This window comes from Myotis nattereri, assembly GCF_964212035.1.
Source record: "Myotis nattereri genome assembly, chromosome: 2".
Taxonomy (NCBI): domain Eukaryota; kingdom Metazoa; phylum Chordata; class Mammalia; order Chiroptera; family Vespertilionidae; genus Myotis; species Myotis nattereri.
The window spans coordinates 125,557,661-125,681,582 of record NC_138076.1 but is presented as its reverse complement, the minus strand read 5'-3'; the positions used below and the strand labels follow the sequence as shown (position 1 = coordinate 125,681,582).

The following is a 123,922-nucleotide window of genomic DNA, read 5'->3' as shown; positions in this document are numbered from 1 at the left end:
TAGAAATAGCAATGGGGAAATGTTAGGGGGAAAAAATAGAATATTGGGGACTAGCTATGATTATGGGAAATATTAATCATGCTCTGTTAACCATGATTGCATTATTCTGGTACAAAAAAAAAAAAGACATTCTAACCTGGCTGGGGGTTGTATGCCCCCAGGACCTGGGAATCAGCCTTGGACTTGGGAGTCAACCCTGGAATGCGGTTGACTGCATATTATCAAGAACTGCATATTATCAGGGAAGGATTAACAACCTGGTTTCCCAAACAATGGAGTCCCATCCCAGCCTGCATAGCCTACTTCCCCATTCCTGTAATCCCCACTTCCCCATGTAATCTTAGTCCTACTCTATATAAGCAGCTGGTTATGAGAGGTTGTAGAGCAGGTTTTTGTGGATGACCTGTTGCTCTCCAATACTGCTGGCATTATTGGAATAAACACTCATATATGACTTAACCCTGTCTCTGCTGAAGTAGTGACAGGCAGCCCAGACCCATACGTTGTCCGGTTTCAAGCTCACAGCTGGTCAGTGTTGACACAGGACTACTAGTAATTCAGAGATTCTCAGATCTACAAGCACATTTGAACAGTCTGGGACCTTTTGAATTCCAGGATGGATACATCCCAGAAAAATTAAATCTGAGCCTCTGTGGGAGGGACCCAGGCATCAGCAATTTTTTTAATCCCCAGCTATTTCCAGTGTGTGGCCAATTTTAAGATCTAGATGATTAAAGCAATGTTTCTCAAAAGTCAATGTGTACACAAATGATCAGGGGTCTTGTTAAAATATTGATTCTGATTTAATAGGTTTGGAGTGGGGGCCAAATTCAGCATCTCTAACAAGCTCCCAAATAGAACTGGATGCATTCTCAGGATGAGGGTGGAAGGATCATTCAGTGGGCCCTAACTGTGGGACCCAGCTTACTGCCTGTACATAGTAGATATCATACACACACACACACACACACACACACACACTCACTACTGGCCTGGTGCATGAAATTCTTGCACATTAAAAGGGAATTAATTAGAGGAAATATTTTAATATTGCTATTTGCCCTTTCTCTATAATAGAAGTGTCAGAGATGAAAGAAAAGTAGTAAAATGTATATGAAAATCTCCCTTCTGTCAGAGTCTGGGTGGGGTGCACCGCAGGCCCAGAGTCAAGTCCCCGCCCACCCGTGTGCACCTCGAAATCACACAAGACCCAGACGGGCTGGCCCCACCCCCATCAAGCCCCGCAGGGTCAGGGGTACAGCCTCAGGTCCCCCGCCCCAGCGCAAGGACATGAGGGCATGAGAGCGTGATGACCATTTGCATATTAGTTCTTCATTATATAGGATATAGATAGATATAGATTGTCGAGTAACACTCCCTCCACGTTCTGCGTGGAGTAGGATTCGGTATCTGAAAGAGGAGCCGCACAGCAAATGAGAGAAAAAGAAACGAGATAATTTGGAAATGTCGGGGAGCCAGGTGGGAAAGTCCAACTCAAGGAGAAAGAGAGACTTCCTCCAATGCTCTGGCCGCTCCAACCTTTTATTTGGTCTGGGGTAGCCCTAGGGTAAGGAGGTTTGTCTGGGGTAGCCCTAGAGTAAGGAGGTTTGTCTGGGGTAGCCCTAGGGTAAGGAGGTTTCAATGACACACAGATTAGGTCATAACATGACCCTTAGGCAATTTACATGATTAAAGGTAGGGATGTTGCTTCAGCTATTTACATGATTAAAGGTAGGGAGGTTGCTTCAGCTACCATTATCTAGATTAACTGGGTGGTATCTAGATTAACTGGATGGTACACAGCCTTGACCTTTGCTAGGGCTTCAAGGTTACTAACTTTTGGGGTCTCTGTCTATACTCAGCTAATGAAGACAGTAAATGGACTCCAGCAATAGATAAATAGATACAGATATAGATATTGTTCTAAATGACTGAATGAATCACTACAACAGATTTTCTTGGAAATTTGACCTAGAAAAGTGCAATTAATTAGGTGGTTATTGTTAGGTCTGATCAAATAATCGAATCAAAACCCCCTCCCCTGGGAACTGACCTTTAGGCCACTTCACAGTGGACATTCCACTTGCTTAGACCACATTCCACTTGCTAAGATCATTATCTCTTCCCTCCGGAGTTTCCCAGAATCTGGACCTGCACAGAGAATTCTCCACCTAAAGCCTTTAAAAAACCTCTGACTCCCTGTCTTCGGCGGCTGGTGCCATTTTGGGGCTCAGCCCATCTGTGTATCCAGATGATCTAATACATTTATAATTCTTCACCCCTTTTCGCCTCATGTGTTCCTCCTTCAGCAACCCTAACATTTGGTGCCAAAACCTGGGAGGGTTCTACGGGGATGGGGAGCCATCACCAGAGCTTCAGTCACCCCAAGTTTGCTACTCAACGAGCAGTAGCCAGCAGCAGCTCAAATCCTACTCGGATCCTCCAAATCCTACTCGGGTAACTCGATTGCTGGCCTTGATTAGGCCTCCTTCCCTTATGAACCCTCCCAAACCTGCCAGGGAGGATGCCGGACTTGGAATCTCTCCTTCTCCATTGCCGACTCTCCATTCCACACCAGCCAATCTTCTCTAGGTGAGTAATGTCCCAAAATTTCCCTCATCTCAAGTCTTCTGCCCACTTTCCCTCACTAACTTCTCAAAAGTCTCAAAAGTTCTAGGCCAGAAGACTCCTCAGCCGTTTGGCTTTGGGTCCTTCTAGATTGGGGACACCCAGTCCAGAGGGTCACCTCTCATTTCTTATGGTGATTTGTTTAGCAACGGGACGCCTGCCCTAAACAGTCACCTTTGGATTTGTGGTCTGTCACTCACCCTTCCTCTCTGGGAAAGTGCTGGGACAAACAGCACTTTCAATTTTAACACATTGCACAATTTAGATAATTGCTGTCAACACAATGGAAAATGGTCAGAGATTTTCTACATCCAGGCCTTTTCACCCTCTAGTCTCAACCCTCTCTCTGTCGGTCCTGCTCTACCCAGCAGGTCCTTCTCCTTCACACAAAACATCATACCCCTACCACTTCTGATTCTGAATCTACTTTTGACCCAGCAGACCACAGACTTCCACCTCATTACACGCCTCACCTGCAGTAGATTCCCAAAACCCAGGCCCTTCTAACCAGCAACCACCTCCTCCCTGGCCCCTGAGAGCCCAAATCCCCAAAAAACCAAGCTCAAAAACAGCCTTTTCCCAGTTAACACTTGCTCTTGGGCCACCCAAAGACCACCCTCCTCAATAGCCTCTTCTAGTCTCATGCCCATTCTACCCCTGAGGGAGGTAGCAGGAACTGAGAATATTATGGTCAATTATGACAAAGTTAATGAACTCACTCGAGGCCCTGATGAAAATCCAGCTCTCTTCCTCTCCCACCTTACAGAGGCTTGCAGAAATTTACCACCTTAGACCCCACCTCCCCAGAGGGAGCCCTTCTTCTGAACACTCATTTTATATCCCAGTCAGCCCCTGATATATGCCACACACTTTGAAAAACAGACACAGGTCCACAAACCCATCAAAAAGACCTCCTTAACCTGACCTTTAAGCTCTTTAATAATAGAGACAAGGAGACCTAAATCCAAAAACAAAGGCAAGATCAGGCCAAGGCTGAAGCCAGAAGGAAGCCTTCCAGTTCCTAGCCACCACTCTCATGCACCCCAAACAGAGTGCCAGTCCTCCTGCCGAGGGTGAGTCAGGGGCTAAGCCTCCTCCGGGCCCATGCTTCAAATGCAACCAGGAAGGACACTGAGCCAAGTCCTGCCCAAACCCGAGATCCCCCACCTGGGCCCTGCCCAAGGTGTGGAAGGGAAGGCCACTAGAAATCAGACTGTAGTCTGGCCCCTCCAGTTTGGACCTCAGCTAGTCCAGTAAGGCTGCCTTCTGGATCCAGTTTGGAGCTCCCAGACCTCCTGGGACTGGCCACCAAAGATTGAAGCTGCCCAGACCCTGGCAGGGCCCCACTTACATCACCAGGACAGAGTCTTGGGTAATGACTCTGGTGGCAGATCTCCTTTTTAATTGACACTGGGACCACTTATTCTGCCCTCTCTGAATTCACTGGGACCCTTATCCTCTCCTCAGTCTCTATTATGGGGGTTGATGAATCAGTCATTAGCCACCTCACCTCTACACTGCATCTTACTGAATACCCCCATTCACTCTTTTCTCATTCTACCTCGGTGCCCGGCCAGGGATACCATGCATCCCCTCATAAAGCCCAGTTGTCCCAGATCACAGTCACCTACCTCAGTTTCACTCACTCACCCCACAAGGCCGAGCCATTTCTTGGACTGTAAATGCCTTATCTCCTCCATGACTGTCCCCTCCTCTAAACAAGAAATAGTCTCCTTTCTTGGGCTCGCTGCATACTTTCACCTCTGGGTTCCCAACTTCAGTCTTATCCCAAATCCCCTCTACGACACAGTGAAGGGACCCCTCACTGAGACTTTAGATCCCAAGGCCAGCATTCTCACCCCTTTAATGCTCTAAAAAAACTGCTCTTAACTCAGCACCTTCTCACTGCCACCCTCCTTACTTAACAGTCTGGCTACTATCACAAGCTGAACTCATTATCACCCAAACCTTAGCATGTTATCGCAAAGGAAAAATGTGGCAGTTTTAAATCCAAGAAACTGGAGGTCTGGAAACTGCAGTCCTAGAACAGATTTTGGGGCCTCATCCCCAGTGCACCCTGAATCCCTTTTCTCCAGCCTCATAGGCCTATACATAATTTTCCAAAGTCTTCGATAACTTAAAGGTTTTGGAGCATTGCTGAGTTAAATGATAAACATCTAAATATTTTAAAATAACATAAAATATTGAACATTGATTTCTAGATAAGTTTTAATTCCCCTGCGCTTAGCTTTTATTACAGATGGTCTCCTGTACTTTGTTGAAGGTATATTTTCTTGAAAGTAAGAGTGCATTTAAAGTGTGTCCATAAATGTTAATCTAAGAAATGCTGGCTGTTTACTTTTTGGTAATCATTGGAAAATTAAGGTTTCTAAGAATTGACAACAGAAGGCATAGGCATGGACATGCATTTTGAAGGAAAAAGAAAATGAGTTAAAGCTGTAAGAATGTCTGTGAAAGTTTTAAGAAGGTTCATGAAAGTTATAGAAGGTTTGTAGGGAGAAATGTTAAAAGGAAGTTATATACATGACACAGGCCAGTAAGCCAGGACAAGCAGAATAGGGAAACTGGGACAGTAAAACAGTAGGTTGCAACCATCTAGAAAATCCAGATGCCAAGCAGTTTGCAGCCATCTAGAAAACCCTATCTTCCCCAAACCAAGGACACTTAAGAGTAAATGATTTGAGGATAAACCTCATTTTGGTATATTAGACTATAGCCCTCCGAATTAATGTCTCTTTCTTTCCACCAAACCATTTATCATAATTCTTGTTCTTCTAGCTTTTGCCCCAGTAATATTATAATTTATGAAACAGTTTGTCTCCACCAGGTTACAAGCCCTACTTGTACTCTGGAAATACCAATGCTAGACACCATCATAACCTCCTTTTGTGCCCAGGCCTCATTGTCCCTTTCAACCCCCAGAGCAAGGATGATGGGCCAGGTATAGGTATAGAAACTCACTGGGCCAGAAAGCTATGGATGCTACCAAGGGGCAAAACCAGGAAAACAAGAACCTCACCCCCGCGGTAACCTATCCTCCCCTAGAAAAGAACTAGTCAGGCAACTAAGACCCCTGATCTTTTCCTCCTTAAGGTAATATCTAGGTCTCAGCTGTATTTCAGCTCCAGGACCAGAAAAGCAGCAAAACCAGAGGAGTGAGGCTGTGGCAGCTTCAGGACCAGCTTTTACCTCCCAAGTCATTTAACAGGACTGCTTTCAAGCCTTTACCAACCAGTCTCATGGGGAAACCATGCTGCCGTACCCCTCATCCAGCCCACTACTATCAAAGTCCACTCCCCTGTGATCTTGATGCCCCCCTCAGCAGGAAGCAAATACAGAAGATATGACCTTTGTCCCTATTCCATAAAACAAAAAGGCTGGAATGTTAGGTCTGATAAAATAATTGAATCAATACCTTCTCCGCTGGGAACTGACCTTTAGGCCACTTCACAAAGGACATTCCACTTGCTTAGACCACATTCCACTTGCTAAGACCATTATCTCTCCCCTCTGGAGTTTCCCAGAATTCGGACCTATACAGAGAATTATCTGCCCAGAAAAAGCTCACCTAGAGTCCTTTAAACACCTCTGACTCCCCGTCTTTGGTGGCTGGTGCCATTTTGGGGCTCAGCCCATCTGGGTATCCAGATGACCTAATCCTATATAATAAAAGGGTAATATGCAAATTGACTGAATGGCGGAACGACTGGTCACTATGAGGCACACTGACCACCAGGGGGCAGATGCTCACCGTAGGAGCTGCCCCCTGTTGGTCAGTGAGCTCCCACAGGTGGAGCTCTGCTCAGCCCGAAGGGGGGGTCAATGCTGGCAAGCAAAGCGGCAGTGGCAGGAGCCTATCCCACCTCCACAGCAGTGCTAAGGATGTCCGACTGTCAGACATCCCCTGAGGGCTCCCAGACTGCGAGAGGGCACAGGCCGGGCTGAGGGACGCCCCCCTCTCCCCACCTGAGTGCATGAAATTCATGCACCAGGCCTCTAGTAAATTTATAATTCTTCACCCCTTTTGGCGACCCTAACAGTTATCTGTGAGGAAGAAGGCAGAAAGAGAAACCACAAGATAAAGTTAGAGCTAGGAGGGATCATGTAGACTGAAGCAATGAAGAAACTGCAAATAAAACAAGCTTGAGAACAGATTTGTAGAGGGTAGGAACAAGCAAAGGTTATGGGAGAACTGAGTTGATACAAAGACAGAAGCAGGTACAAGTGAGTAATGCAGAGATCTCCTGTCCCTGGCCCCTCAGTATGGCATAGTACTGGATAGTTCCTTGTAGGTTCTAGTGTTTACAATAAAACCCCTTTCTATTTAAGGTGGCCTGAGTGCATTTCTAAAGCCTAATTTAAAACAGCCTTCTGGTTTGTCTTATTTAATATAATAACTGCAGTTATTAAGCTATCAGTCATTTCAATTTTACAGATGCAGAAATTCATCTCTCAAGATCTGAGTTTGGTCTATAACTGTAAGAGTAAGTACTGGTTCTGTTTCATTTATTCCCTAGCTCCTATCAAAATAGGAACATAGTAAGGACTCAGTTAAAATTTGTTAAATAAATGAATGAAGAATATCTATTATGATCAATTTGTCAAATGAATCATACATCTAAAAGTAGCAGATACAATGGGAGAGGATTGCTTTAGGAGAAATTATAAAGCACCAATTTTCTTTCTTTCTTTCTTTCTTTCTTTCTTTCTTTCTTTCTTTCTTTCTTTCTTCCTTTCTTTCTTTCTTTCTTTCTTTTTATGTATTTTTTTATTGATTTCAGAGAGGAAAGGAGAGGGAGAGAGAGATAGAAACAACAATGATGAGAGAATTATTAATTGGCTGCCTCCTGCATGCTCCCTACTGGGGCTCGAGCCCACAACCTGGGCGTGTGCCCTTGACTGGAATAGAACCCAGGGCCCTTCAGTCCGCAGGCCAACACTCTATCCACTGAACCAAACCAGCTAGGGCACCAATATTCACTTTTTAAATTATCCAAGAAATAAGTACAAAACAGTGTCTTCACAAACTTTAAGAATCAGAAATTGAGAAATGCAGACCTTTGAAAGAATTGACATTATCTTGCATTGTTCACAATGGTTCAGGGATTGTCCATTAGCTTATAAAATGAACAAGGAGTTTGTTTAAACTTCACTTAGGTAAAACCTGGAAATAACCACTGATACACTTTTGTTGAAAAGCTTTCAAATCACATATACCCTTTTTTGAAAAAAAAGTGCTTTGTTGTAGTACCTCCTATGATGGAATTCTGAATTTGTCAGGATAGGCCAAGCTATGATGAGGTAACAAATTAACCCTGAAATTTTTGTGCTTTAAGACATAAAATTTTGTTTCTCTCTCATGCTACATGTCTGACATAGATCAAAAAGGGACTTTGCTCCTCATAGGGGGACTAGGGCTGACAGATACATTGACATCAACATGTGGATTCATAATTACTGGGAGAGGAGAAAAGAACCACTGATTGTCTTGAAGCGGTTCTTAGGTACTTCCTCTATTCGTTGTCACAGCTACTCACATGGCCCTTTCTAACTGGTAGGCGATGTGGGAAAACACATGAATATTCAGCGAGTACAGAACGCTGCTCATGTTGGAATCTCCCAAGATTCTGCTCTTGGCCCTCTCTCCTCGATCACTCAGGCTCCTAAGTGATTTTATCCAATGTGTAGATTTTATTTATATCTGCAGCCTGCAACTTCCCCCCATCCTCCTCATTCATTTATTCAGTTATCTACTCAGTTTCTTCTGAGTAGGCATCTTCACTAACTTTGTGGATCTTAGTAGGCATCTTCACTAACTTTGTCCCCACAGAAACTTTGATTTTTACCTCCAAAGATTGCTCACTCCTCCCTCTTCATGTCTTTCTTATTTCAGTGAGTGGCAAAACCATCTACCTATTTGCTCATATAATCCTTGATTCTTCAACTTAACCTAACCCGCCCCATCAAATTCATCACAGATTCTGCAGGCTCCATAATACAGTGAGTGCTGGACTTTTACTCAATTACGTAAGTCAAGGTTTAATTATAGTCCTCACTGAAAATGAGCCAAGTGTGAAAATACTTGATCTACTTGGAATGTGGGATTGGGAAGGAGAGTGTGGGTTGGCATCAGTTCCCCAGGCATTTAAATACTTTCAACAATAGGGTGAAATTAATTACATTGTGACCAAATGCTGGCCTGTTGGTTAATCAGTCAGTGAAATTTCTATTCTTCTTGTTTATGATTTTTTAACTGAAAGTCTTCTTCTTATTCTGGGAGTAAGACTAAAATAGTTAAAGGCTTAAATCTCCAAGACTTCAAGGATCTTTAAAGATATACAACTCTGAAATGTGTGGAGACTTCTTTGTGAACTAGTCCATGGTCATTTTGTGTAACTGCTTCATGTGTGCTTGGGAAGAATGTGATTCGTTCATTGGGTGCAGAGTCTGTATCTGAATTAATTATTGCCGTGTGAAAATCTTCATAAATAAATACATATAAAAGCTAAAAAGAAAGTTTCTGTGGCCTTTATTACCAATGATGTCTTTTTTAAAAATATTTTTTTATTGATTTCAGAGAAGGAAGGGAGAGGGAGAGATAGAAACATCAATGATGAGAGAGAATTAATTGATCGGCTGCCTCCTGCAAGCCCCCTATTGGGGATCAAGCCCGAAACCTGGGGACGTGCTCTTGATGGGAATCTGGAACCCTCATTTAGTCCACAGGCCAACGCTCTATCCAGTGAGCCCAACCAGCTAGGGCACCAAATGATGTCTTGAGTCCACTCCTCCTCCTGTGGCCTTACTGTTCCTGAGCCTCCATCATCTCTCTGCTGGACGCCTGTGGCAGCCTGTTAACCAGCTCCACAGGCCGCGATTATTCTACCTCAGGGCCTTTGGCTTCACTGTTCCTCTTGCTTACAGAGCTCTTTCCGAAGAAATTTGCATGGTTACCTACTCCCGCTCAGCCTTTAGATCTTAACTCAAAAGTCACCTCCTCAAGAGGTCTGCCATTAAGCAAAGTAGCCTACACAATCACTATTACCCTATTTTGTAGCAATTAGATTTCAAATTACATTGTCTGTTTCTTTCTGCTAGAATGTAAGTTCCTTAAGAGTAGGGACTCTCTTATTCTCTCTCTCTTTTTTTAAAAATATTTTTATTGATTTCAGAGAGGAAGGGAGAGGGGGGAGAGATAGAAACATCAATGATGAGAGAGACTCATTGATTGGTTGTCTCCTGCACACCCCTACTGGGGATCAGGTCCCCCACCCCGGGCATTTGCCCTGACTGGGAATCGGACCCAGGACCTCTTGGTCCATGGGACGACGCTCAATCCACTGAGCCATCACAGCCGGGCTCTTGTTCTCTTTTATGTCTCCAGTGCTTAGAGTTGTGCCAGACACGTTGTAAGAGCCCCATCAATATTTGTCATTATTAGAAATCATGTTCCTAAATAATATTTAATGATATGATAACATTCCCCTAATATGTGATTAAAGGGGAAGAAAAGGTAGGATAGAAAACTATTCACTATGAGCCTGATTTTTAAAAAGATTTTTTAAATTGATGTTTACAGAGAGAGAGAGCTCAGAGCGAAACATTGCCTCCTGCATGCCGCCTACCAGGGATCGAGCCCGAAACCCGAGCGTGTGCCCTGAATGGGAATGGAAACGGCAACCTTTCAGTGCACAGGACGATGCCCAACCAACTGAGCCACACTGGCCAGGGCACTCTGAGTCTGATTTTATAAGAAAAAATGTATGCATTAAAAAAAAGCAGGAAGAAAGAAACATGTCATTTGTTTGAAGGGTTTCTCTAGATAATATTTATAATGTTAAAAATGCATGTGCTACAAGGGCGTAGATGCCAGAGGCTCTCAGGAATCATCCTAGATGCTATCTATCACATTTATTTATATATTTATGTACGCATAATTGTTTATCATTAAAAAAAAGTCAGCATCTCTCCCTAAAGCTGCATGCATAACTTCTCAGAATACATATGCTTCATTTGGTTGTAAAACAATTTATGTGGGCAAACTGATCACCTAATAATTGTTAGCTAAAGTTTAAAAAATGCTTGTGCTAGTTTATTACCAAAGGATTTTTTCCCCAGCGATATATGTATATAATTAAGCAAGATGTGTTTCACAAAGAAAATTATCCAGAGCGTGGATAGGTAAGAAGGCATATATTGTTCTATGTATGTAGTCACTCATACATACTAAGGCAAGCCAACTTAGTATTATTGCCATTTAATAGAGTACAACTCTGAATATTCAGAAAATCTTAGTTGATGGGTGTGTGTGTTCTTGGTATTTGTTCTATTTACTTCTGATTATGTTACTTTATGATTCTAAAGTAAAATTCTTTAAGATTCACAAGACTAGAGACCAAAAGATTTTAAGTTTAAGACTAAAAATCAACTGACATTATATATTAGTATAGACTGAACGTCTTTGGGACCAACTGAGAATTGTGGTTTTGCAATTACCCAAGTTATTTCCAACACCACTACTTTGCTTTTTTCTTCTATGGCTTTTAAGTTGGAAATTGTAGTGGTTTATACAAATTTAATAAAAGAGAAAGTCTTGGACTTTTACTGGCAGGGATTTTCTTGCACCACCCACTGTCATAATTGATTACATGCTGTACCCTGATGGAAGAACAGCATTTCTCGGCCAACAGAAAATCACAAATACGTGGTAAACCATCTGCTTTGTCCAGCAACTGAAAAATAATAATGTGACCAATGATCCAAGAGAGAAGGGGCTGCCAGGCCAACTGTGCCCAGACTTCTATCCGCTTGATGTATGAAGGTGGGAGATTTGTTTTGACAGCTGCCTTGCCAACATCTGGCATCTGTCACCCATAGTTCCCCATTATCACTGGTTTCAAAAATCAGATCTGCCAGTCAAACAGCTTTTCTGCTGATGGACAGTCGAAAGATGCCTTGTAGGCCTGATGTGCTTCTGGGGCACTCCCCTTTATTTTAATACATGCACCCACTAATCCCTTTTCATGCTTTGCCTTTTGGCCTGTAACTTAGTCGGAAAAAGATTTCTCCCCAGGCCCAAGTTCACTGCTCTTTGGAAGAACGGCTGAAGCACTAAAGGGGATACAAGGAAAATTGCAAATGCTTGTGGTCTTACTCCTGTAGGATCAAGAGTAGTTTCCTCCTTCAGGATCTACAGAAAAGCAATATCCCCTCCACCTCTGCCTTTTGGGGAAGTTAACATTTGCATACATAACTCCTTTAAAAATCATTAACATGGTACTTGGTGTGTTTGCATATATTCTTGTTGAAGCGTCCTATGTATTAGGCACTTTACGCAGACTACCTGGCTTGATGCTCTAGTAATACAGTGAGGTTTCCTTTCACAAAAGAATAAGCAGTCCGGCTGGCGTGGCTCAGTGGCTGAGCATCGACCTATGAACCAGGAGGAAATGGTTCGACTCCAGATAGGGCACATGACTGGTTTGTGGGCTCGATCCCCAGTGTGGGAATGCAGGAGGCAGCCCATCAATGACTCTCTCATCATTGATGTTTCTCTCTCTCTCTCTCTCTTTCTCTCCCTTCCTCTCTGAAATCAATAAAAATATTAAAAAAAAAAAAAACAAAAAAACAAAAAACAAGTAGAGCTCAGAGCTCTCATAGCTAGTATGTGGCAGCTCTGGGATTCAAACCCAGATCTTCTTGCCTAAGTGAAACTATCTTCCCACACAGCATCCTGAACCCCTCCCCCCATCACAATCTGCATGAGAATTTGTATGTAATATACAAATATCTGATAGAGTCAGCAATATTCCAGGAAGGTGGCAAGAACTGGGTGTATTACTTGAGAAAGCCAAGGCACTTGCTTTTTGCCACAGCTCTGACAGAACGTTAAGGAAAAGAGAAGACTTCTAGGGCCCTAAAACCCTGATCCCCCCAGCCCAAGTTCCAGAAAGATTTAAGGCAGTGGTTCTCAACCTTCTGGCCCTTTAAATACAGTTCCTCATGCTGTGACCCAACCATAAAATTATTTTCGTTGCTACTTCATAACTGTAATGTTGCTACTGTTATGGATCCTATTGTAAACATCTGATATGCAGGATGGTCTTAGGTGACCCCTGTGAAAGGGTCGTTTGACCGCCAAAGGGGTCGCGACCCACAGGTTGAGAACCGCTGATTTAAGGTATAAAGCAAGTAAGGTGGTAGGAAGTGCCGTATCAAAGCAAATCTTCCCTAGTCCCTTCATGCTGATTTCACAGAGACATGGGAACGATAAGTGAGTGAGTGCTATAAAACCCCAGCGGCATCCAGACTTCCCAGGAGAGCCTTAGCCAGGGTGCCCAGAGCTCACTGCCTGAGCCATGCGTGGGAACCTGCAGAAGCTAGGAGTTCTCTCACCACTTTTGCGCCTCCATGGCTGGGTGATTCTAACTGAGAAAGGCAAGGACCCTCACAGGGCCTCAGATGTATCCGCCGTAGAATAATATTTTTTGAAATAGTAATCAGTGTTTTTCTTCCAGTATTTTCTCCCTGCATTTTTTTGGCCCTTATCCTGTGTCCCCTTTCTCAGGCAATGGGAGGTGACAAAGGAGCCAAGGAAAGGAATCTCTCTCCCTGTAAGATAATGGAAAGAATATTGATGTAAGCAAGGGCTTCAGAAAATGTGATGAGAAGAGCAAGTCTTTCCTGGGCTAGAAAGATGCTGTGGGCTGAGTGTGTGTGTGTGTGGAGGGGGTGGGGGGTGGGGAGCATGGTGGGGAGGGGACAGGGGAGGCTGTTGGAGGAGAATAGGTATGAGCATAGATATTGGTGGGTCCCTGAGCAGTGGGGACACACTAGAAATGTGATTTAAAAAAAAAATATGTTTTATTGATTTCCGAGAGGAAGGAAGAGGGAGAGAGAGAGAAACATCAATGATGAGAGAGAATCATTGATGGGCTGCCTTCTGCATGCCCCCTACTGGGGATCGAGCCCAAAACCCAGGTATATGCCCTTGACCAGAATAGAACACGGGACCCTTCAGTCCACAGGCCAGTGCTCTATCCACTGAGCCAAACCAGCTAGGGTGAAATGTGATTCTTTTTAAATGACACACGTTGTGGTTTGAGAGGAAATCAGAGCCCAGGCCCCTTCCCACATGGAGCTCCCCTGCAGTGCAGGATCCCAGAGAAGTGGCTGTGCAGCATCCTAGACCGGGTCTTAGACAACCTTTTGGCTCCACCCCAGCATGGCGTGGGAGCAGCACAGTCTGTCTTTTACATCCAAGAGCAAGAAAGCCACCGTTACAATGTTTGTGATTTTCTTTTAACTATTTCAGAATATGCAGCTAAGTGGGTGACTTAGGCAAGCTATGCCCCTAAGATGCTACAAGTATTGTAGTAGTCAGCTCAGGCTGCTAGAATAGAAAACCATAGACTGGCTGGTTTGAACAACAAACATTTGTCACACTTCTGGAGGCTGGAAATCAAGGTGGGTCTGCCAGCATGGTTGACTTTTAGTGAGAGCCCTCTTCCAGGCTGCAGAAAGAGCAAGCTAGCTCTCTGGCTTCTTTCCCTCGTCCCCGACGCCCCCTCTCTCCCGCTCCGGCTTCTTATAAGGGCACGAATCTTTTTTGTGAGGGCTTCATCCTCATGACCTAATGACCTCTCAAAGGCCCCACCTCCAAAACCATCTCATTGGGATTCGATTTCAACATACCAATTGGGCGGGGCGGGGGGGGGCGGGGGGTCACAAAAACTCAGACCATAACATAGTCTAGTCAAGAATGTACAATCTAAGGATCTTCCACTGTTGTCCTAATCAGGAGAAGCATAGTCCACAAGAACTTCTGCATCTGACTTTTGTTGTTGTTAATCCTCACCCAACGATATTTTTTCCATTGATTTTTAGAGAAAATGGAAGGGAGGGCAGGAAGGAGGGAGGGAGGGAGAGAGAGAAACATTGATGTGTGAGAAAGAAACATCAATTGGTTGCCTCCCGCTCATACCCTGACTGGGGAGGGGATTGAACCTGCAACCCCGGTATGTGCCCTTGACCGGGAATTGAACCGGTGACGTTCTAACCACTGAGCACAGCAGCCAGGCCTGTATCTGGCTTGATGATGCATGCATGCTTTACTAATTAGTATCCTAAATTTCACAAATGAAATTATATTGGTGAAAAAGGCAGCCTGTCTACTGTCACGATGCAAGTTAGACATGGGCCTCACTGAAAGCGAGACAGGTGTATCGGCTTCCTTACACATTGTGGGGACACTCCTCACCCTGAGAGAACAGGGTGACGAGCCTAGGCAGACTTGCTGAGCCTGTCTCTTTAACAGCTCTTCCTCCAGGATCAGGGGGCCTTCTGCTTGCTTGTTGCAGACTCTAAAGTAAAGGTAAGAGAATCCTACCTGTAACATATCTGCCTGGAGGAGTGATTCTTTCTTGCAAGGTGGTTGCGGAGATAGATCCCTGGGTGTCACAGCACTAGGGGCCAGAAGATGCGAACAGTTTAGGACAATGATGGCGAACCTTTGGAGCTCGGCGTGTCAGCATTTTGAAAAACCCTAACTTAACTCTGGTGCCGTGTCACATAGAGAAATTTTTTGATATTTGCAACCATAGTAAAACAAAGACTTATATTTTTGATATTTATTTTATATATTTAAATGCCATTAACAAAGAAAAATCAACCAAAAAAATGAGTTCGCCTGTCAGAGGTTCGCCATCACTGGTTTAGGACCTGCCCCTTGGTCTGCTAATGTGGATGTTCAGCAAAGTTGTGAGGGAGAGGCCAATGCTCACCCACTTAAAATTTTTCGTGACTGTCAGCATGCAGAAGTTGTTGATCCTGAAGAGGCTCTGCAGGCTTGAACGGGAGGCGCACCCAGCCCCTCCGCCCCACCCTGAGTGCTGTGGCTGGGTGACCCCAAACTAGAATGCAAACCTGGGGAGGAGGGAGAACACACTGTGAATGACCTGAGAGTCAGAGTCTTCCTGTCAAAACGAGCTTTAGCAAAAGACAGTTACATTCCTGGACATGTGAGTTCTGAGCTGAGGAGCCTAGTGGCTCTGCATTTAGAAGCCCCATGTCCTGGGAGAAACCGCGACAGAATGATGAGAATAACCAAGAAGCAAGGCAAAAATGCCTCAAAAGAAAATGCTATTTCCAGGCTATAAATCCCCCAACAAACTTCTCCTTCAATTGTAAGGCCCTTTTCTTTCTTCTTGAACTTTGTCGACATTGAAGGTGACAGTCCATCTTCCGATGATTTCAGCAGTGACTTCACCATCCAATTCACCCCACCTCAGCCGAACAGCTCACTCCTTCAGCTCAATTCTCAGTGAGCAAGACAGAAACAAAGCCAGCGGCCCTGTGTGGGGGAAGGTGTGTAATATTTGAAGTCAGCCACATCTGGGTTCCTGACTCCTTACTGCCAGCTGTGTGACCCTCCGTTTACTCAGCTACAAAATGAGGCGTCCACTTCCCAGGGTGCTGTGAGGCTTACTGAAATGCTTATGTAAAGTCTCCCTCATCTCACTGCCTAACTTGGAAGTACTGAGTAGGCAAAAAATTGGTCCCTGTCTGTAAAATCAACTTTTAAAAAGACTGAATTGGGTCCTAGCCAGTTTGGCTCAGTGGACAGAGCATAGGCCTGTGTACCAAAGGGTCCTGGGTTTGATTCCGGTCAAGGGCACGTACCTTGGTTTCAGGCTCTTCCCCAGCCCGGGCCCTGGTCGGGGCTTGTGCAGGAGGCAAGCAATCGAAGTGTTTCTCTCACATCGATGTTTCTGTCTGTCTTTCCCTCTCCCACTGTCCCTAAAATTCAGTGGGAAAATATCCTCAAGTGAGGATTAACAATAACAAAAAGACTGAATGGGGCCTCTCTGGCAGTCTGCTTCAGCCTTGAAGACAGATAACATTTATCAAGCCCCCACTACGTGACAGGTGAATGGAAGTGCTAAAATGAAGGAACCCAGGAGGTACTGTTATGTCACCCCTTTCACAGGTGAAGAAAACCAGTCGTGGAGGGGCTAAGGGATGTGCTTAGCATTCCAGGGGAGGCAGTGGAGGGAGGCCCTTCTGTTCTTTTTTGTTTTGTTTTTGTTAATCCTCACCCAAGGATATTTTTCCATTGATCTTTAGAGAGAGTGTAAGGGAGGGGGAGAGGTAGAGAGAGAGAGAGAGAGAGAGAGAGAGAGAGAGAGAGAGAGAGAAACATCGATGTAAGATACATCTATTGGTTGCCTCCCACATGCCCTTGGACCAGGACTGGGGATCTTGCCTGCAACCAAGGTACGTGCCCTTGACCGGAATCAAACCCAGGACCCTTCAGTCCGAGGGCCAATGCTCTACCCAGTGAGCCAAACCAGCTAGGGCAGTCCTAGCTGAAAATCTGGCCCACCACCATGTTAAGTAAGTCGTCTGTGACTTCTTGTTTGTTTCTCCATTAGCCACCGAGGCCAAGGAGTGCCTGGAAAAACAGGAGCCAAAGAACCATTTGCTGAATGAGGTGTTGGGTGCAGAGTGCCTGGCACACAACCAGCCCTCCTCTGCTGAATGAAGAGCAGGGCCCAGGAGCCCCACGTGGGAAAGGCATGATGAAAAGTCATCGTAACTGATGGATGGGGTCATTGAAGCGTAGCTGTGGTATTTGTACTTTTTTAATGGATTCAGGTATCTCAAAGCTTTGTCTTCTCATGGGCTCGCTAAGGTTCCAGGAAAGAAAAAACAAACAAATGACTGCAAAAACAAACCAACAGCAGGGAAAAAGCACTGATCTTTAACCCAGCCCAACTGGCGATCTCAGAGTGGGCTGACAACTCACAGGGTCTCAAAGGAATTTCAAAAATCTGGCCCAGCCCCAACTTAAAACCCATAAAGAGAGAAAGGGGATTAGAAGCCTAGTAGAGAGTGCAGGTATTTTTTATTTGGGGTAGGAAAGTGGAGGGAGGGTCTCAGGCCTTTTTGGACCCCCCCCCCCCGCCCCCAGGCTTACAGGAGTCCTACTTGTCCTACTTCATAATCAGAGAGGTGAGGCAGGCACAGTTTAGGCTTCGGAGCTGCAAACTCGCAGGTGGCGTCAATGGCCCAAGGTGGGTGTGGGAAATAGGGAAGTCATGACTGAAGTCATCATGTCAAGACTGCAGGAAAATGCGGGGCCGGGGTGGGGGTGGGGGTGGGGGGGGGTGGGGTTGGGGCTTGCAACCTAGTTCAGTATCTGTTAAAACTGTAGTCTTACTTCCCCACTCTGACTGAACTTGGGCGAGCTGCAGAGCCTAACCCCAGGGCCCCGCCACAGCTGACTTGAGTGGAGCTGTGGGGACCCTCAGGGCCCGCCACAGGAGGAGATATAGGTCAGAGCCTCCCCACGAGTTCAGTTCAGGCTTTGGACCGGAATTCCCCTGGACTAGCAGATCTGCGAACTGATCTGATTGTTCTCCCGTGCATTCTGCCACAACAGGTGGGTGCTGGGGGTGGCGGGAAGCAGGGTCCTCCGCTGCAGCTCCTACTGCCTCTCAGGCCTTTGTTGCTAGAAGGTAGATTTCCCCGAGTAGTTAAAATCCTGACATGTGTGTGAAAGCTCTCATCCTATTTAGCAAGAAAGTCCAAGTGGGAGTCAAACTAAATACATCTGCAAGCCAGAGCTGGTCTGTCGGAAGCAGTCGTGAATCACACCAGCCGCTCCGCGGTGGTCCGATGGTGGTGGTGCTGAGGGAAGCTGGCGAGGCAACTGCTGGTCCCGCTGGGGAGAGGTGTTTGGTTCTGGGCATCCCACACCTGGCTGCACTGGTTCTTGTTGTTCTGTCGTGGCATTGGTGCCACCTAGTGGACTTTCCAGGGAGCACCCTATGCTTAGACCTCCAAGTTGAGTCCTACGGGGGTCTGAGGGTAGTGGGGGAACATGCTGACAAGTAAAAGCCAGCGCTGAAGCACATCACACGTGAAATGGAAGTGTGCTTTGGGCAAACCTCGACTCACAGCTGGGTGGGATACCGAGGTAGGACCAGAGGGAAATCAGTGGGGTTTGTCTTGCTGTTTCCTTCCGCAGCGCAGTCCTGCTTGCTAGGCCTGTGGTCTGAGCTGATAGATTCCACCCCTTCATTCCAGGGGAGGCGCCCAGGGCCCAGAGCCCAGAGTGGGAAGTCGTGACTGAAGTCATCATGTCAAGACTGCAGGGTTTATCTCTGTAGCCTCTGGGGAAATCCCCAATCCATGTCTGGGGCTCAGTTTATCCTGTTTCAGGAGGGTAACACCTGCGCTTACAGTGTTAAAATCCCCTCTATCGTCTGTGTTTGTCAAGCTATTTTACTATTTTCCCTTCAACTTTAAGATCACTTCTCACCCCTTTATTTTTGGAAAAGGACAACCTTTGTTTCTACTGTTGAGTAGAACACCATGCTGCATCTTACCAAGTGTTTCCCTAAAAGCCATTTGCTTGAGGACGCCTGCCCCAGCTCCTCAGAAAGCACCCCTCCCACATTGGGGCATCACTTTACTCCGCCGACATTAGCACTTGCAGTTGCACCTCTGTGCAGCCTTCTGGGCCTGGGTTTTGTCCCCTGTGGAACGTTGCCTAAGCCATGGGGCTTGGGTTTTGTTATCGGTTTTTCCTTGAAGGCCTGATGTAGCCCTGCTCACACGCTTTGGCTATGGACGCTCAGCTCTCCTTTCCTTACCACTCTGAACCTTCCTGCCCAGCCACCAGCATTTTTGTACCATTGATACCGCTGTAAGAGCAGGGGCAGTCATCTGGGGTGATCTCCAGCTTTGAAAACTGGCATCATGACAGTATGTTGAGGCTATTACGAAGCCAAATGAAACATTGTGTTTTGGTGTCAGCTCTGTGTGCTGAATGAACGTTCCAGATCTCTGGGAAATCGTTAGAAATACAGACACACTCACTAGAGCACAAACAAAAGGTCTTGGGTTTCTAGGTCTTCATTTCATTCCTAATTTCCACTTTCAGAAGGGGCACTTTTGTCTCAAATTTGACCTTTTCTAATTGTAAGATGAAACAGGTCTGACAGTGCATAATGGGGCCAGTAGTTGTGTCACGAGCCCACTGTGGGGAGTGCAGCGCATGCTTCGTCGGCTCTTCTCACCTTTAAACACCCACAGGCCTGAGTGGGAGACAACCTGTGTCTGGGTGGCATTTGGAAGGAGTGGGGTTTTAGTGTTATTAACAGACACAGCCCCAGTACTGCAGGGTAAGCTGGTGGGGGAGGGGTGGGAGGTCATGCAGAGGGAATTCGGAAGGTGGGTGAGAGTGACAACCTGGGAAACACCCAGGGGGCCCAGCAGACTCCACTAGGCAGAAACCAAAGAAAAAAGTTATCCCTGCTTGTCTGCAAGAAAAGTGATGTCAGTCGGGGATGGAGACAAAGGGGGAATTTCTAGAGTCCTTGTAGGATTAAAAGTCCTATTCGGTGTGGTTACTTGAGACGAACAGGGACTGTCTTAATCTGGATGTAGCCAATGAGCAGCACTACTCTTACTGCAGACCGCTCCAGCCACTATTAAACTGGAAAACGGCCTTCAGTAACTGAGAGTGAGCCATAGAGAAAAGTTTTTATAGTAACATCAAAATGGCTATTAAGCCACTGCCTTTTGCATCACCCCATCACTCCTGGAAAGGAAGCTGATCTGAGCAGCTGAGGTCCTGGAGCTGCTGGGACCAGGGCCTGGCAATTCACTTAGGTGTTGACTCTCCCACCCCTTCCCCAGGCTCAGCCTTGCCACCTCTCCACCAAGGGCAGTTGCGGCCCAGTCCTCGTGGGAGGGATGCAGAGGCCAGGAGTCAGATGAGAGCCAGGAATGCTGCAGGGGTAGGGCTCTCAGAGACCCCCCAGAATGTGGAGATGGCACCTTCCAAGCCGTGAGATGCTCACTCACAGCCAAAAGGGAGTAGCTGGCAATAACTGGGGCCAGCATCTGAGGCCTTATCCTGATAGCAGCTGCTTTCACACCTTATGAAGGTGGGCTGCAGCTTCTAGTTTATAAGATGGCAGCATGGGTGACCCAAAGGGGGGAAAAAGTCATCAATTACTTTCATTGCGATTGCCTGGATGCACCTGTAGGTTATCTTCCTGGTTAGGACTGGTATTTTATACCAGTCCTAACACTATCAGATGTTGCCAATAGGGCTTTGACACGAGAAAGATATATTCCTTTGTGGGAAGTTCTGGTCTATAAATAAGTCAAAGTGGCCAGAGAATTTAGGTCAAGGTGAGTTTATTGTCCACATATCATTACTAATCGCATCCAAAACCATTTCCAAACCCATCTTTACGCTAGTCAGAATAACAGGTTATTATTTCTTAAAATCACTTAACACTGAACAGACAGGACCTCTTCAAAGGCAACTGACTATACCATGTCACCATCGTAGCCAATAAAACATTTTCCCAAACTTCCTAAAAACCTTTTTATACTGATCATGCTACTTTAGCACTTGCTAGCATCCCGACCAAATAAACACCCACACCTCTTATAGAGTATATTGTGAGAGAATTACATTGACTTGATATGGCATCACACTCGTTTAAAGCAAAAAAAAAAAAAAAATTATAATAATAATAAAAGAAGTCCAAGATGAGACACTGTAACTGAGAGAGAGATCTGAGGTACATGGTACAAGGGCAATGAACGTAATGGAAAAAATCCAATGGCCTGGTGGTTTGCTGGGGATAAGAGTTGGCTAGCAATAAGAACTGAAACCCATGAACAACAAAACACCACCTTGCTTTTAAAGGACAGGCACCTGTTAAAATACATTGAATACTATAATGGCTACAATCAGTAAGGCACTTTTTCCCCCAACCTAGGCTGCAGGCAAAGGAATAAATGATGCGGCTACAGCGTGCATGGATATATTTGCTGATGGCTTCTTGAAACCTGAGCCAAGAATCAGGTCTGATAGCCCAGCCAAGTCTAAAGCAGAGGCACACAAATATAGGAGAATCGTTCTGAAAAATGTAGACTGAATGATGTTCTGGGTTTAGAGTCTAGAATCATGAGAAACCATGTGGCGTGAGGAAGTCATAAACATCCTCTCCAGTCTTCCTGCCCTATTTTGTACAAATGGACAATGGCATGAGCAGCTCTTGAAAACGGGTCCAAGCCCATAGCAGTGGAAGCCTGCACTTTCTATGGCTGGTTTGTTGGCTTAAGGGGACTTTACTGTCTCAGCATTGATTTCCCTTTTAAAGCTATTCTCAGGGTTGGACTGTCTCAAAGATAAACAAAGAGGAATCCTCTTGGCTTAGAAGCCAACTGGCTTACTCAGACTTCCTCCCATCCCTACCTTCCATTCCCACACTACCAGTGTCATCTCCTTGAACTAGAAAATCATTATTTACATGATATAAGGTGCGAGTCTATTTCTTCCCCCAGGCCTACCCGCTTTGGCCCACGGAGAGAGAATTCCCCTGCCCTCTTTGAGAAGTCATCCAATCCTGCCTACTGTCCTTATTAACCCCGTCCCGGAGCCCCCAGGGCAGCGTGGAGAGGCCCTGAAGGGGCCAGACTGCAGGAAAGCTGCGGCGCCCTCTGAGAGAAGCCCACCCTGCTAGCGAGGGAATGAGGCTGATGCAGTCAGAGCTGCTTCCTCCCCCAGCCTCGTCACCTAAGCCCCTGCTGGCCTCTGAGCCGTGTGTGCCCTTAACAGGATGACAGGCAGAACAGAGCCTCTGAACAAAGTGTGTAGACCGAGGCGGACCTGGCCGTCAGGTGTGGTGAGCCCTCAGCGGTCCTGGGGCAGTCCCAGCCCAGGCTCCTCTAAGAGCAGCCGTTCCGAGGGGCTGTCCTCTCGGCACCGGGGACTCTGCTGGGGGGATCTGTCCCCTGCTTCCACCTGCAGGCTTCGTGGCTGATATGAACCCGCATGGGATTAAATTATGTTAGCATATATTTTTGGCATACGAGGATTTTCCCCACCTAGGATTTGGCCAAAACAGGGAAAGGAACAAAATTTGGCAAGCTTGGGGAACAACTTAGCCCCCACTGACGGAGAAAAACAAAAACACAGAGAGGAGGAAGTAAAGAAGAGATTTTGTTGTTGTTGTTGTTTAAAAGTAGAAAAAGATCAGAACAGGTTTGGAACCCCTTTAAGTAGGAAGTGAAAAATGAAAAAATAAAACCACGAGCACTGAGCTTCTCTGAGACAAAATCTCCTACCAAGGAAACCAAGGCCGAGGAGAGGGCGTCAGCCACTTTTGTTTAAAGGAGGGGGCCGGCAGGAAAACCAGACAACCTAGCACCTTCCCCATCAGCAACCCCACACCTAGCACCTAGGCCCCGAGGACAGGAAGTAGGAAAGGCTAGCAGGCCCCAGGGGCATCTGGGCCTTCAGAGAAAGCGGGAAGTTATAGGCTGCGGGGAGTCTGTTGGCCTGCTTCCTTCCCCGTCAGGTTCTTTCATTTGCTGCTGCTTCCGTCTGAGCTTACGGGCTGGTCACTGTGGAATAAGTTTGTACCTCATCTTGTCTTTATGCTCCCAGACCCTCCAGAACTCTAGGACCACGCCTCTTCCCACGCTATGGGCTCCCCAGACCCCAGAGTGTCCTGTGCCACGTGGGCTCTTAAGAAAAGACCGCCTGCACGGCTTTCCTCTCCAGAACTTCAGAATTCACCACCCACTACCCCAGCAGAAACTCCCTAGAATACAGGGTGACGCTAACTCACCAAGTCCTGAGCCTCCTAAACACGCTGTGAGAATCTCACGCATCAGGACTCGCATCTCTGTGAGGAAGCAGCCTCCCCACCTGCCTCAGCTACCATCCAGTCATCCTCTGACCTATGTCCCCCATCACGCCAATTCAATGCGATGTAAACCTAAAACATGCACTGCTGCTTAGCAGAGGACCTGGCCTTGCACAGAGCCTGCAGCCCCGTGGGAGACCAGTGGGGGGAGGAATCCCCACAACACTGCGAGCTGCAGATTCAGACCTAGAAAAACCTCTGTGATCACTGTCACCTGGGGATGCCTGTGTCAGGGAAGGAGAGGGAGGGAAAGGTCCTTGCAAGAGGAGAGGACCCTGGTGATGAAAGCCCTGCTGTAGGAAGGGCTGTAAGACGAGGGTCTCCCAGCAGCCTGCTGAATTCTTTAGCCTGTCTCCTGATACCTAAGTGCAAAGCATGACTTCCTCATCCACTGCCTAAATGTCTGTGCGGAATGTCTGCGTGGGGGGAGGGGAAACCCCTTGGTTCAATTGTATTTTTTCCATCATGATGAGGAGACCAGAGTCAAAATGGAAGCCTGATGACCTTCACCACTGAAGAGGTCCCTGGGTGTGAGACCCTGGGCCAAACCCACCCCGCTGCCCACAGCCTCCTCCCGCCTTCTTCTCTCCCCACATTCATGGGCTCCCAAGCAGAAACTGTATGGTTGTGAGGTATTATGAAAACAAAAATGTGAATTGTTTTCTGTTGTAGCTATTGATTTTTGACCAGTAAACCTGAGGTAAAGAATACTCTGTCTTTGAAGAATGTGATCAGAGAGGAAAAAAAAAAAAAATCCAAAAGGGAAAAAAAAACCAAAAACCCAACACCAACTGTGAATATGCTACCAGGAGAAAAACTATGGAAGGGATTTTCCAGTACAAAGAACTCATATAGCAACCATCTACTTCAGGTCTTGGAATTTAAGCAGTAAAATAATATATTATAAAAATGTTTATAAAATAGCAGCACACTGTGAAAAACATTACAGCTAGGTACTGTTAATGTGAATAAGGATGAATTAGCTTCTTAGCAGCGCAAAAAAAAAAAAGTAATAAAAAAAAACTGAACATAATAAAATGAAAATAAGAGACCCTTACGTTTTTCTCCATCTTCAACCCTCATACTATGAAACAAGGCAGAATCTGTGTATAAAATAATTCTTCAAAGGAGCCCTGTTCTGATTTTTCCTTTTTTGCTTAAAAAAAAAAAGGCAAATATTTTAACAAATAGCTTCATTACCTGTCAATTATAATTGTGCAAAAAAAAAAAAAAAAGTTATTGCTCCAACTTCTTGCTAACTGAATGTGTTTAAGATGTGGAGAGGAAAAATATTCAAGTACACTGAACAACTTTGCAACTAATTAACAAAACGTGTAAAGGGAACAAAATGCCACACTGCTGTGCAGCTGTCTTTGCACCAGCAATAATTTGTCTTTCCATGTCCAAAGGGGAAGTACATAGGTGGGAATTAAGATCCTTACATGCATCAAAATGATAACAGATCTTTGTTTTTAGACTTTTCTGAGGAATGTTGTGATGGGAATGTCAGCGGAGAGGGTTGTCTCTTCAGTCCTAGTAGGGACACCAGAACTATGTACCAGAGGATGTCAGACACCGGAAGCGAATAGTACCAGGTGGGAGGGGGAGGGGCACCGGAGAAGAAGGGAGGAGCCTATTCAGTATAATTTGCATAAACCATCCCATCTATCCCTCTGGAACAATTTTTCAAAGTGCTTTTCGAATGGAATGGTTTATAACAACGCTAAAGTGTGGACCAGACATGCCAATCAGCACCAAAAATTAGTTTTCTCCTAATAAGGAATGCCAGGGTCACATTACTCTCTTCAGACGTTAAAAGATTCCATTCCAGATCCCACCCTTGGTCTCCATCTGCCTCTGTTTCATGTGAGGTTTGGTAATGGCCCAGAGCTACACTGCCCCTTCAGACAAAATATGGTGGTATATGCAATGAACCATGTTTGGAAGAAGAAGCAAGATGTCAAAAAACATAAACCCAGGTCCCAATCACCTGTGTCCAGCTGGAAAGTAAAACATCTGTTTTAGGTAGCAGCTACTGTAGACAGCAAGAGTTCCTAACTAGAGATCCAGCAATGCTCCTGACTAGTCATAGGTGGTCAAGAACAAACGTGCTTCTCCATCCAAAATGGTTCAGTCACTTCGAGAGATTGTTTCATCCTCCCTCCCCACTGTGTCCAACCTTGTTTCCAATTCCTTCTCGAGTTCATGGCTTAGCAATCTAGTGCCACAAAATGTATACGCAGTTCCTTGAAATTATCCTAGTAGGGGTGTATACGTGCTAGTTTATAACATGAAAAAAAAAGTCTCCTCTAATTTCTTCCCATAATGCAGGCGTACATTTTCTCTAGCTACTCTGCAGTTACCTGTAAGCATTTTACTATGACTTTTAACATAAACAAGCAATAACTGTTCGCATACACAAGGGAGTCCCTTCTACTGTACTTCAAATAGGCACCAAATGCTTTTAATTATTCCGGCTTTATAGGACCTTTTTCTTTTTCTCTCGCTTCTAAAAGATCCTTCAATATGATCTAGGTGGGAGCAGAATTTTGTTTTTTTAATTTCACCCTAAAACATAACAAAACAACCAGAAAGAAGGAGAGAGCAGATCTGAACACATCTCTCCCTTGCGGCCCGACTGACATCTCACAGGTCAATATCACGCACGTCTGTAGGGGTGCTGGCTTGGTCCACCACTTCCTCCTCTTCCTTGGATCCATCCCCCTGCTCCTGAAACTGCTGCAGGTTGCTGATCAGCACCTCCTCAATCTGCTCCTGGCAGGCTTTGAGGCAATCCTAGGAGGAGAACGATCCAGACCAGAGAACTGTTAGCAACATTCACAGGGCATAGAGCGTTTGATAAAGAAAATGCACACACACACACACACACACACACACACACACACACAGTTCAAGCCGCCTATCATTCCATGCTAGTTTTCCAGCAGAAATAAATATGAAGTAAAGGAGATGTGTTTTTGAAGTGCCACGGAACCTCATTACTCCAAGTCCATGTTTTGCCGTCACCTGGGAGCGTGTTAGAAATGCAGAATCTCAGGTGATTCATGTGCACAGGAGAATCTGAGGTGCTCTGGCCTGGATGATGAGCCACGGATGGGCACGCAGTGTCGGGTAGTAATCTAAGGGCCATAAGACACTTTCTGCCGGGGGAAGTTGGAGGTGATGGAGAGCAGGGGCAGACAGGCTACAGGAGACAGGGGGTAAGAGAAGAATGGGCTGAGCTGCACCGGTTCTCACTACGCTGTGAAAGTGCTTAAATACAAAAATCCTGTTTTTCTGCTTATTTACCATTCCCTTAGCTCTCCGAAAAATACCATACAGAATGCTGACCAAATTCTGGACACTTCGTGCTGTCCAATGTGGGTAAAAGCAGAAATGTGCAGGCTGCTCTGATATTAGTGCATATTGGCAGGGAAAATTCCAAGTGTCTGCCCCAAGGCAGAAGCCTCTGTTAGCTGGCCGATGGGGAATGCAATGGCAAGCCACGGTGTCACTAGGGAGAGACTATGGCTCCTCCTAACAAGCAGGGTGTGAGCTGAACAACTTGCTCAGTGGGTATTCCAACCTCTGTCCTCTGCAAGGCTGCTTTTCTGCACCCTTTCCAGCAGCATGTACACACGGAAAATATGCTCACTTGAATGTGGGGCAGAGGGACAGACAGAAGCTCTGAACCATACATTTAAAAAGGAGTTCCTGTTAGGTGTCAGCAATGAGACCTCACTCAGCTGAGAATCCCCTTCCTGAGACAGAGCTGACTCCTGCACATTAATGCCCTGGGTTGGCATGTAGGGCCCTCCTTGGGCTTCCCAGGAGCATGTGAATCTCCTGTGAGCTGGTGGAGAGTGGAGAGGAGTGGTGGAGCCATTGCCTGCAACCAGTATGCCAACTGCTCAAAGCCCGCGTCCTGCCCGAGGAGCACCTAGCTCCCCAGGCTGCAGCGCAGGGCGTGGCCGTGCCGGGGCTCAGGCAGTGACCTGAGGAGAGGTGCCTGCCTCCAGTCCAGCAGGGCTGCTGTGCTAGGAGGTCACGCCGAGGGAAGGAAATAGAAGGGGAGGCCAGTTGAAGAGCCTGAAGGGGGAAGGCGGCCAGGCTGGGAAGAGTGGGATAAAGTATTTCCAAAGGGCAGAATTATACGACCACATACACAGGTAATTACAGAACCTGCGAATTTGGGGGTCCAAAGGACTTTTGGACATTAAACAGCAAAATGCTCTCATTTTATAGCTAGCCCCTAAACCCAGGCTTGACCCCCCAGTTACTGGTTGACAGCTAAGACTGGGCTTCAGAAGATAAGCCTCCAGTTTCAGAACTCCTTCCCCTATGCTCCTCGTTTTCTTCCCAGCTCCAAGTAGAGCCTTACAGGCCCGAGATTCTCCAAGCAAAGGAGATCTAGCCCGAGCGGCACCCCCAGTGGAAGGTAAAATGTAGCGCCCAAGAGCTCCGCTTCCGCCAGCCTCCGCAAGCACAGGCACTGTGGTTCGATGCCCCAAATTAAGCTGATCCAACGGGGAGCCATCATGCTCGTCAGCGTGGACAGGTGGCAGTCCGCAGCCGGAGGTCGGGAAAGCCTCCAACTCCCATGATGCCGGCCCCTCCTGGCGCACGCCCCCAGCCTCGGCGCCCTGGCAGCCTGTTTGAGACCTCCAGCTCCTCGCACGGGCCTCCACTTCCTCCTCTGGCTGGCTCCAGCCCCGCGCCCTGCACCCTCCTCTGCCTCCATGAATGGGCCCACGGAACTCCTCCCATTAGCCCTCAGAGTAACGGCGTCACTCCACTGTCGCCACACGCACTGCCCTCAACGGGGGACAAAGGGCTGAATGAGCCCCAGGCCCTCGCCAACTCAGGCAGAGGCAACTTAGGAAACTGCCTCATTCTTCCTCTCCTCACAGGCTGTTTGGCGTATTTCCCTGCATCCCAATGAGGCTCACAGCAAAAATAAGGCAAGAGAGGGAAGCCTCAACCTCCAATTCTATCCCCCACCTCCTACCCCAGCTTCCTTCCGGGCACCTCTTCACGTGGGTCTTGTGAGATGGGCCTTAGGGAAGGTGCTGGGGGGCCCAGGAGGACCAACACAATGCCAGGGACCCTGTGAATAAGCTGTCAAAACAAACTTCTTTCACCTCGCTGCTACCTTTTTAAATAGCTCACTGACCATCAGGGTCATGACATGCCAGGATGACCCTAAAGAAGGGACATCGCGGAACCTTCTCTAGGCGGTATTTTAGAATGTGATAGAGTTTTGATGCAACCTAAGGAGAAGAGGATTAATGTAATGGCCAGATCACCAGAGTCTATGTCTGTCCTGATACATATCTTCCAGTAACTTCACAACATCATCATGGCCTGCCGGTCTCAATTCTACTTTTTCATTAGCGAATCGGTGCAGTTGTGTCGCGTGAAAATGAAGCAACTCGCTCTAAGACAAGGTCAGGTAAGACTTTCTGAGGACCCTGGCATATAATTGATGTTGAGAAACAGAAAGCTTTTGAAAAGAGACCAGAGGTTTAGAAAAACACTTGAGACGCATGTGCCCAGCCTTTGTCCTCTGTTCCTTCCTTCCTCCTCCCCTCGTCTTCAGCATCACCCCGCAATGGCTCTGCCAGGGGCTCCGGAGAAAGAGCTGAGTAAAAGCTGGATCTTGTTCAAGAGGTTCTATAGACAAGTGAGCAGTGAGATCAACGCTGGCACAGGGCATGAGCAGGGTGCCCAGGGGACGGAAGAGGCACCCCGATCCCGTCTGGAGAAGCAGGGAAGGGCTCACAGGGAACCAGGACAGCCCTTCCCGCCTCTCCAACTTACCCTTGGCAACGGAACCCGGTACAGGTTCCCCCAAAAGCCAGCACTGCCTCCCTGGCTGGTGTCTGTTTTTAGCAACACTTATGAGGGGAAGGAAAAAGTACTTAAAATATACCACCCTCTGAGACTTTTATTCCCTGTAAAACTGTCAGGCTTCTCACTCAGCTTTCTGTTTGGAATGAAGCGTTCCGGTTTATTTTGGCAACCAGAGGGAGCAACAAAGACCAACTTTCTCAGAACCGCATGGGTCCCTCCTATCAAAGCTTTCTGCTGCCGGCCAGGGAGCCAGAGGAGCTTGTCCGGCTGTCTCCAACCAATCAAGGGGACCCCCTTTTCAGCAGTTTGATCCCTGACAATCCCTGCACAGTGAACATTGTAAGCTTCAAGAGACCACAAAGAACAAGGTGCACAGGGCAGCCTCAGCCTGCGGGGATGCGAGGGTAAGATGTTGGCTCCTCCCAATGCCCACTCAGTGCCGAGAGCCGGGGGGCACATGCAGTCCTGTGTGCCTGACTTCCCTGTGGGAGAGCTCACGAAAACCTTTGGGCATTTCGGTGTGGCCCAAGGACACTGTATGCATGTGCATGTGTACATGTATGTTTTATGTGACAAGATGTGGGTAACATAAAATTGACCATCTTAATCATGTTTAAGTATGTTTAATGTACTTAAGCAGTGGCTTTAAGTACATTCAGTTTGTTGTGCTGCCATCACCACTCCCCATCTCTAGAACTTTTTCATCAGCCCACACTGAAACACCATAACCAACTAAATAGTTACTCCCCATTCCCTCCACTCCCTAGGCCCTGGTACCCTCTAGTCCAGTGGTTCTCAACCTTCTGGCCCTTTAAATACAGTTCCTCATGTTGTGACCCAACCATAGAATTATTTTCGTTGCTACTTCATAACTGTAATGCTGCTACTGTTATGAATCGTAATGTAAATATCTGATATGCAGGATGGTCTTAGGCGACCCCTGTGAAAGGGTCGTTCGACCGCCAAAGGGGTCGCGACCCACAGGTTGAGAACCGCTGCTCTAGTCCACTTTCTGTCTCTATGAACTTGACTATTCTAGGTATCTCATAGAAGTAGAATTGTAAAATATTTGTCTTTTTGTGTCTGGTTTATTTCACTTAGCATGTTTTCAAGGCTCATCCATGTTGTAGCATGTGTCAGAAGGTCATTTATCTTTAGGGCTGAATAATATTCCACTGCGTATACATACCACAGTTTATTTCTCCATTCCAATGACATTTTCAGTCATCAGGGTTACTCTGCTGGGAGGCCTGCATTTGACGTGAGGCCTGGTGAGCACCTTCATCTGACTTGATTTCCTATTGCATTTATAGCTCCTAGCACAGGATTTATCATTCATTTGTGACCTGCATTTGCGAGGGTTTACCTACCTTCCTCTTGATTCTCCACACCGCTGCTAGGTTCCTTGAAGGAAGGAACCTCATCTTTTATTTTCCATGCATGACCCACACCCCCAACTTCTACCTCGGTGCCTTGGGTCTATTCCTTGCCCATAATGCAAGGGTCTGGGACAAATGGGCCTTCAGTAAACACTTCCACAAGTGACGAAGAGTAAGTGTTTGGATGAAATACACCGCTTCTCAACCCAAGAAATGGTAAACAGAGCTCAGGAAGCAAAACTCACCTCCCTCCAAGAGCCGGTGCATTCTAAATTCTAGTCCTTATATTTTCCTTCACTCTGTGTGTCAGCTCTTCAGAGAACGCAGGCTGACGGGTGGGAGGAGTCTTAGCACTTGGAAGTTAGGCACACAGACAGCCTGGCCCGATGGTGCTCAAGCCTTTCCACTAAGACCTTTCCTAGCAAGAGTGTGAGCAAGCCCTCCGGGGACTAGGGGTAAGCTTGAAACTTACTGAAGTCTCACACTGTCACCTGAAAGTGGTATAATTTTAGATTCTGCTAAGGTTCTGCTTGGTTTTTAATATTAAAATGTTAACCCCAGGCCTTGTGAGAAGGAGGCATGTCCACACTTCTCGGGTTCAATAGCTGGGATTTATGGAACTCCGAGGGAGTTTGTATCCATTTAACCCAGTCTGACAGCTGACTTGAATGGACTGACTACCTCGTATCTGAACGGGCAAGCATTTTCTCCAGCATGAAAGGAGACTGGTTTGCAGTTTTGAAAAGCAAAGCAGCCTGAGAGCCTTGGTGGTACCCCCGAAATGACCTCTGGCAGTCCATTTGAAACCAGTAAGGGGTGATAAAGAGAGAGATGGGAGAAAGTTGGAGACCCACCAGTGGGGCAATCAGCCAACTGGAGCTGGCCTGTAAGTACCTGAGCGATGTTACAATGCCCGGGGGTCAAACTCTTGTCACCGACATTTTTGTTTCTGGGGGTCAAAGGAAGGGCTTGTCTTAAGCTGGTTGGGAGTACTTGTTGAAAGGCAGCCTTAATAGGAGGCATTACTCAGAAAAGGGAGGAAGTGAGTCATTTCTATAAATGCTAAGTCCTGTCTCTAGAGGATTCAAAAAGCATTCCTCACCTGGAGCTGCCCTGGAGGGGTCGTTGCCATCTATATTTTGGAAACCATGTTTCAAAAGCCTATGCTTTGGAGCCAGCATTTTAAAAGCGTGTCTAAGAACTGTTTCAGAGGAGGCCGGGGCTGGTTCTATCGCACCATCAACACCTCCCTGCATCATTTCCTGGAGATGGTCATGAGCGGCAAGGCAAAAGATAGGTGGGTGGGTGAGGAAGCCAGCAAGCGGCAGGTTTAACCTTCTGCTGAGGGTCCCCGGTGAAGGCACAGGCCACAGGCCTGTCAACCACTTCATCCCTTAACTCAATATATTCCCACGGCACGACATTCAATATATTCCCCCGAACACCCAGAGGGGCCATCATAAAGTCCCCGGCATTCCTGAGCCTCTCCATGGTGACTCACAAGGGCCCAAGAGCTAACACCCACCCCAGTTGCCTTTAAACCAAAGGTCTATTTCAAACAAAAAGATCCCAGGGCAGCAGCAAGGGTGGAGAGCAAAGTTCCCAGGCCATGTCAGAGCTCCCAGGTTCTAATCCCAGCCCTGCCATTGCCCTCCCCCGAGGGGTGGCTACCCCCACCCCCTCTGTGCCTTCCTGATCTCTCAGAACCCCCTGGCTCAGACCTGCTAAGGACTGCAATCTTCTACCAGCTGACTAGGAGGCTCACTTAACCCTGGTCTGTCTCAAAACCTTCTTGTAAGGAGCTTCAAATTCTGACAACCAGAATACAGCCCCTGGGCCTTCCACGGGGCGCAGCATGGAAAAATCCACGTCTAATAATAGTTCCTTCGGTTGGTGTGGCCCTTTCTTCTCCTCAAAGTGCCTTATAATCTATTACCACATTGAACAAAAGGGAAGTGAGAGGCAGGGGAGGTGGAGGGGGTTGCCAAGGCTGACACCCTCTCACGGTGGGAACCTCTTGCAACGGCCACTCCCTCCAGGACAGCAGGTCCGTGCTCTGGTTCTCCCTTCTCTGTGCCTTCCAGCCCAGGCAGGAGCAGACACCAAAGCTCGACCCAAGGGGGAGGAGGCAGGCTGACATGTATACACATGGGAAGGAAGCGAGTTCACATCCACTGGGAAGCCCATGCCATAAAGCCAAAGTAGTACCCAGCCTGCCCTGCCCCTTGCACCGGCCTGATAAGTGCTTTTCTCTGTTTCCAGGCTTTGGAAACCTTCAGGGGAGGCCTTCCCTGCTGGATGTTGTACGTCCTTGGTTGTTGATCTCAGAAAACAGAAACCAACAGCCACAAGAGTACCTGACACATCATCATCGAACCAGCTGTCTCTTTCCCTGAGCCCAGAAAGGAGGGGTCTGGTCTTAACCGAGAAGGTGGCTGCCACCTACCACATCGGTGTTGGTGATCTTGGCCAGCATCTCCACCAGGGCATCAGCGGTGAGCGAGCTCACTTCCTCATCCTGCTGCAGCCCGCAGACGGCGGCTCCCACACTTCCAGTCGCAATCATCGATGGTGGGTACATGGCGAACTTAAAGTCTGTGAAACAAGGCAGAAGGTCAGGGCACAGGCAGGAAGAGGTCCAGGAGCTCCCCAGCCTGAAGATACTCAGAAACAGACCCCGACAACCCTACAGACTCAACCTGTAAGGTTGGGTGGGGGGTGTAGGGGGAAGACATGGGTTGCACTTCAACTTGAACCTTCAAAAACAGTTCAACCTTGTGTTTCCCTTTCTTCCTCTACAATGCACAATTACAACCGTCCACGGAAGCACTTTTTAAAATATATATATATATATATATATATATATATATTTTTTTTTTTTATTGATTTTTTACAGAGAGGAAGGGAGAGAGATAGCGAGCCAGAAACATCGATGAGAGAGAAACATCAATCAGCTGCCTCCTGCACACCCCCCACCGGGATGTGCCCGCAACCAAGGCACGTGCCCTTGACCGGAATTGAACGTGGGACCCTAGAGTCCGCAGACTGACGCTCTATCCACTGAGCCAAACCAGCCAGGGTCACAGAAGCACTTTTATCAGTGACCCCACTGTCCAGCGCCAAGTCAGTGGTGTTCCTAGAAACACTGCTGCTCACTGAACCATGCTCAGACCGCCCTCCCAGCTCGGCCAACCCCATGGACACAGCAGGCCTGGCCATCTGACGGTCTGTCTGGCTTTCTTTCCTTAGCCCTCTCACTATTTCCACCTCTTGAGGGACATCTATTATGATGATCTGCCCAAAGCCTGCTGTCCACTAGCTCCTCCAGAGCCATCTCCACCCCCATGGACACTAACAAAGCCAACCTCCCTGCCTCCTGCTCTGCTGTAGGTCTCGTCCCCAGGGGGTCACAGGAGGGCTTCTCTGCCCAATAACCTCATTAGCTTCCCCCTGTGGCATTCATAATGCAGAGGAGTAAGCCAGCCCGTGGCCCTGGGCCCACGAAAGCCTGGGTGGGAGCATCTGGCAGGGAAGGGCAGGAAGATATCCTTGGGCTCTCCTTCCTCTATTCAGTTCTCAGACCAAGAAGCACACCTCACACATGCCTATCTTTGTTGTCCCTCTGCGTGCAAAACCAACTCCTATTTGTAGCAAATGAACTTCTAGAAGCCAGGAGGTACATATAGGTGGTCCTGCGTGCAGCAGGCACTAGTTACCCAGGACTCTATCTCTCTCTTATTTTGTTAGGAAAACACACTGAGGGAAGTCCCGGGGACACTGTCCCCTCTCCCCAGAACTGGGGAGCATCGTGTGCATGAACACAGCTGCCTCTCAACAGGTCAGCGTAGCACAGGCTGGGCCTAGCACCCCCATGGTGAGGAGCTGCTGGTAACCAGGCTGGCCACTGCTCCATGCCACCCTCTTTGGCAGCAGACCAGCGTCCTCTAGAGCCAGGAGCAGCTGCCCAGCTCGCCTGCTTAGTCAGACAGGAGGTGGCGTTAGCACTAAGAAGCCTGGTCCAGGCGATGGGATCTTGAACAAGTCACTTCCTCCCTTAATGGAATCCCATTAAGATCAGCGTTTTTCTAACCTCCAGTTGCAGTTCATTAATGGGTCATGAAATTCATCAGTGGGGCATGACCAGCATTTTTAGTTGTTTAATGGAACAGAAGAGGAGAGAAAGTATCAGAAGCAGTGCATGTAGTAAGAGTAAATACCATTTTGAGAAACTTTTGTATCAGTTTGATGTCTTTATGTGTCTCCAGAGTTGTGTTATATAGCCTATTTCTTCCTTCAAGGTTTAGGTCAAAAAGTTTAAAGACCTCAGGCTAGCTAATCTCCCAGATACCCTCCAGCTCTAATTTGCTTTTACTCAAATCTGAAATAAGAGACTCGCCCTGGGTGGGTGGCTCAGTTGGTTGGAGCGTCATCCCATACACCGAAAGGTTGTGGGTTCGATTCTCGGTCAGAGCACATACCTAGGTTGTGGTTCAGTCACCTTACGTGTGGGAGGTGACTGATGCTTCTTTCACAATGTTTCTCTCTCTAGAAATCAATTAAAAACATAGCCTCAGGTGAAGGCTAAAACAAACAAAAACCAAACTCCCTCGGGAAAAACTCCCTAGAACAATTCCCTAGGAAAAAAGCAAGGAAGAGACAGCAGAATATAGCACGGCTTCCATCAGCCAGCGGTCACAGGCATCTCATCCTGCATGGCATCAGGTGCGGCCCCAGCACCACCTCAGGGACACCCCCTCTGCTGGTAGGGGAACAGCAGTGAGAAAAACACCAGGATGACAGAATGAAACATCTGAAGGGTCATGACCTTGCACTAGCTCTAGTCAGCCAGCCAACCCTCCCCCTCCACCCCAATCCATGGGACATTCTACCCAACCCATTTAGCCATTCCTAAAAACCTTAAAACTTTGGCTATGTGATCGGATTGAGAAATGCCCATGATATCACTTGGGGGCGGGGAAAGGACAGAAAAACATGCATAGGTACTAATTTTACAACCTTTCATCAATATGTAAATACATATACACACACACATAGGTATGAACTAGGAGCGTACATAGAAAATGTATACAAATTTTACTACCATTTGGTTGGGGAAATACATTTTTGTAAATTTTCTTTTAGTATTATTTTACTTTAGCAAATAAAACCAAGTAAAAATCTCTCAGAAATCTCTAAGTCTCTTGGTAAAAAATTCCAAGAAGCTGTATCTGGGTGCAGAAGGCACATTCAGGGTAAGGTTCTCTTTCCACCCTCGCTGCCCACGGAAAGGTGAGATGTTTGTGACTTCGGAGACTCCTCCTTCTCCTGAAGTATAATGAGAAGCAATGAACTGGCCAGTGACCCGTTCTGATGGATGTGAAACAGTCAGATGGTACAGCCTGGAGCGTTCCCAATGACTGGTGCACACATGGGTAACTTCTAAAGAAACTTCTCAAAGAAAGAGGTACTTAAGTGGATAGAAGCCTTGGAGACACTGAGGAGGACTCTCCAAGGAGATGGGTAGGATTTGGACAGTAGGGCCAAGAAGCTCCAAGAACTGGAAGGCGGAATGCATGGAGGCTGATGTCCTACCACCTATAGCTCTGTGAAAATGGGCAAGTTACCTGACCTCTCTGAGCCTATTTTCTCACCTGCAAATAAGGATAACTATACCCACCTCATAGGGTCGTTCTGAGGATGAACTAAAATAATCCATGCAAAAGCACAGTGCCTGGCTCACGGTAAGGAATCTGTCAGCTGCCACCACCACCATCACTGTCATCACCACCACTGTTCTTACTACTGGAAACTCGTGTGGGATTGTGATGGGCAGTTCTGACAGCTGGAATCTGCTCAGCAGGTGAGGAGAAAGGTACCCAGCATCCCTGGTCCGCAGGCAGATGCTGAGTGAGAGCAGGCCAAGCATGCCGAGGGTGGGAGGAAAGAGGCTCTGTGCGACCCGGAGACTCTTTCCCTGTAGGTTGTGGGTGTGTCCCAGAAATGAGCTCATCAAGTCCCCAAAGCCTCCCGATGGTTTGTCAGGAGCTGGAGAAACTGAGGCCCCACAGCAGAACCGAAAGAGGTCACAAGCACACAAGGAAGACATGAGGTGGCAACTCTCCTCCTAGGCCCTCGGGAACGCCGTATTCACTCAGGGTGGTTCACCCAGAGCGAAGGAGCTAGAAGCCTCTGGCACAGCCTCCCCTTTCCTGGTGAGGTGGTGGGGGCCAGGGGCAGACCTGAGGGGAACCCGGGTGCCCACAGGCAGCTCCGCTGCTGTCTGCTTGCTCATCCATGTGGTCGGGATAGTGAAGAATTAATAACAGTGTACAATTCATCTACTGAAACATTTCCTTTACCGGTGAATCAATGAAGTCTTGAGAGGTTAAGTGACTTGTCTGATGTCTAACGCTAGGCCTGGGGTTAAGATCAAGACTTTTGGACTCTGGACCCAGTGCTCTCTCTATATAACTTACCAGAAGGTGACTAGTCCTCAAGATCACCTCCGACATCCCACTAAGGAATACAGGGTCCTCCTTCTAGCAGAGGTGGAAGGAAAGCCCAGAAGAAAGAGCCCTGGCCCAAGGACCAAAGGGATGGGTACCAGTCCCAGCCATGGCCCGGGCGTGCTGTGTGACCTGCACAAGCCAGCCAAGGACAGCACTGGACCTCCTCGGCCTGCTGGGATCCTTCGTCTGAGCAAGGGCAGTGAGAGGTGCTCGTGTTTGTCAGGTTGGTATTTGTACTTCTTGGTCAGATTACACTGAAGAAAGAGTTATGAGCTAAACAGGTTTATAGGCACTGATTCCATGGCCTTGTGGGTAATTTTAGTGCAGACGGTTTGGGCTCTGGTGACCAAGGCCTTGAAGTACAAGAGAAACTGCTTTACTCTTGCTCGCCACTAGGGGGCAAGAGACCTTTGAACTGTGGCAATTGAGAAACAGAAATAACCCAACCAGGCCTTTTCCTCTCTCCCCCCCTCCTCCAACCTGCATTCAGGTGGGAGTTTAAAAGGCCAATGAATGACGTTGGTAGATACACCTCACCTGCCACGCCCAGAAGAGGTTCAGCACACCCTGTCCTGGTGTGGCAGGACTGCCATTAAAGCTAAGGCCAACTTCACGCCTAAGGCATCGGTGGAGGAACAGGGGAGGAAGGCTGGAGAACGGTGAGCAGCCTGCCCCTCCTTCCTCTGACAGCCAGATGGGAAGTGAGATGCCACTCTGCCTGTCCCCACAGCGCACTTACAGAACTGAGACTCTGGTTCTTCCCGGTTCAACTGGCCGCTTCCCCTCAGCCTCATGACCTTTCAGCTGTGGAGGCAGCTAGAGACTCACAGCTGGAAAGGTGGTTTCAATTCTTCCTTCTGGGCAACCATGAAGGTAAACCTCCCCTTTCTGGGTCAGAGGCCAAGCCATTGGTCCTCTCCGGGCCTCCACTGCCCCTGGTGACGCAAAGCCATGAGACACCCTCTTGGAAGAGCCAGCAGGGCTGGCGGGCACAGGGCTCTCACCATCACTTGGGCTCAGGCCTTGGGGCCCTCCTGTGCGTGGCACCGATAGCCAAGTAGAGCATCTTGAGGTGGGGCTCCCAGGCTCGGGGATGTGGGGCGCCATGGAGAGGGAGGTTAAGCACCTCCTCCCCCACCGCCACCCCCACTTCAAACTCAATGCCACTGTCTTGTAGGGTCTACTGGAATCTTCCGCTAAGCATGGTTTCAGGTGTCAAGAATCTCCCAACACAGGAGTGCAAGCCCGAGTCATCTGAAATGGGCTCCTCTCCTTGTTGGCAGGCCTGGGGGGCTCTGAGGCATGGGTCTGCCTCCCTAGGGTCAGAGCTCTAGGAAAGGGACTACCTGGAGTGAGTAATTATGACTTTGGCCTCATCCTCACCCCAGTGCCTCCACTGAGCAGGTCGGCTGGGAGAGGAATGCCAGGCAGTTCGAGGCAATCTCTTCCAGAAGCCACCGGGGCTGAGCAGGGAAGGGAGGAGGGCACCTCTCCGTCCTGCCACCATCTTACCCTTCAGGCCTGAACAGGAAGGCTGACTCTCCGCTCCCCTTCTTGCGGCCCCTCGGTGCTCTCCGCTCTCTCTTCCCCTTTCACACACACATACGCTCTCCAGACTGCACACCCTGCCAGCTCTTTCACAACCAGCTTTCCCCATGAACGCGCTGGCTACCAGCTCCTCCGGACCCCCGCGGGCCTCCAGGCCTTGGCCGCAGGTGTTTCTTCAGCTCCACGACCGAAGACCCAGGATTGGGGGGAGGGAATGAGATGTGACGTGTAAGCGAAAGGCTGGAGGGGTTCCTACCGAAAGCCTGGGGGGCCACCTACCTGTGGTTCTCCGCTCCCCTGGGCCTGCTACTTACCAGACAGTCCTAGGCACTCACCCATCTGTCGGTCTGGCCCCAGAATGTGGAATCTCATCTAATTAGAGGGTGTTTTTCTACAAGAAAGGCAGCCCTTTGCTTTTATTCTGTCTGTGCCACCGCGTAAACCTGCACACAGTGGGTTCCTGTAGGGCTCAGTCCTGCATACCACTCCAGGGCAGATCAGGGAAGGAGACAGGAACATCCTTTCTCACCCAGGACACTTCTGAGAACCTCCCTCTGCTCTGACCGTCCACAATGGAGGCTTAGTCCTCAGCACGTGGTTTTTCATTGGTGAGAGGTGTTCTTTCTCCTCTCTGTCCCCAGATCCTGCCCAAAACCAGCTCAAAGTTCCCAAAGGCAGTCTTCAGAACTTCCTCTGCCTCCCCTCAGACCTCTGTCCTCAGTCCCTGAATCCCAGGCTCCCTACTCTGGCCCCAGAGTTGGCAGCCACCCCGAGGATCTGGGTAAGAAGGCCAGGAGTGGGGGATGGAATCCCCAATTTTAGAGAATGGGCCTTTGCAGAATCTGGGGATCTGCCCATGCCTGGGTTATTCCACTCGCCAGCCCTGCCCTAACCAGCAATCAGAGAGGAGAAATGAGCGGAGAGACCCCAAAAGGTCTGTCAGTCAAGAGACAAGGTCAAAGCAGAACCCTGGCTATCAACAGCTGGGCAACGGGGGAGCTAAGGGTCGCAGTCAGCTATCCTAGGGCCATAGAAAAAAGGACTGCTCCCCTCTCCCCCGCCCCCCACACACAGTGAATCCTGACAGGGGAGCGGAAAGAAACAGCCAGGCCTGGGAGACAAAGTGACAAGTCAATGAGGCCTGACCTCTAGGGCCCAGGCCAGACAGCAGAGGGAGGAAGCAAAAGAATGGCTACTGTCTGAAAGCAGCAAGAACCCAGGGGGCTCTGAAGAATGGCCCCCACGGCTGCAGGAAGGGCGGCTAACTCTCCCACAAAGGGGCACAGGGCACTCACACACCAGGAGGCCTGGTCTGGACCTGGAAGGGAAGGACCATAGGAAACCAGTGAAAGGAACCCTGAGCCCTGGAATCAAATGTGGGTGGCATGGGCACGGGGGTCCCACCGGGACTGGACGCAGGCAGCTAGAGAAGCAACGACACCCATCTCAGCTGGAGCAGTGAACACTGGAGACGGTGACATTTTCAGGGCCGTGGCACGTTGTCCTACACATTCCTTGGTTTACAAATCACTTCCCTGCATATCCTCTTTCTGATTTTCACTTTTCTAACCACCCTGAAAAGGTTGTAGAATCATGTATCCATAGGCGCGTTTTGCACATGAAGAAGCCGAGGTTCAGAGAGGTTAAGCAGCCTGTCCAAGGCCTCCTCAGTGATAAGTGGCAAAGCCTGACCTTTTGACTGTGAACGTGAAGCATATACACTATTGCATATTATCAGATCATCTGTACCCACTTACTAATAACATGTAATAAGATTTTCAAAAGTTAACCCCCTGGAGTCCCACCTCTACAATTCATACTGCTCTTGGCAAACTTGAGCTAAACTCCCCTCCCGGCAAAACATCTTTACCTAACATTTCTGAATGTGAAAATACAAATTCGGGAAACCTTTCCCCTGCACGATGAAAGCTCCAGGCTCTCTCTTGCCCACGGCCACTACAGGGAAGAAAATGGTAGAGGCTGGCCTAGGTTCCGTTTAACGAGACAGTATCAAACCACCCTGCCTTTAGTTGATTAGGAACATGCAAAGCAAATGGGGCAAGCACTACGTAGCCATTGTGGGACTAACATAATGGGTGGAAAGATTTGAACAAGGCCAGTGGAGGCTGCTGTATTAAGTCTGCAACTGAAGTCAAAACAGCAGCACATGGAGGACATGGGAACCCAGCGCAGGAAGTGAGTCCTTGCTGAAGGCCAACCAGGTTCACTCCCCCACCCGGCAAGGGAAGAGCAAGGAGGCAACCAGTGCCCTCCAGTAAGAAGAATTCCTTTGGCCTCCTCACCACTTATCAGTGCGGGCAGCGCATTTATCTCGGCAGTGTTCCTTTCACCTGTATTTGCTCCCACCCCCAAATTTCCTCTTGGGCTTATCTCCAAGCCATCCTTTTCCTCAAAAGATTAAAGATTTAAGCACAACCAGAGAATAGTATATGTCGTCTTCAAAGAGCACTTTAGACATCATAAAGAATATTTTAACAGGCACTATTTTTTTTCCTTACCACACCTGTCCTCATAAACCATTTATGAGTTCAGTAGGGAAAGAGAATATGGCAGCTCACAAAAAGGAGAGACAGCCCAGGAATGAAACCTTGGACTCTAGATTACTTGAGCCCCCCCCCCCCCCACCCCCGCAAACCCCAAACCCAGTCTGCCTCCCCTTGACCACTCCCCAAAGGGCTAACAGGGCTCTTCAGTACCCCACCACCCCCAGCCTGCTCCTACCGGTGGCACACAGAGCAATGAAGGTCTGGGCATGCTTGCGGATCAGAGGCAGCTTCTCATTGTCCTGGGGCAGCCTGCGCAGGATGGGCTCGATGAAGTCATGAGGAGTGACCGCGGCCAGGTTCCACTTCAACTTCCCCAGCACCACCAGCTCCCACTCCTGGTGGAGAAGGGAGGAGAGTATAAACCCACAGGCGACCTGGTGTTGCTGGGGCTGGGGGTTGGGGTCCAGACAGTTTTAATGATGCTCATTAGGACGCCGCTAGATTGTAAGGCTTCCCATTTGTCAAAGTGCTCCTCAAGCTTTGAAGTTGCTGAAGGCTCTTCTTATGCTTCAAATGTCAGGCTCCACTGAAAATAATGAGAGCCCAGGTAGTGGCTGCCAAGATTCTACTTTCTTCTATTTCTTTTCCCCTCCAGCTCCCCACCCCCACCCCACCGACTTCCATGCAATGCTATTGCCTGCCCACCCAGAACGCTGAACCTACAGTAAGAGGCTGCCAAGGTCATTGTGGCCCTTTGGTAGTAATTTATTGTATATGTCTCCATCACTGAAGTCTTTTTAATCCTCACGGAAAAATGATGCACTCAGATAAAGCTCAAAATAAGGTTCCTTGGCCCAAATCCTTGGCAACCAATTAGCTTGCTTGTAGTTGGTGCCAAAAATTGCCATTTTTCTCTGTGCTAAAACTTTCCCCTCAACACATAATGCAGAAATCTTGGGGCAATGATACACAGCCAGAGGACCCTTTCATAGGCCTTTGCCATCAAAACTGAAGGACCAGGATGGTCATTAGCAACACCATTGTGCACCTGGGGGGTGATTCAGGGTCAGGTGAAGGTGCTTGTCCAGGGTCACAGAATCTTAGTGCAAATGCTGAAGGGGGACAATACAACCTTGTCTCTTTTAGGCCTTTTGCCAGCAGCCCACCTAGCAAAAAACCTTGCTTTTCTCCCTTATTGAGATACTTCTGGTGAATTGCGTTCAAAGGGAAACAAGCCAAAAAGAACACTTTAAAAATGTGTAGTTAAAGGGCAAATGGGCCTATCAATTGATCATCTTCAGGAGCACCCAGCCTGTCGTGTACCCTGCTCTCCCCGTCCTTGAGAATGCTGAGCGGACTCCCTTCCATCTGCCAGGCAGCAACCCGAGCCAGCCCGGCTTCCGCAGCGCTGACTGCCCGTGGGCCTGGGCTCACTCCCTTCCCGGACGCAGCTTTCTCAGATGTAAAGTGCAAGGTCTCCTTAAGACCCCAGCCTCTGGGATCAAGAGATGAGGAATGGAAAAGGCATACTTGTTTGGAGCAATATCAATTAGCCTGGCTGGTCCTGGAAAAATTGGGGTGTCCTAAAGAACACCTCAGTCTACCATCATGTTGAAACAAATGAACCATATGGAAGATGAGTGTTCCTGGCCCGCCTTGAGAAAAACAAACTGGTTGCCAATTCGAACAACTTTTTTTCTTTACAAACTGTGAAGGTATTGGGGTAGAACAAAATCCCTGATAAGACTACTAAACAACCCGTGTCTTCTGAGATGTCTTGAAATTCCAGCCCTTCCTTCTCACAGGGGAATGTGAGTATAAATCTCCCCTCTTGTACCATTATTAAAGGAAGCAGATCTCCCAGAAGAAAGCACCTTTCTGGGCCTCTCGGACCAACCCAGAAGCAGCTGAAATCTGGCAGCGGTTCAAAGGTGAAGTCATTCAGGCCCCTCTACATTCTCGGCAATTCCTCCCCCACCCTTGCACATGTCTGCCACTAGATGGCAGCACAGCTCCAGAAAGGAAGGCCTCTCACAAAGAGCTCAGTCCTAGCAGCCAGTCAGCTCTGTGGACTTTGTGCAGGCCTTGCCAGTAAGGGAAAGGGCGGTAGGAGGGGGCCCTTTTTCTAAACAGTGAAGAGAAAGATGTGCGGACAGACACTGAAGGTGGACGGCTCTACCGTTCCACTGCTGCAACATGGACGTCTTAAGTGTGAAGCTGCAGGGAAAAAGAGTTAGATTAGGTGGGAAAAGGGTTTGCTGGTAGAAAACCAGTGAAGACAGAACCCATGTGGTTGTAGAGGTCACAGCCCCACTGGAGGCAGGAGCTCACGTCTGAGATTCCTCCAATGGGGGCCACATTTTGACTTTGCTCAAAAGTCAGTGAACTCATGTTTATTGAACAGCTACTATGTGCAGGTATCTTGAGACTTTATAGCTACAGAGGCACTACCTTTGAACTTCAAGTTTTTAGGGGACACACCACCACACATTCCAATCATGCAGACACATTCCTATCATGTGCGCAGCCAGACTATTTTCTCAGAATTCGGTGATTGAATTTTATTGAAATATTATCATGGTGTTCCCTACACACACACACACACACACACACACACACACACACACACACGCAAATGAATCTCACCAATACCAATCTCCATGAAAACCTTATCTGTGGATGTAGCCTCAGTAGTTCATGGGAAGACACAAAAAAAATCTTATTAAAAGAAATATCTCCTGTGAGTGTGCACATTCCAGTGGTGGGTAATTCTGCATCCTAAGAATTTATTTGGAGACCAGGAGAGTGCTAGGAGAGAGCTGCGAGTGGGGCACGAAGGGAGGGAGAAAGGGGACAGTCGTTACCAGCAGTTCCTGGGGCTTGATGGAGTTGTCGGTATAAATGCACAACTTTTCTGCCGTCAGCGGGATGGTCTCTTTGAGCTTGGAGGCCAGGAACATGCAAACAGCACCCAGGAGCTGAAGGTGGGTCTTAGGAGTTGGAACCCCAGCCAAGAAGCGGTCCAGGTAATTCATGGCCAGAGGGAAGACCTCCTCCTCACACTTCTGCTCCTCACAGACCTACAATGCGGAGAAGAGTTGGAGGGAGGGGGGAGAAAATATCAGGAAAAGAGAAAGAAAAAAAAAGAAGAAAAAGCATAATTTATAGAAATTACAAAAAATCTTTAATTTTTTGTGGATGGGGGAGGGGAGTAGAATGTGATAAGAATAAAAATGAGGAAACTGGGGTAAATCTAAATAGCCCATCCGTGCTGGGGGATTCTCCAGAAACCTTAAAAAAAAACAAAACAAAACCAAAAAATTGGTGAAACTAAAGATCCAAAACGGGGGGGTGGGGGGTGGGGGGAGGCAAAGAAATTCGCAGCGGCCGCCGCAGCTTCACGCCGCTCCCTTTGGCTGTTCACTTCTTCCCTCACTAACTCACTCACTCTCTTTTTTGGATTTCGTCATCTTTTCAAAAAATCAATAAAAATATTCTGGAGGCTCCGGGGGTCTTCTTCTTGGTCTCATCCGGACCCCCAGACTCTACTCTATCATTCCCGACAATTGGAAAAATTGTCCCGGGGGGTCCCCGCGGTCCAGGCGCCGCTATTGGGGGGGTGGGTGGGGAGAGGTGGGGAAGGGAGGGGGAGGGCAGCGAGGAGGAAGAGCGCCGCAGCCTAGGCGGCAGGAGTCGGAGCAAGGGGGGGACGGTTTCAAAAAATAATTAAAAATCGAGGAAATATCCTAGAAAAGCCCTTTTGGCGTGAAAACCCCAAAGAGGATCCAGGCTTCCCAAAACGGAGGTTTCGGGTGCCGGAAAGGTCCGTTTCTCGATCCCTGGGGCTTTGGATCCCGAGGGGAAACTTGGAGGGGTGAGAGCCGCGGCGGGAGTGTCCGGCTGCGGCCCACAAGGGCAGAAACTGGGGGACGTGGTGAGGAGCTGGGGGAACGAGAGGCCCCGGGAGCCGCCGGAGAGGCAGGGGGACTCCGATCTCCTCTTTAGGGGTGCCCCCATATCCCCCCTGCACACACCTCCTCCCCCCTTCCCACCCCACCCAAATCTCCGCACCGAGGAAACTGGAAAACCAAACTGTAAGTAACCGCTGTGAAATGGGGGCTGGGGGAGAGGGCACTAGGAGCCGTGGTGCGGCCGCGATAACGGGGTGCGAGGGGGAGCGGGCGACGTTTTCCAGCCTTTCCAACCCGAGTTTTGCAAAGCAACATGGCGAAACCACGGCAGGTCCAGAGCTGTGCATACGTGGGCACACGGCTTGCTCTCGGCAAAGATTTGGAGCAAGGGTAAAGAAATGGTTCTTTTGGTCTCCCCTAAAACACACGTTTCTTCAATGTGACTTCCGGGGCTCCTAAATTCCCCGTCCCTCTCCTCCCTCCTCCCTCCTCCTCCCCCTCCCCCCCGTGAGTGCCAACGCGGAGTCGCGACCACATGCGGGGACCCGGGGCTAGGGCGAATTGGCTCTAGCCTCGGGGGGGGGGGGGTTGCTTTTTTTAAACTTCTAGGTCCCGATTTCATCGTCCTTCTTAACAGCACCGAAAGCAGCCAGGGCTTCGCAAAGGGCAGGTCAGAATGGGGGTGGGAAGCAGCAGCCACATGCGTGCACACGCGCGCGGATGCTCCCCCACCCCCACTCCAAGACAGCCTCGTTTCTCCCAGATTTTCCTCTTTCCTCCCCTCCCCTCCCCCAGTTAATCTTGCATCTTGCAAGGAACTGAAATAAAGCCACGCGTCTCGCCAAAGGGCGCGGGGTAATCTCGAACACAGGAGCGGGCAGGCGGGAGCGGGGGGAGGGGGGGCGCTATCCGCTCCCAGTTTTAGGGCCCCTACTTGGTGTGGGGGGGGGGGGGATACGGGTGGGGACAGACGGAACGTCCGTCCGCAGACCTACCTCCAGCATCCAGGTGGCCACCATCCTGCGCATGAAGGGCTGGATGTCCTTCTGCACGCACTTGAAGTAGGAGCACTGGGGAAGGTAGCGCTCCTCGATGGTGAGCAAGTTCTGCAAAACGCGCTCATCGTGGAGCAGGTTGCCGTCGGGCACGGCCCTGCGCACCCGGTCCATCTCGCAGCACAGCAGCTCCATGGCCAGCTGGGTGCCCACTCGGTCCCCTGCTTTCTCCGGACCGGAAAAGTTTTTTGAAGAGGGGGAGGGGAAAGGGTTCCCCTGACCTCCTTGCTTTGGCTAAGTGGGGTTTTCGGGGGAATGGGAAAGGCAGAGAGGGAAGCCGAGGGAGAAGAGAGGAAACGGATGGGTGGTGGAGAGGAGAGCCGCGGGGTCGGCCGACTCTGCCTCTCCTCCCCTCCAAATTGTCTCGCTCTCCCCAGCTCGCTCTCCTCTTCTGCTGTGCGAGGCAGTGACGCAAACTGGCTGGGCAGTTCTCCTCCCTCTCGCCGCGCTCCCCTCTCTGGTTCCTCCTCCCCGTCCCTCCCCTCCCGTCCCTCCCTCCTCCTTTCAATCTCTCCCTCCCTCGCTCCTTTCCCCTCTTGTTATTAAGGAGAACAGCAGCTGGCCCGACCTAACTTCAAACGCGGTCCCCCGCCCCGCCCCACCCCCCACCCCCAGCTCTCGGAGGCGCTCTCCCTCCATCCAGCCCCGCATGCCAGGGGCCCCGGATAGGGGAACCCACAAAAAGCCCCGATTCTTATTTATTCCATTTAATTTCGCACACTCTGTAGCTGTATCATAGCAAAATACGACCCTCCAACTTTGGCTGCTTCAAAACGCATCCCATCACTGCTGCCCACGCACTGAAGATTCGGGAGGAGGGGCAGAGCCCTTGAAGAAGGGGCGAACTCGGACAATTTAGAAATAGATCCCTTAAGTAAAAAATAAAAGAGGGCGATTTCAGAAAATTGCTACCTCGCATAACCAGAGATACAGGTTATATCCCTGAAATGCAAGTTCCTGATCATTTCCAAGGTGTTTCAAAAGACCAGTAAAACGTCCTCCCTGCATCACCCCCCCCCACTCCCCCCCGCCGCCTCCACACGCACACCGAGTGTGTGGCGAGGAAGAAGGGGGGGGGGGGGTTGGAGGGAGGAGGCAGCTTCTCCGACGTGGTAGAATGTGACCCTGAGCTGAAACCGTCCTTTCTTGGGGGCGCTATTGGGAGGCAAGGCGAGGCGCCCAGAGCCGCTGCAGGCGGGGACGGGGCTGCCACGGTTCCTCCGTGGCCAGCGGCCACGCAGGAGAAACCCGCTTCCGCGCCCCTGTATCTGCTGACGAGCCGACCGAGGCGTCTGCGCCGAGCGTGGCCACACTGATACAGCTTTCTAGGAAATAGCCGGGAGGGGGAGGGGAAGGGGGGGAGGCTGAGCTCACCCTCCCTACCCCTGTGCAAATGCCACCCCTTTCTTTCCTCCGAGGCCCCTGACTTCCACGCCTGGTCCTTAGTCCGCATCCTCGCAGGCCCCTCGGGCTCACGCCTTGCTCGCCAGCCAGGCTTCCTCCCCGGGAGCGGTGCTGCGGTGGAGACGCTGCCCGTACAGTCGGCTAGGACACGTGCTCACATGCATCCTCGGGTCAAGGCTGCTTTCACCAGGGCTATGGTGGCGTTTCCTCACCTCCTTCCTCTCGCCACCCCTACCCTGCCTTTCAGTGTTACTTCACTTTGGGGGGAAGGGGGGTGAGTCCAGCACCCCAGTGTGTTAGCCGACCTGGCACGTGCAGTGAGCTTGGCGTGGGTCGGGGTCCTGGACATACCGAGGGCTGCCTTTACCGAGGGCCGCCTTTACCGAGAACTGGGGCCCGAACCGGGGTGTGGAGAGCAAGTGTGTGTGTGTGTGTGTGTGTGTGTGTGTGTGTGTGTGTGTGTCGGGGGGGTGCGGGGGGAGGCTGGGTGAGCAGCTAACTCGGTTCCCTGAAAGGAGGGGGTGGTGGAATAGAGGTGGCGGGACTGAATAAAACCAGAGGTGCTAGCGATTAACTCAGGCCCGGGGCCAGCCCCTAACCGAGGGTGGGGCGGAAGGGGTAGGGGGAGGGGATATCGCTTTAAAAGGGTGTGTAAGAGTTTGGGGCGCCGTCTCCCCTCCCTCTATTTGCATAGCCAATGGCTCTGGGGCTCCTGCTACTGCGCGCTGATTGTTACCGGGCAGATTACTTTTTTTTCTTTTCTTTTTCTTTTCTTTTTTTTTTTTTTTTTTTTTTTTGGTAGGAAGAGTTCCTCGCTACATCAAAAGGAAGCCAAGCCTGGGCGTAGGGAGAGCGGGGGCCGGCGGGCGAGGCTGGGGAGAGGCCGGGCGCCTCCGTCCTTATCAATAGCCGCGGGAATTAGTGTTCAATCTACTGTATAGAAAGCAAGGGGAGGGGAGGGGCGGGCGAGGAAAATGACTAATTGCTGTGGAAGCCATTAGTTTTAGGGAAGAAAAAAAAAAAAGCGTGCTGAAAAACCCGAGTAGCAAACTCAAAATGAAACACTCGAGGATGACAAACTCAAAGCGTTGACACTCGGGCGCAGTACTTGTTCCTCGGAATAGAGTCGGTCCCTAACAATCACCTATTGATTTTACTCAACTTGGACTTCCCGACTCAAACTTTGAGTCACTCCGGGTAAATACACTAACTTACATTTGAAGACCCCCATAAAGGAAATACTCAAACTTAGCGGCCTTTGAACAGATCAAAGAAAGCTGCTGGGGGGGGGGGGGCGGGCGGGGGGGGGGACTGAGAGAGGTATTTTAAAATATAAATCTACCCTGACAGGCAAGGACAGAAGCCAGGGAGGGCTTCCAGCCTCTTGACATCACTTGATAACTAATCGAGAGGGGCTCTCTCTCCAGCCCCCTGCGCAGAGACCGTCCCCAGCCACGGCTCTCCCGGAGGGGGCGGGGAACAGGCGGGTGGTCTACCTCCGCGCCTCGCCCACCCCGGGGAGAAACCATGGGTGGCGAACCCTCAAGTCTCTGGCCCTCTCACCCCTTCCCTCCGCCCTACCCCTACCCCAGTCTGGCTTTGGAGAGAAATTCCGGCGGGGAGCGGGCGGGGGCAGAGGTAGTTGCGATGGGGAGGTAGGGGCGCGGGTGGAGTCCCCCTTCTCAATTCACCGGGACCCGCAGGTTCGGACGCTTCCCGCGCTGCAGTCTCGCCTTTGCAAGTTCCCCCATTCACTTCCCCTTCCTATTGCGGACTGCTCCTGAGCGCCCACTTCGCAGCGAATCAGCCCCCCGGTCCGTTTCGGTCTCCCCAACTGGTGGGGTGGGGCGCGAGAGGGTGCGGAGGTTGGCAGGAGCGTCTCGGAGAGGCTTGGACCAGAAACCGAGTTTTCCCTTTGGTCGCCACTCCGACCACGTGCTAAAGTCTTCCTTTTGCTGGGTGAAAAGCACTCCACCTCGCACGTGGGGGGAAAGCATGTTGCCTCCTGGGCAAAGCGCGCGTTTTCTTTCCCTGTAGACTTACTCGTAGAGAAAATCCAGCGCCTGTGCCGAGGCTTCGAAGTAAAAACTGGGCACTTGGGGAAGGGTGGTCGGAAAAAGAAAGAAAGAAAAAAAATGTTGGTTCTTCCTTACACCTTTTCACCCCTCGAGGGTGGGGGTGGGGGGAACCCTGTCCTTTGTAGGATCCATGATAAACTTGAGCAAATGCAAGCTTTAAAGGTCTTTTTATTCTCTCCCTTGCGGGCTCCCCATTTCCTACTCTTAGCGTTTGGGAGTTTCGGTTGGAAAGTGTACAAAACCCTGTAGGTGCAGGGTGCAGCCGGGTGTTGGGTGTTTATAGGCACATTTCTGCAGGAACTTGCAACGCGAAACACACATACTCCCGAGCTAACCCGGCGGATGCCCGCCGGGTGATCCCGTAGTCGGCAAGCTTCAGGTCCCGAGAGTTCGAGCCCCGCTGCCTCCGCGTCGGGGCTGTCAGGCTGGGTTGGAGGAGGGGAAGGAGTTCAGGCTCCGGAATGGGGGCCGTCGCCCTCCCTTGCCTTCCCCGAAGGGTAAAACTGCCTGTGTGGTTCTCCTGTGAGGGATGGATGGTCAGACAACCAAAACCGAAAACCCGACGGTTACTTAAAAGTGCATGGCAATAAGTCCCAGTTCCAGTTTCGGGCTCCGGGAATGCCGGGAAGGAACGGGAGGAAGTATAGGAAGATAAATTTGGGGGATGGAGGGGGGGTGGATAAGAAGGGAGTAAGAACAAGCTAGGAAAATGTGCGAAAGGAATAGAGGGAAAGGTCGGCAACTGGAGAGCCAGGGGGAAGGTGGGTGGGTGGTTCAGAACGCGCGGACGGGAGTCTCCCCGAAACCTGGGCAAGGCAATTCCAGGTGTGAACAGGCTTCCGGGGGCCCTCCCGCCCCCGCCCCCCACCCGCCACGTCCCCGGGCGCTTGGGTTCCTGCGGGGGGCACAGTCGGAGCGGCGCTGGAGCTCGGACCGGGGCTGCGCGCCGGGGCGGCACAGGCGATTGGCGTGGGTTAGGCGGGGCGGCGCCGGCCGTCGGTTCGCCCACCTCGCGTCTTGCTCCCCTCTCTTAGAAAAAGATTAAAAAGTAAAAAGACCCGAGCTTCCCCCTCTTCCTGTCTGATTCAGCTGTAGGACACGCCTCACGCGGCCGAAAATAGCTCTGGAAACGCATTCGCTTCCTAAACGTGAATTTCCCAACACGATTTGGGGCGGAGGGCGCCTGGCGCGCGGCGGCGGCGGGGCCCGGCCTCCGGGGAGCACAGGACGGCCCTGCCCGGCCCCGCGCCTCCCCGGGCGCCCCGGGAGGGGGCCGCTGGGCGGCGGAATCGCGCCTCCGCTCGCGGAGCCACCACGCGGCTTTTTCGCGGAATTTTTACGTCACCCACACGTGGGGGAAGGGGCTGGGAGAGCGAGAGGAAGCGGCGGGGGAGGGGGCCGGCGGCGGGGAGGGCGCGGGGCGGCGGCCGCGTGTCCGGCTCCGCGCGGGGGGCGCGCGCCCCGCGGGCACCGCAGCGCTGCCGGCCCCACCGCCCCGCGGGCGGGCGAAGGCTGTGCTAGTTGCCCGCAAGCCGCAGGGCCGCCCTCCCCGGACCCGCCCGCCCCCGCCATCTTCCGCAGCTCCCCCTCCATCCTCCACCCCCCCCCCCCCCAAGGAGGTGTTTTGTGGTGGTTGTTTTTTGTTTGTGTGTGTTTTTGTTTTGTGTGTGTGGTTTGTTTGTTTTTTTAAACCAGGAGCAACTCTTGACTCCGGAAAAGGCTTATTGCTTTGGCTTGTGGTCCAGTTCCGCTCCATACCGACATCTGCCCGAATATCCCGATTGCTGGTCGCGACCCCGCGTCACTTAGCTTTCTACCTTCTCTCCAACGAGGGAGACGTGGACGTATATTTCTGTCCTTCGGAGCATGAGTTCTGCATTTACTTTTATACCAGGAGGGTTCCACGCGCGACCTATCCCTTCCTGCCGCCCGCCCCATTCGCTCTGTAAATACTAGGAGTTGGTTGATTACGTGTAAGATCTATCTACTGATGATGGATGTGAGCAAAATTGGACCCATTTTGTTGTTAGGAGCAAATTCGTCTAGAAACATGCTTGTCAAAAAGAGTTCCACAAATAGATGGGAAACGTTCAGGGGGCACGCCGGTGGTACCCTCCTCGCGGGGAACCCAGACTGCAGGGCTGAAAGCTGCGGCGGCACAGTGAGCCCACGCACCTTCATTTCCCCTAAACTTGGGCAACATCTTTTTAATCTTTCAGTCTAGGGGGTGAGATCTGATATATGTCATTTCCAAACCCACGGTGACAATTCTGAGATGATGCTGAAATTTACAAGGAGCTTCAGTGGGAATGTTTGGGAGTAAAACAGTAAATGTGAACTGGCTTCTACCTCAATGAGGTGAAGAAATGGTGGCAGGAATCAGATGCAGAAAGCTGGGGGCTTGGTGGAAAATGTGGATTTGAGTTGGAATTATTTGTTTCTAATGTAAAAGAGAAGCTTTCTGTTAGACTCAGATTTCAAGTGTGGAAATTTTTCTTTTTTTAAGATGACAGAATTTGGTTATGAGCAGTACTTTCTTGATTTTAACACGATCCCTCTATTTTAAACTTATTATTTATTTCTTTTTCGTTTAATGGTTGCTGATCTGACCCAAGTGACTTTGTTTTGTTTTTCTCTGGGGAAAAAAGTTAAAATTAATAAAAATGTCAATATTTGCTGGGGATGCTCAGCATAAGTGAACTGTATTTGAGGGCTTGCTTTTTTGGTGCCTGATTTGATGGACACGTGGTTTGTGTACAAAGGTAGAAAAATAGGATAAATTATTGAAGAGAAAAAAAAGGGAAGGAGCCAAAAGAAAAAAAAAACCAAACAGACAACTACCCTTTAAATTTTGCTCCTGCTTAATTTCAGACATTTAAGTGATGGGAGGTCAAGTTATGCACTTTGTAGACCTAAATTCTTAGTAAAATGTCAAGACTATCCCCACCAGAATTTTTTTTTGAGCAGTAGTCATCTTTTATTTGTTTTCTAAACTCTTTAATTTGGTCAAAGTTCAAACATTCATTTCCCTTAAAAATGTCCACTTTCTCAGTATGATTGAATATTCTTTCGATTTCATAGATTTATTCAGCTTAAATGGCAACCAAATTGAAGCAATATAAAATATTTTTAGTTAATATTCCTTATTCATATTTTATTTTCCAATCTCTAAACACAAGGATTGCCAGCATCTGTTAGTGCCGTTTGTAACATAATTCTACAACATGCTGAATTCATATTCTCTAAACTTTTAAAAACTAATTAACAAAAACTGGAGAAATAGTTTTCTTGTTGAGGCTTTCTTTTTCTTTTCTTTTTTTTTCTCCCAGGGGTAAATATCAGGAGGCAGATTGAAAATTTTTCTAAAGTTATTTTCTTGGTGGTCTTTTGTTGGCATTAAAAGGAATGAGTTTTGAAGTGTGAAACAGGTTGTTTTTAAAGTTTTATAATCTTCAAAATGTGCACCTCTGGAGAGAGATGTTGTTTCTATTTTAGGATTAACCTGAAAGCAGGCAGTTTGTATAAGTATGTGAGACACTCCAAACTAGGTTGGATTTAGACTCTTCGGAGGAATGCATTTCCTCTTCGCTCAGCCTGAAGAAAGGGCATCTGCTCTTCCATGAACCTGAAACAAAGTGTGTGCCTATGCATTATCTAAACAACTTAGAAAAGCACAATCCAGAGCTGAGGGGTTTATGTGGAAGGTGAAATTAGAACAAAAAATTCTATTTTATTTCTGCTGTTAGCCATCTCAAATCATACTTTCACTGTGGTCCCAGCAGTTATAAACCAAATAATTCTTGTGATGTGTAAAGGTAAGTTCCTCCAAGCCCTGTTTAATAATAATAATGATGATAATGATGATTCCTCTGTCTCTTCTTTTATCAATGAGTGTATGTGTAAGCCTTCATTTTATTTTTCTTTAAAAATTGTCATCAAATTGTAAAAGAATTATGGATATTAAAGTTGGGTTTTTGTCCTGGGAAATAATACCAAAGCACTCAATTTTGTGCTTTTGAAAATAAAAAGTCACCAAAATTTAATATACCTATTGTTAAGGTGAAGAAAAAATGCACAGGATTAAAAAAGAACAAGAGAATTTCTGTGCCTAACTTCCAAATTCTTCCCTTCATCATGCCCACATATGTTTCCGTTTTTGAGAGCAGCTAGCCCATCAAGCAAATGCAAACCCAGGACCAAAACTCTCTCCTGGTGTCAAGGAAAATGTCTGAAACAAATGGTTTGGGTTAGTTTACATAAGGTTCCAGGTGAAATGCCTTGCATCTGGCATCCCACGGACACCAGTCCTTTCAGAATTGTGAAGCATTGTTTTTTAAAGATATTTTGAGAGAGGGGAGTCTAGATCAGAGGTAAGATGTGTGCAGACCCTTTTGTGTGTGGGTCTTCCTTGTATCCAGGAGTAGCCCGTGAGGTCTCTGTTGTGTGATTCCAATTAACTGGCAAATAGCAAGTTTTTCTAACCCCTACTTCTAAAGATTACTCTTCTAATGTTTCTCTTTTTAAATAAGATGGTATGTCTATTGTAATATTTCCCTAATAGAAAATTGAATAAGGCTTCAATTTACTTGCCTTTGTACAAGAAAAGTTAATAAAATTACTCTTTATAGTGTAATTACCAGCAATTTTATGTCATCTAGCAAATGATTTAAGTCAGTCCGTAATGGAACTCCAGTGAAATTTGCTACACTTGGGATGAAAACCAAACTTACCTTAAGAAATCAAAGTCTGACCTTTCGTTTACACATGTAAGGCTTTACCTAGGCTGCCTGTAAGTTTTGCTGAGTGGAAATCTTCCAGATTTAGGAAAGCCTTGTTCTCTACCATAGATTAGAGGCATTCGTGTTTGGAAACAAGGGAATAGACTGTAGAACCTCATGACCAGTCATAGAATATGCCTTCTGTGTCTGGGAGTCTAAGATTGAAATTCTATATAGTATTCATCGAGGTTATTCATGCTGAGCGATCACATGTGTTAAACTGATAACATCACAGGTCTGTGCACAGATACATCAGAGCATGTGGGGGGTATGCTTCAGATTTGTAAGGTACACTTTAAATGGTTTTAATGGAGAAATCAAGTACCCTGATATTTCTATGCTTTGCAAATGCCTTTGGTTTTTGTGATTTATTCATTCATTTATTTGATAAAAATTGAGTCCTTAACATGTGCCAATAGTGTGCTAGGCATTGGGGATGTAGTGGGCACATAGTTAGACACTCAGTGAATGTTTTAAAAGGCAGCCAGGAAGGAAAAAGTTAAATACAGCCCCCCCCCCAAAAAAAAAAGAATACAGTCCCTGTCCCTGAGAAGCACATTGTTTAGTGATTAAGTATGGGAAATAATTAATGTCCCATAAGCGGATGCTTTAAAAAATTGTAATAAAACCAAAGAACAAAGGGCATAGAATGAGATGCCATGCTTTAGCCATGTTACACAACTTACCTTAAACCAGGGACATGGAAATTTATCTTCTCTTTAAAACTAGTCTAATCAAGTAATTATTACTTGGATTTCATAGTATTTTTATTATGTTCTTAAATTATGTCCTTAATTTGTTTGTAATCTTTAGAAACTACCAGTTGGTTGGATGTCTTGGTCACATTCTGGACTTTGTTTTTCGTCCTTTTAAAGTAGCCAATGATAGAGCAGCTTTCTTAGTCCCCCATTCTGAGAGCATTCCTTTCTTTGAGTAGCTGTATTTCCCAGAGCATCTGTTTCTTGTCTGAATGAACCCACCCTGAATCTGACAGGGTATTGATTAGCATGTCACCCCTTTGGTTAGGGAAGCTGATGTCAGAGTAGTTCATTTACTTGTCCTGAATCACTCAGACATGGGCAGAGCAGAATATAGACCACTGATTGTTAGCCTGGATGTCTCCTCAAATGGATGCAGGGAGTAATGTTCTTGTCATTGGCACCAGGTGGGTGAAATGACACTAGGCTGGAAGTCAGAATACTTGCATTCTGGTTCCTGCTCTGCCACAAGCCAGCACTGTGTGACCTGGGGATAGCCTAAATGTTTTCATTTCTGAAGTTCCTCATCTGCACAATTTAGCTAGCTGTAGTAAAAGACGTGAACTTCCCGTTCAACTCTAGATTTATGAAGTGCCCAATGGCTTTATCAAGCATCATCTTAAAAACAGGAATCACACCTTATAGCATCTTTTGTATATTTGATGTTTTACATAATGATTCTTAAATTGTGGGTTTAGCTATATTCTCACTCTCTAGGTATCTGGGAGATATTAACTCATCATGGGTTGAAACTTTTAAAATTTAGTTCCTTCTATAGGTAGACATGATGTATGTTGTCAGGTGAAGGAGAACGCTGTTTTCCTTATCCTAAGTCAGTAGAATAGAATGGCAATTCTCAAAATTATATGGGATGTAAAAATATATGGAATATATCACTGTTTCAGGGTGCTTCACGCAATCCCAGCACATAAGTTAAACTGACATGCTTATTCCTACAACTCAAACACAGCCCCCGTCAGAGAAGATACAGACATCCAGTTTTGAACGGACCCTGATTTGCAGATCCTTCTTTAGGTGACTCAGTGACAGCTCAGAGCCATTTAATGAGGCTCATTAAATGAGGCTCATCCTGAGCTACATGGAACTCATGGAGCATCAGGTGGTTCCTTTGGTAAGAACAGGGTAAGGCAAATTTCCTGGAGTTGCAACATCGGATAAGACATCTCTGATTGCTTTCTGGCATGTTCTGATTACTAGGGACAAGCAAGCAAAGCTGTCTGCCGTGCCCCACTTTTCATTACTTTGAATGTGTGAGAAACTTCACGTATCAGGATCCTTTGTACTCCAATAGAACCCTTAGATATAAATTATTTACTGTAAAAATGTATGTGTTTGTAGACATTTTTCTTCTTATTTGTGACTAATGAAAGAAAAAATTTGTAGTAATTAATACACAATTATATTTGAGATCAGTTCTGGGCAGTGTTCTATGTAACTTTTTAAAATGTATGGCGTATGGTGTCATGGAGAGAGCACTGTCCTTAGGGTCCGGGCGAGTGTGTACTAGTCCCCGCTATGCCACAAGCTGTGTAACAGGGCAGGATCTGTATGATAATACAATGTTTTAGGGTTGTAAAGGAACCCCGCGGGTCTCTTAGTCCATACACTTGTCTATCACAGAGGAACCCTTTAGAACATCCCTAAAGGTGATGTCTTTGCTCAAATGTTTCTACTGATAAAGAACTTGTGTCTTAATCCCATTGTCTATCATTATTTACTGATAAATGACTTGTGTCATACCCCATTGTCTATCAATTGTAGGTTTATACATTGCTTTCTTAGGTTGAACAAGATTCTTTTTAAAAAAATAATTACTTTTTAAGAAATATTTATTTTTATTGATTTCAGAGAGGAAGGAAGAGGGAGAGAGAGGTAGAAACATCAATGATGACAGAGAAAATCATTGATTGACTGTCTCCTGCACGCCACCTACTGGGGATCAAGCCCTCAACCCAAGCATGTGCCCTTGAACCGGATGGAACTGGGGACCCTTCAGTCTGCAGGCCAATGCTCTATCCACTGAGCCAAACCAGCTAGGGCTGAACAGGATTCTTTATCAGCATCTAAACACAGCAACACTGGTGTTTACTTACTATTGGTGGGCCTTGAGCTAGGTCCTTTGCCTCAGAGGAGCTTCCTAAGGACCATATGCCGTTACCATCCTGGGGGACAGGAAGGTGAAGTAACTTACAGAAGGTCAATAAGGGGCCCCAAACTTCCTGCTTCCTGGCCATTTCTGCCCAGAAATGCAGTCTCTGGCCACTGAAACAAGGCAGAATTAACCATCTCCCTTATTTATGCTGACAATTGGTCATATATATGAGGATGCCATCTCCTCACCCATTCTCCCCCAGGCTGGACTACACTTTCTCTTCAGCGATTCATTTGGATACTAGCAGGCCACTCTCATCTGGATCTCAAATAGTTCACTGATACGCATCTTCAAGTGTGGTTTCCTTAATGTTAGGCTAATAGGAAAGCAACTTGGAGCAACTTAGAAACCTTCAGACAATCAATGTGGTTGCAGCAAAACACACTAGGCCAATGGATCTTCCCTCACCCCATTTTTTCCAGAGCAAGCATCCCCCAGTACCATTGAGGACTTACCTACCTAGAAAGGAAATATAAAATGGTTATCCCATCTTCTGGAAGCTGCTTTTATTAATAAAACCCCGAATTTCACTCCATTTTTTCACCTATACATTGGGTGAATTAAATTATGGATGATCATACCTTATCTGTGTTCTCTGACTCCTCATATGTCAGATGGGAATAATATCTACCTAATAAAGTGGTTGTAAGGAGTAAATGTTTGTAGTGTATTTAGCACAGTGCCCTAGCATACAGTAAGCATTGAAAGAAAGCTAAGTGGGGTTTATTATTATCATTAAATTCTATTTGTTGTGTTTTCTCAGCTCTAGGAGTTCATGGAATTATTAATGTATTTTATATCCTCTGTGAAAGTGTCGACATTTCTGTACTAGATCTCAGCTCAGGGTGTCTCTACCCACTGTTTACTACCAACATGGGTCAGTTACTCAGGGATGCTGCCAACATGGTTTACTCTCAAACAATTCCTTTCTAAACTCCAGATTACCTTGTCCTCAGAAAGACATGTATTAAGAGATAATCTGAGTAGAAGGGCCAGGGGAAAACCCATCCACACAATCCCAGAGGTTGATTAAGTGTGTAACTTTATGTCAGTTATTTCAAATATAAAGATGTTCAAAACACTAAAGGAAACTATCTGTAAAGAATTAAAGTAGAAGTATAAGAAATAGAATATATCAACCAAGAAGCAAATTATTAAAAAACCAAATGTAAATTCTGGAGTAAAAATGTATAATAAGTAAAATGAAAATTTCACTAGAAAGTTTCAGTAGAAGATTTGAGCTAGCAGAAGAAAAAATCAGCTAACTTGAATATAAGTTGAGATTATTCAGTCATAGGAAGAAAAGGAAAGAGAGTGAAGAAAAGTGAGCAATCTCAGCAGTGCTTCTCAACCTTGGCTGCATATTAGAATCACCTGGGAATCTTTTTAAAATCCTGATTTCTGGGCCTCATCCTCCAGAAATTCTGTTTCTTTGTTACTAATGTTGTGGCCCCACCCCATAACAAAGAAACAGAATTTCTGGAGGACGAGGCCCAGAAATCAGGATTTTAAAAAGATTCCCAGGTGATTCTAATGTGCAGCCACAGTTGAGAACCACTGAATCTCAGAGACCTGTGGAACACCATAAAGCATACCAACATACAAGTAATGAGAGTCCCAGAAGGAGAGGAGAGAGAGCAAGAGGCAGAAAGAATATTTGAAGAAATAATGGCTGAAAATTTTCCAAATTTATTTTAGAACCTACACATTCAAAAAGCTCAACAAACTCTAAGTGGAATAAACTCAAGGACAGTCAAAAATACACATATCATAGTCAAACTTTCAAAACACAAAGAGAGCCCAACTGGTGTGGCTCAGTGGTTGAGCATCAATCTGTGAACCAAGAGGACGCAGGATCAATTCCAGCTCAATCCCCAGTAGGGGGCATCTGGGAGGTGGCCCATCAATGTTCCTCTCATTGATATTTCTATCTCTTTATCCCTCTCCTTTCCTCGCTCTCTAAAAATCAATAAAAACAGATTTTTAAAAAGCAATAATTATTATTATTTTTTTAAAATATATTTTATTGATTTTTTACAGAGAGGAAGGGAGAGAGATAGAGAGTTAGAAACATCGATGAGAGAGAAACATCGATCAGCCGCCTCCTGCACATCTCCTACTGGGGATGTGCCCACAACCCAGGTACATGCCCTTGACCGGAATCGAACCTAGGACCCTTCAGTCCTCAGGCCGACGCTCTATCCACTGAGCCAAACCGGTTTCAGCAATAATTATTTTTTTTTAAAAAAGACTAAGAGAGAATCCTAAGAACAGCAAGAAATAAAGTAACTTAGCATATACCAGGGATCCTCAATAAGTTTAATAGCTGACTTCTCATCAGAAACCATGGAGGCCAGAGGCAGTGGAATTACATCTTCAAAGTGCTGAAGAAAAAAGACTATCAACCAAGAATTCTGTATCTGCCAAAATTATCCTTCAAAGATGAAGGCATAATTAGGACATAGTTCATGTTTATCCTCTTCTTTCTTATTTCCCAGCTGGCAGTGGTAAGATTGCTGTAAAATTGCTCTAGACTTGTCTCTATAGTGAGGCCATGTGGCTTCCTACTCTCTACCCTCCCAAGGCCTTTCCATGTTCATAGGATTTGGCTGACTTACTGGTCCCATTCAGAGTTTCCAGGATTGCATTCTCTGACCTTTTCTCTCTTTAGAGTCTCCCCATGCACCTTTGATTCATTCTGATGGCTTCTTATTTCATCTGTAGGCTCAGAGAAGTTGAATAACTTGGAAAAGGCCAATCAGCTTATATGTAAGTGGCAGACTTGGAAGCTGTCTGCCCCCACTGTATTTGTTATTTCTGCTATAATGTGATTCCTGTGTCTGAAGGTTCACTTAATCTAATTTTCCCATACTTGCATATGACCTACCACAAGCCCTGCCTTCTCATCATCTCAGCCCCTGGCCAAGTTCTCTTCTCTCTCAATTTACCCAGCCAGTGTCATCTGCAATACACATGAGGCGCCCGCTTGGGACTGATGTCTTGATTGATTCTATGTCTTAGTGGTTATGAATATGGGGTCTGGAGTCAGAAGGCCAAAGTATGAGTCTGGCTGTATTACTTATTAGTTGTATAACCTTGGGAAAATTGTTAACCTCTCTGGGCCTCAGTTTCCTCAACTACAAACTAGAGATGCTAGTAGCACTTACCTCATGTGTAAAGCCAGGTAGCACAGTGCCTGACCCATGCAAGAAGCATTCAATAAATTGACTCTACCACCAGACCTAGGGGTAAGCCCTGACTGGCCCAACCTGATCAACATAATTCCATTCATCTTGCCAGAGTGATTGAGTTAGAAATAGGTACATGAATTTGACTAGTTCAGAGTGGTTTCAAGACTGCAGTTTGATGATGTGGTCTCAGACGTGGCGCCTGGAATTGCCATATATATTTTTTATTTTATTTTTATTTTATTTTATTTTATTTTTTTATTTTACCAGCAGGAAGCCAGCCTGAGAACAAAGCTGACACATGCAGTAAGGCAGAGCTGAGAAATCAAAGAGAACTAGAAGCACAGGGCTGATCTAGTATCTTCCTGAAGTTACCCTAACCTCTGGAATTTTCCATGGCTTGAGCCAATTGAAAAATTTAGTATTTAAGCAACTTTGTTGTTGTTGTTTTTCATTTGCAACTGAAAATATTGTAATTGATACTCTATATTATCATCTTTACCTTCCCATGTACTAGTATATTCAACCTTTGCCATTAGATTGTAATAGCCTTCAGAGCAGAAACTAACTTAATGAGCTTTGTGCTGCCGTGCTTCCTGGTCCAGTTCTGTCACACAGTAGGTTCTCATTCACCTAAACTTCAGGCCATAGCACTGATTTCTCCCTGTCATTCGTGGACTTTGAGCATCTTGGAGGCAGAAAGAGAAGGTGGCCAGAGTGCCATGTAGGGTGATTCTTGGATGCTTTATCTTCCTACTATGGTATAGTAATCCTAATAATAGACAAACATGGTAATTGACCTTACTTTCGCTTTGCCTCCCATTGGATAATCAGCATGATATGCAAATTAACCACCAACAAAGATGGCGGCTAATTTGCATACTGCAGGCAGGGCGGGACAGCGCCATCCCGCCTGCCCTGCCACCATCCGGGCCTATCTGTGACCTGGGGTGGCCGGGCGGGGCAGCAGCGATCCGCCAGCCCGCCTGGGTGTCCCATGTGCGACCCGCCCGGGGCATCCTGTGTGCGACCCGACCTGGGGCAGTGTCCCACCCCCCGAATTAGCCCTGCTGTTTGTGCGACCCGGGGCGGCACCCCAACCCCCGGATCAGCCCTGCCGTGTGCGCAGCCCGGGAGGTGGGGCAGGCACCGAGGGATCGGGCCTGCCATCTGCCACCTGGGGAGCAGGCCTAAGCCAGCAGGTGGTTATCTCCCAAGGGGTCCCAGACTGTGAGAGTGCTGGGGTCCTGCCCCAGCAGGTCCAGGGGTCCCCAAAGGTGTGGACGGAGTCGGCAAAGAAGGAATGACACAGAGACAGCGTTCAGTTGATCAGCAGCCTAGCCAGGATCTCTAGCCAGGATCTCCAGCCAAGTTCTGGTCTGGATCTCCAGCGAAGTTCTGTGTCCATGTTCTCTTGCTAGGTTCTCCAGGTTCTCCAGCCAGGTTCTGTAGCCATGTTCCCTCGCTAGGTTCTCCAGCCAGGTTCTGACCAGGTTCTCCAGCCAGGTTCAGTCACCAGGTTCTAGTCAGGTTCTCTTGCCAATTTCTGTAGTCAGGTTCAGTCCAGGATCTTTTGCCATGTTCTCTCCAGCGAAGTTCTTCTGTCTCTAGGTTCTGTGTAGGTTCTGTCTTCTAAGTTCTGTCTTCTAAGTTCTGTCTTCTAAGTTCTGTCTTCTTACATCTGTATTTATACCAGTTGATTCAATCCTATCAATCTCTATTACAAAGGTTAGGGAGTTTCTTATCTCCATTTAAGGGAGTAAAGATTATGTAGCTTAAGCATGATTGTTCATAGTTAAAGTGATTAATTACCCACCTGGCACTTAGTTAAGAGGTTTTATTCCCTCCCTAACTTCAGGGGAAAATCCCTACCTGGGGAAACAACCTTTTTTGAGAGACCTTGGTTAAAACACATAGTGCCAAGAAGGTGAGCAAACATATTAAGAACAGTATGCCATATATGCCAGGTCCCTTGAAACAGCAAGCATGGACCGGCTCCCGGCATGAGAGGGCACAAGTGGGGCTGAGGGACGCCCCCCAACCCCTCCTCCCCCACCAGTGCACAAATTTTTGTGCACCAGGCCTCTAGTACTATATAATAAAGAGCTAATATGCAAATGGTCATCACACCCTCACACCGTCACGCCATAACGGCTCAGACACTCAACACTGGGGAGAGAGGAATGGGGACCAGCCAGGCTGCGTCCCAGGAGAGGGACAAGCCGCCCACCCCGCGGTGCCGGGTGCCTGCAGCTGTGGCCCAGGCAAAGCCGCCTGCCAACAGTCCCCTGTGGCTGCAGCTGGCCCAGGTGAAGCCGACCCAGGTTCTGGGTGCCTGCGGACAGCCAGAGGTAGGGAAGCCTGGGTCCTGGGTGCCTGTGACTGGCTGGAGGAGGGAATCCTGGGTCCTGGGTGCGGGGCAAGGCAGAGGCAATTAGGGGCGATCAGGCCATCAGGGGAACAGTTAGGGGGTGATCAGACAGGCAGGCAGAGGTGGTTAAGGGCAATCAGGCAGGCAGGCAGAGGTGGTTAGGGGCGATCAGGCAGGCAGGCAGGCAGGCAGAGGTGGTTAGGGGCGATCAGGCAGGCAGGCAGGCAGGCAGAGGGGTTAGGGGTGGTCAGGCAGGCAGGCAGGCAAGCGGTTAGGAGCTAGCGGTCCTGGATTGCGAGAGGCAGTCGGACATCCCCCAAGGGGTCCTGGATTGGAGAGGGTGCAGGCCGGGCTGAGGGACAGCACCCCCCCTGCACGAATTTCATGCACCGGGCCTCTAGTAGAAAATAAAATGCATCCTAGATTAGGTAAGCCTTATTGAGCACTAAGCATTTTTCATTGTACACACAGAGTCATATTTTTCCTCTAGGTTACCTATGGCTACTATTATGATGCCCTGTGTTACACATGACAAACTGATGCTCAGAGAGGTTGTTTAAGTTGCGTAGGTCACACCACTTCTACATATCGTTAATTTGGAAACCTGAATTCAAATGACTGTATCCCTGTCTTTAAGTTCTCATTCCACTTTACAAAAAATAAAATTGGAACACTTAAACAGTGCATTATGGGTATGACTACACATAAAAAGGTGGTCAGAACTCTAATCACCAGACGTGCGCTAAAAAATAGACTTTGGAAAACATCAAAAAATTGGTAAATAAATGTATGTTAACTTCAAAGAAATGTTTAAGGTATATATGATTTTTAAAATTATTTCTCACTTTCCCAACATTTTCAGATAAGTTATCACCTTCTGAATCATACCACTGAGATCTTTAAAAAAAGTTTAAAAACCTGAACAGGATCATGCCAAACATATTGTTCTATAACTTAATTTTTTTTAAAGATAAACAACAATTATTTGGAGTTTTTCTCTGCTGGTACATATAGCTCTATTTCATTCATTATATGTGCAGAATGTTTCTCAAAAGTATCCTAATTTAACCACTTCCTACAGTTAATAGACATATGGGTGCCCCCTCTCACCAATTTTTTGCTTTTGGAAATATGTTCCATCAAGCATCATTATACTTTGCTTCTTTTGCATTTGAGTGTCTATAGGGGGAGGAAAATATTAAGGTCTTGATTCTATAAATTAAGTGGGCCAAGATAGGAAATGAATGCCTGAGGTTTCTATCTTCTACGGCCTTACAGGGTATAAGGGAACAGGCACATACACACATAGCTTTCACTTTAATATAAGAGATGGGGGGTAAGAAGGCCACACCCTTCTTCTCCTGACCCCACAGTGGGAGCGCAGAAAGAGGGAACAGGGGTTCAGCTGAGTGGGTGATTGAGAAGGCTGCCTGGAGGAGGTGGTACTTGAGTCCGAGCTTGGAGCATGGTAAGGCTCTGATGTTTTGTCCGCTCAACCTCTATCATTGCCTGGCAATGTGCCCATTATTTGGTTGGACTCCGTTAGACCATTTGGATGCATAGTGGCAGAGGAGGAAAGGAAGGATGCTCTGGGCAATGGAGACAAAGCTCAGGAACAAAGTGGAAAGTGCACAGTAAGCTCAGAGGCCCAGGAACTGGCTGGTGTGGCTGGAGTATCTGGAGCCTGGGTCACCTGGGAAGGGGGAGGGAGAAGAGATGTCAGAGGCGTGGGCTAAAAAAAGCACACAAGTGGATTCAGATTTGCCTGGAAAAGGGTTTTTCTTCAGAGTGGGTGATCAAGGTTGGGTAGAGGATTTAAGGACAGAGTAGACAGCTCTATGATTGGGATGATATGAGCCAGATAGATAGATCCCTGTTCTTTACAGGTGCCTAATAGCCCCAGGTTTTACTGAATCTGTTACTATGGCAGCCTCTATGCTTCACTTTTGGGGGTTGTTTCTGCTTTGAGTTCAAGTGAAACAGCCATGTGGAAGAAGCACTACAAAGTTTTAGGGAAAAAAAATCCCAACCTACTTTTAGCTGCTATTCTGTCTACATCCATAAAAATTCTTTCCATGCCCCATGAAATTCAACATGCACTTTATCTTGTTTGTTCCATAAAACATCAGATGCGACTTTAATGGCCTAACCCCAAAAAGATAACTTGACAGACATCAAGCATTCAGCAGCATTCCAAATAACCTTTTGCTGGAGCCTGCCTTCTACGGGGCCATGTGGATGTCAGCCACACACAACTCGAGTCACGCTGACATAGCTGGCATGCCTGCATTGCGATGGAATCTCGGGGGTACCAATCACAGGCCAGAGAGAAGCCATTGGCCAGAAGAAACAATGTGAGAGTGTTCACATCTCTGCAAAGGAGGGGTGTTAATGGTGACGGGAATGACAATTGCAGCCAGAGGAGGACGCTGACCCCAAAGCAGGATGGGTACATGTCAGTAACGCTGGGCCACTGGGCAGGAGCATTCCAGGGGCTCAGGCCATGGCCACACCCTTCTTCTCCTGACCCCCAACCAGTAAAATTAGTCAGATTCTCCCAGCTTTTCCCTAGAACCACTTCCTGAACCAAATGTCCTGCCGCCCTCAGGGGTTTGACAAATCCAGAGTGGATAACAGTGGCTGAAATTTATTAAGCACTTCGATCTACCAGACACTGTGCTAGGCTCCTTCCAAATAATTCTCTTAATGCTCACAACTCCATGGTGAGGCAATTTCCACGATTCCCGTTTTATGAAGGAGGAAACTGAGGCTAGCACTTACCTGAATCCCAGTAACTGGCAGAATCAGGACTTGAACCACTGTCTTTCGAAAGCCAAAGCCTGGGCTTCTGACCACTGCACTTGGAGTCATGTGACTGATGCATGGGAACTATGCCACCCACAGCAGCCACCCTCCCAGGAGGTGGAACTCTGGGCTAAAAGGGATTCTTTTTTACTCTCCTGATTTCCTGGGGGTCGGGAAGGCATGTTTAAACATACTGTTCATTTGCCCTGGCCGAATAGCTTCGTTGGTTTGAGCATCATTGCAATATGCCAAGGTTGTGGGTTCAATCCCAGTCAGGGCATACAAGAATCAACCAATGAGTGTGTAAACAAGTGGAACAACAAATAGATGTGTATTTTTTTTTTCTCTTCTTTCATCTCTCTCTAAAATAAGTAAATAAATAATAAATAAATAATAAAATAAACACGCTGTTCATTCAACTCTGGTTTAGCTCAGTGATTGTGTGGCGCAAGACTCCTGGCGAGACAGTCGAGGGAAGGTGAGGAGCCGGGGGTGGGGTGCTGGAGGGGCTACAGAGCGCAGGCAAGGGTGCACTATTTAAGGGAGGCTGGGCTGCAGGTCTCAGACCTATAATGAGTTTTCTCCTGACTTTTCTAGCCAGGGTCTTTCTTTCTTCTTTTTCCCTAAGATTTTTTTTTTTTTTTTTGGCTTACCTTTTTCTAACTTAATGTGTATCAAGCATTGTGCTCAAGCATTAACAATACCCTGAGCATGTAGCATCTCTTTGGTTCTCCAACAATTGAATGAAGTAGGTACTGTTATTGTTTCCATTTTAAGAAGATGAAGAAATGAAGCTCAGAGAGGTTAAGTGTGTCTGCTGATTCAGCGCCCTGCCCTCTTAACCACGATAACAACGACAACATGATACCAGCGGTGCCCCCACTCTGTACACGGCACTGCTTCCAATCCCTGGCACAGGAACCCCTGTGATCCTCACAACAGCACTATGACAGGGACTACAGTCATCCTTGTGTAACAGATGGGGAAACTGAGGAACAGAACAGCTGTTGTTTTCTAATTTGCCCAAGCTTGCCCAGATGGTAAGTGGCAAAGCTGGGATTATCTTTTACTGCTTATAGGTTGTGATAAAATAGGACATTTCTCAGTTTTGTCTTGTTTTTCACTTCAAATCTCCTTTGCTGGCCTGGAGTGGGGTGTGCCAGGGTCCCGAGAAGAGAGTCTCTGAGCTGAACTGGGAAGAGGTGCCAGCGACCACGTCCCTGCAACTCTGGAGATGGGGGGTGGAGAGGGTGCTGAGATGGCAGCCACAGGCCTGGGGCTTTGCCAGGGGAGGCCTCAGAGCGCATCGTGGGTTGGCACCCCTGTGCTGGGCAGTGCACAACGACGAGCCGCGGCTTCTGGGAGACCAGCAGAACATGGTGCTCGGAAGAGAGAAAACTGGAGGGAAGGGCTGGCAGGGCCTCAGCCTTCAGATCTGAGGAGGGCTGTTCTGTGGAATAGGGGGTGTAGGTAGCAGCTCTCCCAAGAGCCAGGCAAGAAAAAGTAGGTTTCTGTTTGGGCAGCAGCAGGGGGGTTTCAGAGAGAAGGAGGACACATTCCCTACAGTGTACAGTGTTCAACCAGGCAGCGGTGGCCGCAGGCCTGAGCCCCTAGAGAGGAGATGGGCCCTCCTGAAGCTGGCCTCTTCATTGTCTCTGCCCCTAACCTTCTGAGACCTTGGCTCCAACGCCACCTTCTTCATGAAGCTCTTCCTGACCTGCTATCCCTCCACACCCATGGAACTCACAGTTCCATTGAGGGGACAGGAAGCCTAGGTACTCCGAGGTCCAGGCCAGTCCACATTCATTCGGGCAGGGGTCCCCCGTGGGCTGAGGCTGAGACAGGCACTCTGGTGATAGAAGCCTCAGACACTCTGGAAGCCAGCCCCACCAGGCCCGGGACCTCTCCCGCATCAGCCCCTTCTGCTGTTCACTTGGTCTTGGGTGTTGGTGCCCTGTCAGCTCTCTGGTATGATGTCTCCTGTGCTAGCAGCTTCTTGCATGTATGCGTTTCTCAGATACTCAGACAACACTTCTTGAGCACTTAGCATGTACCAAGCACTATTGTAACTTGTTCTGGGATTATCCCATCTAACTCTCCTGACAACCCTGTGGATCTATGTTATTATTATCACCATATTACTAAGAAGGAAAGAGAGGCCCAAGTCCGCAGCAGCTAAGGAGAAAGCTGGGACTTGAACATGATGTTGAAGCCCCAGGCATCAAAGCCTGGGGTTTATCTCCGACTTGTCCTCAACAAAAGGAAGTCAGGGACCCTCGGTCTCCTTTGCATTTCCTAGAGCTCCTAGCAAGTGGCTGTACACAGCAGTTGTTCAGTAAATGTTGGCTTATTGACTGTCCAAAGTCATTTGTATCTGCCTTTTCAGTGATCAGTGAATTGGGGTGCTTTTGAGAGGACAAAATAGTGTTGAATTCCTCGCTAGACAAAATCGGGTACTTTTGGGATGATGTGACATTTGTAGGCAGTGTCTAAAATGTTCTACTCTGAGTCTTTAGGGAAGCTGTGACATAATAAAAAACATCTATTTGGTTTTGGTCCCCTGCCACAGACCTCCTAAATCCCTTGGAATTTCCTAGGTGATAGAAGTGACAGAAGGGTCTTTTGTTCTAATGAGGCCACCCTTGGTGGGTCCCTAGGGAGCTTTAGGATGCAGGGTGGTCACCAAAAGGACCAGGCATGTCTGAAGGGTTGGAACGTTGAGCCCCACCCCCAGCCTTTAGGAGGGAAGAGAGGCTGGAGATGGAGTTAATCACCAGTGGCCAATGATTTCATCAGTTGTGCCTGGGAGAGTGGTACATGCCAACTCCACGGGACAGAAGCTCCTTTGCTCGGGATCCTTCCAGATCTCACCCTATGTACTTCTTTGTCGGTTCATTTGTACCCTTTATAATATCCTTTAAAATAAACTGGTGTGCCCTAACTGGTTTGGCTCAGTGGATAGAGCTTCCGCCTGCAGACGGAAGGGTCCCAGGTTCGATTCCGGTCAAGGGCATGTACCTGGGTTGCGGGCACATCCCCAGTGCGGGGGTGTGTAGGAGGCAGCTGATCGATGTTTCTCTCTCATTGATGTTTCTAACTCTCTATCCCTCTCCCTTCCTCTCTGTAAAAAATCAATAAAATATATTTAAAAAAATAAAAATAAGCTGGTGTTAGTAAGTAGACTGTTCCTGAGTTTTGTGAGCCACTCTAGCTCTAGCAAAAGATCGAATCTGAGGAAAGTCTGTGGGAAATACTGGATTTATGGTCAGGGTTATGGCTGGCAACATGGGACTTGTGACTGCATCCAAAGCGGGGCAGCCTCAGGGATGAACCCCTAACCTGTGGGCTCTATGCTAACTCCAGGTGTTAGTGTCGGAATTGAACTGAATTACAGGACTCCGTGCCCAGAAAATTGGAGGATTGATTAGTGTGGAGAAATAGCCCTACAGTTGGTGTCAAATGTGTTGTGAGTAGAGAGAGTTCATAAAAACACAGGGAAAAGTGAGAGGAATTGGGAATGAGGGGTTCAGGGAGACAAGCCATTTCAATAAAACCTTGATTAATTGATTCAGCCAATAAAAAACACGTCATTCACGGCTCTTATTTCCTCTGTCCTCCCCTTGAAGAAGAATATGAGATAAAACTAGCTCTTACACGGACTGATGTTAAAAATGTACCTTCCAGGAGATGCCAAGGCATCCGTGTAGACTCGACTCAATCTCCAACCCCCTCTGCCTACATCTCCAGCCCTGGGACAGTAAGACTTGGCGCCCAGTGGTGGCCTCAAGCCCAAAGAAGCACCTAACCCAGATCACCAAGAAGGTTGCCTCTGTTTCTCTGTCCTGAGATAGGAAAGTAGACTCCAGTTTTTGAGAGATTTCTCTGTAACAAGAATTGAAACATAAAGGATGTTTTTCAAATTACTATTCCGCTCATAAATATGGACTTTGGAAAAATTTCTGCAAATTCTGTGTGTTTGGGTCATTTGACCTTTTGCTGTAACAAGTAAATTGGAAGCCACAAAAAAAAAAAAATTGAGAGAAGAGGTATAGACTTCACCAAAAGATTTGTTGCCTGAGCCAGACGCTCTCCCACAGTGCTTCTTTAAATTGAGAGCATGTCTGGTATGTTTTAAATGGTTTCATTCACTTGAAAGTGAGATTTATATATTCCATTCAGAAAATATGCAAAGTGTACTTGATTTTGAAATCCTTAAAAAAGTCGTATGTTAAGACTGAAAGAGGCATTTGAGTCTCACCTCCTCACTTTAACATCGAGGAAACAGAAGGGACTCGGTCACATCACAGGCTTTGTCTGTGGCAGGCCGTCTGGTTCCAGCCTTCTCCCATCACTGTGCCTCTTCCTTGTAGCCGGCATAGCTGACTGTCCCTCCTTAGGACGCTCTACCTGGTCCTCAGCTGCCGTCATGGATAGTTAATCATCAGTCTCCTTTTGGGTATTTCTGGTATTATTTTTCCCTTTTATTATGGAAAACTTCCAAACCAAAGGTAGAGAATATAATATAAATAACTCCCATGTGCTCCTCTCTCAGCTTCTACAATTATTAACATATGGCCACCTTCTTTTATCCATACCTACCCCTAGCCACCCCTCCCACACAGATGATTTTAAAGTAATCCAAACATCATATAATTTCCTCTATAAATGCTCCATGTGTAATCATGTAAGAGCCTATATATATATAAAATATGGTTGTAACAACTAACAAAAGTTGGTAACACCTTAATATCATCAAATTTCCCTGATTGTCTGTCTGTCATGCAATTGATCTGTTAGAATCAGGATCCAAACAAAGCGGGAGACCAGATCTCTAGTGTCACGTAGACTGATTGGCTGATCATTCAAAATTCGTGCGTTAGGAAGTTTCCTGAACATAGGGAAATAAATTGCACAGTAAGGATACTTTTAGTAATCATAGATCACATTTATATATGTCTTTACATTTTATGTGCTTCTTGGACCCACTGCATTCATGTCAGAGCAAGTGCCCAGGCAGTGTTTGCCCGAGACAGGGGAAATGGAGGCCTGGGGGTGTTAGAAGACTCAATTAGTGGTCAAGCTGAGACCTCCTCAGTTCCCTTCTTAGTACTGCAACAAACCATAGCTTTTGTTTGGGGCGGGGGGGGGGGGGGACAGGGTGCTCAATAGGTTGCCACCCTCTCCTGAATGCTTTCATATAGCACTAAGGTAACTTTCAGAGCAACCCTGTGAAGTAGGTGCCTTTATTCCCATTTCACTGATGAGGAAACCCAGGCACAGAGGGTTGAAACATTTTCTCAAGGTCACCCAGCACCAGCATTTAAATCCAGGTCTTTCTGACTCCGGAGCCCATGCTCATAACCTCTGCGATGTCTTCGTGTCGGATTACCAGGCAACTGTAATTTGGGGGGTTGGAAATGTACCTCCATTGACTTACCGCTTTCCCCTCCTAGCATTTGGCTTTAAGCATGAACTGGAATTACATTTAAACAGTTTCTACTCTTCAGACTTTTCATAAATGGGACATGGCTTTCCTCTGTTCACACAGCCCATAAACCCTGATGTGGTTTTCCTTTATCTGAGTTTGTGAAGGTCTACATAGCTCCCGACCCAATAATTAGGAGCTGTCAATAAACCCTACACTCCCGGACCTGTGAGCCCCAACCTCACACAGCCGATGGCGAGCGTCACTGGGTCCCCGCCTTGGCCTGGCCCTGCTCACTCTGTGCTGTGCTTTCAGGAGCAATCAAAGCCCTTTTAGAAAACATTTCCTGGTCTTCTGTGGCCTTGGATGGACAGAGTTTTCCACTAGGCTTTTTTTTCCCCCAGCCACACTGGCCCTTAAGAAGATATTACTCAGGGCTCCACACCTACTTCAAACATTTTTTAGGGGCCCTGGTAGGGCCTCCGGCGTGATTGCCAGGAACCCTGCAGAGAGGAGGAGCCCAGCTCTGGGGCCTGCTTTGGTCACAGTGTTTACTGAGAGCTTGGAGGCCCACTGTCCATGCGGCGGCGATGCAGTTTCTCACACTTCTCCAAACAGCATATTCTTGTTAGGCAGCTGTTGCTCAAGAGGCCCTCTCTCTAGCCCCCCTTCCCCCAAGGTTGCTTTTCCCATGTTTGTATCCCTGGTGGGGTTTCCCCGTCCTTGTTTTAAGGGCTTTCTCCCTAAGTCTCCCTGTTGTGGAACAGCTGTGCTCTGATATTAGATAGAATGTTTTCTGTGCTCACCACGAGCTTATGAACAAAAGGGTTTTAAGAACCCTGATAAATGAACAAGGTCCCTGGGAAGATGAAATGTTACCAACATCTCAAACAATTACAATCCTTGTGCATCTCAGGGGCTTTGCCCTTTCAGAGGCGAGCTGGGCGGGTGTTTGATTATGGAGCTTGGAGACGGGGTTTTTTTTTCAGACTCCCAATAGACCTGACATGGGAAAGTTGGTCAGAAGATGGCCCTTCGCTGGCCTCAAAGCTTCGAGCTTGCTTTCCCATCGGCTGTTTGTCCTGGGGTGAGGGCCCCTTTCAGAGTTTCGGGGAGCCTGGTCAGCAGGAGAGGCCAAGCAGGGCGTCTGGTTCCTGTTATCTTCCAGGTGGTGCTGAGGTTTTCTCCTCATCTGAGAGTGCGGGCAGCCACCCTGGATTCTGCGCAGCTGTGGGCAGCGGCAGCGAAGCTGAGCACCAGAGAGGGCCCTGTGCTCTCTGCAGAGTAATCTGTGAAGTCTGCGTTACCAACCCCAACTTCCAAATGAGGAGACTGAGGCTTAAGGAGATTAAGCGAGCAGCCCAAGGTCATAGCAAGCAAGGGGGGGGGGGGGGAGCCAGTGTTTAAACCCAGATTTTGGGGGGTCCAAAGCCTCAGCTTTCTTTGGTAACAATTGCACTCCCAAGTGTCTGGCAAGCGATGGCTAGGCATGGGGCTCCTAGGCCATTCTGCTCCTACAGGCCTGCAGGCCCTCCTTCTAACCCGAGGGACTCTCCTTTCTTTAAACTCTTCACGCCACCCGCCTCTCATCCGCATCCCCTGAGGTGTGCACCGTCGCCCTTAATTCCCTGTTTTATTTTATTTTATTTTAAATATATTTTATTGATTTTTTGCAGAGAGGAAGGGAGAGAGATAGAGAGCTAGAAACATCGATGAGAGAGAAACATCGATCGCTGCCTCCTGCACACCCCCTACTGGGGATGTGCCCGCAACCAAAGTACATGCCCTTGACCGGAATCGAACCTGGGACCCTTCAGTCCGCAGGCCGCTCTATCCACTGAGCCAAACCGGTTATGGCTATTTTATTTTTTAAAATATATTTTTATTGATTTCAGAGAGGACAGGAGAGGGAAAGAGATAGAAACATTCATGATGTGAGAGAATCATCGATCAGCTGCCTCTTGCATGCCCCCCACTGGGGATTGAGCCCACGACCCGGGAATTGAACAGTGACCTCCTGGTTCATAGGTTGACGCTCAGCCACTGAGCCACACCAGCCAGGTGCTAACTCCCCATTTTAAAATCACTCAGACCCCTAGCTTTGGTTCATTCCCTGCCCAGTCCATGGTCCCAACCCAGACACTCGCTCCCCAGCCCAAGCCTCTTCCTGGCCCTGCCTTGCATGGGAACAGAAAGGTCAAGGCTTGAAGAAAAATGACAGATGGCGAGAAAAGCCTCTCTCGGCCTGTGGAGCTCCGTGAAATCCTTCATTATGGGATTTCCCTTGTCAGGGCTGCAAGGAGAAGCCTGAAGGCTTACGGCAAAAATCTACAACACATCAAGGCACTGTACACACAGGCTTTGCTCATCACAGCGGAAACATCTGACAAGCAGCCCCGGGGGTGGGGGGGCAGCGGGGTGACGGGAGGAGGAGGGAGGACAGGCGAGGGAAGAAGAGGGGGAAATGGCCAGCAGTGCGATTTCATTTCCTGCCTGTTGGCACCATGCCTGCCCTCCTTCCCAGAGAACAGAAGAAGAGGTCTTTAAAAAAATGCAGCAGGAATGATTGAGGGTAGACGTAAGGAAGCTCATCAAAACCACCAGAGCCTGGAGACCCGGGAGGAGACCGCGAAGGCATCTCCTGGTCTGGAAATGTTTAAGACGAGGGTTCGGCCTCATCACTGGGCCGGCACGGAGGCCGAGGCGTGGCCCCGGGGACTGGGGTCCTGTGAATGTAGGGTGAACACAGCCGGGTTACCCTTGGAGGCATTCTCTTCTCAAGCCTGACTGGGGTCAAGTCAATCAGCCCACAGGGGACACTGCCAAGAGTGGGCGTGCGTGAGCAGCTCCAGAAACCACCGCGTCCAGCCACACACGTGCTGCACACCTTTCCCTCTTCTGCCCTCAGACTTCCCGATCTTTTCTCATTTCCTTTACCCTTTGAAGCTTCCCATTACCCCTCTAGCAAAGCACAGAGCACCTTTCCTGCAGGAGTTTTCGTGCTGATAAAGAAAAAGACCGGCCCGGGACACAGGGTTGATCACAAAGCACATGTTTCAGCAAGTCTGGGAGGGGCTTCATGCTGTGGGAGAAGGGAGGGCAGGTTCTGGTGTCCAGACGTGGGGAGGCTGCCCCACGTGCTCCCCAACGGGGTCCCTCCAGACTCTTGTCTGCAGAGGGAGGCTGTGAAAAGTGTGAAGACATCTTCGAGTGACCTCTGGGAGGACCTGGTACCATCGTGGCGGGCTTCAGGCTTCGGGCTTTGGGCAGGTCATCCCACTCCCCCTGGGCTCTGTTTCTCCTTTGGCCCAATGGGGTTCGTCCTAATAATTATCCTGTTTGTCTCACAGGGAAATGATGAGGGCTGAGTACAGTGAAATAAAATTTGGAAAGTTCTTGGAAAAGTTAAAAGTGACATTTAAGTGTGATTGTTGTTATTCTGGATTTCAGGACGTGGAGGAATAGGAACCAACTCTAGCGTTCCCTGCCCTCTTCTTCCAGAATTTGCCACGCCTCCTGAGTGGCAGCGACCATCCCTGCCAGCGGCTGTGGCAGGAGAGGGGCTCCAGCAGCAGTTGGGCTGCGGCCTGCAGACACCACCCGACCTCCCTCCTTGCCTGGCCTTCCAAACCCCAGGAAAGTCAGAGTTTCTGTGGAAACTTAAGCTGTGCCTGCTGGACCAGACCGGGGTGGGGGTGGGGGCTGCACTCTGCCAAGTGGTGGGCATGGAGGGGAAGCGACAGCTGGAGGGTACTGAGCTGGAGGGAGTCAGAGCCCTTCTCCTGCCAGCCTGCGCTAGGCCTGGGGACTGTCGCCTGCAGTCAGCGTGGGCCCGTGTGGGTGGCTCTGGCAGGCTGAGGGCTGGGAGCCTGTGTGTGGGATGCAGGGAGGTAGGGGCCAGCAGGCAGGACATAAGGTGCACACTGCCTGTCAACCAGAGCCTGGCAGTCCCTAGCTGGCTCTTCCTCCAATATAGGAGGCTCCTTGCTGGGCCAGAATCATGGGAAAGACCACCAACTCACCTGCTGCTCCTGGTATGCAAAGATCCCTGTATCCTTCCCCACTCCCCCCGACCCCCCCTCCCAACCCCACACACAGTCCCACCCCCATCCTCACACAGCTCCAGCCTCCGGAGGGCACCCAGATGGAGAGGATGGTCCCCTTTGCTCCTGTGGGCACATGTGCCTGCCTGCTCTCACTCAGTTCCCCATCTGGCCCCCTAGCCGAGCAGGGTGGCTCCTGGTGCAGGGACGGTGACAAGGAGTTGATAGAAAAGTCCGCCTGACATGGGGCTGCTGCCACTCAGTGCCCTGGGCTCTCAAGGTCAGCCCTCCAGGCGAGTTGCATCCTCTGAGACACTGGGTGTCTGGCCCCTGGCATCAACTGGCCTCTCATAAAAGGGCCCATATCCCCTGTTGGCAGGAGACAAGGTTTTAAGGCTAATTTAAATAGCACATAACATGGTTTTAAAAACTAAAATGCAGTTATTTCTACACGAAGCTGTGGAACCAGTGTCATTGGCTTCCTGGCCCCAGGATTCCTCAGTACTTGTTTCAACCCCACGGCTGATCATTCCCACCCCCTTCCCCAGCCCCACCCATGGTCTTGGGAGAGTGACTTTGCCTCTTTGGGCCTCAGCTTTTCCATCTTGGAAAGGAGGGGATGGCCAGGTTTCCCCCCAGAAAGAAACCTCAGTAATAACAAGAGGAATAATTATGCTAACTTTGTGTGCTTACTATATACCCTCCATTTCCCCCCTTTAATCATCACCAAAAACCATAATTCTAGTTGGTAAGGGATCACCCTCCATTTCTCTTCTCTATCATTCAACTCATTTAAGTTTCACCGAATGGTCAATTTTGCCTCCAAGCCCACCGAGTATCTTGACCCCCTCCCACTGCCATTAGTGCCTCGGCCCCTCACCAGCATTTTCTTGGAATATTGAGGCAGACAAAGGATGCCTCCTCCACTGCTGTGACCTCCACCCGAGTAGTGCTTTCTGAGACCCACGTTCTCCGAGCCTGAAGCCCCACAGCCTCCCAGACGAAGCCTGTGAGTCCCACCATGAGAAGTCACCCAGGGCTACCCCTGTGTGCCACTCTCTAGCTAACAGCTGTTTATTTTTGATAGTACAGTGGTTTTGCTTTCTGCGGTTTCAGTTACCCCTCGGTCAACCTTGGTCCAAAAATATTAAATGGAAAATTCCAGAAATTAATAAATTAGAAGTTTTCAATTGTGCACCGTTCTGAGTAACAGGATGAGATCTCACACCATCCCACTCCATCATGTCCAGGGCATGAATCATCCCTTTGTCCACCTATTCACCCTGTGACCAAGGCATCCTTGTTAGTCACTTAGTAGGCATCTCTCTCAGTAATCAGATCAACTGTCCTGATATTTCAGTGATTGTATTCAAGTGATCCTTGTTTTATTTTTTATTTATTTATTTTTCCTCCCACCCATCCACCCTCCCCCACCTTCCCTCTGAGATTCCACACTCTATTCCATGCTTCCATGTCTCTGGATTCACTCCATTCATCAGTTTATTTTGCTACTTAGATTACTAGATCATGTGATACTTGTCTTTCTCTGACTGACTTATTTCATTTAGCAGGATGTTTTTCCAGGTCCCTCCATGCTGTGTCAAAGAATAGGAGATTCTTCTTTTTTACTGCCGCATAGTATTCCATGGTATAAATGTACCACAGCTTTTCCATCCACTCATCTGCTGATGGGCACTTGGGCTGTTTTTAGATCTTAGCTATTGTAAATTGTGCTGCTATGAACATAGGGGTGCATTCATTCTTTCTGATTGGTATTTCGGGTTTCTTAGGATATATTCCTAGAAGTGGGATCATTGAGTCAAGTGACCCTTATTTTACTTAGTAATGGCCCCCAAGTGTAATAGTGGTGATGCTGGTAATTTGGATACACCAAAGAGAAACCATAAAGTATTTTCTTTCAATGAAAAGGTGAAAGTTCTCAATTTAATAAGGAAAGAAAAAAAATGTGTGCTACAGTTGCTAAGATCTACAGTAAGAACAAATCTTTTGTGAAATTGTGAAGAAGGATAAAGAAAGTCATGCTAGTTTTGCTGTTAAGCCTCAAAATGCAAAAGTTTCAACCATAGTGCATGGCAAGTGCTTAGCTAAGATGGAAGAGGCATTAAATTTATGGGTGGAAAACATGACATCATCATGCCTCTATGAAAGGTCAATAGTGGCCTATGCTACGTCACAATGCCTTTGAGAAACACCTCACTCACATAACTTTTATTTAGTATCTATACTAATAAAAGGGTAATATGCTAATTAGACTGGGTCGACCAGACATCCAACTTCCTTCCAGACAAAGCCATGATGGTGGGTGCTGAGGCAGAGGGAGTTAGGGGTGATCAGGCCGGCAGGGGGTTAGGGGCAATCAGGCCGGCAGGGGAGGGCAGTTGGGGGCAAGATCAGGCCGGCAGGGGAGGACAGTTGGAAGCAACCAGGCTGTCAGGGGAGGGCAGTTGGGGGTGAGATCAGGCCGTCAGGGGAGGGCAGTTAGGGGCAATCAGGCAGGCAGATGGAGTTAGGGGTGATCAGGCCGGCAGGCAGGTTAGCGGTTAAGAGCCAGCAGTCCCAGATTGCTAGAGGGATGTCCGACTGCCGGTTTAGGATCAGGATCAGGCCTAAACTGGCAGTCGGATATTCCCCAAGGGGTCCCTGATGAAGAGGGTGCAGGCTGGGCTGAGGGACCCCGCCCCCCTGCATGAATTTTGTGCACCGGGCCACTAGTTTTGTTATAACTGTTCTATTTTATTCTTAGTTATTGTTAATCTCTTACTGTCCTGATTTATAAATTAAACTTCATTATAGGTTTGTATTGGAAAAACATAATATATACTGTATATAGTTCAGTACTATCCGTGGTGTCAGACATCCATGGAGGGTCTTGGGACGTATCCCCCATGGATAAAGGGGACTGCTGTAGTTGTTCTGTTATCCTGCCCTTGTTGCAGATGAGGAAACTGAGGCTCAGAGAGATAAAGGAACTTGCACAGACAGCTGGGCAGTCGTGGAGCTGTGTTTCACAGGCAGGTGAGCTGGCCCTCAGCAGGAAAGCATGGAGGACTCAACCCCAGGCTGCTCTCTTGTTCTTGCCCTGAGTCAGAAGTTCAGAGTAGCACCAGGTGGTGGGGAGCCCAGTCACTTCCCAGAAGCCAGCCCCGCTGCCACACACTTTTTGGAGAATAAGAGGGAAGCAAATGTAACGACTCTGGTTCCAAGCCCATGGGTCTGGCTGTATTGGAGCGAAGGTCATCAGTACCCGAGCCTAGGGGAGTAGCTGCTGCCCGGGAAACCCAAGGAGCTGCTAAGTGCCTTCCATCCAAAGATCCCAGTGGCCTTTCGAGGGAAAAGGCACAGAGCAAGTGGGGGAGGGGTGCATGGAGGACATTGGGAAAAGGCTACTGATGGGAACCAGCTCTGCTGAAGCTCTGGCTAGTGAATTCCGGGGGCTGCGAAGTGTTTCTCTAGAGACCTTTAAAGGAGGGAAGAAGTAGGCAGCTGGGAGGTGATGTCTGTGGACTGTGCCCCTGAACACTGCCGGAGAGGATGGCTGACCTCACAGGAACCGTTATGGCTGCTACGGGAGACCCGTTCACACCGGAAACAGTTTCAGACATTTGTTTTAGCAAATCATTCATTTGTGCCAGGTAGAGATGGGCTACAAAGAATAGTAACTTTATATGTTTTGTTCTGAATTAAAAAGACAACTTCAGGTTGTAAATTTGAGCCCACCTTGACAAAGGTATTGAAGAAGATCCCCAAAAGAGAAGGTCCTCGTGCCCCTGGCCTCTTCTGTATGCTGTCACTCCTGCCTCTGACTCTTCTTCCTGGAGGCAGGGAGAGCAGAGCAATGGGACATGGGAGGAGAGAGCAGGAAGAGGGGTGGGTGGGTTCATGGCCATGTCCGCACTTGGTCTCTCTACTCTTTTGGGTCCATTGAGCCTCCTGGGAATCCATAACCCAGTCCTCCTGCCCATTTGAGGATCTGGGTGACCTTTTCCAAGGACTGAGCCAGCCAGTTCTCCCAGCCGAGGCTCCTCCCCCTGCCAGGGGACAGGCTAGCTCAGAGGATCCCTGCTTAATCTCATGGTTCCCAAGACCTAATGTCACCTCCTCACACAGTAATGGCCTCATCTAGCTTAAGGAAGGATGGTCCATTGGGGTGTTCTGCTTCAGAGTGTGGACAAATAAGAAAGCTCTGCTCTCCCAACCAGAGGAAATGCTACTGACCACTCTGCCCGACCCTCAGTGTGGGATGTACCGGAATCTCTTCTGGGCTCAATGCTGGGGATGAGAGTGAGAGAGACAGGAAACAAAGGGGCCAGCATCCACGCTCTCTGCACACCCAGACACAGCATATGTAAAATTAACCATAATCCTGGGAAGTAAATGTGCCTCTGAGAACATATAGGATGTGAGATCTTAATGACCTCCCAGCAGGTGGTCAGGGTAACAGGAAGCTTAGAGATGGGATTTAATTCAAAATTTGGAAGGCAGTAAGATTTGGGTAGAGAGAGATGGGAGTGTCACCACCAGGCATAGGAAGATTCAAGCAAAGGCTTGGGAACAAGCATAAGAAATGTAAGGAATGGTAAATATTAAATTTGACTGAACCATCCATGTTAGGGGGAAGTGGGTGATAAGAGTTAGGATTTGAGTAAGACTATGAAAGACATTGTTGGAGGTACAGGGGTATGGAGGCCAAAGCATCCCAGTTCTACCCTAAAGATTTTGGATTTTATTCTCTGGGCACTATGGACCCAGTGGATGTTATGAATTTTAACAAAACTCTCTGTACTTGTTTGTACCTTTCATCTATAAAAAACACTGCCAGGGCCCGGCCAGCATAGCTCAGTGGTTGAGCGTCAACCTATGAACCAGGAGGCCACGATTCCATTCCTGGTCAGCGCACATGCCCGGGTTGTGGGCTTGATCCCCAGTAGGCAGCATGCAGGAGTCAGCCAATCAATGATTCTCTCTCATCATTGATGCTTCTCTCTCTCTCTCCTTCTCCCTTCATCTCTGAAATCAATAAAAAAAAAAAAAAGAAAAACAAACAAACAAACACACAAAAAACACTGCCAGAACCCAGGACCCAGGACCTCAGCCTGGTAAAGCTAACCAGCCCAGGTAAGCAATAACGGTGTCTTCATTAGCCTAAAGCTCTAATTAGCTCAGTGGAGGAGCAGGAGTGGACATACGTGGGGTGGTGGAGTAAGTTGGTGGGCAGAACCAAAAAGTAGCCTGAACCTCTGCTAAGCTCGACCAAGGTGCAGAAGCAATTTGGTGATGTAATGTAATGTAATGTAATGTAATGTAATGTAATGTAATGCATTGTAATGTATCCAAGGCTCAGGATACCCAGGATCCTATCGGTCCTGACACAAATGAGGTAAATATGCTCAGATGGACAACACATTCAACACACATTTCTGAAGCACATATTCCAGGCCAGGCATTGAGCAAGACATGGAAATCCAAAAGGAATGAAACCACTCTCCATTGTTGGGAACGCTCACAGGTTAAAACCCTCGGTTGTTTCAATACTGTGTCATAAGTGCCCCTACATTCTTTCCTACATGATGGCCAGGGTGCTGGGACACTGTGCACAATTCCCTGGGCTCACTTCTCTCCAAATGAGAAAAAATGGAGGTGACCCCAGGCATCCTGCTTTCTGAACTTCCTCAATCCACGGCATCTTCCCTGCCCAGCTTTGTAAAACCTGGTTCTCGCTTCTTACTGGGCATCAGACTTTGAACAGGTCAGTAAGGGGTGTGCAGTGTGTGCAGCGGGTATATACCAGGGAGGTGACAGAAAAGGTCTTGATGCTCTCGATTGCTCTCATCTCCTGGCCTGTTCTGAAAGGAGGAGTCTTGTGTATTTTTCCAAGACTATGGCAGCCCTCCAGATACATGGGCTCCCCAGTGTCAAGGGAAATCCCACTGTTTTAATGAAGAGGCAGGACGTACAAAGCCCAGCAAAACAGACGGTGCTTTGGGCTCCAAAACACACAGACAAGCTCTGCAACAAGGAAAGTACCCACAACCCGGTCTGTCACCACCGCCCTGATTCAGCCTTGCTCCATCCTGCTTCCCAGCGCACATGCCCGACGCAAACCAGATCACACCTCCCTGCCCTCTCCCCCACCTCACCTTTGCTCCTGCCCAGCCCTGGGGTCTGCACCAGGCAGTCCTTACCTTGGAAACGCCAGACACTTCTTGCAACCAGTCCCTATCTCTCCTGGCAAAATTCGACTTCCAAGAAGCTTTCTGGATTCTTCATTTGTGATACCAACTCAAACATTTCTCAGGACTTAGACTCTGCTCTCCCTTCACCTGGTGCCCCTCCCAGTGCCTCATTCCTGGTCTGTGTGACCAGCAAGAGAACTGGCCAGGAACCGCCTGAAGCAATGGTCTCCCCAAAGCACACAGACACAGGGCGAGCAAGATGCATGGGGTTAGGATGAAAATAGTAAACTTCTATTTATTTAAAAAGTACCATGGCAAAGCAGCAGCTTCTTAATCATAATGCATCTGTATTGGCTCATTAATTGTGACAAATGTACCACACTCAATTAAGATGTTAATAATATGGAAAACTGGGTGTGGGCTACATGCAAACTCTCTCAACTAAACTATCTTTACACATTCTCTATAAATCTAAAGTTTTTCTAAAATAAAAAGTTTAGTTTACAAATAGCGCTCTTTGCATAGTGTATCTTTCATGTATGTGCATGTTACCATAAACGACATTGTTAAAATATAGGCTCAGTTGCATGACACCAGGACTCCAACTAGACTGCAGTGTCTACAGGCAGACAGCACCGGATGGCACAGTCTCTGCTCCGCTGGCTGTCCAGACCCAGGCTCCTCCTCTCCTGTCGCCTCGCCAAAGCTACATCTTAGATCCTACTCCACGGAGCCCCAGATGGCTTCCTACCAAGTCTATGCCCCAGGGGAGGCTTGGGGGAAGTGAGGGAGCGGGAGCAGGTTCCAGAATTTATACATCACTTCCCCTCAAATCCCATTGGCCAGAACTTAATGCAAATGGCTCTGCCTAAATGCTAGGTTATGGAAAATATAGTCTTCATTTTGAATGGCTATGTGTCCAGCTAAAATTTAGGGGGGCTAATACTTCAGAAGAATGGAAAAGGGATAACAGGAGGCAGTGAGCATTCTTTACCAAAATTGACAATTTCATTTCATTTATGACTTTGAAATGGGTAACTATGTGTGCATTAAGGGCACTGCTCAGGCTTTTTAAACTGATAGGGGCACACAATCAAAAACATTTAGGCCGCCAGTTGAAGACACGAGTGAGGAGACAGGTTGCATTTCTGGCTCAGGCTTCCTGAACCCTGACCAGTGATTTTACTTCCAGGTCCAATCAAGTGTAGTGAACATGTGTAAGGTTCTCTGCTGCATGATGCCAGACCCCCTAAAGCAGCGGTTCTCAACCTGTGGGTCGCGCCCCCTTTGGCGGTCGAATGACCCTTTCACAGGGGTCGCCTAAAGACCATCCTGCATATCAGATATTTACATGACGATTCATAACAGTAGCAATATTACAGTTATGAAGTAGCAACGAAAATAATTTTATGGTTGGGTCACAACATGAGGAACTGTATTTAAAGGGCCAGAAGGTTGAGAACCACTGCAGCCTCCTCTCTTTAAGACCTGTTTCCTAGTTCCCCTGGATCTGTCCACTCTCCTTGAATGCAAGAAGCCTACTGTTTCCCTTGGAGGATCTTCACTTCAGTCAGGGAGGACAAGAGAGTGCGGAAGAGGGGTGAGGAAGGACAAGGACAGCGTCTGACATAGATGGGCAGACAGAGAAAGAAACAACGCCAGATAAAGAAGGAGAAGGATAAGCAGAGAACGGCTAGACATTGGGCCCAGAGCCCAGGAGAGAAGGCTGCAGAGAGGGAGCGGGGCCAAGCACAGGGGAGCCTCACAGAGTGAGTCTGGCCCAAAGGAAGCGGACATGTATCTGGGTGCCTGTGAAGTCACTTTACTCTCTGCAGGTGGGGAAGGCCAGCGGTGCAGGGCTGGCCTGGGGACTTCCCCGGCCTGCTTTGCCAAGGTTGTTCTGCCCCAGAGGTCATCTGAGAAGGGAAGGGAGGAAGGGCTCTTTTGTAGGTGAGAGGAGGTCACTTCTCCACTTCCCCTGTGCTCACCCACTGCACACACATGGGTCAGATTTTGTGCAGTTATTTGTATAGGTGGCTTTCTTTCTGGGTCTATGTTTTCATTTTCCACAAATGCCCCAAATACTTCCCTCCTGGTGCTTAGGGGAACAGAGCTTCAAGCCAAGGGAAATGGGAGCACTTAAGTGCCGGAGATGATTTCTACCCAGACACTAGGGAGGGCTTCACGAAGGAGGTGCCAGTGTTGAAGGACAGGAAGAGAGATTTTAACAAGTGGAGATGGGATGAGGAAGAAGGACACCCATGGCAAGGGGAGCCCTGTGACCAAAGGCAGGAAGCACAGAGTATACTAAAGGAGCAAGGAGGAAGGAAGAAGGAGGGAGGACAGTAGCAGGAAGCTGGGGCTGTTCCCTGTACTAGTACCAAGAATGCAACAAAGTGACTTCCCTCAAGTTACAACAGATAAACAAAACTGTTTCATGTTCTGTCTGCAGAAGATAGGGTCAGGACCAGGTGTCAGCACCATGGTCTGACAATGGGCAGCATTCTGCAAGCCCCCCTGTCCCTGAAGCCCTGGCCATGTGGCTTGCATATCTGCAGAGGGATGCTTCTTTCTCACCCAAGGCTTTCCAAGTCCTAGATGGCAGGGTCATCCCGGCCGCCGTGGAGTAGCTGGTGCTGGGGAGCAGAGGAGTCAAACAGGCAATCCGCTGGCTTCGGCACCACTCTGTTGTTGCTGAAGTAATGCAACTTTATTTCTGTGCATGATTTCATTTCACCTATCATGCATTTTTCTTTTTCTTTTTTTAACTGTTGAGCTGTTTATCATGTGTTTTTCTTAAACCTCTCATCCCATGAGCTTGCGTGACACAGGGCCTTCTCATTCTCCCCCTGGCCCTCTGGCAGCTCTTTCTCTGTCTCTTTGCTCTTTCCTTTTCTTCTCTGACTCCATACTACTGGCCTTCCTCATTGCTTTTTCCCTCCCTGAGTACCTGTTGATTTTTACAAACATTCTCCTGGTTTCAGTGGTCACCTGTGTGATGTAGATATTTATCTGCATAGATGGTGTATTGATTGAAATATAGCAGACCTTGACTTAACTGCTCAAATAAGGAGAACAGACAGTCTCTATCACATAGCAAGGAGCTTGAGGTCGTTTCTGGGGTTGGATAATTTGATAGCTCTATGATATCACCAGAGACTCAGTTTCTTTCCATCTTTCTGCTCTGCATCCTTAGCATGTTGGTTTTTGCCCTCAGGTGTGTCTTATCTTAGTCAGTAGCTTCAGGCAATGCCTCCTCACAGAGCCAAATCTAGAGGCAAGCAAAAGGGAAGATTCTTCTCATCTCTTTTTCAAAAAAGAGATGAATTCTAGAATTTTCTAGAATCCTTTCAGCAGACATTCCCTCTCATTTCATTGTCCAGAATTGTATTACATTCCTCCCAATCTTAAATGCTGGGAAGGGGAATGGAATTACCTATGATTGTACTAGGATATCAAGATTCACCCATACTGCTAGAGTCTGGCACTGGATGACGGTCCACCATCCTCTGAAAACATGGACGCTCTACATGGAAGCAAAAGTGGGGTACAGTTAGTTCAGAAGAAGGGGAAATGGTTGTTGGATAATCAACAGTGTTTGCCACAGACAGTGGCCAGATCTCTCTCTCTCTCCAACTCAGATGTTCCTCCTAACTCTAATCCTCTGATATTTCAACTACCTTCTGATATTTTCATTTAGATGTGTTAAAGACACCTCAAATTTAACATACCTCCAGTTAGGCAGCGTCCTCAGAATAACTCCCACTCTTGATTCCCCGATTTGTAACGATTTCACCATTCTTACTGCCCCCCAGGCTAGACACTTCCTGCTGGTCGTTGCTCCTCTTCCCTTCCTTGTCCACATATTAGTCACTGATAAGAACACCAGTGCAGCTGAGAGAGTAAGGGGGAGAGTTGGTCTTTGGGAATGCCCAAGGCTGCTAGAAGTGGCAAATAGTTTTCATCTTGCAAACCTACATCAATTAATTAGTGACAGCTACCTGGAGCTTTGTGTGAGACAGCTTCTCAGCCAAGTCTGGGCTCTGGGAGAAAGTGTCTTGATTGATTGGCAAGTCCAGCATGGACGCTGTCCTTGTCCTTCCTCACCCCTCTTCCGCACTGTCTTGTCCTCCCTGACTGAAGTGAAGATCCTCCAAGGGAAACAGTAGGCTTCTTGCATTCAAGGAGATGTGGACAGATCCAGGGGAACTAGGAAACAGGTCTTAAAGAGAGGAGGCTGCAGTGGTTCTCAACCTTCTGGCCCTTTAAATACAGTTCTTCATGTATTTAAACTGATAGGGGCACACAATCAAAAATTAGTTAACATCTATTGAGTACAAACAATACAGGCACCGTGATGCGTATTGAACATGGATGGTCTCAATCTCAATAACCCTGAGAGGTATGTACTGTTATTATTCCCGTTGCAGCAACGGAGACTTAACGAAGTAACTAGCCCGAGATTATGCAGCTAGCAAGTGGAAGAGACAGGATTCAGCCCGGCTCATCTCACTCCACAGCCCTTGCTAACTAAGCAATGAGAGTGCTGGACCAGCCTCTTCATTTCCCCTCACAGGACATTCCTCTCACACTTGAAATGCGCACACAAACCACCTATGGCTCTTGTTAAAATGCAGATCCTGATTGAGCCCATCTGTGACAGGGGCCTGAGATTCTGCATTCTACTACACTTCAGTCAGTGCTGATGCTGGTGGACCATGGACCACACTTTGAGCTGGGAGGCCCTAGAAGGGGAGCCCCATCAGTGCGGGGAGTTTGTCTGCTTCCCTTACCGTCTGGCAGCATGGCTCATCTATGTTTCCCCATCTACCTTGCAGTGAGACGTCTGCATTGAATGCACACAGAGGGACATGTGGCATTTGCAGACCTCGTCCATAGACCCTTCCCATGAAATCCTCATTCCGCTTTTCACTTCCCCTGTCTGGCAGCTAGACATCCTTGGAAGCCACATTGAAGATGGTAGAGCTGCAGCCAGTCTGGGTCCCTGAATGATGTTGTGACATAGCCCTCCACCCTCCATGCCATGTGGACTTTAAGTGAATGATAAACGTCTCCTCTTAAGCCACTGAGCTTTGGGGCTCTTGCTGCTATAGTACCTGGTGTTACCTTAGCTAATACATTTCCCCATTTTTCAGATGAGGAAGCTGAGTTCACAAACAGTAAAGTGATTTTTCTAGGAACATAAACTAGCTAGAGAAAGAGATGGAACTAGAATCCAAGACTTCCAACTCTTTCTGTCAGCCATCTCTGACCTCAGTGGGGACTTGCCTCACGTCCTCTGAAGGCTTTCGCACCTTGCCTGCCCCTGATCCTTTCCTTTCACCTTCCAGGTCTGAGGCTGGGGCAGAGAGTGGGACAGCAAGGCACAGGCAGGCAGAGTGGAGAGGTCCAGCTGTAAGAAGGAGAAATCCTAAGAATGTTGATGGTGTAGGTCTGGCTCTGCCAGCCAGAGATTCCTGTAACTGTTTCCTCATGGCTTCTAGGATTGAACTCTGCAACAGGATTATCTGGCATTCAGATTAATGCCCCGTCCGTCTCAGAAAGGGAGCTAGTGTCCCAGCTACAGTTGGGGTTTGGTATGGAATTTTCAACCTAAGGAAGGAGGGTGAGCTCCAAAGGTCTCCTAAGAATAGAGATGAAGGACTCCTGCCACTGTATCGGCCACTGCTCAGCACCAGGGGTGTGTCTCCCATCACCTCTTTACTGTCCTTGGGACAGACAGGGGCCACCAGAGATTCTTTATATCTTCAAAGAATCCTCAAAGGTGCTATTACCTCTGTTTGTGTTATTTCTGTTCCAACTTATAATAGGATCTCTGACCTCAGTTGAATTTTCCTACTTTGTATGTCACGGCTCACTCCAAGGAGAATTAGAAGAAAAAAGAAACATTTCAAAAGGAAGATGGGGAGCAAGTGGCAATAGAACATCAGCTTCTTGAAGGCAGGAACCTTGTGTATTTTGTTTAATGCCATATCCCTAGTACCTGGCATATAGTAGGCCTCAATATATTTTTTTAAATGAATTCATGAGTTTATTAACCTAAACCCCCAACAAGTAGGGATTGTACAACTTAATTTGTTTCTAGGTACATTCTAGAGAAATTAGACAAATTATGAAGTAGTGAGGACTTTGTCTTTAAAACAGACTTCTGGTCAAGAAGGTGGTGTAGGTAAACATAGTACTCAAATCCTCCCATAAATACATCAAAATTATAACTAAACTATAGAACAACCATCCTTCAGAACTGCCTGAATTGAGCTGAATGAAAGTCCTACAACTAGGGATTTGAAGAAGCCACATAGAAACTGGTAGGAGGGGTGGAGATACAAAATGAGCTGGTCACACACCCATATGTGCCAGATAAAAATAGGAAGGGATATCTCCACTGCAAAGGTCCCTTCTGGGGAATGAAGGGTCCCAGCCTCACAACAGGTGCTCCCCAGAGTTACAGTGCCAGGAAGAGAAGTCCCAATAACTTCTGGCTGTAAAAATCAGCAGAGTGTATGGCTGAGTGAGAAGAAGGCTGCTGGAGTCCCAAGCAGTTCCTCTTAAAGGGCCCACATAAGGATTTACTTGGACTCCCTCCCTCCAAGCTTCATTGCTGGGGCAGCAGCTCACAAGGCACCAGGGACATATGAGAGGAACTGAATTATCTGGCATTAGAGCGAGAGCTGGAGCAGCAGCGTTTTGTCAGAAATAAGTGCTGGCAGAGGCCATTGTTCCTTTTCTGAGACCTACCCCCTCACAGCTGATAGGTTGGTGCCTTTTCTGAATCTCCATCAGCCTGGCTCACATTGTTCATCCAGCCCTGGTGATTCCCTGAGACCCCACCCCATCCAACTTGCAGGCCCACCCAAGCCATTTCCAGTGACTTTTCCAAACAAACTGCCTGTGTTGGCTCCTGCTGTAGATTTTCCTAAAATCTCTCACAGGTTCATAAATTGCAAACAAGCAGCATCTGGCCTTTGTGTGCCCTGTACCTCTTGCTAAGTGGCCCCAGATCTGGCACTAGTGGCAGCTGGTCTTGGTTCTCAGCTTGGCCTCTTCTGGGAACCTCCTAGTCCAGCACAAGTAGCATCCATCTGCAGATTGCTCTGTAGCTCATGCTGGGTGGCCCCAGGCAGGGCACAGGTGGTGGCTGACCTTGTAACTCCTTTGCAAGGCCCCAGAGCCAGTGCACCTGGTGGACAGCTTCAGACAACCCTACCACCTCCATAAGCCACACACTCAAGGGGCAGACTTGGTAAGCACCAAAGCCTCATGGAAGCAAGTCCTGCTCTGTAAGGTCAGCTCCTGCATAGCAGCTCCTCCATTATAGTTGTTGCTAGTCCTTGCAGCTGATCAACCAGGGGGTTATTCCCTCCCAGTGACATGCCAAGAGCAATCAAGGCTCAATTACAACAGGACAGTGCATAGAGCCCACAGAGGCACACCTAGAGTACCCAGCTGGGTTGACCGGGGAGGCCACTGTACAAAGTCTGGGAGACAGAGCAGCTCTACCTAATACATAGAAATAACAGGAAAGCAGCCAAAATGTGGAGACAAATAAACAGGTCCCAAATGAGAGAACAGGAGAAATCTCCAGAAAAAGAACTAAATGAAATGAAGGCAAACAAACTACCTGATACAGAGTTCAAAGCAATGGCTATAAGGATGATCCAGGAACATAGTGAGAATTTCAACATAATGAAAAAGGACACAAAAACCATAAGAAAGAATCAGTCAGAAATAAAGGATACACTAACTGAAATGAAGAATAATTTACAGGGAATCAAAAGTAGAGTAGATGAAGCTGAGAATCAAATTAGCGATTTGGCACATAGGGAAGCAAAAAAAACACCATTCAGAACAGCAAAAAGAAAAATTAACCCCAAAACATGTAGAGAGTGTAAGAAGCCTCTGGGACAACTTCAAGGATGCCAACATTAGCATCATGGGGTGCCAGAGAGAGAGAGCAAGAAATTGAAAACCTTTTAGAAAAAATGATGGAAAACTTCCCTAACCTAGTGAAGGAAATAGACATGTGAGCCCAGGAAATGCAAGGCGTCCCAAACAAAATGAACCCAAAGAGACCCACACCAAGACACATCATAATTAAAATGCAGAGGTTAAAGACAAAGAGAATCTTTAAAGCAGCAAGAGAAAAGCAGTTAGTTAACTACAAGGAAGCTCCCATAAGACTGTCAGCCAATTTCTCACCAGATGGGAATGGCAAGAAATATTCAAAGCGATGAATAGTAAGGACCTACAACCAAGATTATTCTACCCAACAAGGCTATCATTTAGAATCAAAGGACAGGTAAATAACTTCCCAGACAAGAAAAATCTAAAAGTTCATTACTACCAAACCAGTATTATATGAAACTAGTGGCCCAGTACATGGATTTGTGCACATTGAAAGGAAATTAATTAGAAGAAATACTTTAATATCGCTATTTGCCCTTTCTCTATAATAGAAGTGTCAGAGATGAAAGAAAATTAGTAAAATGCATATGAAAATAATACATTAATTGATCAATAAATAAACAATACCAACATGATATAACAACAAAGACATGATAGAAAAACAACAAAAACATAATATAAAAACATTTATTAAAAACAATGACTGATAAATTGATTAAACTTATTCTAATATCTCTCTGTATACCACATTAAGAGTAAAAACACTTTAAGAGTGCTTGATTAATTTCCCTTGTGATGAAGTATTTACAACTTTAATTTTAATGTCACACGCTCTTCGAACTCGAGAGAAAGCAACAAGTAACTGACCAGTCTGAAAACGGGTTCAGGTAGGAATATGCCTACTCTGTCTAGAGTTTGTCCTTGTGATTTATTAATAGTTATTGCAAATGCTGGCATCATGGGAAACTGTCTTCAAATTAATTTAAATGGGAGGCCAGTATCAGACGGGGACAAATCAATTCTTGGAATCAGAACAACCTCTCCTTTTGCAGATCCTGTTAATACTTCAGCTTCGATTATGTTAGGTCACAATCTTTTGATAATAAATCTAGTACCATTACAAAGACCCCATTTACTAGTAAGATTTCTCAGTAGCATGATAATTGTACCTACTTTCCATTTTAATTTATGACACGGCATTCCCAAAGAATTAATTCTATTAAGAAATTCAATGGGAAAATTTTCCTTTTCGGCATCATCTGTTGAATCGATAGAATCATCATTCAAATGTGAAAATCTCCATCGAGTATATCCAAAATTTCTTCATTTAATTTATGAACATGCTCATTTTTTGGACAAAGAATTGCATGTTTAGATATATTTTAATATTATCTATAGATATACTATTTCCAAAGGTAGCTTCAATAATCCGTTATAAATCATTTCATGGGGAATTTCAATAACATCCATTCCTAAATGAAAACTGCTATCAAGTTTGCCATCTCCAAGTTTTACTAACCATTTACTATAAGCAGAATCCTCTGATCTCATATTTGTTTTAAGAGACAAACACTACAGGACTTTAAACTCATTTGTACTATGGCTGATCACACAGCATGAGGCACAACACTGAGACATTGTTGAAAATCGCCTCCGAGAAGGAGAACTTTCCCAACAAATGCAACATTCAAATTGGTGCCAGTGAGAGCTTTATATGTGTCATGCATGTGCGAGTCAATGTTTATTTTTAAATTGCCAATGAGCATCATATATACTGGCTGGTTGGTTGGATGGTTAGACAGACGTACAGTCAGTCACTTAGCAAAATATATATATATATATATCTTGAAGAAGAAGAAGAAGAAGGAGGAGGAGGAGGAGGAGAAGGAGGAGGAGGAAGAGGAGGAAGAGGAGGAGGAGAAGAAGTAGAAGAAAAAGATAAAATACATGAACAATAAAACGGCAATAAAGACATATCTATCAATAATTGATTCTAAAAAACAAAATAAGCTAACAAGCAGAACAGAAACGCGTAGCTACAGAGAACATTTTGACAGTTGCCAGATGGGAGAGGGGTTGAGGGGATAAGTGAAGAAGGTGAAGGGATGAAGAAGTACAAGTCAGTAATATTCTAATAACTATGTTAGATGGGTACAAGATTTATCAGAATGATCACTTAATAAGTTATATAATGTCTAATAATTGGGGTGTTCATCTGAAACTAATATAATATTGTATGTCAATTGTATTTGAAAAACAAAAAGTTATTAAATGGTGATAAATAAACAAATAAATAAATGCAATGATGGAAAAACCATAATAATCTTGCTCCCCAAAGCTTCATCTCTTTTCTGTGCTTCTCTTGCTTCTTTTGAGATCCTTCTCTCATTTGTAGAGTTGCAGGGGCTTATCTTTTGTGTTTTTGCTATATGCAATAAAGTAAATATTTAATGAGAGTCACCAAGTCCTGACTTCAGGCCTGACTTAGTATCTAATTTACTTTGTGGACTTAGGCAAGTCACTTTGTCTTTCTGTGCCTTCAGCTACAATGTTTTCCAAGGTCCCCATACATTTTAATCTTCTAAGAATTGTTCCAAAGGGAGAATTTAATATTAATCATTTATTTGTCACCATGAATTTAGCCCCCCAGTTTCTTCCCTGATGTATTTAAAACTTTATTTCTGACAGCAGAGTGAAAGAATTGCAGTTCTAGTAAAAATAGATTAACTCTTAAGATTAGGAATAAAACAAAGATGTCCATTTTCATAATTTCTATTCATCATATTATTGAAAGTTTTAGCCACAACATTTAGGCAAGGACAAAGAATAAAAGGCATCCATATTGGAAAGGAAGAAGTAAAATGATCACTGTTTGCAAATGACATGATATTATATGTAGAAAACCCTAAACATTTCACACACAAAAAATTATTAAAGCAAAAAAACCCAAAACTAATTCAGCAAAGTTGTAAGATTTGATATAATTGTTGTCAAAATCTGCATGCTTTTCTTTGGTAGAAAAAAATAGAAAAAAATTCTAAAATTCATATGGAATCTCAAGGGACCCTGAATAATCAAAAATATTCTTGTAGCCCAGCTGGCATGCTCAGTGGTTAGTGTCCACCTATGAACCAGGAGGTCACAGTTTGATTCCTGGTCAGAGCATATGCCTGGTTTGCGGGCTCCGTCCCCAGTGTGGGGTGTGCAGAAGGCAGCTGATCAATATTTCTCTCTCATCCTTGATGATTCCATCTCTCTCCATTTCCCTTCCTCTCTGAAATCAATAAAGATATAGTTTAAAAAAATAATGTTATAATAGAACAAAGTTGAAGAACTTGTACTTCCTGATTTTGGAACTTACTACAAAGCTATAGTAACCAAAACAGTATGGTACTAGCATAAAGACACACATATAGACCAATGGAACAAAATAAAGAATCCAGAAATAAACCTTCAAATGTATGGTCAAATGGTTTTTGACAAAGAAACCAAGACCTTTCAATGGGAAAAGGACAGTCTTTTCAAGAAATGATGCTGGGAAAACTGGATATTCACATCCAAAAGAATGAAGTTTGAAACTTACCTTGAACCACATTTAAAAAATTAGCTCAAAAGGAGCAAAGGCCTAAATATAAGGCTAAAACTATCAAACTTTTAGCCCTAGCCAGTTTGGCTCAGTGGATAAAGCATTGGCCTGTGGACTGATAAGTCCTAGATTCAATTCCCATCAAGGGCACATGCCCAGGTTGTGGGCTCAATCCCCAGTAGGGGGCATGCAGGAGGCAGCCAATCAATGATTTGCTCTCATCATTGATGTTTTTCTCTCTCCCTCTCTCTTCCTCTCTGAAATCAATAAAAATACATTTAAAAAATATATTTTAAAACTATAAAACTTTTAGAAGAAAATAGACAGGAAAAGTTTCATGACATTGGGTTTGGCAATGGCTTTTTGGCTATGACACCAAAAGCACAGACAACAACAAAAAATAGATAAATGGAACTTCACTGAAATTAAAAACTTTTGTGCATCAAAAGATACTATCAAGACAGTGAAAAGACAACCCACAGAATGGGGGAAAATATTTGCCAATCATATATCTGACAAGGGATTAATGTCTAAAATATATAAAGAACTTCTAAAACTCAACAACAATGGCCCAATTGAAAAATGAGGAAAGGACTTGAATAGACATGTCTCTAAGAAGAAATTCAAATGGCCATAAACATATCAAAAGATGCTCAACATCACTCATTAGGTAAATGCAAGTCAAAACACAATTAGATACCACCACATATCCTTTAGGATAGTGACTATTTTAAAATATGAAAAATAAATGTTGGAGAGGATGTGAAGATATTGGAACACTTGCACATTGCTGGCGACACGTAAAATGGTCTAGCTGCTATGGAAAACAATCTGGTTGTCCCTCAAAACATAAAGTTCCCATGTGACCAAGTAATTCCACTCCCAACTATATAATCAAAGGAACTGAAAGCAGGGAGTAACACATACTGGTACATCAGTGTTCCTAGCAGCAGTTGATCACAATAGCCAAAGGTGGAAACCTTGCAAGTCTACATTAAAAGAGACCAGATTAACAAAGTACAGTATATGCTAGTGATGGTGAACCTATGACACGCGTGTCAGAGGTGACACGCGAACTCATTTTTTTGGTTGATTTTTCTTTGTTAAATGGCATTTAAATATATAAAATAAATATCAAAAATATAAGTCTTTGTTTTACTATGGTTGCAAAGATCAAAAAATTTCTATATGTGACACGGCACCAGAGTTAAGTTAGGGTTTTTCAAAATGCTGACACGCCGAGCTCAAAATGTTCGCCATCACGGGATGCATACAAGGGACCATTATTCAGCCATAAAAAGTAATGAAGTGCCCTAATCGGGTTGGCTCAGTGGATAGAGCGTCGGCCTGGGGATTGAAAGGTCCCAGGTTCGATTCCGGTCAAGGGCATGTACCTTGGTTGCGGGCAACATCCCCAGTAGGGAGTGTGCAGGAGGCAGCTGATCGATGTTTCTCTCTCATCGATGTTTCTAACTCTCTATCCCTCTCCCTTCCTCTCTGTAAAAAAAATCAATAAAATATATTTTTAAAAAAGTAATGAAGTTCTGATACATGCTATAATGTGGATGAACCTTGAAAGCATTAGTAAGTGAAATGCCTTCACTTCTAGGAGCTATCTAGAGTAGTCAAATTTATAGAGATAGAAAAGTAGATTAGAGGTTACTTACCATGGGCTGAGGGGGAGAAAAATTTATTGCTTATTTATTTTTTTAAATTTATTATGGGGCAATATTTTTTACTGGGTATACAGCAGCGGTTCTCAACCTGTGGGTCAAGACCCCTTTGGCGGTCGAACGACCCTTTCACAGGGGTCGCCTAAGACCATCCTGCATATCAGATATTTACATTATGATTCATAACAGTAGTAACATTACAGTTATGAAGTAGCAATGAAAATAATTTTATGATTGGGTCACAACATGAGGAACTGTATTTAAAGGGCCAGAAAGTTGAGAACCACTGGTGTACAGTGTCTGTTTGAGGTAATGAAACAGTTTTGGAAATAGATAGTGGTGATGGGTGCCCAACATTGTTAACACAATTGATGCCACTGAATTGTACACTTAAAAATGGTTACAATGTATATTTTACTACAATAGAAAAACAGAGAGGGAGGAGAGAGTGATTCAGTTATCAGGGGTGAATGGCTATAAGGCCATTGTAGAAATAGGAAAAAAACATTTTAAAATTCATATGGAATCTCAAGGGACCAGCCTGGTGGCCCCTCAAAAAACTAAACATAAAGTTATCATATGACTCAGTGCCACCTTTTTCTTCATTCAACCTTGATTGGTGCAGCCCATCCTCAGACGACTTGACACTTGACAGATGTTCTCTAGTCATCACACTTGTGGGCAACAGGGAAGAAGGAGGGAGAATAAAAGAGTTCAGCCAACACCTGACTGGCTGGTCCCTGCTCAGAGAAGGGCCCGTGTTAGGATATAAGAGCTCCCTGAGGGACACATTTTTGCCTTTCAATACTTTAAGTTAATACTTCAGCTTCCGGGGTTGCCCACTTAGCCATCTCTGCTCCTTCCACAAAGCCACTGTGAAATGAGGGGCTCAGAGCCTCACATCCCTGGCAGCCCCTCTGTCCCTCTCTAAATAAATTCACATCCTCTGGTCTTCTGTTGAGACCTTTGCCTTAAGATCCACATAATATGGATTGGGCATTCCTTCCAGTGTCATGGGAAGCCCGGAGTCTTTCCCAGAGCCCTCCCTAGTATTTCCTAGGATTCTCCTTGGGGGTTTATATCTCAGGGTCATGTTTGCCTTCGAATTCTTGCCCTGATGAAATTCTTGACGCTCACTTACATTTTGCTCCCCACACCCTACCCCCACCCGGGGGCAGCTGTTCTTTTTCATCCTTCTCTTGTCTAGAGTTCAGACTACAGCCCATTCTCCTTTCCCAGAGCAACACTAACACAAAGCTATTGTGTGAACAGACTTTCCCAAGGGCCAGGAATAGCTGGCTGGGTGGCACAGAGCAGGAAAGAACTACAGATTGAAAGTCAGACACCTCTCTCTAGAAACTCGTTGGCCCTTCCCTAATACGGGACATTTTTCACTGCCCACGCCCGCACTTCGCTCCATGTTCCCTCTAGGTTGCTGGGGATCCCTTTTCTGAAGACCCTGTACCCATCTCCTCTCTTCTAGGGTCACAACTTTGTTTAACTTGAAAATGTCTGTTAAGCAGCTCACAAAGCAATTTTGCTCTTAAACTCCACATCACGCTGAGTTCTGAGATATCCCTTTGCACATCTAAAAATCCCTTACAGAGTTTCCCCAACCCCCAGGTATTCCACCATTGGGCGCACACACACACACACACACACACAGAGAGAGAGAGAGAGAGAGAGAGAGAGAGAGAGAGAGAGAGAGAGAGACTCTGAAATTACAGTTTTTTAAAAATTTGGGCTGAATCAAACCTTGGGAAGGCAGGACTCACCCACAAAACAGAGTCCATCCCAGAGGCTATGGAGTTTTCCTCTTCCCATCACATATGTTTCCCAGGGTTTCAGTAAAACTGGAGATGGGGACGCTGCTTACCTGGGTTACTGTGAGAGCTCCCACAGGTGACAGGAGTTGTCAAGGTTATCTAGACAGGTGCTTGGTGTGGTGTTTGCGACAAGCAGGTGTATAATCCTGGGCTCTGGTCACTGTAGGGTGAGCCAGGCAAGAGTGCCCAGTGGTGGTGCCTGTTGAGATCAAGTTTTTGGCCTGCCAACTGTGTGTAGAGGCTCTTCAGGTGTGGTGGGTTTCATTGTGATTGAGCAGGTTAAGGGAGATAGGAAGTTAATTTGGATAAGAAGGGCCTCGAGACAGATGGTATCATTGCTTATGTTTGGGGAAGCAGAGCCAGGAGAGGCCAATCTCACACGGTTTGAGTAACTAAGACACTGTGGTGGTGCCACAAGGCTGACACACTGACTGCTGGGATAGAATAGAGGATATAGAACAGAACTGCGCAGATTTGGAACTTTGAAATGTGACAGAGATGGGATGAATGATTGAGGAGAAAAGAGGACCCTTCAACAAATAAGCTGAAAAAAAAAAGGTTACACATACACACTATCTAAAAATAAACAACTCCAGGTAGACTTAACTGTTAAAAAGAAAAGTTAAAAATTTTAAGCTTAGATTTCAAATTCTAAATTTAATGGAAAATAGAGATGAATATCTTTTAGACCTTAAAGCCGAGAAAGGTTTCTCAAACAAATGTGTTAATCTTAGAGGTATTAAAGCAAAGAACATCAAATGATACCTTAAAGAAATTGAAAAGAAAAGTTACAAACAAATTAGGTTAAAGAATACACTAGTATAAAGAACTCCTGAAGTCAATAGGAAAAACATAAAGAACACAGTAAAAAGAAAATGGACAGGAGACATGACAGGCATCCATAGAAGAGGAAACAAATACAGTAATAAGCAAACAGATACTCGGCCTCATTAGTGATCAGAGAAATGCATCCATTTAATTAGAAAATTAAGAAGTCTGACCAAACCAACTCTTAGAAAGGATGTAGGGCCACACATCTCTCATTGCTTATGGGTGTAAATAAATGGTAACAACCACGCTGGAAAATCTTCACATACTCTACAACACAGCAGTTCTGCTCCTGGCTATATAAACTTTTCACACACCCAAAGACATTTCATGGCAGCATTGCTCACAATCCTATCTAATGAAAGACAAACAGGGTAATTGACCGTACCTTCGCTACGCTTCCCATTGGCTAATCAGGGTGATATGCAAATTAACTGCCAAGAAAGATGGTGGTTAACTGCCAACAAAGATGGCAGTTAATTTGCATATGTAGGCACAATGATGGGAGGCGAAAGGGGAAGGACGGAAGAACGGTGATCGGAAACCCAGGTGGCAGGCAAGAGCCGGGGGGCAGGGCAAAGGCGGCCCCCGGGCCTGGATTGGAGAACCGGGGCGCCTTTGCCCTCCCCCAGCTTATCGTGATCGAAAGCCAGGCCGCAGGCAAGGCGGAACCCCCGGGACCCAGGAGCCGCCTTGCCTGTGGCCCGTGATCCTGATCTCAAAGGCTTGGAGGCGGCTCAGGCCGGAATAGACATGGACAGGGACAGGGTGCTGGCCTGCAGCCTCCGCAGCTGAGCACAGGCCCGGAGAGAAGACGCGGGCCTGCCTCCCGCAGAAGCAGCGTGGGTCCCTTCCGCCTCCCACGGAATCTGCACGAGTCCCTCCATGCTCCAGCAGAAGTGGTGTGACTCCCTCCCACCTCCCACGGAAACAGCAGGGCTCCCTCCTGCCTCCGGTGGAAGCAGCGCAGCTCCGGGCAGTGCACTGCGGTTCCTGCCAGCTCCCGCAGAAGCAGTGGGCAGCCTATTGTGCAATATTGCGCAATGGGCTACTAATAGTGATAATAAGAGAATAGATTAAAAGACGAATATTTTACACAATGCAATATTACACAATGTTCAAAATCAATGAACCACAATGACACACAATATGGATGAAGCTCAGTGGCATCATATACAGTGCAAAAATAAATCCCCAAGGATAACCTACGGCATGTAGCTTATTTCATAGAGATGCTGTGGGGATTCAAGGAGGTTACCACAGAGGAAAGTATTCAGCTCAGAGCCTAGGGCATGGCAACAGGCTTTCAGGACAAATAGAATCTGAAATCTGAATTTCCAGGGAAGGGGCAGGACACCCCCTGGGACAGTGTCATCCTCATGGCCACAGCTCTCCGTGCCATGTTCATATCATCCCTCCTCCCTTCTCACCAGCTCCTTGCTCCCTGGGCCCAAAGTCTCGCTGTGTCTCCCTTGCTCCACATCATGGGCATTCTGCCTTTGTGTTTTGGGGGAGATGTGCCTTGGTTCTTTGAAATGGGGTTGGGGGTAAAAGTAAGAAAACCTCTGTCTTGAGCTCCAAGTGAGTCTAGAGCTCAAGTGTCGGGGTTTGGAGACGTTGACCGTCAGGCTGAGGGGCCTCTGCAGCCTTGCACACCACACCTACGACCAGCTTGGGAAGCTCCTGCTCCACCTGATTTTCTCTTCCCTCCTCTCCTAGAAAGCCTTGTAGGACCACATCGTGCCTTCTGTCCCCATCAGCAACTCTTCTCCTCCCAATGAACTCTTCATTTGCAAACCGTGGATAATTATCCCCATCTGACAAGGTCTTTGTGAGGACTGAGACAATGTGTAGTGCCCGACACCTGCGAGGCCCTCCATAACCGACTGGTGTTTGTGTGTCAGGTGCCATATGTCGTATCGGACACTGTACATATTGGGACTGATGCTATCTCCTCGCTTTCTTAGATCTCCCCATGTGTGACACAGCTCAGGTAGCCTTGCTTCCACATGGCAAATCTTTAAATTATAGTTGATGTACCATCTTATATTAGTTTTGGATAGGGTCTACACAACATAGTGATTAGACATTTATATACATTACAAAGTTGTCACCCTGATAAGCCTAATACCCACCAGGAGCCATACATATTATTCCAATATTATTGACTATATTCCCTATGCCAGTGATGGTGAACCTTCTGAGCTCGGCGTGTCAGCATTTTGAAAAACCCTAACAACTCTGGTGCCGTGTCACATATAGAAATTTTTTGATATTTGCAACCATAGTAAAACAAAGATTTGTATTTTTGACATTTATTTTATATATTTAAATGCCATTTAACAAAGAAAAATCAACCAAAAAAATGAGTTCACGTGTCACCTCTGACACGCGTGTCATAGGTTAGCCATCACTGCCCTATGCTGTACTTTACATCCCCATGACTAGTCTATAACTACCAACTTGCCACATGGTAATTCTTTGATATGGGAAGGCAATTAGGACCCCCAAAGATGTCTTTTTCTGGCCAAGTGACCTGGGTCCTCAGCACTCCTCCTTTGATCTAGTCCTCTCTAGTGCTGTCCATAGTCCTTTGGGATAAGTACAAGTTTGTCAGTATCCCTTTTAAAATGGAACACGAAGCGGGTGGGGGAAATGGAACACAAGGACCCAGCTAGTATGGCTCAGTGGTTGAGCGTTGACCTATGAACCAGGAGTTCACAGCACGTACCCAGGTTGCAGGCTTGGTCTCCAGAAGAGGGGGCGCAGGAGGCAGCTGATCAATGATTTTCTCTCATCATTGATGTTTCTAGCTCTCCCCCCCTCCCTTCCTCTCTGAAACCAATAAAAATATAAATAAATAAAAAAGGAACACAAGGAGTTTAATTCTGTTTAATGAGAAAGATCAACAGAGAAGCCACCACTTGATTATAGACCCAAATGGAGGTTAATACCAACCACACAAATGACCTATTCCAGGGATATGCAATAAGATTACTGGAGATAGAGCACTAAACAAAAATACATATCCTCACAGAGGTAGGTAGACCTCTGGGATTCTAGGATGTTCTATTTCTTGACATAGGTGATGTTTACATGACTTATTCATTTTTAAATAATTCATTGAGCTGAACATTAAACATTTTTAGATCACTTTTAAATCTTTTTTGAGACACGATTTCCATAAATACAATTCACTCATTTAAAGTGTACAATTTTAGTCTAGTCACAGATATATATGTACAATCATCATCATAGTTAATTTTAGAACTTTTTCATCGCCTCAGAAAGAAAGTGTACTCTTTAGCTATCATCCTCCTATAGCCCCATCTTCCTCAGCCCTAATCAACCACTAATCTACTTTCTCTACTATAGATTTACCTATTCTAGACATTTTTTAGAAATGGAATCATGTAATATGTGGTCTTTTGTGACTGACTTCTTTTGTTTAGCATAAAAGACCATCCATGTTGTGGCATGTATAGTACTTCACTCCTTTATTAATGGTCAAGCAGTACCCCATTGCACAGATATACCACTTTTGTTTATTCATTCGTTAGCTCATGAACATTTAGGTTGTTCCCACCTCATGTCTGTTATGAGTAATGTTGCTATCAACATCCATATACAGTTTTTGTGTAGACATGTTTCCTTTCTCTTGGGTAAATACCTAGAAGTGGAATTGCTGGGTTATATGATAACTCTATGACTATCTGTTTGAGGAACTGCCAAACTTGTTTTCCAAAGTGGCTGCACCATTTTACATTCCCACCAGTAGTGTATGAGATTTTTCATTTCTCCACATCTTCGCCAAAACTTATCTGACTTTTTGATTGTCGCCACCCTAGTGTGTGAGAAGTGGTATCTAATTATGGTTTTGATTTGCATTTCCCAGATAACTAATGATATTAAACCTTGTGATTTATGTACTTTCTTAATTTACATCCTACTTAAATAAAAACAATGTTTTAAGCAAGCACTTATTTCTTGATCCTTGATACCCATAACAGTTGCTCAACCCTAAAAGTACAGAAACCAGAACTTGTGGGTGCTGGAGATTCTGCACCCCCCAAGTTGGGTTCGCCTCTGGGGTTGCCCAAGCCTTCCTGATTCTAAGACAGAGTGGAGCTGCTCTCCTTCCCAGCCAGGTATTTCCCCTGGATTCAACAGAGGGGTGCTGAATGTGCCTGTGTGCAGGTATATATTTTTCTCCACACACTCAGGTTGTGGATGAAAGGGAAGGCTATCATTCAGACGTGAGTGAGCTATCTGGAAGATCACATGTGACACAAGACATTTCTGAACCCCCGAATCTTTGTCTCCTCATCAGGGCACAGAGTCTAGGTCAAGATCCATGTACTTGGTTCAGACATGGCTTGAGAAGAGAATCGTCTCTGGATCAAGTGACAGGTTAACCTTACCAACACATGTCACTGGTCCCACTTTACATATGGGGCACCTGAGGCTTAGAGCAGTAAAACAATTCACCCAAGCTTCAAAGGAACTTAGACTGCAGAAAGCTTTACCTCCCGATTCACCCTCTTCTCGGAAGGTGGAAAGAAAGCTTGGTGCCTTGGCATTATCACCCAAGTGCATTAGCTGCACTTGGAGGGGAACCTACTGGCTTGGTCTGAGAGCCCAAGTTTAGCCCTGGTGCCGGCTGTCCATTCATGCCTCTAGCCACTTAGTCATCTTCTTCCTCTGCTCACCTGTGGTCTGGGTACCTATCAAGTCCAAGGTCTTGATGTTTCTAGTTTTGTTCAGGCACCAGGTACCTCTACTGCTGTGGAGGTTAAGGCAGGTGTGCTTGTTGGGTTCTCCTTAAGCACATGCTGAAATTAAGAAGATTTTGGAGGAAGTAAGACCTATGAGAGAAAAAGGGAGGAAGCAAAATTGAACAGGGGGGCCCATATGGCCACCATTCACACCTAAGAAGATCTTCCATACCAGCAGGAAGCTGCAGAGCAAAGATTACCCTGCTGAGAAGTCCCAAGGAGTAGAGAAATCACCAGGTCTCTGTACTACCTGCCCCACTGCAAGGAAAATTGAAGTGGACCCCGAGGGAGCTAAAAGCTAGAACCTATCAGCTAGTCACATCCTTCAAGTCCTTTCTTAAAAGGGGACCTGAGCAACACATGTCCTCAATTGCCAAGGCCCAGACAAAAGTGAGACATCCTTACAGAAATCCATTATTGACTGGCCAGCTCAGGGAATCACCTGGAATTGCAGAATCACAGACTATAGACCCCACTATAAGCTAAAGAACAGCTTGAACTTGGCTGATGTGGTTCAGAGGTTGAGCATCAACCTATGAACCAGGAAGTCACAGTTTGATTCCCGGTCAGAGCACATGCCCAGGTTGTGGGCTTGATCCCCAGTGGGGGGTGTGCAGGAGGCAGCCAATCAATGATTCTCTCTTATCATTGATGCTTCTCTCTCTCTCTCTCTCTCTCCCTCTGAAATCAACAATATATATATATGTATTTTTTAAAAAGTAAGTTGAGCCCAGCCAGCGTGGCTCAGTGGTTGAGCATCAGCCTATGAACCAGGAAGTCATGGTTCAATTCCCTGTCAGGGCACATACCCAGGTTGCAGGCTCAATCCCCAGTGTGGAACTTGCAGGAGGCAGCCAATCAATGATTCTTTCTCATTAATGTTTCTATCTCTCTCTTCCTCTCCCTTCCTCTCTGAAATTAATAAAAAAAATTTTAAAAATAAAAATAAAAAGCAGGTTGATTCTGATCTCTTTGCCCCACCCCCCTTTTTTGCAGCTCACCTTAGGAGTCGTTTGTCATAAATCTGGGAGGACTTTACAAAGTCCTTGGGCCTTAGAACACAAGGACAGGGGAATAGTTGAACTACCCTAGTGTTCTATGTGCTATTTTTCCTGAATGAATTCAGGTCTTTGGTGAAGATCATAGTCACCATTGTCGTCATATCATCATTATCTTCAACATAACCATCCCTCCCAGCATCATACAGCATTCTTAAAATAACAAATTTTCTGTGATGCTAGATTAAACTCTATTATAATGAAAAGGACAGATTCTAGAAACCTCTTACACTGGGGGCAATCACATGCTAAGTCACATATAGAATAAATGCAATGACCATCTGGGCTCTGCGATCCTGGGCTTTCAATGTCCCCTATATAAAACTGGAATTACTATGACTGCCTCCCTCCTAGACCTACAGGGCTAGAGAGACTACAATGAGATAATGGAGGTGAAAGCCTTTGAGCACTTCATTCCAAAGTTATCATAGCATCTTTTGCCTAAGGCTCTTGAAACCTCTTAAAAGCACCATCACATTTTCATCATATAAAGATTGCCCAAGAGAGATCTCATTACCAGCACTTGGTGGGAATCTGGCATTCATCTTCCCCTTCCTCTATGATCACAGAGTCTTGCTGGTCCAAAGAGACCACAAAGGGTACCTTTCTGCTGATTTATCTGCAGAGTAGTCCAGGGCAGAAGGCAAAGCACCAGAGTACACTGTTGCCTCCCTGCTCTGCTGTGGTCCAGGGGGTGGCTCACAGGTATAGTCCTCAGCACGCTGGTCTCCTTGGCAAGGTTCGCTGTTTGACAAGATCACTTTTATTTCATTCTACCTCCTACTGCAGAATTAAGAGAATTTTTAAATTCTTTTCAAATACATAAGACTTGTATGTTATGTGGGCAGAGCATGTCCAAGATCCTGAGGGAGCAGGGGAGGCAGAAGGCAACAGGAAGGGACCTCCTTTCACCCCCTCATTTACAGGTGAGGCAGGATGGTGATTGGATGCCCAGCTCACCGTGCCTGCCTAAGGGAAGTATCTTGGCTCGTGCTTCTGAGATGTAGTCTGAAGTGAAAAGAAATTGGGCTTTAGAGTTTATCAAATCTGGCTCTGCTACTTACTGTCAACCTTGGGCCAGTGACTTAACCACTATGAACCTCGATTTCCTTTGCTATTCTTCCCACCCTGCAAGGTTGCTATGATTAAAGATAATGTGTAAGGAGGCCTGGATCATAATAGACATTCAATAAATGGTAATTATTAACATCATTAAACTTTCTGCTATGAATTTAACAAGTAGCTATATACATTACTCTTTATTCATTCATTTGTTCAAACATCCATTCTTCCATAAAACATTTATGAACTCAGAATTATGCTGGGCTCAATGGGGATCCTACCAAGAAATAGAAAGCAGGATCCCTGAGTTCAAGAAGCTCAAATGGGAGTTGAAAACAATAAACCAGAGAGGCGTTGAATTATAAAATGGGAACCATCTTTCCTTCTTGGCTGTGCTGTGAGAGTTACATGAGCTAAGCCTCAAGCTCAGCATTGGCTCCAGGTAGACTCACTGAAGGGCAGCCATCCTGGAGTTGCATCTTCCCCGGGACAGAGGTGGTTCTGTCAATCTGCTGTGAAGCCATGAAGCATGAGCGTTCAGGGCTCCTCGTTTAGATGAGTTTCTTCCAAGGCTCTGTACCTAATTTTGTTTTTCTTTCTTATAGATAACTCCCCAATGGCATCAGTTTCAAGGTTCACAAAACTGGACCTTCATGAAGAGGGCTGGGTTGTAAAGTCAGATAAAAAATAGAAACATATTTGTGCATGCCTCACGTCTCATGCTCTCAGTGTCAGGAGTGCAAAGGTGAGGGAAAGGGTCAGGCTCGCTTGGTATCTGAAAGGAAGGTGTGAGCCAAGGAAGCTTAACAGTGAAGCAAGGATTTGAACATTGGAAGTTGCACCACAGACTGAGAGAAAGATGCAGGGGGCAGGTAGGGAGGGATGAGCAGGTGAAAAAGCAGACTTTAAGCAAAACACCCATACCATTTTTGCTTTGCACATTCGTGTGGATAATGTGGAATGTATAAAGTGGAAGGGTGGTACGAGCCACGCCAACCTGGGCTCTCCTTATTTGAGCCCTGTGACTTTAAACAGGTCTAGTAGCCGCTCAGAATTTGTTTCCTTTGTAAAATGATGATAATACTAATACCTCTCTCACAAGTAATACTGCACCAGAGTGGAGAGATGTTTTTGTGAAAGTGCTTTGTAAAATGTAAAGAGCTCTATTAATCAATACTGGTTCCAATTCACTTTACTCCGACCTGCAGAAAGGATTTTCTTATCCACCAACATGGTAATAATGGAACGCACCCTTAGGGGGGAAAAAACCCACACTCTCTGAGTAAAAGCTCTGGCTGAGTACATGAGTTTGAGTGCCTTTCTAAACTTCTCCAAGCCTCAGTTTCCCCATGTGAAGCATGGGAGTGGTTATACTTTTCCCTCAGTGCAGTTTTAAACATCAGCAACGTAATGTTGTGATCACACTGACCTTATAGTTCCTTGGGAGGGAATAAATGAAACACTTCCATTCATGCTCCTTATTCTGACTTTTACTAAACCAGGACAAGGCGAATTTGTCAAGACTTTGAACGACAGGGAAGAACAGCAAGAGTCACAGGCCCCACGCGGGCTGGACTGCAGTGAAGAGGTGGTGGTAGGAGAGAAGCGGGGTGGCAGCCACAGGACAGGCGTCACCTTGGACTGAATGCGTGCACGCCAGCTGCTTAACACACAGATTTTCATCAGTCTCAGAATGGACCCATATGCTTGGTATTGCCGTTTACACTGCACAGGTGAGGAGTCACTTCTCAAAGTTGCCACCTCTAGTAATGGAGGAGCTGAACTGCACACCCAGGGCAGCACTGGAGCCTGCCTTCCCTGGTGTCCTTGCTTGGTTTTCAGCTCCTTTGTGTCCAGGATGGGGACTGAACCGACGCGTTACAGCAGGGGTGGGGAACCTTTGTTCTGCCAAGGGCCATTTGGATATTTATAACATCATTCCCGGGCCATACAAAATTATCAACTTAAAAATCAGCCTGCTCTATTTGGTCAACCATTTAATTAACTCACCCCTAATGCCTGGGAAGTGCCAGACCAAATGACTTCATAGGCCTTATGCAGTCCTCGGACTGGACATTCCCCACCCCTGCTCTACAGGAAATCAAAAGACCTGTTACAGGTGAGATTGCACGTGGACAAGCCTCTTGTAGACTCCAGCACATTGAGAAGTTTCTAGTTATTACCCTTATGCCAGGGAGAAAGTTTCCACCCATGCTCTTACACAGAGAAAGTGGCCTTCAATGTCTGATGGTCCCAAATAAGAGGCTCGATCCTCCTTATACTAGGATGTTATGGCTGTTTCTGTTAACCAGTCTCTTCAAAGCCACCACGGTGCCTGCCTGCTACGGAACAGAATTGGGCTGAGATCTCCATAATGCAGGGGCTGGGCAAGAGCAAAGACTAATCAATTTTGGAGTGTATCCCACCTGTTATGTCTGACCTCCCACAGACACTGTCAGAGGAACTGACAGGTCCAGCATCTTCTCAGCATCATACGGCTGAGGAATGACACAGATGGGAGGACCCCTCACCCCCAAGACACACCTGTAGCACCAGCCATCCCCGACTCTGCCTGCAGCCCTTAAGGCAGTGTCTCCTCTCCATCCCATGCTCCATTAGATGAGTAACAAACAGTAGGATACAAGTCTGCCCTTCTGCTTAATTCCAGAGCTAAAGTAACATGTTCAAACACCCTGTTATTATTATTGCCGATGATAATAAGAGGAATAATGAGCAAGAATTGCTTTTATTAAATAAATCAGGAAATAGCACCTTCCCACATGCTCCAGAGGCACGTCCAGAGGCCCCCTAAATGCTCGGATGGTGTCAGGGCAAGTGTTCTCCATTATGAGGGAGTTTCTCTACAATTACTGGTCTCCTGGCGGCAGGTTAGGACTCATCTTAAACATATAATAACATAAACGGGCTCTCTGTTTATCAACTACTACATTATAGGGGTGTGCTTCCCTCCTATAAAACTCCCCTTTTTAATAGGTGCATTTTGGAAATATTATAATTGTAGCCACTTAAAGACCAAGATATTTAACTGTCATCTGTTGCTGTTTTTCTCAATTTTGAAATTAATAGAGAAATCTTAGCTTCCTTAGCCCTATAACCTTCTCCTCATTCAAGTGCGGTGCTTTGAATATACCACATGTACAACGGAGGTACCCAATAAGTGCTTTTTGAATGAAGGATTGATGACAGATATTTCGTAGGTCATTTCCATCACCCCCTTGCTTCCTAATAAGGGTGTATCTGATCATCCTAGGTGGGTAGCAATGGTGATGCAGGAAGATGTATAACTTGAGAGCAAAATATATCCACTTTTGGAATTCAGAGTGTTTGGTTGAGTGGTACACACAGTCCTTGGTGTGCCTTGTGTATTTGACACTTGGAATAACTTTTTTATACCTCCTCCCACTATACCTCAAAAGTATTTTCCATAATAATCATATAATTATCATTTTATTGATTCATTCTTTGGTTTCAAGAGAACAAAAAGATAAATGATAACATTAAAGGTATCATACAAATTTAGGAAAATATTTCATGCACAAACCAAAATGAACTTATTGCCAAGCAAACTATTAAACCTTGCAGTTGAGGCTCTGTTCCACTGTTTTAGATTTTAAACAAAAAGACTCTAACCCCTCACATAAAATGACAGTAATTCAAATTCTGTTTCTTCACCTTTATACTCAATGTGCTGTCACTGTTTCCAGAATGTGTCTGTTCAATACCATCAAGCAATTCTGCAATTCTCTGTGGACACTAACTCCATGTCCTACAAATTTAACTCAATCCTGACTCTCTGTACCTGGAGATAGTGTCATATTCCACAGTTTAAGGGCTCAGTCCCACAGGTCTGCCCCCAATTCAGACACCAATGGAAAGTCTTTTGACCAACTGACTGTAAATTAGAAGTTCCCACCACCCCATCCTTGGGTTCAATTAATTTGCTAGGATGGCTCCCAGAACTCAGAAAACCTGTTTACTTACTACGAGATGACCAGTTTTATTACAACTGATGTTCAAGGATACAAGGAATAGCCTGATGAAGAGATATACTGTATGGGGTGAGATCCAGAGGGTCGGGTGCCAGAAGCTGCCCTTCTCCAGATTCCTGAACCCTTCTAGATGCTAGATTAAGACCCACGGCATTAGTCAGGAACCACAGAACTTCTGTCCCCGTGGTGTTTTGGGTTCAAAATGCGCGTGGATGTGTTCTACTTCCCCAACCTGGAAGCTCTCCAAGCCCTGTCCTCTCGGGTGTTTGAAGGAGGTGCCATTACTCAGGCATGTTGGATTAAACCATTGACCAGTAAGATTGATTCAACCTCCAGTCCCTTTCCCAGTCCCAGAAATTGGGGTGGGGGCACTGCAAGTTCCAATCCTCTAATCCAGGTTGATCCCCATAGGGGTTGTCTAAGTCACCTCATTAACATAAAGTCAATTGTTGTTGGAAGGGAATTGCTACAAGGATAACAGGATACCCATTTGCCTTTATGGTTCTAAACAATGTCAGGAACTGAGGACAAAACACAAAAATTATAACAAAAGATGCTCCCATTGCTCTGATTACGCAAGAAATTCCAAGAGTTTTGGGAGCTGTGAGCCAGGAACCCTGAATGAAGATCAAAAAATATATTTATCACGAATCACGACATCACACCATTTATTTTAAATCAACTACTTATGTGCAAGAGGATATAATAGCTCAGGGGGTGATGACGTGGCCTGTGTCTGGAAGAGAGCTCCACCCATTCCAAACCAGGAAGCCAGTGGGAGCGCACCCTGGAAAGAGGCCTTTTCCTGAGTCCTTGGGAGTGGGGTGTGGAGAGGAGGGAGAGGACTATATTACTGGGAGTTCTCCAAATTAACTGCCATATGGAATACAATGTTTACTAAAAATAAGAAATAAAAAAAAATGCTCATTTGAAATATATATGTGTGGGGGAGTGTAGTTAAACTCAACAGTAATTATAGCAACTATTGGAACTTAGGCCCATATAAGGTTTGGGGGATGGGAGCAGGTTATTATTGATTTTGTTTAGAACTGCATGCACATGGTGATAGTAAAAGGTTGGCTGACTTCAGTTTCACTAATTTTTAAAACTTTTCTACAGAAAATGCTTCCCTATTGCTCCTGCCAGCAGTCGGCCCCTTGGAAAACCCATCCTAAAGGAGCCAGCGAGCCTGATCCGGTCTCAGGTCTCCCCACAGAGGGGCAGAGGGCACAGAGGGGAGGATGACTTCTCCGCATAGCAGGGTCTGTGCCTCTCCCGTGCCTCTTCCCTGGCTCTCCCCGCCCACCCGGAGTCACCTCTGAATCCTGGGGGGTTGAGCTGGAGTTAATGCAAAGGGCTGTTGATTAAACCTTCTGAGATTTTAGGGGGTGCCAAACTCCGTTTGGGGGTCCTTTCCAACAGAGTGCTACTCAACAAAAGTAACAGGAGTCCGTAGAATACCAGGCGGCGAGGGGCCTGCTGACCTAGCAGAGGGTGGCCATTTCAAGAGCAAATAGCCGCAGAGCCCAGGGAGCGGGTGACCACAGCGGTGACTCTCAGGCATGCTCAGCGAAGCACTGGCTACGTTCACAATTATTACATTAAGTGAGATTTCTGTGCTCTTGCCATTTAATGAGAACTTTCAAAGACATTATCTCAGTTTGGTCCCCTGATTATTCCAGAAGGTAATATTTCGGAGCTTAGAAGCCCACCCGGAAGAATAATCAATGTTCCCAAGATCATGGAGGAAAGACCTGAACGTTGTTCTTTTTATTTATTTATTTATTTTTTGAACGCTGTTCTTTTTAAGTTCGCATTTTTCTGAGTGACTTGTGGCTTTGAGCAGGGCGGGCAAAGAAGAAATCATACAATGTGCACTTAAAATGCTGGGATGACGCAGCTTGTAAATATGTAACTTCAGATGCCAGAAGTGAAAAACGAAGGCCTCCTTTAATTTAATTTTTAGAAATTGAGGTATAACTTCACAGTGCACAAATCAGGTGGAGAGCCGTGACGACCAGCATTCCACCCGCACCCAGATCAAGATGTAAAACCTTTCCAGTAGCCCGCAGGCTCCCTCACTCCTCCCAGCAGCTCCCACGCTCCCCGGGCTAACCACTGATCCTGCGTTTACCATGAGAGTAACTTAAAGATTTCCCCCTCTTGCTTGTGGCATTTACAATACCAGACAACTTATCAGACTGATATTTTTCATAAATTAATTTATTTTTAAAACTAACCGAGCAAGTGACATACTCCACCTCAGAAACTTTGTCCTTGTCCTTACTCCTGAAAGGAGCTTGCCCTAGATAGCCACCTGCTCTGCTCCCCTGAATTCATGTCCAAAACCTCTTCTCAGTGGGGTAGGAGACTACTGAAAGCTGCAGCCCGACCCTGGCATTCCATAGTCTGTCCCTGCTTGATTTTACTCCGCAGCACTTCCCACTGTCTGACATGGTCTACATGCCTCTTACTCTTTTATCCTCTATCTTCCACTCCCCACCCCCAATGTAAGCTCCTTGAAGACAAGGCTGTTGGACTGTTGTGTTTACTGTTGTATCTTTCTCTTCCAACTTATCTGCCACTCATCTGCTTAGACAGTATATGTTGTAAGGCATGAGTATCAGTGGAGCAACCTAAAAAACTCAAGCAAATGCCTCAAAACTTAATTGAAACATTCATTTCTAATTCAGAAAATTAGAAATGTAATTGCATACATTTTATTTGGAAGTACACACTCATAGTACGTAACTATGACTTACACACGTGAGGAAGAAAACGATAGAAAGTTCTGAATCAGAAGGAATCCTGGGGCAGGGATCTCCTGGCTAGGTGAATTAGTTTACTTCTTTTCTGAAAAATGGGAATAGCAATGTCTGCTTCATAGGATGAAACCAGCATCATGTAAAGCAATGTTTAGAGACTAGAAGCCATCTTTAGTCTATTGTTCTCAAAGTCATATTAACATTACATGTCCAAACCTTAGCGGGAAGTCAGTGCTGGTCCTGCCCCTTGCCTACAGCTATAAAGAGGTGCATTGCAAGTGAGTAATTATATTTCTTAAAGTTCCTTAAACCCACACTCATTCTCTCTAATTACAGTTCATATCAACGGGCCAAGATAAGAGTTAAGAATTCTGTAGCCAAATGCCTTTGAGATATATACCGCCAATGGAAATTCCCCACAAAAATGAGGGATGTTAAGGAGACCCAGTCATATTTCTTGAAGATTGCCTCTAGCTTAATTTTCCAGCCATGTGACAATGTACTGTCCTCAACCTTGCAGTGAGATTCTTGATTCCATGGTCAGCAGCATGATCCGATGGCCTGAGACGTTCTTCTTCCAAGAACCAAGAGTTGGAGCAGGAAGAAACAGAACAAAACCCTTCTCTCCACTGCTGTAGTTCCCCCAATTAAAGCTGATGCCGAAAATTCCACTATGGCTTCATTCCTTACTGAGACTTTGTCTGCAGGGATGCCTGGGAAGTTACCAGTCACCTTATACTTTAATGTGAATGAGTTTTTTAGCTCCTTTCATAATAGCAAGTAAGATGAGAGAAGAGGGAGAAATAAAGAATGAGAAGTGACTGAGGAAAAGATGCTGACCACGAAGAAAAAGGCTGTTGGAAGAGGAACTCTTGAGCTAAAAGCAAGCCAGTGCTGTTTCTTATAGGCCTGGTTCTGAGTCTAAGGGTAGAAGTCTTAGCTCTGGTCCTGCTGTTCCCTCTGTGACCTATAATATTTTTAATTTTTGTGGTTGCTTAGAAGAGGATGCTGTCCGCTGCCCACAACTTACTGACACTCTCTCATGTTCAGCATTTATCAGGTACTGGAGGCTCCAAGGTAAGCTTGGGAGCTGAAGAAACAGTGTTCATAAATTGATACCATATGTAAACAAACAAATAAAACAAAGGATGGAGGGAGAATTTTGATCTAGGTTTGTACTGTGGGTGGATCTGACTGCTGCTGCGGAGACTTTTTCCTTGTAGATTAGATTTCAATGGAGCCTGAAGAAGGCTTTTCTTTTTTCATCTATAGCTTATAACAATTACTGCATTGTATACACAGTGCAGTTGAATGCAATAATTAATGGTTTTATTCAGTAAGTATTTACCAAGTGCTCGCTATGTGTTCAACACAGGACAGGAAGCTACTTCGGTAAACAAGACAGAAAAGGCCCCCACTCTCCAAAGTTTACATTCCTGAGGGTGGGTGGGGGGGGAGACAGAACAAAATAAATAAGAACATTCTAGATACTGATATATACCATAAAGAAAACAAAGAGTACTGTGTGAGAGAGTAGCTCTGTGTTGAGGGTGTGTGTTAGGATGGTCAGAAAACCCTTTTTGAGGATATGACACTTGAGCTCAGACCTGAATAATGAAAATGGTGCAGCTGTACAAAGGCCCTGAAACAGGAAGGAGCTTGATTGGTGTCTTTTGGACTCAAAGGTCAGCGTACTTAGACCATAGAGACGTAGGTGGAAAGGAGCAGGAGATAGGGTCAGAGACATGGGCGAAACGTTAAGACCCTGTTGGCCATGGAAAAAAGATAAAGACAATGAGATGACATTGGGCAGTGTTAGAGCAGAGGAATGACATGATTTTACTATTTTATTGAAAATGTCCCAATCTCACAAGGAGATTGGGCAAAAAATATGCTTCAGTCAACCGTTTCCACTAAATATCTGCTGAATGAATAAACACATAAATGACTGAATGAAGGAATGAAATCTCACTAGTGAGTGAAGTTATAATAGAAAGAACATTGACCTCCAGCTAGAGTTAGAAGAGGCAGCTGTACCAGTTGGTAGCTGTCACCTTGGGCTGTAACCCCTTGGAATCTTAATTTCTTCATTTGTAGAATAGGATAGCACACCTTGAACTGCCCCCAACAGCTGTGGTGAGGATCAAGTAAGAAATGTGAAGATTGAAAATATAAAGAGGGATGGATGACGATGATAAGTTTTCTGTGCCAGGTCACAATGGCATGCCTTAATTGAACTTCAAGGCCTTTGATATTCATGAGTTTGCTTGGAGTCTACTGTACTCTGTCAATTGGGTAGTTTGTCCCCTCTGTGTCAAGAAGTGCCAGCGTGGCTCAGGTGTTGAGCATCAACCTATGAACCAGAAGGTCACGGTTCGATTCCTGGTCAGTGCACATGCCTGGGTTGCAGGCTCGATCTTCAGTGTGGGGCATGCAGGAGGCAGCCGATCAATGATTCTCTTTCATCATTGATGTTTCTATCTCTCTCTCCCTCTCTCTTCCTTTCTGAAATACATAAAAATATATATATTTTAAAAAGTGCTGTCTTTATCCTTAAAGCCACAAGGGAGAATCCCCCCCCCCCCTGCCACCCCCTCACACATCTCCCCCCTCCTCCCCCGTCCGAACAGCAGAGAACATGCTTTCAGAGATGTTATCTTATTTGATGCTGGCATCTCTGTAGGAGGTAGGTCAGGCTTGATTTCCCCAGCTAGAACTCTGCATCTACCCCACCTCTTTTCAAGAGGCTCATGCTCATGTCTATTCTCTGCTGTGTCATTCCAGGCCAAAAAGTCCTACAGTTTTTTAGGGTCTTCTTAGGGAGAGAGACTCTTCCTAGCTAGGGTGATGGGTGCATACTTCCTGGGAAAGAGATTCTGTAAACTCTCCGTAAATATTTCTGTGTTTAGCAACTTGTCAGGCAGCCTTTCACTCTAGTCTAAATCCCCGTGGCTGTAATTGTAACCCTGTCCTCCGGTTCCGTCTTCAGATGGCTCTGAAGCAGCATCTGCTGGCATCAAGACCGTCGCGTCCACTCTTTATTGCAAATTATCAGAGAGGGAAGGAGGAAGGCGGCTTGGAGATCAGCAGCCCCATCTTTTTGTTTTATATACAAGGAATCTGAGTCCCGGCAGGACATGGCCTTTGAGTGGCAGACTCACGGTCAGGGCTGGCCTCTGGAGGCTCATTGAATCTTCATGACACTGTTGTGCACAAACATTGATCCCCAAGCATAGGATCAATGGCTAAGGACATGGCAAGTTTTTAACGCCATCAGTATAGGATAAATTAGAACTGTTTGCTGGAACTGTGAGATGATTCTTTTAGATCCCAGCTGGTGGAGGGCTTCAGGATGAGGAAAGGGAGGAAAGAAGCCAAGTGAAGCTTAACTGTTGGCTGGCAGCCTTACTGGGCAGCCTCCTTCCCAGGGATATGGAAAAGGCCGTCTCTGAGTCAGGCAGATCCTATGGTAAGCTCTAGTCCAGCGGTTCTCAACCTGTGGGTCGTGACCCCTTTGGGCGTCGAACGACCCTTTCACAGGGGTCTCCTAAGACCATCGGAAAACACATATATAATTACATATTGTTTTTGTAATTAATCACTATGCTTTAATTATGTTCAATTTGTAACAATGAAAATACATCCTGCATATCAGATATTTACATTACTATTCATAACAGTAGCAAAATTACAGTTATGAAGTAGCAACAGAAATAATTTTATGGTTGGGGGTCACCACAATATGAGGAACTGTATTAAAGGGTCGCGGCATTAGGAAGGTTGAGAACCACTGCTCTAGTCTCTCACAAACTATAATGTCTCTGAGTCTCAGAGTTCTTGTCTGTGAAATAGGGATGAGTATCATAGGATATTTTGGAGGCTTAAATACACTTCACATGGTGCCTGGGCTCTGCTCTTCTCTGTAATTTGAGTTGTTCTTCTCCAGCATCCAGCCAGGGGTGGGGTTTGGAGTAGATGGGCTCAGAAAACCGGGAAGAAAAGAAAGGAACCTTAGCATCCTAGTCATCAAATCACTCTCTCACACCAGACTTCACTGAGCTGTTTTCAATGAATCAGACACCCTCAGATTACCTCAAAATCCAGAAAGCTATGAAAATCAAGGGAAAGCATGCCAGTGGCAAAACACTTCTGCATTCTGCCAGTTCAAGCTCTGAAGAAAAGCAGTTGCAAGAGGGTTTCTTCATTGAACTTGGAGCCCGACTGTCTTTCCCCGTGGGAGCTCCACTGGCCCTGGAGAGCAGGGGAGCAGCTGGGACCCAGCTCTCAGTTTCTCACACCCACAGCTACCCAGAGCCCACATGTGCTAGGGGAGGCAGGTCACACTGCACAAAAGGGTTTACAACTTAGTTCCCTTGCATTTGCATTTGCCAAATGCTTTAGTTTCCAAAAGTTCACCTCTCAGTTGAGTTGCACTTGTGTCCACAATCAAAGGATATTAAAGCTGAAAATATTTAAGAGCCCCCCCCCCACCCCGCCCCGCCCCGGTAGAAGTAGGCAGTGGACCTCCCTTCCACTGTTTTCTTTAAGGTCATAGTAAAATGAGTTTGCATTTACTGAGCACACATTTATTTTGCATGGGGTAGGATGAGGATGGTTAGTGGAGAGGCCAGTGCTGAGGGCAGAGGGAAGTATTTACCCTCTGATCTGGTGAGCTACCCATCTTCTGACTTTGGGTTGACCCTTGGTGCCAGCAGGTAGGAGCAGGAAGGAGCGCCTCAACTGAACTGTCTTGGATGCTATCTGGTGCCGCTCCCCCATCCTCCCTCACTAATGAATGAGCAGATGTAGTGAGAGAAGTCCATTTGTCCCTAAGAGCTCCTCTAACCAGGCCCTAGGCTTTGCTGGGATCTATGGAAATGACTTAGGATCTACGCTTTTTGCTCACCTTAGCCCTCCACCCCTTCATGTTTTGAATTGGTGGTACTCATCCTTGTAGGTTGCTCTCACATTCACCTGCCCTCTGTGATTCTAATAGATATAGACTCACCCAAAGAGTTGGGGGGCAGGGAGAATGTCTTTGAGGGTGGGGGACCACCCACACTTCCTGAGTGATAAATTCACGTGGGAAGCTGTCCCATTTCCCCCAGGCCAGCTTTGGGGTGTGTCCTGCTTGGGGCTAAATAAAGGTTTTTGATTTTGCTATAACAAAGGCAATGCTTCCTTCTGAAGGAAGGAGCAGAGGATACTGAAGGCGGCCAGCGCATACGAGGGTGAAGGTTTTGTAAACAAGCCTGAGTCAGAAGTGACAGAGGGTGATGGATAACCAAGCGGGAGGTTCAGAATGGAATCTTCACCCCTCCCCTCCGGTTGCCTAGTTCTCTTCTCTTTCTGTGCATCCTGATTCCACACTGCCACTGGTCTAGGTGTCCCCCTCCAGTGATTCAAGAGTCCGCACAGGAGACTTAACCCCAGGACCCTTTTCACCAGAGGGATGAAGCATGGTCCAAACAGTGTGTCATGTGAGACTGGGCCCCTGTTCTCTGTGCTAGGGAGTGCTAACAGAACATCATCTTGTAAGAGGATGAGCGATCCCTTTTATCTCGGCCTGTTTCTTTAAGCAGTTCCACCACTCATGGATACCTCCTGGTGGAAAGATTCCAAATGCCCACTGCCTGCTTCCACCTGATCCAGACTAAGTGCTCACTCCTGCAAATAGCTGCTTGCCTACTGGTCCAGGAAGTGGAACAACATAAGCTGGAAAACCAAAATGTACATTTCATTTGACTCCCAAAGTGTAAAGGACAGGGCTGACTCCCGTTTGCAGGGACAAGCACATTCTGCAAAGTTGAAAGGTAGTGTGGTTGTGGAGAACAAAGACTTCGGAGTCAGCCAGAACTGAGCTCAGATCCTGTCTCCGCTATTACAAAGCTGTGCGTCTTCCGACAAATGATTTACTCTTTAAAAACCTCTTTGCTGGCTTGTTGTGAGAATTAAAGATAATATAAGTAACGTGCCTAGAACATAATATGTACTAAATAAATGATCATTTTAGCAATCTTGTTTAAAGTCATCTTCACCATATTCCTCAGTAGGTTGTTATTACGTATGTGCCATCAATTCATTCATTTAGACAGTCAATAAATATTGACTTATAAAAGAACAGTTACTGAACAATAATGAAATTAATAAGAAAGGATTATGCCAGGACCCCTGAACTTAGAGTGTCAGATGAAAACACTAAACTAGACACAGGCTACACAGAAATGATTTGATTCCTCCCACAGGCGTCTGCGCTGCATCCTGCTTGACAGTGAGGGTAGAGTGAGGCACAGCAGGGGCACTGGCCTCCTCTCTGGGTGAAGGGTAGTCAGCACCCCCAGCTGCCAGGCATTTGTTTCAGATACGCATCCTGTGCTCTCCAATAGAATCGAAGTGTCTCAAGAGCAGGAGCTGTGGGGCGACTGCTTACAATTCAGTGGCCCCAGATTGCCGGGAGAAACTGCTCTGCCTACGGGTACAGTCAGCTAACAAGCCCAGATCCCCCGATACAGCTATATTTGGGTATGACGATTAGGTCAGATCCTTGGTCAGAGAATTTATGGGGATGAAAATTGAAGGTGCCAAGGGAACTGCCCTAGGCAGTGGTCGGCAAACCGAGGTCCTCGAGCCACATGCGGCTCTTTGGCCCCTTGAGTGTGGCTCTTCCACAAAATACCATGTGCGGTGCGCACGTAAAGTGCGAAGTTGACTTAAAACTTTAAGTAAAGTTTATTAAGTTAATTTTAGGGAACGTTGTGGAGTGAAAGAAGATGTAGTGTCGAGGATTGAGAAAGGCATGTTGAGATGGTTTGGACATATAGAGAGGATGAACGAAAGGAGACAGATGAAACAAGTATACAAGACGAGTGTGGATGGGAGAGTTGGAAGGGGTTGACCTCAGCGAACATACCTCAATCAGATTGAGGATGTTTTTAGCAAAGGCCAGCTTAGGAGTACCCTAATTAAGTTAATAACAATGTACCTACCTGTATAGTTTAAGTTTAAAAAATTTGGCTCTCAAAAGAAATTTCAATCGTTGTACTGTTGATATTTGGCTCTGTTGACTAATGAGTTTGCCGATCACTGGCCTAAGGGAAGATAGACAGACACATTTGTCTTCCAGTTTGTTTTTAACACCTTCAGAGAGAAGAGGGCAGGGATGTGGGGAAAGAGCCCCAGCTCTCACCAGGGCCCCTGCCCATGCTGAGTGCTCTGTGTAAAGAGAGGAGTCCCAGGTTCGAGGCCTCATTCTGCATCTAACTTGCCATGTGCCTGGGAGAAGCGTCTCATCTCCCCGAGCCTCAGTGCCCTGGGACATGAGAGGTGAGGGTTGGAAAGATCGCTGCTACAGTTTGTTACATTCTGTGACTTGCTTCCCCCCACGGTTCCTGTTCATTAAGAGTGTAGCTGTGAGGGGCTACTGAATGGCCCTTTCTTTTTTTTAAATTAATATGTTTTTTATTGATTTCAGAGCGGAAGGGAGAGGAAGAGAGATATAAACACCAATGACGAGCGAGAATCGGACGCCTGCTGCATGCCTCCCACTGGGGAACGAGCCCACAACTCAGACAGGTACCCTGACTGGGAACTGAACTGTGATCTCCTGCTTTTTTAGGTTCACGCTCAACCACTGAGCTACGCCAGCCTGGCCTGAATGGCCCTTTCTAACATAGATTCCATTATGCCGGAGGCTTCTGGACACTGTGTACCTCTCAGGAGAATGAATCAGCCACTTTGAAGTTGAGCCTTGGATGTTAATGATGTAACAAGGTCAGAAATGGCTGGGTGGGCCTCTACCCTCTTATGTTGCACTGCTCGGTGCTACAAGGGGGCCGACAGCAAAGCAGCCCCCAGGGAGGAGCCAGTCTCCTGCTTAAACACAGTATGGTCTGGGGCCACCACTGTTCTTCCTGTCTCTGAAGGCAGCTTCTAGGGAAGCCAGAGTTCACTTTTTGTCCATTTGTGTGCAGATCCCTGAGGATGTAGGAATCAAGTTGTTGCCTTATCCTCATTTCTACAAAGCCATTGGGAATTGTGTGTGATAGAAATGCCTTGAGGAAGAAAATGCCTCCATATGGTTTAGTGCTTGCTCTTCATTCATTCATTCATTCATTCCACAATTATCTAGAGACCACCTACCATGTGCCAGGTGCTATGCTAGGCATTGGCAGTGCAATCATGAACAGAACCACAGTCCCTGTTCCTACTAAATTTACGCCCAGGGGGAGCAGATATTAGTACAGTACTCAAACACTCCAGCTAATGAATATGTAACTTGGAACTTGGGGATGTGTTAAGAAGAACAGGGAACTGTTCTATGAAAGTGAATGTAGCAGAGACAGCTGATTGTCTCCTCAATATCCAGTCTCCCCCGTTCTTTACTCACTGAATCCCTGTTTGGTTAGAGCAGAGGTTCTCAACCTGTGGGTCGCGACCCCTTTGGGGGTCGAATGACTCTTTCACAGGGGTTGCCTAAGACCATCAGAAAACACATATATAATTACATATTGTTTTTGTGATTAATCACTATGCTTTAATTATGTTCAATTTGTAACAATGAAAATACATCCTGCCTACCAGATATTTACATGATGATTCATAACAGTAGCAAATTACAGTTATGAAGTAGCAACGAAAATAATTTTATGGTTGGGGGTCACCACAACATGAGGAACTGTATTAAAGGGTCGTGTCATTAGGAAGGCTGAGAACCACTGGGTTAGAGGGAATAGTGGGCCCAGCTAGAATATTACTTTTCCAGCCTCTTCTGAAAATAGGGGTGACTTTAGCTAATTCGGGGACAGTAAGATAGAGTAAGAGGTCTTGGGTGTGACTGCTGGGAGTTCTCTTTAATGGGGGTGAAAGGATGGGGGGAGGGGTGTTGTGGTGGCCGGAGCCCCAGGAAGCCCTTTGGTAAACCTGAGGAAGAGGGCTCTGCACCAGGAGCCTTGACTGCCCACCTCTGGTCTGCTCATTTCATGAAAGGACCCCTTCCCCCCAATCCAGTGCTCCCAACCCATCTTGTTCAAGCCACTATGGGGGTGGGGGGTGTCTTTATTGCTTAGAGATGAATGTCATTCCTAATTGAATAGGCATTTCACATGGAAACCTGATCTAGGTGGGGAGGATGTGTGAGGGGAGGGAGTGGGGGGTACCTGGAATTGGTGCTGAAGAAGGAAACAGCTCTGTTTAGAGGAGGAAGCAGCCTGGGCAGAGGCCACATAGGAGGAGGAAGCAAGGTGAGCGAGGAGAACTGGGAGAAGGCCAGTGCAGCTGGGATGCAGAGCATGAAGGGAAGAGAGGTCTGGAATAAGATGAGGTAGACAGGGCTCGTCCATGCAGGCCTCAGTGGCCATATTAGAGACTGGACATTTCCTGGGAGCCACAGAAAGCCACTGAAGCCATGGGAGCAGAGGGGGTAGGGTCACTTTTGGAGAGGCCTTTCTAGCAGCATGGAGGAGAAGGAGCCACACGAGGAGACCGGTCTTAGTTTGCAGCCCAGTGGGGAGATGTCATCACAGCCTGGTGAGGATGGTAGCAAAGTGAACACCTGTGACACATTGAGAAGGAAAACTAATAGCATTTGGAAGTCACTGAAAATGAAGTGAGAGAGGGGAGAGCCTCAGGGATCATGTGTGCATTTCTGTTCTTTGAGAAAACATGGACTTATCTGTACATGCTGTGGACACTATTCTTACCCAGCCAACATCTTTTTTCTTCCTTCTCCCTGTGGGAACTACTGGAACCTGCTTGCCATGACGGGACTGAGGGTGCCAGTGCTCATTTTCCCAGCAGTTATGGTAGACCGTGTGCTCTGGGCCTGGCCGTGGACTCCAAGGGCAGGAGCTTGCTTTGTAGAGCTCCTCTCCAACACCAGCCTCACTTCATTTAAGGGTGATAAGAATTTAGAATTTGGGCTCAGATTGTCTTGGTTAAATTCTGGCTTTTTCATAGCCTTTAGTATATCACTTAGTTTCAAATTTCTTATACTGTATGAAAAATGGATAATGTTGCTCCCGGGAAAATGTCCCCAATAATACCCAACTCTTGGATTTGCTATGAGGATTCAATGAGATTACACGTTATGTACTTTATATAAAAACATAAAAAGTTTTAGATACAAGTATTTATGCTTTCTACTAATAATGATTAAAATAAGAAATATTTGGAATATCTCAGCTCTTAGCAACAAAAATTAATAATTGTAGTTACCCCTTAGTGTATCAGACATTGTGCCAAGTACTTCGCAAATATCTATTTTTAAACTTTATCACAACCTTTACGATAGATATTACTTTCCCCAATTTTCATGTGAAGAAACTGATAATCTAAAAGATGAAGTAAATTTCCCAAAGTCACTGTTAGCAAGTGACAAAAATAGGATTTGAACCAAGGCTAGGCTGTCTGATTTTTTTTATTTTTTATTTTTTAATTTTTTTATTTTTATTTTTTTTTTTATTTTATTTTTTTAAATTTATTGCTTAAAGTATTAAGGCTGTCTGATTTTGAACTTGGAAAGATCCCCTGTAGCATGTCCATGTCCCAGATCCTGTTTCTGGTAGTATATCTTGTCTCTATGTGTGAGACCTTCATTTATTCTGTGATCTGTATTGATAATTTAACTTATTTTCTTAGAGTATTTAGGAATTAAGTTGCTGCCTTATCCTCATTCCTACAAAGCCATTGGGAATTGTGACAGGGCTGTGCTTTCCAGATGAAATTGATGATGCTGACACACTTGTGACACATACTCTCGGGATCACATTGTTATTCTAATGTGACACTGTCTTACCTTTACTTTATGCTGCTTTCTTTTTCTTCCTTGAACTTAATAACACTTGCTGTTATATTATACTAGAGGCCCAGTGCATGGATTCATGCACTGGTGGGGTCCCTTGGCCTGGCCTGCAACCTCTCACAATCTGGGACCCGTTGGGGGATATTGGACCTCCGGTTTCGGCCCAGTCCCTACAGGCCAGGCTGAGGGAACCCACTGGTGCATGAATCCATGCACCGGGCCTCCAGTATGCATATAAGATCTTTGGTTAATCTCTTCCTGCCCTTCCCCTTCTCCCCTTCCCTCTGAGATTCATCAGTCTGTTCCATGTTTCCATACCTGTGTGTTGAGCGCCTGCCCCCTGGTGGTCAGTGCACATCATAGCTACCGGTCAAATGGTCGAATGGCCAAACAGCTGCTTAGACTTTTACATATATAGACTAGAGGCCGGGTACACGAAATTCGTGCATGGGGGGCAGTGTCCCTCAGCTCAGCTTGCACCCTCTCCAACCTGGGACCCCCTCAGGGGATGTCCGGCAGTCGGACATCCCTCTCACAATCTGGGACTGCTGGCTCCTAACCAGTCACCTGCCTGCCTGCCTGACTGCCCCTAACTGCTTCTGCCTGCCAGCCTGATCGCCTCCTAACCGCTCCCCTGCTGGCCTGATTGATGCCTAACTGCTCCCCTGCCGGCCTGATCGCCCACAACTGCCCTCCCCTGCCGCAACCTGCCTCCTCCGCTGGGACCCACCTCCTCTGTGCGAGGCAGCGGAGACGCTGGGACCGGCCTCCTTCATGCCGCACAGAGCCACAGGACCCCTCGGCCTCATTGTGTGGAGTGGCTGCCAGGCCCCACCTCCGCTGTGCATGCAGCCATCTTGTGATGGCCATCTTGTGATGACGTGAAGGCATGATGCCAACTAGGCTATTATTAGTATAGATGTTTACTTAATTATAGATTTAAAATCTGGTGGCTTGCCCTAGCTGATTTGGCTCAGTGGATAGAGCACTGGCCTTCTGACTGAAGGGTTCTGGGTTTGATTCCAGTCAAGGACACATGCCCAGGTTGCAGGCTTGATCCCCATTAGGAGGCGTGCAGGAGGCAGCCGATCAATGATTCTCTCTCATCATTGATGTTTCTGTCTCTCCCTCTTCCTTCCTCTCTGAAATCAATAAAAATATATTAATAAAATAAAATAAAATAAAATCTAGAAGGTAAGCTCCTTGAAGGCTGAGTTCTCACCTGTCTTGTTTCCCTTCTGTAATCCCCAAGGCTTAGAAGAGTAAGCACTCAATATGTATTTGTCAAATAAGTGAATGATTAGGAGGAGGAGTGGGTTTGAAATGGCTCATGTACATTGCTTTATCCTGTCTCAATGAAGGACCACATCTATGCCTGGGTTGCAGGAACCTGGCTGCAGTTGTGAAAGTGTGAAGAGTCTATGAAAGTGATTCTCAGTGGAAGGGAGGCAATACCAAAATTCTTGTGGGGTTTATCCAAATAAATTGCTTATTCCACTAACCCCTAACCCCAATTCTCCCCTCTCTTTCCCACACTTTTTTTGGACTCCCCTAGTGGACTGGGAACTTCCTGAGGGCAGGGAACTCATCTTAGTCATATCTGGTATCCCAGACCCAGTCCTTTCCTAGACTCAACTCGTGGGCCAGCACTAGAGAATTACACTCAGGGTCTGGGTCTCTGCTGTGATGATCCAACCACTAGGCCCACTATGGCTCCATCTGCAGACCTTGAGGACAAAGACACACGTTGGCTTGCAAGCAGTCAGGCCAGGGAGGAGGGGATTTCTCCAGCCAGGATGGGTGACATTAGCTAGCTATTCTTCCCAGAAGGAGGGGGAGGACTTTCAGGAAGTTGGGGAGGAGCCGGAGGGCTGCAAGCACATCAGGTCCCACCCATCGATGTCACCTGGGAGGGACAGAAATTCTGCTACCTATAACTTCCACTCATAGTTAGGGAGAAATACTGGTAGATTGGAAGAGAAGGGATTGAAATAGGATTCAGACTATGTTTGAATTTCCCTTCTGTCATATGCTGGCAAAGTTTCTTAACTCACCCAACCTCAAGTCTTCCCTCTACAAAAAAGGAGACCATAATCCGGCCTTATTAGGTTGCTATAAAGATAAAACGAGATATTGTAAATACAGCACTTAATACAGTATTGACATTTGGAAGCGCTGGGAAAACGTTATTAAATTGCTTTAGAAACTATGGTGGAAAGCTACCAGGAGACCAGGGAAAGGACCTC

The 123,922-nt window shown here is 46.7% G+C and overlaps 1 protein-coding gene and 1 long non-coding RNA gene across 2 annotated transcripts; one reads left to right on the top strand and one right to left on the bottom strand.

The window, feature by feature from the left end:
* Positions 1-24,833: 24,833 nt before the first annotated feature.
* On the bottom strand, positions 24,834-46,552 carry CCND2 (cyclin D2). Its single transcript, XM_081083465.1, has 5 exons — positions 46,093-46,552; positions 44,051-44,266; positions 41,422-41,581; positions 33,069-33,217; positions 24,834-26,186 (listed from the first exon to the last, which is right to left on the bottom strand). The coding sequence occupies exons 1-5, from the start codon at positions 46,285-46,287 to the stop codon at positions 26,037-26,039; spliced, it is 870 nt and encodes a 289-aa protein (XP_080939591.1). The 5' UTR covers positions 46,288-46,552; the 3' UTR covers positions 24,834-26,036.
* Positions 44,836-112,034, top strand: LOC308513418. The gene is made up of 4 exons (XR_013995538.1): positions 44,836-45,280; positions 105,606-105,836; positions 109,233-109,375; positions 111,399-112,034. It is a non-coding gene; the product is annotated as an uncharacterized lncRNA (long non-coding RNA).
* Positions 112,035-123,922: the final 11,888 nt, after the last annotated feature.

Excerpts from the sequence above, each read along its gene's own strand:
- CCND2 (XM_081083465.1), bottom strand. The coding sequence starts at position 46,287 with ATGGAGCTGCTGTGCTGCGAGATGGACCGGGTGCGCAGGGCCGTGCCC. Across the intron at positions 44,267-46,092 it reads TGGCCACCTGGATGCTGGAG|GTCTGTGAGGAGCAGAAGTG; the intron begins GTAGGTCTGCGG and ends TCCGCATTGTAG. Across the intron at positions 41,582-44,050 it reads TCAAGCCCCAGGAACTGCTG|GAGTGGGAGCTGGTGGTGCT; the intron begins GTAACGACTGTC and ends CTTCTCCACCAG.